The sequence below is a fragment of the Lycorma delicatula genome, chromosome 1 (assembly GCF_047948215.1).
Source record: "Lycorma delicatula isolate Av1 chromosome 1, ASM4794821v1, whole genome shotgun sequence".
NCBI lineage: Eukaryota > Metazoa > Arthropoda > Insecta > Hemiptera > Fulgoridae > Lycorma > Lycorma delicatula.
Genome location: NC_134455.1, coordinates 25346260 through 25490438, shown reverse-complemented (window position 1 = coordinate 25490438; position 144179 = coordinate 25346260). Strand labels below are relative to the sequence as shown.

The window sequence follows — 144179 nt, the reverse complement described above, 5'->3', positions numbered from 1 at the left end:
TACACTAACTTCATATAATACTCTTACAATAATGAATAAAATATTTCATTCATTTTCTAAATATAAAAATTTATAATTAAGTAACTCATATTTCCTTTCTCTTGAATAAATAAAAGAACACAACAATAAAACTACGAGGGTAAGATAGCTTCTAATGATCGTCATATCTTTCTTGTATTCTTATTTTGTTCGCGTCCTAATGACCGAACATAAGAATCTTTAAACGTTTATTTTACGGTTAAACACTACAATAAAGAACAAAATTAAACTAAAGAAAAAATTTGTTTGATTATAGATGTGTCACTAAATATTTTTCACTGACCTTTAACATATTCTTAACACATAAAAAAGGAATTTTTATTACTCAATTAAAAAGGGCTTAAAATATTAGAAAAAACGAATAATTGTTCAGTTCTCGGATTTTTTTTAAATCGGCTTCAAACAAAAAGGCACTTAATTTACTACCCCTTAACCTAGGACCAATTCAAATCACATTAGTATACGTATCATTATGCCATAAAAATCCTAACGATCTAATATTAAGAACCTGTGATTATAAAAAAATAATAAATATATTTAATCATTATAGTAGGCAATTCATTTTTTATTAAAACATCTTGAAAATTGAAATTAAACATTTTTATAGTTCCCTTATAGAGTATTATTTGCTAATGATGAGGTATTTAATGTCGCATACAGCAAACAAAGGACCAGTAAATAAGTATATTGAGGGCGTCCATAATTGGCCAGGGCAGATAAGATTTAGTGTTTTCTTTGATGAATAACTGTGTGCTAATTTGCAAAACTAATTAAATATTTTAGGGTAGACTACGCATAATGTCGATATTTTAAGTATTTCTGGGACACAAAACGACAAAGATTTCTACCTAATTAGCGAATTGAAAATTACTATATATATATATATGATTAAATGTTACACATTACAGAATATATAGTAAAGTAAATAGAGGAGGTTTTAATGGGCTAAAGAATTTATATCATAATTGAAAAAAATATGCTTCACCAAAATCTTGAATGTATTTTATAATACAATAACAGTAACAATGAAAATATTCGTCAAAAAAGCATCTCTTTAAACATCTGATAACTAAGTTACACCAAGTTGCTAAAACAGTTACACCAAGAGAGAGTCCGCTATGTTTAATTTCATTGAAATTGGTAACAGGACTACTGATTCTAAGAAATTATTGCAACATCTGCGCGCAAAAAAGGTAAACGAAAATGGAAAAAATTCTGATGTGGACACCACATGAGCTCCTTGTAAGCCTATTAAATAAAATAAATATAAACATTTTTTTCTACACCTCATTTAAAAGCGAGATACAATCCTCCAATTATTTAATAAAGTGAACAGTTACACAATTGCATTGTGGTAGAGACCACATTGCATCACATTCTTTTGTGGTGTCCGTATCAGTATTTTATATAGTTTATATATTAATTTTGTCTCACGTCGCTCAAGAAGTTTTGTGGTGTAAGTGTCAACGTGTCGGATCCGTAACCATGCACACATCGGTTCGAATATGACTTCATGTACATATATTTTTTTTTAAAGAAAATTTAAAGGAAGTATTTTGATCGCGAAAAATTTCGTTTTTCAGATTTCAACGAAAATATCCATTTTGTGTAGGTTCGGAGTGACGTCTGTACGTACATATGTATCTCGCATAACCCAAAAACAGCCGTAGGATGTTGAAATTTTGGATTTAGGACTGTTGTAACATTTAGTTGTGCACCTCCCCTTTCGATTGCAATCGACTGAACCAAAAGTGTCCAAAAAAAAGCCCAAAATTCAAACAAAATTTAGATGTTGGACTTTTTCATAACTGCAGTAATAAAGTCCTAATTCAGAGCTTCTCTACGATATATTATAAGTAGTACTTATTTTCACTAGTTCTTGAGTTATAGCCAAATAAATTTTAATTAATGAAATATTTGCATCTTAAAAGGCGAAGGCACATCGGTTCGAATCCGACTTCATATCCATATAGTTATCTTTTAATTTAAATATATTGATTTATTAATAACTATAAACCTCTGCAAACATGTTTGAATTAAAATTAAAAGTACATAAAATTTTATTTCACTAATAACTTCTGATTTTTTCATACTTTTTTTTTTTATTGTTATTATTGAATTATTATTTATTGCACAATTTTTTTTTTACAGTCAGAGGTTAATAATTATTAATAAATATATTTAAATAAAAAATAAAAAAAAAAAATATATGTATATGAAATCGGATTCAAGCAGAAGTGTGTTCCCCTTAAAAGATCCAAATATTTTATTAATTAAAATTTTATTTGGCTATAATTATGGAGCCAATACAAATAAGTACCACCTATGATATATCTTGAAACGCTCTCAATAAGGGCTTATTACTGCAGTTATGAAAAAGTCCAAAATCCAATTTGTTTTGGACTTTTTTTCAGTCGACTGTAATCAAAAGGGGAGGTGCACAATTAGATGTTACAACAGCCATAAATAAAAAATTTCAACATTTTACGACTAATCGTTTTTGAGTTATGCGATATAAATACGTACGTACAGACGCCACGCAGAAACTAATCAAAATGGATTCAGGTGTGGTCAAAATGGGTATTTCCGTTGAAATCTGAAAACCGAAATTTTTCGCGATCGCAATACTTTACTTCGTAATACCTTTAATTCGTACAAGGAAGTAAAAAGAGTTAAGTTGGCGGTCGCGACTAATTGTTTTAATAATGGAAAGGCGATAACGCTTCGCACTTATCTTTGAACCAACCAATACACAGAGAAATCCTACTTCACTTAACCAATCGTTTACTGCTCAATTCTGTGGTCGACCGCATACAGCGGAATCATAAGTTCTATTCACAACCTCTAACTCGTAGATCCTTAACCAACAATAAACTGTTTGTCGAACCATATTTATGTTTATTTATTGCAATATTTTCATAAATTTTTCATTATTTTGAAATATTTAAACGAACAAGAATAATTACAATAAAAATTAATTTACGAATAACACAAATCATGAAATACCCTGACAACATATGATCGACCTTCATACCAACACAGTCGTTAATTCTTTCTGGACTGAAATAATAATTTATTTATAGTTTTTAAAAACCATTAAAAAAATTTAATTGCAATTTCTTGCCAAATGGACAGCAGTTTCTTTCTGTTATTCTTCCATATCTTTAGTATACAGACTCAACTGTTGAAATGATAAATCACATGCGATTTATTGGTTTGATTTCTTAAAACGTTATTATAGACTTATTATTTTTATTAATAAAAGCTTAAAATCATTATTACTATTATTATTAATAATATTATTATTATTATTTGAATAACCGTAAAAGTAGATTTGCATACACTATCTACTGATTAGTGAGAAGTATCTTTAGTTAAAGAGTTCTTAATTACACAAGATTTCAATCCATTTTAAAATATTTATTCCAGTATATGTTATAAACAGAAGTATTCCTTCCCAGTAAAGAAAAACTCTCTTGATGTAATAGACAACATAACTATCGAAGCTAGTAACTTCTTGTTAATGACAAGATAACAAAAAATGGTAACACAAGATATATATATATATATATATATATATATATATATAGTCCCTGTTATATGAAGAAGAAGAAATTTCATTACAAAAATTATTATTGCAAATAATAAGATACAGAATTCAATGACCGATTCTTACTCACGTTTTTGCTCATACATTCTCTCTTAGCACCTATGACCCAGGCCCCACGACCCTCAACATCAAACTTCGCATCACAAGACTACTCCTCCTCCTCATCACCTTCTCCATTACTTTCCAGGAAATATATTTTTGTTTGGATTCTTGAACTCTTTGACCTTACTGTAATTAAGTGTTTTTCTTAAATATCAACTACATTATACATTATTTTTATAAATTTGTCAGTTCTTAAAAAAAATAAATAAATAAATAAATAAATTTTAAATTGAAGAATACCTTATATTACATCTAAAACAAAAGGAGTTTCTTAAACCAAAGGTAAAATGCAATTTATTGTTAAAATTAATTTTAACTGTAAACTTTGCAAATATTTATTTAACAAATTTTAAAGTGATTAAAGAAAAGCAACTCTGTACAAATTTAGATTATGTGAGGTTGAAACTGCAAGGCAGATTTTAATAAAGTAAGGGATAAACTCTAATACTGATTTGATCAAAGTAAAAAAGTAATTTCCTGTTAAGAATATTAATTCTGATCGTTTGGAATTCATCAGCTGAAAAAAAACATCAACTACCAACTTAACGTTCATCAATACGTATCTCTTTTTATTAAGAAAGAATTCACCATAACACAAAAACCACAGTCATTCAACAGAATGAAGCATAGTATCATAAAACTACTGCAAATTATGTTGAAGAAAATTTTAATTTGAGATTAAAGCTAGTAATAGAATCAGTAGAAAATTAAAATAAAAAATGTAATTAGATTAGTTACTTAATATTACTTCAGCTGTAAAATGAACAGGCTATCATCCACTTCTCAAAAGTTTGTAGTTTTGTAAATAAAAATTACAGGTAAATTATACAGAATGTATTACAAAGTTCTTCTGGTTCATAACTTATTCTACTTTGAAAATAATGTAAAAGGTTCATATAAACAAATGTCCTACAATGTTTCTTTTACAATTTACAGCTAGTGAAATGTAAAGCTCGGATTTCAGCTACCCCGTTGAAATGAGGTAGTACTGAAATTTTTAGGACGTTAATTAAGAAGCAGAATTAATGAATTAATGAATGAAGAATTAAGAATGAATGTAATTGAATGTAAGAATTAATTAATGAATTCTTACGGTTTTTAACCTGAAAAATCTAATTAATAAATCCCAGAACCATATCTGCAGTCGTTTTTTTAGAAATCTGGGGTGAAAACCAATAAATTGGGGGTAAAACCTCTGTTTTTTATGTTTGACGTACAATAACTTTATAAATAGGTAATAAACAAAACTTGCAGATAATTTAATTTTGAAGAAAATGATGTAAAATAAGTTGAATAAAACAAAATAAAGAATTTAGAAAAATTTGAATTTTACTTAGAAACAGTGCACTAGACCAAAGCGCATACGTACCAGTTTATAATAAATGTTCAAAAATGTGTCTATCATATTCAACACATTTCTTGGGACGCTTCTCTACTGTTTTTTTGTCCTTCAGGGCTGTCCTTAAGTTGCTCAGCCGCATCCATAATGCGGAAAATTAATTCCTCACGAGAAAGTAGTTTTGTATAAAATAAGTTTCATCCATCCCCAGAAGCAAAAATCTAAAGGTGTTAGATAAGGTGATCTTGGGGGCCAGGAATGTGGACCTCCACCACCGATTCATTTCTCAGGTGAATAATTTAACTGAGTGGAAACGACACAACAGAAGTGGGGAGGCGCGCCAGGAAGTGCTGGAAGTAACTTTGCGTCACAGCGCTAGAGGGACATCTTCAAGCAGCTGCGGAGATTCTTCTTAAGAAAGTGCAAGTAGATCTCTGTATTTAAACGGTCAGGTAATATGAACAGTCCAAACAGCTGATTGTGAAGAAAGCCGCACCATACATTGACATTAATTCGGTGTTGCAAATTGCCTTCCACCGTTTCATTAGGATTTACTTATGCCATTTATGCTCATTGCGTAGGTTGGCATCTGTTGACGCCTTTTCGAGCGAAATTTGTCTCGTCCGTAAACAAAAATATACTTACAGAGTTGGCGATTTGTATTTCACCAGTTGCAGAACTTCAAGCGAAGCGGAATGTTTCCCGGGTGTAGATTTGAACTGGCTGTTTATGATAAGGATAAAACTTGTTTTGTTTTAAGTGTCCTTACAAACTAATGCAAAATCCGATCCGCTTAGAAAGATGTCATGTACTGACGCCTGGACTGCGCTGAATAGCATCCATAATAATTTCACGAATAACAGCGTCGTATTGGACAGATCGTGCGTAGCTGGTACAAAACTAGGCAGTGAATCTGTTTCCCGAGAATTGCGAAAAGTCACGTTAATTGTTTTGGCATCTGGAATCCTGAGATTCGAAAGACGTATTTCATATTTTGCTGGAGCATTTGTGCATTACCATTGCATACACACAAAATAAATGCCATATCAGCGTATTCCTCTGTTGCATATAAGTACGTCATTACTTTATTATTTTATGACATTAAGTATGTTCATTACTTAATGGCAAACCGATCAGGTTCAAACTAAAATTCACAAAAACCTTTCGCTAACGACAGCTCAGTTCACAGTAACCGAAGTACTTAATGTACCTTACAGAATGATTTAAATATTAATACAGTATTGCCCATTGTTGATAAAGCTGTTATTTTTTTGCCAACTTTGAAATAATTTTTCAAATAATTTATTTAATCTGTCATTAATAAAAAAATATTATTTAAGTAATTTTTATTTTATAATTGTTGCGTAATTTCATCTCTTTTTAAAAATTTTTTAACAGTAAATTTTGTTTTTAAAAATTTTCATCAAAAAATAATTTGAATTTTGTTTATATTATATAAGTACTTTTCTGACAAATGTAGTAATGTACTCTTTCTAAAAAAAAATTCGAATTTTTCTAACTTTTCTTTGTTTTATACAACGTACCTTACATCTTTTCTTCAGAATTAAATTCTCTACAAGTTTTGATTAAACGTTTTATGTGTTTTTTACTAATTTAGCTAGTTATTATTGTATGTCAAACATAAAAAAACATAATTTTTTTACTCTAATTTATTCGTTTCACTCCAATTTTTTCAAAAAATAATGCAGATACAGCGCTGGGACCTATTTTATTCAATTTTTCCAGTCAAAAACCATAAGAAATCACTACCTCTGCCCCTTAATTAACTTTCTAAAAATGTCAGTACGACTTCTTTCATCGGGGTAGCTGAAATCCGAGCGAATATTTCACTAACCGTAACTCGAAACGAAGCATTTCAGTATATATGTATATATAAAGGTTTTCCATCATTTTCACAGCAGAAAAAGGTACGAAAGTCCCAGGAGAACTTCGTAATACAATTTGTATATTAATAATTACAATAAAATGGACCAATCAGTAGTATATAACTACAAAATTAAATGGGTCATGTATCAATCAATGATATAAAACCTATACTAGGTATAAGTTTTATACCTATTAATAGTTATTACCAATTATAAATACGGATGTTGATTGTTAACAAAATTTGCATAAAATTTTTGACACATAGTAAAGCCATATTTTCATTAGTATCTCTACATCTCATTTTAACATAGTACATTTTAACATGGCATTACCATCATTTTTTTATTCTTATAATACAATGATGGTGCCACCATGATATCTTTCTTTTTCTTGTTTGGCCTCTGGTAATTACCTTTCATTTAATACTTAAGAGGATGAATGAGGATTATATGTATGAGTGTAAATGAAGTGTAGTCTTGTACAGTCTTAGTTCAACCATTCCTGAGATGTGTGGTTAATTGAAACCCAGTCACCAAAGAACACCAGTATCCACAATCTAGTATTCAAATCCGTGTAAAAATAACTGACTTTACTAGGACTTGAAGGCTGGAACTCTTGACTTCCAAATCAGCTTATTTGGGAAGACGCGTTCACCATTAACCAACCCGGTGGGTCGCCGCCATGATATCTAAATTAATAATTCTTCACTGACTTAACACTTTATTAGAAAAACCCTGAAACAAATCGGTGTATAAATAATATTACTAATAGACAAACGTATTAATCAATGAACAATACAAATACAATCTCAGTGTCTTGGGTTCTCAATTTCATAAACCACAAGGTTGTACAAAAAAAAAACCAGAAAAAATGATTTATGCTTTAGAGCATAAGATAGAAGGAATTTTATTGCTATATTTCAAAATCTATCTCTTTCCAGTATTAAGTTGTGATCTTTGAATTAATCTCTCTAACAAAATCAAATTACATACAATCTTAAGAAATATGTATAACAGTGAAGGTTTCTTTCTTCTCATCTGGAAAGAGGAAAAATCTGGCTAACTTCAAGTTTCCTAAATATCTAATATTGATGCAGATATTTTTTACTCCAAAACTGTACTGTATCACCAAAGAACAATGGTATCCATGCCTTTACTAGGATTTGAACCTTAGAACTCTCAACTTCAAAATCAATGATTTATGATTACAAGTTCACCACTAGACCAACCCAGAGGGGGGTTACTTTTAACACCCAAATTAAGTTGTTTGAAACTACTTAAAGTTTTCTACTTAAAGTTCTGTATGAGCTGGAGCACTGTTTCTTCTTCTTGGTAAGTCAATTTCATAATCAACATCAGTGATATTTAAACTGCAAGAGTACATACAACACACACTAACTACTCAACTTATACTAATATACAAATTTTTTTTTTTAACCTCCTGATTCACCGTTAGGCATTCTTCAGAGGATGAGATGAATAATTTGTAACATGTGTGAAAATGCCATGCCTGACTGGGACTCAAACCTGGGACCTCCAGATGAAAGGCCAAGATGCTACCACTCGCGCCACGGAGGCCGACAAATATACTCTATAAATCAAATATATGAACTAAAATATATAAATGGCAAATATATAAAATAAAATAACTAACTTAGTGTTGGAAATTAATCTTTTCAGTCTGATGTAAATATTTTGAAAATAGCTGAAGAATTCTTCTTAGCAAGCTTGAGTGTAGTAAATTTTGTGCCTACTAGCAAACTTCTAGGCCAAGTTAGTACAGTAAAAACAAACCTTCATTTAAAGATACACTTGAACCACTATTTTCAATGATAATAGGTACACATACACACCCATAAATGATTACACATAGATGATAAATCTAACACAAAAATACTTTACAATAAGATCTAATTTTATCGATTCTCATACAACCACTAACAATCTTATTCAAGCTAAATTGTACAAATGCAAAACTTCATATGCAGCAATTTCCTGTTCAATAAGAAAAGTTAGTTATCATTCTGCTCAGCCATTTGGAATGCAAGCAGAACATTATATAATTTAAGAACTTGTACAGAAAACTGTACCAAAATCAGTCAAACTGTTTTCACAATGTCAAAACTTATAAAATATTTATCAGTACATACAATTCATTTGTTCCTTCAATTGAATATTATTATTCAATTACTCCTATATTTGTAATTAAATTAGTTGGTAGCATTAATCAAAGCAACATGTCAGATTTATAGTTTTAAGAAGAAATAAATTTATATTTAATTAAGAAATAACAATACCATGTAACTGACTCTAAACTGCATTACAAGTTTATTGAATAGTAGATCATCCAATCTCAGGATGACCATCAAGGCAATTCCATAACTGACTGGCAAATGATAAAGAAAATTACTTACACTATAAACAACTTAAAATTACACGTTTTTTGAATGATAGAGCATTATAGAACAGCTATAATGATGAACAGATTAAAAATGACAATGATGGAAACAATTTACCAATTTATAAATGATTTTGTGTTAACTTCAGTATTAGAAAAGAAAAGTATAAAGTTTCATAATCGAAGTGTCTGAAACTCAGATTACAAGTATGTGGTAACAATAATGCCGCATACTGTTCATGAAATGTTTTTTACTGTGAATATATATAAGTGTTTAAATTAATCATTCATAGTCGGATTTTAATTCAGGAATAAATTTTACTTTACAATAATTTTTAAATAAATAAAATAAACATTAAACATAACTTAAATATTCATACTGACAAAACAACATTTCATTAAGCAGTATATCAGCAAGATACCACTAATATCTATCATGGAATAAATATGTTAAATGCAAAGTAACATCATGTGTAAATGCCTAATTATTAAAATGACTGAAAATAAATTAAATACAACAATTAACTAATTAAAAAGGCATTTTTATATGATCATAACCATTTTTTTCAACATAAATCAATACTCAACAAATAATTTGAGAGAAAAAATTTAATTGTTGAGGTATTTCTCAAAAATTAAATTTTGTTTGAAATACCACTTATTCTTTTCTTTTACATTTTAATACTAGTGCAATGTATGGTTGAAGAGTGCTGTAAAATCAGTAATGTTGTAAACTCTAATCAAGTATAACCTTAAGATTTAATGACTTTGATGTACCTTTGATTTTTGGTTTTATATTTCAATATGATCACTTTGTATGATGGCAAGTTACACAAAACTTTCTAAAAATGGTAAAAGCTTGAAAAAAATTAAAAGGAGTTTAAAAAGATTATTATAAACATTTTTGCCGATGATACTTTTTTTTTCAGGATGTGAATTATGTATTACTACTTGTAATACATACCTATATTAATATTTTAATTAACAGGTATAATATGTACATCACTGAACTTACTGACTTACAGAAACTTCAGAAACTGAACTTATCACTGACTTACAGAAGTCCAGTTTTGACAATGAGCAACAATATCATTGGATATAAAGAAACAGTTTATTCCTTAGATGTCACTTTGGACCTCTCATGGGAGTGCATATAACAAAATTAGTAGCAAAGTGTCAGAAAGCCCTTTGTTATAAAGTGTCTGACAAACTTGAACTGGGGCTCTGATAAAGAAGTATTAATGAGACTTTACAAAGGACTGGTCCAATTTAGAATAGATTTCAGATCAATAGCGTATGGTTCTGCCAGAAAGTCTCATCTAAAGAAACTCGAAGTGATCCATAACACAGGAATCAGGCTTGCTACAGGAACCTTCCGCACAAGCCTGATTGACAATATTTTCTCCAAAGTTGGAGTTATATCACTGAATTATGAAATGAAAACTATTCTATTAAGACATGCAGCTCATGTTTTAACTTTCCTAAGACATATAAATTTCGTTTCCTTTTATAAACATAGTTTGGCTTAACAGTATCGGAAAAGAAACACTTTTTCCAGACCTGTTAGAATAAGAATTATGGAAATCTGTGCAAACTATGGTATTGATTTTCCTGCATTTCTGCCAGTTTCTAAAAGAGAAGTTCCACTGTGATTAATGTCAACAGTGGAGGGCTGAATCGACTTGAAGAAGAAAATAAACAGGGATTAACTGACATTTATATTCAAAATGCTTTTTAACGACTGATTTCTGAATGTAAAAATTACACCCATTTATTCACCGATGTGTTGAAAATCAAGAATGCATTGGAAGCTCTAGTTGTTTATGGCGAATCCCAATTTTGAGACCTATCCACACATTAGCCAGTGTCTATATTGCGGAGTTATACGCAAGTCAGCAAGCTCTTCGTTTTGTATTACATTACAAGGAGAAGAGTGCTTCTCTGCTCTGATTCCTTAAGTGCAATCACTGCTTTAAGGAATGGATTCACTCATGATGCACTTATTTAAGACATAATAATAGGAATTAAAAACCTCATAAGATAATGGTAAACAATGTGTGGACACCTGACCATGCCACTATTGTTGGTAATGAAGCAGCTGATAATGCTGCCAAACAAGTGGCAAACAGCAAAGAAGTCGACATTAGGTTAGTTTCACTAGATGACTTTAAAAATTACATCACACAGGTCATAAGAAAGGAATGCATAAGGTGGTAGGGTGTACTTACAACGAAGCTAATTTCATTAAGATACCCAACTTTCCATAAAAATAAGAGATGTTCTCACCCATCGATAACACGTAGCCGTTACAAGACTTACAGTAGGTCATACTAGACTTACTTCATCTTACACGCTATCAGGAGAACAGAGACCAATATGTAAAAGCTGTGATACTTATCTTTCAGTCAAACATATAATAGAAAAATGCACGTTATATAGAGATCTCAGAATGAGGCTAAAACAATCGGAAATTTGGCATTCGATTTATCATATTGTTAAAAAAGAGAAAATAAAATAATGACGTTTCTTAGGATAAGCAATTTGTTGAAGCGACTGTGATTTTTTAACATGATTACCTATTGACGTTAAATTTTTCTATGTTTTGTATTTTAATGTTGATTGTCGATGATGAATTTCTATAAGGATGCATTTTTTTATTACTTCAGGCCCTTTACACCCGCTTTGATAGTTTTGACGACATTTCTGTAAGAATGGATTGTATCGTTTAAGTGACAAAGGCTCTGTACATCCTTGTCATGTGGTGTTTTTTTCTAGGGTTTTATTGTTTTATGTCAAGTCTGTTATTCCAGATGATCTGCTTGACAAGACTGGTCTTTTGACCTAGTCTCTTATTTTAATGAAAGTGAGAAAGTTTTAATTTGTGGCAAGAACTAATAATCATAGTTGTTATATTCCAAAAAAATAATAAATAAAGCCCTGGATTAATTCCAACCCCATGTCTGTGCAATAACATCTACACACACATCTGAAACGGGCAACGCCACAGTACTTCGGTATCTCCACTTATGTTGGCCAAAGGAACAATGTTCATGCTCAGGAGCACCCCTGTGGAGTACGGGATGGTGGTCCTGAGCTGTGGTTGTTCTTCGTGGTTTTGCTGTTTGCAGCGTAGGGAGGAGGAGGCATGACTATGATCTGTTTCGCTGATGCTGGGCGGTGGGCGGACGGGAGTGCCCATCCCTTTTCCCAGTTATGGAGCCAGGTCAAGGGTGAGCTGCTTAGCTCTGTCAAAGTCCTGTGCCACTCAGCGTGAGTTCGTCACTTCGGCCAATGGCAGGGATTGTCCTATGAGTAAGGGTATCGGAGACCTTACTGCTACATGTGAGCCCTGGGATGTCGGTATTGTGGGTCAGGCAGTACCTGATTCCCTGGTCCGGGCTAAATTTGTTGGAGGTGGCTGGCTGACTGAAGAAACCTAGGCAAGATCTGTCATCCAGGACACACGCAACCGTCCCTCTGCCCTTACCTTACAACATATTGATGGGCGATATTTTAGTCAATGGATATTTCTACATCCACACCTCTGTGGCAGATGGTTTATGTAAAAACCCTTGCCTTGGAGGACTTCTTTCTTCAGAAGTGAAGAGAAGAAAGAGTTTAGCGTTTAGAGATATGGAAGACTGCAGAGTTAAGGAAAGTAAGAATCAAACCAATTTCAACTGAAAGTGGCAGACCGATTCCTAAATATCTTGTAATCAAAAGGAAGGATGACAATTTTTCAAAGATTACCCCGTACTTGATAGTTCGTGGCATCACGGGAGCAGCTGGAGGACCTGTTAGAGAAACAAGAAAGACTGTGACAGGATTTCTTGTTGGGACTATCAATGACCTCAATCATAACAACTACTCACTCAAGCAAAGAAGATGGGATTCATCGACATAGAAGTTTTCTCACATAGTACTTTAAACAAATCCAAGGGTTTTGTTTTCTGCAAAACCCTTGGATTTGTAGAAAATCCAAGGGTTTTTGCCCTTGGATTGTTAAACAGTTCTGTTAAACAGTTCTAATTGTTAAACAGTTCCAGTTTAACAGTTCTGCAGGGAACTGTTAAACTGGACAGAAGAATAAATTGTTGAAGAGCTTCATCCAGAAGGAGTCATGGAGTCATTGCTTGTTGTAGATTGAACACACGACACAATGGAGAAGTTGTACCCTCCAAATCACACGTCCTGACATTCGTCCGACCCAAGTGTCCGGAGAAAACAAATGCTGGTTTACACCAGTTAGATGTTTGTCCATTCATCTCAACTCTGTTGCAATGTTTTCGGTACCAGAAATTTGGACATACAGCAGCGTGATGTAAAAGGAAATTTCTCTGTCTGTCTGTCTGTCAAATCTAAGTTAAAAAAAATTTAAGTTTCAGTACATGAGAAAATATATATATTTATTTGTGAATCATACATACATACATATATAAATATTTATTTTTTTTTTTTTAGGAGCATTGACTGCTGTGGTCATTAGCCTCTTTCTCCATCAAAAGAAGAAAATTTTTTTTCTCCCTATTAATAAAAACCAGCTACATAGTCTGTAGACTAGTCTTGTCATAATAGATCATCCAAAAATAAACTTAATGACAATTGACAATTGTCATGTACACCACACAGAAAGATCACATAACTGTCCAGTTAATAAACAAGAAGTAGCAATCTTTGAAGTAAAGGCCAAACAGAAGGTCAGTTATTATAATGCTAAGAAAATTATGACTATTAGATCACCAAAGACTGCATCCTTTGCTCAGGTTTCTCCAGCACCAAAAACTCCTGCAGACTCTTATAAAACAGGAGATATGATATCTGAATTGGCACCAGCATTGGTGAAAATAGTTGAATATATCATTAACAAGAAACTGAAAACTAGACCAGTTAAAGAAACAAGTCATAAACCATTACAGAAGGTAGTGGATATTGCTAAACAATGACTTCTTCTTCACCAAGGATTGGGCCTTTGACCAGTACTAATGTGAACCCAAATGAAGAAAATGCTCAGCAAAAGCCTCAGTAAATTAAATCACAAGCTAAAGTACACATCGAGAAAAAAAATGGGAATGGTTTTGTGTTTTTTAAATATTTTTAACAAGTTTTTTTAAAAGTGTTTTCGTGTTAGTTTTAAGTGATTTTAAATGGCAAGGTCCCTTTACACCTGTGTCATATTGTGTTTCTTTTTGGGTTTTAATATCCCTTGATAAGTTTATTTTTGGATGATCTATTATGACAAGACTAGTCTACAGACTATGTAGCTGGTGTTTATTAATAGGGAGAAAAACAATTTTCTTTTTTCTTCTTTTGATGGAGAAAGAGGCTAATGACCACAGCAGTCAATGCCCCTAAAAAAAATATATATATTTATGTATGTATGTATGTATGTATGATTCACCAATAAATATATATATATTTTTTCATGTACTGAAACTTAAATTTTTTTAAACTTATATTTGCCTTAAATTTTTTTGTCTCTTACAAATTCAATCAAAGTTTGATGTAGTGTAAAACATATTAAATAATAAGCTGAACTTTGTGATAAACTATTTCATAGAGAAGCTAAAATAAAAAAATGTGACATAATCCTTCCAGTTATAACAACACTGGAAAAACGTGTATCACTCATGAATGAATGTGGATACTGTTGTAATGTATAAGAGAAGCTACTGTTAATGATGATGTCAGAAGCAGTGAAAGGAGTTCCATCAGCTAAAATACACTTCAATTAGTAACACCGACTCAGGTTTCCCAGTATTTATTACTATATTATAAATTAAATAAAAACTTTAACTGCAAGGCTTTAAGTGAGACTAAATGTCATAAAAGGTTAACATGTATATGATTTATAGTTCATTATTTATGGAAATTCTGCATTGCAGGGATGCGGTTGGAGAATCAGAAACATTAATGTTTCAAAATGCTTTTAGAAGGTTATATATTGATTACACTATAATGTCAAAGATAGCTTGGAATAGTGGTAGCATAGTGAAAGGATAAACATGATAATCATATAGGCAAATGCGTTTTGCCTCCTAAACATGAAAATATTTTCATATTTCCTTATTGTTTATAAATATATATTCATAAACAGTATAAGTCTATAATAATAATAATAATAAACTTAATGTATATTTAGTAATTTTAAGGAGAAATATAGTTATTTTAATTGCAATTTATTATACAATCATGAAAAAACACATCTTTAATTTATTTATAAATATAAAAAAGACCTTCAAATAAATAATTAAAAATATTTAATAGAAAAGTAATATTTTAATAATAAAATGGTTATAAAAAAATTAAAACCAAATTATCAAATAAACAAACAAGTTCAATTATTTCATATACTAACACTTCCAGTAGCACATCACTCATAAATTTATGAAAACATTAACAACTAGTAAAATTAGATTTATGTTCAGACACATTTTTATAATATTGGGGCTTCTGTTAACATTCTAAACAAAGCTCGTAGCAGATTATTGAATATGAGTGCACATACTAATGAAAAATCTTTCAGACCAATTGTAATAATGTTTTTAATAGATTATTTTAGTAAGAACTAAAATTACATCATTACAAAGCAACCAGTACTTCTAAAATGATAATAATCAGCAGCAGTTAAAGTGAAAAAGTGTTTCTCCCATAATTTTAAGAAAATTTCTTCCAGATCTATATATTATATTAAACATAAAAATAAATATCATTACCTGAATCTTACAACCAGTTTTGGGAAATTCAATTTAAACTGTAAAATTTGAAGAAATAAAAAGAGATAATTTATAATTAATCATATAATTAAAATTATTTATAATTAATTAACAAAGATGCAATATTATATAACAATACAAGTATAAAATATGACAAAACTTTTGCAAACCTTTATCAAGTACAATTAGAATGCAGCTTCTTCATTACCTTGGGTTAACTTATTATTAAATCTATAATTATAGTTAAATTTTAAGGAGCATTTTTTGAAAAATATAATTACACACAAATAAAAATACCATGGATGTATTTTATTAATTCTTGTATTCTAAAAAGAAAATTTAATAACATCAACATGTCATTTTACTGGTGTTTCACTGTCATCTACTCTACTGATTTTGATGAAACAAAACACTAAGGGCTGAATTTTATATGAATTTCCCTTAAAATACAGCAAAATGAAAATAATTTTTTCCTGATTTGCATCTTAAAATATTTTATTTAACACAAATTATATAAACTGACAAATCAATATCACATTTTGTATTTTCTTCTTCCTAACATGCTTTATCCTAATTTTAGGATAAATTAGGTTGTCCTAAATTAACTTTCTCAAATAAAATCTACCTATCTCCTTCTTAGGTGACTAACATCTCTTACCCTTCATGGTTTGCATGACTTTCTTTAGAATTATTTTTGATGTCATTCTTTTTACATGCTTCTTTCACCATTTCCTATATTATCTTATCTGATGTTTCAATAGCTAAACATCAAATTCCATCCAAGTAACTTCATTTGGTATCCTATCTAATCTGTATCCTTTTACAAAACTTAAAACCCACAATTTTTTAGCTTGATCTTGCTTATTCTCTTCTTGATTTCCCAAGAAACAAGCTTCACTTTCATATATCAGTACTGGGACTGCCATTGTTTTTACAAATTTTAATTTTATCTTTTCAAACTTAATTTTAAGTTACCATTACTGTCCCACAGTATGTAAAAATGTTGATCTTCCTGTGTATACCAATGCTCCTGTCATATGTAATAGCTTAATACAAATAATCAAAAGCAGTACCTGGTCCAGTGTTATATTCCGAAATAAAGTTTTTCATCTTGCTGACAATTTCCTTCACAATGCCATGATTTTGTCTTCACTGTGTATACTCAGAGTTCATATTCTGAACATAGTTCATGTAATTGAAAGGTAAAATATTAAAATTGTCTTCAATTTCATGAACTTTATCATCTGTAAATAACATCATATTAATTGAAGAATTGCATCCAAGTATTATTCCTAAACTCACTACATCTTTCCAATGTGTCAATATCTAGCCTACATAGATTTTAAATAATGTAAGAAGGACTGGATCTGCATTAATACTTTTTCAAAAACTATTCATCTGACATTAAATGTGGGGTGATTATTACAACTTTAGAATCTTGATAAAAACTCTAAATTATATTAATTATGCAATTAATTAATTTTATTACACTTTTGTGTAAACAAATTTTTAATTTCATGGATACTATGCTATAAATATTCAAAACCTGTAAAAGTTACTTCTAAAGCAAGAAGATATGTGTGCCGATGAAATCAACCAGGATTTTGAGAAGTATTCAATGAATAAAAAACACAACAGTGATTTTTATTAGGTAATAATATCATAAGATGGCATCAGAGATGGTTATTTTGTAAAACAGCTATGTAAAATTTATTTAATTGTTCATTAGCATTAAATTACTGTTTTCAATGCAATTAACAGAAAATGAAGTAAGTTCCTATTGGAGACCTGCCCTTTGCCTGGCCCAAGAATGAGCCAGATATATTTATCCTGATGTATTGATTTTCAATCATGTTCAGTTTATTGATATTATTCATTAAAAATAGAAAGAAACTACTGATGTTACAAATGAGATACAATTAATATGCTACATAAGGTAAGTGTATAGTAACACTGTTCCTGATAATATTCTGTTTGGCAGAATTTTATCTTTCCAAAACAACTAGAAGAAATATTTCACATAGTCAATAATTATATAAGAACCAAAGGGATCAAGCAGGAAAAATGTTTGGGATTCTATTTGGATGGAACTTGTGTCCTAACAGGCGAGCATAATGGAGTAGTATTTAAAGACAAGTAAATGAGCTCAGGAAATAAACTGAATACTTTGTTTCATACATCTGGAAACTCTGGCCTCCAAAGGAATGCCACCAAAATTTACAATTTTCCTAGACAACACTGTAAGGTTAATTTTATCAAGGTTCTACCATTAAATTAAATGGACAGTAATGAATGTTTGTAAATGAATATTTACTAATAATTGTAAATGAATGTTTCTTTGTTGATGAAGCATGTTTATCATCATTATCCTACCTTTCAGATATTTTTTCTAAATTAAATGAACTAATTCTCTGTCTTCAAAGAAATTTTTTAACTATTCTTAATTCTTATGACAAAAGGAAGGCATTAGAGAAAAAATGATTTTATGGATGACAGACAGTTAGCATACCAGAATTAGTATTCTCTTTAACAGAAAGTAATATTTCTGTTTATTCTAACTTTCCAAAAAGGATCTGTGACAACCTCTGAAACACAAAAAGGAATTTTTGTAAGAATTTTCTGTGGATTTGTGAACTATTTCAGTCTTACAATCATAAAAATGATCTTACTGAAAAAATAATAATGAATTGAGATACTGACTCGGTTATCTTAAATGCAATTCTGTGATTTGGTTTAGCTCAATTCTCGATCTAATTTCAATGTGAATTTCCTGAATTATCAGAAAAAGCACTGAAAATCAACATGCAGTTTTGTACAACCTATCGTGATTTTTATCATTCTTCAAATAAAGAAAAATTGCAAAGAATTCATCTTAGTATGTGTGCAACTTAAACAAAAGTTGATTAGTATTGACCCATACACCAGCATTTCTGTGAGGGCCAAGAACCTCAGTCATCCAATTAAAAGTAAATAGGAAATAATTATATAATATAATTTAATTGTTTAATAATAATTAAAACTTTGATCAATAATGACACACTTTTAATTTAATTAATTATATCTGCATATGTATCCAAATCATGTTTTAGGTTTATTATATAACAAATGGCACAGTAGTCCCCAAATTTTAGTAACAAATACAGATTTTTTAAAAAATTACATAATTTATTGGTCCATTGAATTATTTTAGACATTTTACTAGTCCAAAATAGTTAAGTCGGTGTAATATTTAAAAATAATAAAACACATAAGGGAAGGTCTTTTAAATGTGTTGGTAATTTATTACTAACTACAATGAAATTATATTAAGCTCTTTATCAACTAAGAAAGTGAGTTATACAAAAATAGCTCTATTGTCTAATTTCGTTTGGGGTGAATATTTTTTTGACAAGATTACATTTTTTTAATAAAGATAATATATTCATACAATAAATGCACTGGAAAGTTTATTCTATCAATACTGACCCAAATAATTCAACTAATAATAAAACAGTTGAAGCCAATCTCTTCTGAGTAAGAATAGATATCAAATAATTTCTGATTCATGACAGTGTAGAAAATGATCTTTCAGTTGCACATTTTGTTGCTGGTGTACATAAATACACTTTAGGACAAATACTTATGTTAGGATTTAAGACAAGAAGATTTTTCAGTATTACAAATTTATTAAAATGCAAATAGTGATATTTCTTCAGCATTGGCATTGTCTAATTTACCATTAGTTAAAAGTCCTTTTTAATGAAGTTATTCAACAATAAATAAAGATTCTTCAATGTCAATTGCATACATTCTCTGCAAAGAAGATGCTGCTGTGGTGATTTCCTCAGCATTCAAGTTGCATAGATTTGTTAAAAAGGAGAATCTGCTGAGAATTCCAATACAGACAGTGATTTTCTTGTTCAAGTGAGAAAGATGCATATTAATGATCATATCCAAGTTTCTTGAAAACTATGATCTATGATTTATTCTTCCTCCTTCTCTAGTAATTCAGATGAGTCAGATTCATCAAAGAATATCTTCCTTTTTTGATTTTTTAGACCTATCTTCTCACACATTCATCATCAAATTCAGTAGTTACAAGAACAGTTTGAACAGTCTTTAGGTTTTTCACCAAGAATCTTGTAGAAGTTATGTACCTTTCAGTTCATTCACAAATGCAATCATAATCATTTATACAGCACCACAACTGTAGTTACATTCATACGGCATGATTGTATCTGTTCACCAACAGAGTTAAATTTATTGAGATAAGGCTGCCATAAAGGAAGTTTCAGTGCTAATAATTTTCTTAAAAGCCTTTTAACTTTGTTCTTTGTTTTTTCGTTTTCATCTTAGCTGTTAGTCATACTTTTGAGAGCCTTTGCAATTACCTCAAAATCTCAATTGAGGCTTTAGCATGCCTCTTCCCTAACCAACCATCTTGTTATTTGTGATTTTATGAAGCTGTTCTTATCACCAAACTTGAAAAATGATTCTAGAATATACCATTGATGGGTCGATGGAGAAAAAAAATATAGAGTTCTTGTAATAAGTCAAAAATGATCTAAAAGATTACAGTATTCTGGTGCACTAGATCCCACCAAATTAAGTGAATGGGTAGAGCACAGCACATAAAATATCAATAGATTTGCTTCTTTTAAATTAGTTTGTAACTCAGAGTAGACCGCAAATACAACTAAAACAATATCAAAAAATTGATGTGGTAATTCTGAATCTATAAGCCTGGGCCTAAAGAAATTCAAAAACTGACCCAATAAGTTTTTTCCTGTATGGTCTTGGTTTTTAAAAAAAATTTAAAAAGTGTTCTTCAAGATATCTGGCCTCATTCACATACCTTAGGATGAAAGATAGCTGGTCATTATGTGTAACATCAGGAGTTGAATCAACGATTACTGATAAGTATTTTGAAGTTTTCACTTCTTTTAAGATACTTTCTATAACACTTCTACCCATTTTCTCAATCAACTCATCACAAATTGTAGATGAAAGGTAAGATGATTTACCTTGACTAGGATTTCCATGTTTATCAATATGGGCCTTTAAAAAAATGGTCAAATTTCTACAATCAGTTCTAGGCACATCATGTGGTTTCCATTATAGGTGAAACCAAACAGTTCATCTTCTCCTAGGCAAGGCCACGTGATGCTAGCTTCTTGATTGTGCCAACCAGTCTTGAAGCACAGCTATCCAATATTTTACTTTTTTTTCACTTTGAGTTTGTAACTAATTATCATCTTCCCAATTTTAGCAGCTATCTGTATGAAGACTAACACACTATTGAGGTCAGCATGTCAGTTCTCATGTTCTTTAACTTGCTGGTAACCATGTTTCCAATCACCAAATACACTGTCACTGAACTGACTTAAAGTTAGTCAAAACAGTTTTCAGAGGCCACAAAACAAAGATCCCTGGTTGGGAGAATAAAGTAAGTAATCCCTATTCACTAGATCTCCATTAACAAGTTTTTTGTCAAATAACACTTTGTTCAAAAATCTTCTTTTTTTCAGAGTACAATCTTTTGGTTTGTTCAAAGTCACTATCTTTATTTTTAATGAAACTAGATTTAAGAAAATAGTCACTTGTAGTGTCTTTGATTTTCTTCAGCTTCATATACAATTTTATTTGGATCTCCACTTTGCTAGGTTGACAATGATGTGAGACTAGGTTGGTCATTAACATGGGCCTCTTCTTTGGTAGTAAGCATAACAGGTTCAACAAAAGTTGTTTTAACTCCATATGTTTATTCATCGACCCTTGAACTTTATGAAGGTGTTCAATCAGATTGGGAAGAAGTTTCCGCTGTACCAGGATTACATTTAAAATAATACTATAATTTTAAAGTTTTAATTATTATTTATTCACTTTAGTTTTCCTCTCGCCACTACTTTTTGGTATTTTGCACCACAAAGCTTCTTTGCACATAATCATTTTTTCTTTAAAGTATTAACATAACCAAACTCATCTTTAAGCATAAAGTATTCTAAATAAAATGAACTGAGTTATTTACAAAATAAATGCACTAAATATACTTGGAATATGATTTGAACTGAAGTAAGTCATTTTTAAAAAATATATTGTTAACGTTTTTCATAGAAAAGAAACCTTCATTGAAACAACCAAGTAGTCGAAAAATCGTATTGGCACAACAACGACAATACACCAGACATCTAACAGTCATTTTCAACACATAATAAACTGCGTGCTCGCAAAGCCGATATTAAGCATTCTGGTTGGTCGAGACGAACGGCTTGTCAAATGTAAGCGATGAGGCTCGAAGTGGTGGTCCGCGCAGGCGCAAATATACACGCACGAGAAACAGAATCACCTCTATGTATGGTGCAAGTTCTGTAGAGGCGCTGCAGACTCACTACTGCAATACACGAGCAATATCGCTTTTTTCGGCCTCGCGAATCCCTCAAATCCTTCCCAGATATTCGTGTCTAGAAGAAATAGACTTTTGTTGTTTTCACTTCTCATCATAAACGACGTAAGTCGATCGCTATCCCTTCGTGTACTCGAATGTTCTGCTACCCATGTTAGCCATCCAACATCCTTAGCCTATTTCAAGATGATGAAGGCCGCCGAAAGATATCGAGGACAATGGAATAAGAAGCCCAGCGGTCACGCGATCAAAGAGCCCTGCACTTTCCCCTGTGTAGTATTTTCAGGGCCACAATTAATTTGAGGTTACGGTCTATGAATTATTTACAACCGGAAGTATCGAATGGTAGGCAAAAAAAAAGGTAGAAAGAAAAAGTAAAATGGGAGAAAGAAGAAGTACCTACGTACTTCTCAAAAAACAAACCCGGCTTTTCCGGGTTCTCAAAATTCGAACCCGGCTGAAGCAAGACAAAGAAGTTGGTAAGAGTGAAGAGGCTTCCAAACTTTAATTCACCACCATTCATTCTTCTTTTTTTCTTTCTTATACCTTACAATTTAGGCCCATTGTCAGTGCATGCGACTTCCTCCGGCGAGGAAAGTGCGTTGCATCCTTCAACAATTAGGGTTCTATCAGGCGCATTCCTGCTAGGTCGAAAGGCACTATTACGGACAGGCTTTCAATGTTCGGACTGAAGGGGAATCGTGCCGGGAGAAAGACGCAACTACATTGCTAGTCTCTCAATATCAGAAATTAACATGTAAGGTTCGGAACATAATCCACAGTTCCGTCCATATTAAAACTAAAATATAATCGACAAAAATTAACAAACACCCACGTCAATGATAAGACGGACCCAACAGCAAGGGACTCTTGGCTAGATTCTGTGATTAGATATATAAATCTCCCCTATCCTTACATTCCGTTCCGTCCCATGTATGGTGCTGCGCTGCCATACATCGCTTGCTGTCGCTCTCTCCAATAGAGGTATTATACACTTTTTTACTTCACATGCTCGCTGGCAAATGACAATCTTGTACTGTAACTGATCTGCCACAACAATATCGTGCTTTAAACTCTTTTAAAAAGGGCATGTTTTCCATATTTTATTTTGTCAGTAGTAAATATGTGCAAAATTTATTTTTTTGAAAAATGTTCGTATCTTTATCCAAATTTCCTCGCTGGGGACCTAGGCTCGTATGGCCCATACCGAAATCCAGCCATGCATAGGATGTACTCATACTTTTTTGCATATAAATTATTCCATTAAGAATTCACAATCAATCATATACAGACAGTTTTTATTAGTTTGTTGGGATTACATAAAATATAATATTATAGAATTTCCACAATTATAAATTAAAAAACTGGTATAATCAGAGCAACTTTCATATTGCTTTCAACTCTATGTTTTCAAGTTTTGGGAGAAATGATGAAATCATGCATCAAAGAGTAAATAAATCTATTGAATATGCATATTCCATTACAGAAAGTGTAACTCAAATTTAAACACATGTTCATGGACCTCACTTGGATTTTTGATGAACTTTTCAAAACTACAAGTACATCCAGATCATAAATCATATTAATAAGAAAAATAAACAATTTTGCAAAAATTCTGGAATTGAAGTAATGTTGATTCATTAATAAGAAAGAAGCTAATATAAACACAATGGCAGCATTTCAATTCAACAACAGCTACACAATTGATAATAAACTTATAATCAAGCACTCCTGCCAACTTATACTATGGTTGTAGGTGGTTAGTACAATTGCTTCTTTAAAGTAATAGTAAAAGAACCCGTGTTTGAAACTTAGTAGGGTGATTATTTTACGTTGTAAATCTTATAATATCATTATTACATATTATATTATTTTTTACTTTTTATTATTATCAATTTTTTTTACTTCCTTGTACAAAGTAAAGGAAGTATTGTGATTGCAAAAAATTTCAGTTTTCAATGGAAATATCCTTTTTGACCATCCCTGAATCCATTTTGACCAGTTTCAGCATGACACCTGTATGCATGTACATATGTATCTCACATAACTCAAAAACGATTACCTGTAGGATGTTGAAATTTTGGATTTAGGACTGTTTGTAACATCTAGTTGTGCACCTCCCTTTTTGATTGCAATCGACTGAACCAAAAGTGTCCAAAAAAGCCCAAAATCCGCCAAAAAATTGAATTTTAAACTTTTTCTTCACTACAGTAATAAGCTCTCATTGAGAGATTTTCAAAATATATCATAAGTGGTATTTATTTTCATTGGTTCCAGAGTTATAGCCAAATGAAAACTTAATTAATAAAAGTTTTGGATCTTAGAAGAAAGGGAGGGCACATCGGTTCAAATCAGACTTCATCTCCTTTTCTTTTGTTAACTTTTTTTGATTAATTTAAATATTTTGATTTATTAATAATTATTAACCTCTGATTGTTAAAAACGTTTTACAATAGATAATAATTCAATAATAATAACAAAAATATATGAAAAAAATCAGAAGTTATTAATGAAATAAAATTTTATGTACTTTTTTAAAAAAATGTGTGTATGTAATTTAATAGCCGCACAAGGAAGTTAAGTGGTGCCCACATCAGATTTTTATAAAATGCACTACTGATATGAAAATTGTATACACCATTAATCACTATATAAGTTAGTGTTTTTAGTCAGTACATTCAATTCAAAACCTAATTTTTACCCAAATTTGCTGCCCTGGGTCCAGGCCCATGTGCCCATGCCTAAATCAGCCATGGAAATGCTTATAACAAATTTTAATCATAGTAAAACAGGATTATCAAAAATGGGATTATCTTATTAAAAAAAAAAAAAAACTGGGATTGATGTGAAACAGATTAATATACTCTTTTTTGGTTATGATACAATGTATTGTTTTCACTGTCCAAACATAGTAAACATGTTGTTATACTAACAAACATATATTTTGATACACTTACTATTTCATTCATTACTGTTGTACCACCATGACTTAATACAATTGCAGAACTGGGTTTGGTAGAACTTTAAAACAAGATTTTATTTTATTTATTAATTCTGTAGGTGAATGGAGTGTGTGTATTTTACGATCATATAATTTTATTTCAATAGTGACTTTATTTATACTCAGTACCATAATTTTTCGGCATACGTTTCACAATTTATCTTTTTTTTCTTTGAATAAATTAATGTTTAATATATTGTATATCATTTTAAGAAGAAATTCTGTATATCTGCTTGTTTATATAGTGATTACTTACTGAAATTGGAAGTCTTGGAATGGCACATTAGACTATAAGTGAGAGTATTTGTACATTTCAAACTGTTCTAACGAACTGAATTTTTATCTAGTATATAATCTATGCAACTTCTTAAAATTTATGATTGTATATGTGTCTTTTTGCATAGTTTTATTATATATTACAGTTTTTTTATGTTTACTTTTATATCTATACAGTATGATTTAACTGTTTTTCAAATATAAAAAATGGGATTGTTATTACTAGTGATTCTGAAGGTATACAATCCTCCAGATCTTAAGGTATACAATTTCTTTAAATTGTATTATTTTGTGTCTTTACACAAAAAGTTATAAGTAATTAGAACATTAAATATTTAATTTCTAAATTTTTGTTGATGGTAGTATAAACCTTACAAAAAGTTAAAAGAAAATCAGGTCTATAAAATTACGAATAGAATAAAATATTACCTCTGATGAAAAATGGGATAAATGTTTTGTACCTGATTCAAAAACACTAAAACTAAGATCTAAGCAGCACTTATTCTGGCCTTTTTTAAAAGTAAACCTAACTGGCCTTGTTCAGCTAACTAATGAATAATAAACTTCCATTAAATTGAGACAATAAGCATTTCCCTTCTATATATCAAAAAAGATATCAGTGTATTACTTTCTTACATAAATTCTTATATGATATAACCTAACTGAAAGTTGTATCTCTAACTTCTTTCATGATTTTGATAAATAAGACGAATCAAGAAAATTTTTAATCAGTTGAAATCCATTTTACTTGCAGATGTGAGTGTTGTCTTCCATAAAACATTTATTGTAAAATGTTTTTATGATATTACATTACTATAAGTTTCAATATTGTCTATTTGTATTAGAAGAAAGGAGATCTCATCTTATCCAGGATAAGCAACTTCGTCACTGATTGGGCTTTTTGTACAGCCACTGAGTAGAAAAAAAGATCACCTAGCAGACAGACATATTTTTTGTTACTTTTATTTTTTTGATCAAGGTTTTATTTACAATCAGTTTACAAATGCAAAAGAAACTATCAGTTAATGGGATAATAATAAAATTAATGTTAAAAGAGACAGTTTCCAGCAAAACTACTCAAGAACACAATTCAACATGCAAGAGGAACAAATGAAATACAAATTTCAAATAGTTTGTTTTGGAACCGCTTAATAATTTTGATATTGCCTCTTGCTTGTTTTTTCCCAGTGTTGAATACCATACATAGGTCCAGATTAGTTTTAAGATTACATTGTAGGATTTTAGAATTTTATTGAAAGACCGTCTAGTCTTTACTGAGACTGTCTTCCAAGTAACCAGTACATGTATCTTAGATTGATATTCAGCTGGTTCTGTTTCTCAGGATGTGATGGTTCCACATCAATCGACGATGAAGATGTAGACCCAGTTATCTTACATTGAGATTATGGTGAACAACATCGTTATCCAGATGTACCAGAGGGCATTTATTTCTTCTCATTGTAAATGAGAAGACTTCGCTGGATTAACTTGAATTTTCCACATAGTCACCATTACACAAATACTGTTCAACTTCAACTGCAATTAATTTGAAGCTACAGTTGGATCATTGTCAACTGCTAGGATTGACATGTCATCAGCAAATATAGCAATGTAACATCACTAGGGGATGGTAAACCTGCTGTGTAGATTGAGTATAGAACTCTCAGTACAAAGTCTTTTGGAACACCAAACTTGATATTAAAAAATTTGGATTATTCATCACTATGCTTTTGATCTAGAAAATCCGATCTAAAAAATAATTTAGTAGGATTAGATAAAAAGGTTGTGGTAATCTTAATTTCAGTTTATAAAGTTGTCCAGGAAGTCAAACTTTGTCAAAAACTTGCTGCACATTCAAAAATGCTGTTGAACAATATTTTTTTTCTTCTAAATAGCTAGTGAAATGGACAATCCATGAATCTGCTCAATTGTGGAATGTCCAGTTCGAAAGCTGGTCAAGAATTACTTGGTTATTCATTAAAACAGTCTTCAATCATTGAAGGAAGAGTTTTTCAAAGACTTTTGACAGAACAGGTAATAGCTTTATAGGCCTGTATGAAAGCTCATTCGGAGGTTTACCTAGTTTTGGTAGCATTATTATCTCTGACACCTTCCACTCACATAGATAGAATGATTCGAAGGATGCCATTAAATAGATGCTTAATGAATAAAATGGCTTTATATGGTAGCATCTTTAAGATTTCTGCTGTAATTAGATGAAACCCTGGTGATCTCTTGAGCCTTTTAGTATTTGTATATACAATTTCTGCTGATGAAAATGGTTTTATTGGAAGTGAACTTTCTAAAAATTTGAAAATTTCAGTTTCAACATTCCTCCTTATATTATGAGGATGGAATACTGTACTTAGATGGTCAACAAGTGCATCAGTCTTTTCATTATCATTTCCAGCCCAAACAATATTTGTGACCTTCATAGATGGTCAGAGATACACAGTCACTTGAATCTTTTGGTTGCTTTCCACAATGAATAACCATCTTTCACATAAGGAGAATGATTTTCAAGATGAGATCTAAATTTATCATTTTTATTTCTCTGCAGAAGTTGTTTCAACCTGCAAATAGCTCTATTTAGCACTGTTTTATCTGCAGGATTTCCAAAATTTTGCTACACTCTCATTACTTTTTCTAAAGTAAGATTCATAACCTTCATACAAACAATATTTGTGACCTTCATAGATGGTCAGAGATACACAGTCACTTGAATCTTTTGGTTGCTTTCCACAATGAATAACCATCTTTCACATAAGGAGAATGATTTTCAAGATGAGATCTAAATTTATCATTTTTATTTCTCTGCAGAAGTTGTTTCAACCTGCAAATAGCTCTATTTAGCACTGTTTTATCTGCAGGATTTCCAAAATTTTGCTACACTCTCATTACTTTTTCTAAAGTAAGATTCATAACCTATCTAGGGTTATTAGTATCTTCCTGGCTGTTGTACTTTTCCTCTGGTGTTGAACTCCAAGCCACTTGTTGAATAATGGACCTCAAATGATAGACTGCATTATCAATATTGTCAGGACTTTTAAGAGGTGTTTCTAGATTCAGCTTATCCACTATCAAACTTCGATATGAATCCCAATCAATTCTGTTATTATAAAGCCCCACAGATTTCTTTTTCTGAATGACCATTGTGCTAATTGTAAGCAAAACAGGAGAATGATCAAAGTAGAATCATAATTGCATTCAAAATTGGTGTAGAAAGAAGAGATCCTTGAAGAGACAAAGAAATCTAGCAAATCTGGGATTTTTGTCTGTAGGCCAGAAAGTTGGTTACATTGTAGACATGACAAAAAGATGTGGTTTATCTATGCAGGTCTTAAGTTCTCCCTTCAAGTGGTTATCTATTGAGGACCCGGGTGTAAATGCTTTGCATTTCAGTCACTGCAATAAATAGGGAGTCAAGTGTTTCAAAAAAAAAAAAAAATTCATCACAAGAATTATTGTGGCGTGGAGGACAGTAAACAGCAGATAATCTGAGAGGTCTATGCCAGTCATGAATTCCAATCATTGTCACTTGTAAGTGATTTGTTGTGCTGTATGAGGGTAATAGTTCGACACACAATGTCACATTGGTAGGTCATGTTTTTAGTCGGCTGAATGAATATATTTATTTGTGCAGTTTCAGTATTACTTTTGTTTATTTTGTTCTTTGCTTGTTATTAAGGGTGTAACTGTTTGTTTGGTCATTATTTTGGGAATTTATTTTCTGTGTAACAGGTTATTTTGAATCTTTTTTTCTTGGATAGTCTTTAGGCTATCTAAGCTACAAGATAGTTAGGTTAGGTATTTATTTAAGTCACCCTTTTGGGCGGCTTTTCTTTTTGTTTTGGTGTATTTTGTGATAAAATATAGTTGTTTTAGTTGCTTGTATGAATTTATATAGTTTAAATAAACATTTTAATTGATCAGTTGTAATTTTTTTTTACATTGGCACTGGCCGTATTGGTTCTTTGTGATTGGTCGTTGTTTTGGGCAGCGGCCTTCTTGCATTGATCTGACTCGTTTTTCCTTTGTTTACACAGCCATCTGATTTATTAGACTTATTGACAGTGAACATTCTAAAATTAATTTAGTAGTCTTTGTTTTATTCAATTAATATTGATGACTGATAAAGGGGTGAGAAGGGTAAGTCCAAGTGGGCAAAATACGCTCCTGGTGAAGTAACAGCTGAAGTGTGGCCTGATGATGCCTCCTCATCAGGAGATGATGAGCCAAGGACTGGGGTATTGAGTATCTCTACCCGTGTTAAGGATTTAGTTCAAGCGACAGGGCATGTAGAGAGTTCTGCTCTGCTTGTGAGGGAATTTAATGAGCAATATGGAACGCTTATGCAGTTCTTAGAGAGTCCCAGAAATAGTTTAGGTAAGGTATGCGAAAAGGATATCCCCAGAAAGAGAGAATTCAAATCAATTATTTCTGCCATCGTGGAAGGGTATGATAAGTTGGTTGAGCAGTCATCAGAGGTGCGTGAGGTGATTGTAAAGGTAAAGGTTTCTGTTCCAGTTGTGGTTCCTCAATGTAAGCCTTATTCTCAGGTGTTGAAGGAGAAACGAGAAGCCTGTCTGTCTTGAAAGCAGCCAGAGGTTGTTTTTGTTAATTTAAAAGAAGAGATATCAACCAAGTCTAGCAAGGAAATGAAGGATGAATTTTAAGTAGTCCTTCAACATTAAAGGTCGAGCCTGAAAATTTGAAATATACGTGAGATGAAGAAGGGGCTAGTTGACAATTAAAGTTATTTCTGACTGCCTCCTTTCACATCTGTAAAACTGATATAAAAAGTCACCCCTAAAAGGAGAGGCATCCTAAGGCTATTGTTTATGATATTGAACGACATTTATCTGAGGAGAATTTAATGATTCTCAAACAGAACCAGAATACTCAGATAGCGGAGGCGGCCTTCAAGGCTGACTGTCGACTTATTCAAAACAGATAGACATGAGGCAGAGCATTACCATGGTGTATTCAAGGTGACTCCTGAATTATTTTAAGGTTTCATATCTGAGGGCAGATTGTTTATTGACTTCTCTTCATGTAAGGTTAAAAAATATGTAGATGTTCAACGTTGTTTCAAGTGCTGCCAGTTTGAATACAGATAAACTGTGTAAACATCTGGTGGTAGTGTGCTCTCACTGTGGGGATGAGGGACACAAACAAGAGAAGTGTCATAAGAAGTTGAGGGCCCAACTTGTATAAACTGCAGACATCTTCGGAAGGACCGTAAGCACTCAGTGAATAGTAAGGATTATCAGAGGGCTGTCATAATGTATTACAATTCAATATTGTTAGATGGCATCCAAACGAGGACTGACTAATTACTGTGAGATGTAATCAGTAAGAGAGTTAGATGATTTCTGTTAAAGGCCATTAGGGATAGTAACGGGGGAGGGTGATGTGGCGACCAGAATCGTCACAAGGCCAATGTTTTCCCCTTCGGGGATTGAGATGTTATGAAACTAGAACCTCTGGTCCTTCTGATACGTCCAGAGGTGCTGTAGCTTTTGTATTTGTAATCGGGTGGACTAGTCGGTCGAGTGTGGGCCTTCTGCTAGTTTCAAGTGTTTCTTGATTTCAGACTGCGACTACAGTGAGTGTAGCATCATATATATAGACTCTACTTGCTCCTAGGATATGAAGGTTTAGGAGACAGATTACTGCAAAGTGTACCCACCTCACCGCGATGAAGAGGTGGCAAGGACTTCTGGTCGTAAGTCCCTTTGCAAACCAAGGAATACTCCCTAGTCCTGCTTGCGTTCTTTTCAGAACGAGGGCCGTGATCTGCGGTTCGCAGGAACTGATCCAGAAGCGGCTAAGAGGTATTAAGAGTAACAGGAGAATATAGAAGGTTTCTAGATGCCCATAGCTCGCTGCGGGTAGTTGTTGAATTTGTGAGCTTACCCAAATTCTATAGCAGGAGGAAGAAGCGAGCAATGTCAAAAATTCAGGGTAGTGAGACTAGGGAACACTGACCAAGATAGAGGAAGAGATAGTAGTTAAGTTCGGGCGGAAGAGGATGACGGAAGTTTTTCCGTCCACCTCAGGTTCATAGTGAGGGCTTCAAGATGGATGTAGGGATATCCACCCGGGAAGTAAGAGGCGACCAATTAGTCGAAGAGTTTCGAGAAGTGTAGGACAGACCTGGTAGTTCTATTGCGCCTCTTGCTGGAGCCGAACAGAGGATCGACAATTTGTTGAATTTTGTGTATGGCCCTCGCAACGTTAATGCAGGAGCGAGGAGTAGAATATTTCCCACGCTTAAGCATGTTAGGAGTGTTCTTTTCTCTCTGCCAGAAGGTTTACTTCTGTAGAAAAGCAGACCTTCTTGAAGGTCTAGCAAAAATTAGCCTCCCGGCCAAGGAGGTCAAAGTAGTACAGGTTCCGACTCCAACTCCTGTACAAACGAAGTTGTGCGGGGCAAGCAAGAAGCTAGCCAAGCCTCGAAGTTATTTACTTGTTGTTTTAAATTATATATATATTTCTTAAAGTTTTTATGTTTTAAATTATTTTAAGGTTTTTATTTTAATCTTAGTTAATAAGGCTGAGGAGTCTATTATAACTAGTAGACAACTCAAAGAGGACTTCCAGGTTGCTCTTTGTGGCAACAGGAAGAATTTGAAGATTAGGAAAATCAAAGAGACCGGCAAGGGTCTAGTATTGGTTGCCAACGACAAGGAGACTCTCTGAGTCACTGCGGAGTCTCCTGCAGTGAAAAAGCTTGAGATCAAGGTTGACCCAAACCGTAAGCGTAGCCCCTGGGTCATTATTTACGACATTGACCAGCGGCTATCTGATGAGGATGTTATGTCTCTTGTTTGGGAGCAGACCAACGAAATAGATGACGCCGATTTTAAGAAAGAGCTAATCTTCAAGACTGGAAAGCGTGATGCCCAGTGGTATCACAGCGTTTATGAACTTGGCACTGGTCTCTTTAAGAAGTTTGTGTCTGAGGGTGTGTACAACGATCTAACATCCTGCCGCATCAAGAAGTATGTTGACGTGCACAGATGCTTCAAGTGCTGTCGTTTTGACCACAGGGCCAAGTTCTGTAAGTATGCGTCGATCTGTGCGCATTTTAGCGAGGAGGGTTACAAGCGTCATGACTCTCCGCAGAAGCCTAGGCTCCATCCTGCGTTAACTGTAAAAGGTTGCGGAAAGAGTGCAGACACTCGATCAACACTAAGGACTGTGACTGTTATTTACGTTCGGTAGAATTGTACTTCAATTCCCTCGATAATTAGTACTCATTCTTTGAATGCTTGATGCCAATATGTAGTGTTAGATGAATAGGCCCCTGTTAGATAATCAAGAGTGTGTTTTCACTCTCCCAGCTACGGTTACTAATTTAGCATGGCAGTTCATGGTTGAATTGGAATGCACTATTAATGGGCAATTAACGAACCGTAGTTGCGATCAACTTTTTAGTTCATCCAAGTCGACCTCAAAATCGGAGCTAAAGTGGGAGTCTAGAGGTTATACTCAGCTCCCGGACGGAGCTGTGGTCCTCTGGGATTATGTTTTTGGTTTGTTTTGCACTCCAATCACTAAATTTATTTTTGCTATCGTAGCATTTGGCGTTGTACCGAATAACTGGTTCTGTAGTGGCATATGAATTTATGTGGCAGCAATGTTAGGCGCGGGGTCTTGGTGCTTCCGCGAGTTGGTAGAGTAGAGTAGTTCCAGAGGGCTACGTGGTAGTGCTAATAGGTGTCCGATGCCTTCGAAGAAAGGCTATGACAGGGGGGGGATTAACTGATGGGAATGCCTTCCGAGTTATTCACATCAGTGGCATCTCATCGAGGCCGGCTGATGACTGTGGAATGTAATCAGTTTGAGGGCTAGAAGATGTCCTCAGATTAGCCGGTTATGGCTGGGTACGGACAGGTGGTGTAGCAACCGGACATGTCACAAGGGGAGTTCTCTCTCGGAGGGAAATTGTAACGTTACGAGAAAGGCTGTCTGTCGCTAGCGGAGAACATCTCTGCGTGAAAGTGATCCGGTACTCCAGACGGTCCTTGTTGGCGAAAATAGAGATCATAGATCTCGATATATGCACAAATTTTGGACATCCCAACCCCGTAGGGGAAGACAACCACCTTGTGAGGTTACCGGTCGCCATCCCCTCTGAGGGGCTTTACCGGAGGTCGTCTTTAGACCCTCTAACTGATTACATCTCACAGTCATCAGCCAGGCCTCGGTCGGGAAGCCACCGATGTAAAAGCCTCGGCAGACATCATATTTGCATCAGTAAAATACAAACCAAATTTTTCCTTCTCGTAGGCCTCAAACGGACATCTTTACACCCAACCTAACATAATTCCCTCAAACTAACCGAGACCGCGGAATCGCGGATCCCGCGCCTAGTCTAAACTTAACAACACCGTTCGTGACTGCGAATGCCTCAGAAAATGAAAGAATTGTAAGTCAAATCAGTGCTACTAATACTAATCAAAATTATGTTTTTGCAACAGAGAAATTCAGACCAACATCCAAATAAGTCGACCAAATTAGGTCACACGGACTACCATACGCTGGCAGCGCCGCCAACCCCGCCAAATCGAATCACAAACGATACCAATATAACTCTGGCACGATGGCAATGCGCCCAACTCCAAGCAATCTAATGCCTAGGCCGGAAACCTAGCCACCCGGGATCCTACCATGATCAAATACTAACCTCCCTCAGTTAATTAAACTCCCTCTGCAGACTATACACCGCTAGGGCGCGAAGAAATCCAGCCACTATATACCATTCCTTGCCGATTATCCAATTAATACAGAGATCCAGAAAGGAATGTATTCTCTCAAGTTCCCTAACAGCTCGTGAACGTTCGACCTCATATCGAGGCAGACATGGAGGACATAGTCCACTGTATCATGAGTCCCACAATCCGGGCATTGACTCGAATCCACCAAATGCAACCCAGCCAAACTCGCCCGAAAGGAACTATGCCCGGAGAGAAACTATGTAATAAAGTGATTGGAGGAAACCCATCTAATCGCATCTAAATCAGACACTAAAGAAAATATAACTTGCGTATAGCGACCTGTGGGGGAAGCGTCCCGCCTGACCTGCCAAAACGCAAGGCCTCGGTCTTCAATCTCCTGCTTTCGTTTGACATCAACAAGTTATTTACCTTGGAAATGTAGAGTTCTTTACGCTCATTAGCCAAGATATCTATTGGTTTGACTCCGGCTATAACACAGACTGCCTACTGCAAGACTGTTCTATAACCGCCTATAACAACCAGCATGAGGAATCGCTGCGCAAAATGTCCGCGTAACACCTAAAAACCAAGCGGTGAGCCAAGACAGGTGCAGCATATAGCATAATAGCCTCACTGACACCTTTGCAAAGGATACGCATGGTAAGATAATTCACTCCACAGTCGGGATGAATGACTTTACGGATTCCATATAAAGCCTCAGCGGCCTTTTTTACTACATACTGTAGATGTTCCTTGAACCGAAAATTCTCCCACCCAGGTATTTTTGAGCTGTAACGAACCTAATGGGGAGACCAGCCATTCGAACCCGGATTCGTCGGAAAGCAGCCAATCGGCCCTTAAGCAATATCATTGTGGATTTCTCTGGGCTGAAAATTATTTTATGTTGGAGACTTCACAGTCGGAGTGTCTCATAAGCATGAGCAACTCGGAACTCTACTTCATTACGCGAATCCCCTTCAATCAGCAGCAGCGCGTCGTCAGCATAAGCAATGACACAACAACCACATGGCAACCTCAAAAGCAACATGTAATCGAATTCTATAATCCAAAGAAAGGGATTCAGAACACTGCCTGACAGCATCCTTTAGTTAGGATCATACGAATCTCCGAGCCGCCATCACGCAGGGAAACAGGCTGATGGCTGCAATAAATTGAGAAAACATTTCTAATTCATTCCGTGTACATTTACACTTCTGCATCTGAAACAGGGCAGAGGGCCACCATAAGTTATTAAATGCCCCGAATATGTCCATAAAAATCCCAATACATATTTGTATGAACTAGAGGAAGCTATATCCATCACCTTTAGTATGGCATCCTCAGTGCTCTTGTCCTGTCGGAAACCATACTGATTGTCCATTAGTAAATGATCAGCGACCAATTTAACATTAATATGTAAATATAGGACGTTCTCAAAAACCTTACCAATCACACTCAAGAGCGTTAGTGACGATAAGAAGAACTAACAGTAGGATCGTTTTCGCCATCTTTGAACAGCAGTACCAAGTCTTCACGCTTCCATCACGCCAGAAAGTGGCCGGCGAAGAACAAGCTATTATAAATTCAAGTTAGAAGACCAAGAACTACTGGAAGCGCTCGAACGAGGAGCTCCACTGTGATACAATCATATCCGGGGCCTACTGCCGTGCCACACTGCAGACCACCTGACGCACTTTTGCCTCAATGATTTCAGAGGATTGTAAGTCGGTCTCGAAAGCCGTGAATTCCCGTCTGACGCGCCGGTGGTATGAAATCTCACCCATCATAGTATCATCCGGGAGCAAATCATTCAGAATAATAATATGGACACGGTCCTTATCAATAATCACACCCCCGCGGGTCGACAAAGCTGACAAGAGGACATCTTTCCTGCGTTAAGTCGATTAATTTATAGATTTTGCATGAATCCCTTGAGTATTGATATGAACCTGTTTTTTTTTTTGTTTTTTCCAGTACTTCTTTGCAAACCCTGCATTCTTTATAATTGGCAGGATGATCCGCTTGACAAACAGCACAAATCCGTGGTGTGCTTCTATAATTTCTTGAACAGTCTGACGTTCTGTGGGTACCTGCACACTTCACCCCCGACGGGGAGTCTTATTCTTTAAGACTTTGGGGGTTAAGGTCCCCACGAGCCTAGTATCTGCTGCTTTCTTCTCACTACATACTGAGCTGCAGAACCCTTGATACACACACTACACAACTTACAACATATATCCTTACACGATAACACAACAACATTCCATGCTACTTGTTCTTTCACTTACTTTTGGTGGTGTTGCGACACTTTACAAAACGCAACCGTAATCCAAGGTGGAACCTATCGTGCCAATGGATCTATAGGACCCTGCGTCTACGTAGCGAGTCTTGAACAATGTCTTCTGGGCATCTAGGTGAACCCAGTTATATTTAGTTCTAGTCTCTGTACGCGTGAGCTCTGCAGAGGTGGTCTTCTATTTCCATGGTACTCGTAGGGAAAAAAATTAGTAACTCACAAGAAACTCCTATGATGGTTGGTGGTTCATCTGAAAAAATCACCACCCGAATTCAAATGAAAAGACCTTACTCGGCGTTGTCTGATGACGATAATAATGTTGTTTATGAGAACAGGCAAACTATCCATAGTATAAGAACGTAGAATCTGTTGTTCTTAAACACAATCAGAAAGTAAGCTTCCTTCAACAGATCTCACCTTTCCTGATCAATAAATTTATTATAGGCTCAAGTGGTTCAACCCACCGGGTTGGTCTAATGGTTAACACGTCTTCCCAAATCAGCTGATTTGGAAGTCGAGAGTTACAGCGTTCAAGTCCTAGTAGGTATTTTTATACGGATTTGAATACTCGATCGTGGATACCGGTGTTCTTTGGTGGTTGGGTTTCAATTAATCACACATCTCAGGAACGGCTGAACTGAGACTGTACAAGACTACACTTCATTTACACTCATTCATCCTCTGAAGTATTATCTGAACGGTAATTACCGGAGGCTAAACAGGAAAAAGAAAGTTTTATTAAAAAAGGAATAAATAAAACAGAAATAAATTCGATTGGTAAAATCGAATTTGACGATAAAAATCGAGGGTTACACTTACAAAGTAATAAATGCAATATTACATCACGGATTTTCGATTCGTAAAGGTAATTATACTAATTGCATTAAAAAAGGAACAATATGGTATGAAGTTAATGATATGGCTATCATTAAAAAAAAAATTATTAAAAAATTGGCCGTGAAATTCAATTTGTTTATTCTAAGGCAATAAATTTTAATAATAAATCCATAAGATAACAATCAGTAATTCATAAAAAAATAAAAGAATAATCAAACAAAACACAGTTACATCCAAAAAAAATTACATCGTTTTCTTAGAAACAGTTTTAGTTATATTACTGAAATTTTTATTTTTTAGCGGAAGAAATGATATCTACGAGACTCTTACCGTCGGCTAACAATTTCATTGTAATTTTTTTGGATAAGCAATACAGACTTCCGAATTAGATAATCGTAAAATGTAAACACTGAACCCAACCGGCGCACAAAGGGTTATTTCACTTAAAAACCTGGCCAATATTATTTTTTGGTACAAAACATCATAGGACAAACTAATTAACTATTTCTTAGTTAAAAAGTGTTACGAAACACACTAGGTTTGAAAATAATATCAAACAGGAACTTTAATTATAAGTGAAATATATTACATATTAAATATAAAAAACAAAAAATCACATTAATCCTATGATGACATCCATGGTTCATCTGAAGTTTCTTGTGCCCTTTCTGCAAAGTCTTCATCATCAAAAGAACCTGACTGACTCCTGTTTCAGCGGGAAGAAGCATTTCGACAGTTTCTTTGAGAAACGCTTTTCTCATTTTTTTCGGAGTAGGTCGCGTGCCTGTTATTACGGAATAATAAAGCCTTTTCAATGACAATAGATCCATGGATTAATATTTTATGAAGAGTAGGTGTCATTGGATGTCATGAATATAATTCCACATACAATTTCACCGTGTCTAAACAAAAGATTTTGAATTTATCAGTGTATATTTTATGGCCACTAGATATAACCCCTAAAATTACTTTTTAACGACATATTAGTCTATAGTCTATGCCAGTGATTGCCGCTGATAGCTTACAATCCATAAATAATCTTCTACTCGTGTTTCCGTCATTGCTCTTTTCAAATCCTGCTTTAGGAACATCTACTACTAAACCCAATTGTGTTTTAAATTCCTCTTGAATCTCCACTTTTCTTTGTTGAACGATTTGTTTATCACTTTGTCATTTTTTATTTATTTTTTTTTATTTACTGGCAATTTATGTGCAAGATGAAGCAATCCTTCAAACAATCTTATTCTGGCATGCAGTATCGATAAGACGAATTTCAAATAATATCCATTTATCTGCTTTGTCATTGTTAAATCATTAAAATCCTTGGATAAGCTCCACGGATGTAGCATTTCATCGTTGATTTAGTATTCGTCTTGACATTGTATACTTTAGAGTCAACCATTGTCAGCATTGTGACATCTTTTACCAAAAGCGTTTAGTTTGTTAGTGCGATTCGAGTTGCTTCCAATGAACTTATTTTATTTTCTGCTCAACTAATTTCTTTCGTGATATCTGCGTTTCTTTTACAAATCTTATTCGAATTGGTCTGCAAAATCGTGGAGATGAAGGCAATGGATTGCGCCATATTGTCTTATTTTCTTACAAAGACAACTACAAGACAATTGCAATGGGACAAATGAACTTTGAAAAATGCTGGCATATGAATCTGAATTGTTTTCAAATTTTTGCTTAAATGTTGCTCGCCGGGACCCGTCACATCCCCACTTGTGCATTAAAGTTAATGTGGTCCATTCTTCAACATTCAAATGCAGTAAAGCTAATGTGGTCCTTTCTTAAATATTCAAATTCTGAATAAATTCAGGCAAATAGAACAAAAGACGCGAAGGAGTGTTTTTTAAAACATCTTGGAGATTGTCTTCAGCACAAATATCTGTAATTTTTAATGATTCTTGCATAGGATAACAGTCTTTTTTGGCCTTTCTTAGAGCTGTATAGCATGGATAGAATTTTTTATTGGAATTCCTTATATTTTCAAACTGTTTCCTTGATAGCCCAGCTTCTAATGATGTTAATCGCTGCTTTTGTTCCTTCTTTTCTGAAGTTTCAACGAACAATTTTTGTATACTATTTGCACGCGTTGGAGATTGCGTTAAATCTTTTATCACATTTGAAGTATCCGTCTTGCCCTCATAGCGTAACTTCATATAAGTGGTCACAGTTAACTCTGCAGAGCTCACTTCATTATAAGAGCTTCTGTTTTTCTTCTTTTGCTTCGTTCACTGGCTACACTAAAAGACTTCAGTGGACGCCCCGATCGAGTTCTCGTTTGTGGTATTTCAAATGTCCCTTGAAGCCAACTATCATTTCTTTTAAGAAAAAGGTCTCTGTAACGTGAAGCAATCCATCTACGTTTTATTTCTGATTTTCTGTATGATAATTTGTGCTTCATTTCTTTTAGTTGGTCCTTTGTCTAATACTGAGAATCAAACAAAGAATATTCAGCATGCTCCAATTTTTTGTTTACATCTTCACTAGGGTGCTCTCTCATTTTCTCATAGAAACGTTTTCGAGTCATAATTTTGACTCCGGAGGGACCTACAAAGAGAAAGGTTATGTGCTATAATTTGTTTTTTAAATTTTGCTGTGTATGTACTAGTTGGAGCGATTAGTTTAGAATTTGCATAAAGTTGGAAACATTTTTAAGTAGGATGATTACAGGATATCTATTTCTACATTGTGAGATATAAATCATGACCAGGACACATCCAGAAGTATAATAAAACCATTAAAGTTTAAAAAGTAAAGTTCAGACAAAAATACGAAAAACTATTTTTTTTTAAATTATATCTTTCATAATACATTATGAAGTATTTCTCCCAAAATTAGTAAAATGTGTTGTACTTACCTACCTCTGATATATTTGTAGTTAATAACTGGTTAACACTTCGTTAAAACTTAAAAAAAAAAAAATCATTTTGATGTATTTGCTATTGCAACAAACGCCGAGAACAGATACGTATACATTGAGTAACAATCGAATTCCGACTGAGAGCGCTACAAATAGGATTGTGGGGTGACAAAAAAGGGTCGGTACTTAGTTTATCATCTATTCAAGTATATCGGGTATAAGGTTATTTTATGATACGGGTAATTCTGTGGGTTTCTGAATCAAATACCTCTATGTGCGGCGCGGCACCATAAAGTGGTCATTAACATAATAAAATGCTGACTAATTACTATCTATTTTTTTTTACTAATATTATAATGTATGGTAAAGAGTCAATCGGTGGTGGGCCTACACGAATACTGCTGATACGTAATCATGTTATATTCATATTTAATGTTCGCTCAGTTATTGTTTTGACACAGTTAACGATGCGATATGAACTGCTTGTAACGAGTAACGACTCGTTTGAGGGACTAAAAATTCGGTACTATAAACATAAAATAATGCCCGTTACTGAGTAACGAATACATACGGTTTGTTGCAGGTCTAACTATGATCAACTGATAAATTTTTCATAAACTAATTCTATTGAACAGGTTATAGATTAAAATTAACAAAAAAAAAAAAAAAAATAAAACAATTCAGTTTTAAAATATTGTCAGACAAATTATCACAGCTCCGGACATTTCACATGGTGAAGCAACACACACTCAAACAAGCAATTCATTAAAAAAAGTAAACAAACTTAGATACAAAATCACAACAATCCTTATCGTCCAAGACAACAATCGTCGTATAACTAAAATGCTTACACAAAATTGTATAAACGCTCAAGCGTGTAGGACGAACAAAAGAATCTGTAAAAAGGATTGGTTTTGCAAGCTTGCAGTTAGGTTTATAGCGACTTTATAATTTTTATACAATGTAAAGTATTTTAATTGATAAATTTCTTTGAGTACCGTAAATAATTATTCAATTAACAGAGGTTAATGTGAGATCGTGTAACTTACATGAATGATTATGATGTTTCAGTTTTATGTTGGTATTCAAAATATGCAAAGAACAAAGATATAGTGTAGTGTTATCTCTTTGTTTCCCAGATAAGTGTTGATGTATTGTTGAATCCTTTTCAAGTAGATGTTAGCAGAAGTTGTATAACTATTTCAGCAATGGGTGTGTACACTGTCAATGTAAGCAAGTAAGTATTGATAAAAATGATTGTTTTATAATTTAATGTTGAATTACTGTGTGAGGTAATTCTTAATCCTACATTCATTTATTTGTCGGCTGTTCGTGGTCTGTATTGGTATTTTTATCAGTAGTTTCAGATGAATGAAGAAAAATGTTTTTTTTTAACGTTAGTGAGTATTAGAAATCATTTATAAGTGTTATTTTTGTTGTTTTTATAAATGATAGGGTTACGAACAAGTTCGTAGTACCTGCGAACGTTTACAATTTATTAGTTGGCAAAAACCTATTAATAGTGTCGTATGTTTAAGAATTGCCTACTTTATATATTTTAAAATTTTTATTTTATAAGGAATCGCAAAAGCTACAAAAAACTGTTTGAGGATTAGATTTAGCTGTTATGAAAATGAATGGAATGCCCAAATGAAAAACCGGTTTTTGTAACCTGGACTTTTTTATTTCAGGTTAGTTTAATTAGTTATTTTGCATGAACAGAGACTGTAAAGTAGTTAAAACCCTCAATTCAAAAGGATGCCAAGCAACTGAATCCAAATTTTACTGGAAAGAGAGAAAACCTGTTATAAAAACTTAAATGCTTACTTCTAAATAAATGTTTTCAGTGGTGAATAACTTTAAATCTATGTATTGATAATGCTGTCATCAAGCATAGCTAAATGGTGAAAAAGAAAACACAGCAAGGTTTATTTTTTTACATACTCATTTTAGTATTAAAATTATTTATTATGGTTATTTCTATGATTTGGTTTAGTATGGTTATTTATAAAAGCCTATTGTATTGGCTGGTATTCAGATTTGTCGGCATAAGGATTTTTTATGTTTCTTACTCAAAAATCTGTATTAAATGCAGTGAATGATTAAACAATTTTTTTTGTCTCGAACCAGAGTTTAAAATAATACCCCGTTTGAACAGACTATGTTTAAATACTAGTCAATTATAAAAGTAGGTTTAACTGATGTATTATTCATGACAATCTTTTTCTTGAAAATAATTTTCATCAAAAAATTCTTTTTTTTTTTTTGTTCACCTGTATTGTTTAATTTGTTCATAACTGTTTAACAGACTGAAAATTGTCATGTATCAGTTGGAGTATAGTTTTCATCATTTTATTTATGAATCAAGATTTTGTTTAACAGATTCATTGTTTTAATTGAACTGTTCATTTTTGTCAAGAATAGGGCCACTTATTTCTACAATTACTGGTATATTATTTCAAGACTTAAATATTTTTATTAAAACCATTTGTAAATGTTTGTATGATATACAACCAATTACAAATGATCATACAAATAGTGATAAAAAAAAACAGTGCTGAATTGTTTTCTATTCTCAAACTGCATCAGTTGTCTGTGTACAGTAATGCTTTATGTTTTATTCTGTTTAATTCCTCTTTCTTTTTTTTATGAAATACTAGCTGACCCAGCTATGCTTCACTATTGCTAGATTTGATTATATATATATATAATATATATAAATTTAAATGAACACAGTTGAAAGATTGATAAAACATTAAAAAATTGAACATTACAGAACTTCACAAAATGTAACACATATTTTGAATATGAGCCAGATCAGACCATAAATACAATTTTCCAAAATATTTCTACCCTCAGCGGTACCTAGCGTGTCCAAACTAATTCAGAAACCTTCTTGGGCGTGCGCATAACAACTCACTAAAGTATAATCACAATCAGATGAATGGTGTAGGAACGCATATGAGACAACATACAAACACTCATTTTTATATAGATACTTTGCAAGTATTTATATAAAAACCCAGGAATGCTTCATTAAACACTAAAAAACAACATTATGGAATTCACAAAATTTGACCTTTCACTTAATTCCTTTTTATTCTTCATTTCCCTCATTTCCTCTTGTTCACTATTTCCTTTTTCCCTATTTTCCATTCTTCTTTTTCCCTTTTTCCTTGCGTGTAAATCGCTACAGTATTTTTTTAGTCTATAGCGGACACACATATGAACATTGCATTTTATGTATAAATATATATATATAGAAGAAGAAAGTCTGTTTATTTGTTTCATAAATATTTCGACACTAGCACCACCTAGTGGGTATAGTTTTTACAAAACATTTTCTTATCATGTAACTAGTATATATTCAGAATATGAGCCAAATCAGTCTATATATACAATTTTTCTAAATACCTCAACCCCAGTGCCACCTAGCGGCTCCATTTTTCACAAAAATATTTCTTTTCACGTAACTTTTATATATTCTGAACATGAGCCAAATCGGACTATAAATGCAGTTTTTCCAGATATCTTGATCCGAGCACCATCTAGCAGGTCCATCTTTCACAGAGGTATTTCTTTCCATCTAAGTAACACATTCTGAATATGAGCCAAATCAGTACCATAAATACAATTTTTCAAAATATCTCTATCCCAACGCCACCTAGTGGATCCAAACTAATTAAGAAACCTTCTCAGGCGTGCGTACAACTCGCCAAAGTTGAATCACAATCGGATGAATGGTACAGGAACACATACTGGACAAACAAACATTCATTTTTATATATAATTATATAAGATTAATTTTAACTTTCTTTTCAGTTTTACTTACAATTTAAAACCTGAGCAATCATTGAGTGCGGGTGGTTATGATGCTATTGTGTATGCCCCTTGTTCACCACCAAGTAGTAAAGAACATCCAGAACCAATTAGAGCAACATTGCAACAAGCTGCCAAGGTATGTGAAATTCATAGGTAGTTGTTAATTTTATGTGTAATTGTGTTTCAAACAAGTCCTTGAAACTCATTTCTAATTTATAAAATAATGAAAAGAATATATTTTGATATTTTGATCTATCTTATATATTGATGAATTCCATTGTTAAGATACAAATATTAAGATATAAATTAAGACTATAAATGAATTCATCATTTAATAAAAGTGTGATTTTTCTGTAATAATTGTACTTTTATTACTAGCAGAAGCAATACTAATGTTCTTACATAAATTTCAGTGTAATAAACTTTCTTGTAGTTGTTGTTTACCAAAGAAAAAGCTAAAACATGTTAGCAGCTACCCTTTTTATCCGAGACATCTTTAACTTCACCCTGATAAAGCTTCATCATCAGTTTCCATAGGGGTGTATTTTAGAGATCAGTGCCAACCACACCTAAAGACCACTCCTGCTTATTCACTATTATTCTGTGCTGTTATTTGGCTTGGAGTGGGGATTACCTATATCTTCTATCCTGTCCATAGCTAGGCTTCCCATTTCTTTGCATCGGAGTGGTTTTAGTCATCTATAAATGAAAATAATGTCAATATAATAAATTACAGGTCTTCAAATCATTGGCCATCCATAAAACTAAGAATGGATGGTCTTTTCTGTTGCTCTGTTATTTCACCTGCTGTTTGTGTGCTATAACCATGTATCTGCAAGCTTGAAATCATTAAATATTTAATCTTATTTTAATTTCATTTATTATGTGTAGAGTTTGTAATAAACTGCAGTTGTAAATGTCACCAAACTGAATTTATAGTGAATACATACAGTTTAGAACTTCCTAAGATACATATGGGTATCTCAGTTTACTTATCAAAGAGAACCTAATTGTTTAAAGACAAGATTGAATTATGATCACAAAAAAGTGCTGTAAAAAATCATCCTTAATTCAAAGGTAGGTATATATTTAGTTTACACTCTTCTGGTGTAGAACACCAACATAGGCATATAAAAGCAACATAAACATTGGCATATATTGGTTAAAATACTGTTTAATTGCAGTCCTTAAACCAGTATTGGTTAGAATTATTGGACTGAAGGTGAAAAAAGATGGAACACCCCTATAATAATACATCCCAAAATAATATTTCAGATGATCATTATTTTTACTGATAAATAAACAGATGATATTGTGTTAACTTATTGAATTTCATATTAAAAAATATTTCCGACAAGGATAATAATATATTGTATTATTTATTTTACTGTAGAACAATGGTGTGATAACATTTTATGAACGGTTGGGTGGAATATTTTTGTATGTTGGTATTTTAGTGTAATCGTAAACATCATAATCTTTACTTAAACATTACATTAAAAGAAAATTTGGGTTGTTATAAACTTACTGATTAGTTGAAATGAACATATATTTTTTTTAAACTAGTGAATGCATATGTGTGTGTTATCATACTTGTACTTTGAAAAGTACTGCTGCTAAATATAACTTTGTATTATACTGTTAGATTTAATTTCTGAATTCACAGCTGTTACTATAATTAACATTCAGACATTGTGTATATGAGTTAGTGAATAAAGAAATTTTTTTTAAATATTCACTAAGTTATTGAATTAAATTTTGTAGATTGTTGTTCATAATTTTCAGTTATTATTTCTCCTTCCATTAAAATGTTATACTCTTGCTGTTTATATGTATATGATACCTTCTGAACTGAGCACTTGAGTGTTTTTTTATTGTTTTGTTATGGTTGTGTATAGAATTCATCATTTAGGGGGTAAAGTTGTTATCAGTTGATTAACCAAACTGTGTATTCTGTGATACTATGGGTCGTTGTATTTTAGATATAACATGGATTGAACTATGTCTTTCAAGATAAAATAATGTGAATCAGAAGATATAGAACTAATAATAATAATAATACGCATAAATTACTTTATATAAAAAGAGAATATAGAAAAAGTTAGTATATATTTTCTGGAATTCTCAAGACAATTCTTTGATATATATCATTATAAACACTCTTATTTGATAATACATAGTTTGATAAATTATACTTCTCCCCTCCTCATGAAAAATAGTTCTATTTTTTCTCATTTTAAGTACAGAATGAATTTTTACAGTTATAAAAATTAAAATATCTTCCTTTTATTTTTTGGTTTGGAATTTTATTTTGCTATTTTAAATGAAAATCCAAGTGTATTACTTTAGTAACAGTATTTTTCCTTATTATTTCAGTTTGTCTGCAACTTATTGTCTTTAAGTTTGTGCGCTGCTACAAATTGCTACATAAGCAGCAGACCAATTGAAATCAGAATTTCTCTTTTGAAATTTTTTTATGTGCATCTTTTCAGTAAAGTATTTTATTTTATGGCATATTTTGTTATTTCTTGGGTGATTTTGAACACTGGTTGTAGTTTGGCTTTAATATCATCCCCTTCCCAAAATATCTATTGTTAATTTACTTTACATTTTTAAATCCTAGCATTCGCATACTTTAATTATGAAAGTTCCTTCACATCTACTGTGATACTTTCTTTGAGTTTGTAGGAATTCCTTTTCAATTTTTGTAAACCATACTAATAATAAATGTTAATTTTGAGTGTAAGCAATGAGATTTTCTTCATTGAGAAGAAAACAATATTTACTGGAATGTTTCCATTTCTGTACTGTTATCTCGGACCATAGTTTATTATTTCACTTTTTTTATCTTTGTTACTTTGTTCATTTTTGTGTATGTAGAAGTGAAGATTTCAACATTATATCATACATCATCAAAATTTGATGTTTCATCAGGAAGCTTTTCCCTAATATGTTTGGAGACTTACCTTTGTTCAGACCTATGAAATTTTATTCATAATGATTAATATACTTCATAAGTAATATCAAACAGTGTGAGATTGTAAAAAGTAAGCCAAAGAATGCAGTAAGTTTAAGAGTTTAAACTATTTAGTATTTAAATAACCTCATCTTAAGTTGAAATATCTATTTTTAATTAATATTTTAGCAAACTATCATTAATGAACCTGATGGAACTGCATAGTTGTAACAACTTAAGTATATAGTTAAAAGTAACTTAAATGACTTGACAATTATTAGATTCATAAATTTATTGATTATTATCTAATACTCTTTTTAACATTAGTATTACTATGAATAAACTACTAATTGTAATAATAAACTCCAGTATTTTGCATGCTAATGATCCTAATTGTGCAACAAAATTAGTTACATTAAAATCAGTTATATGTTAACCATAGAAAAAACCCCTAGAAAGTGTTTGATTACCGGAGTGCTTAATTTGCTCTTGTATTACAAAACAAATCATTTAATAATTGGAAAATGAACCTTTCTAGCATTAATTATGAAATTCAGAATAAAAAATAAAATCCTGATGTTAAGTAAATTAAAAAGGCTAATAGAAGTATTATATTAATATGATTAAACATTGTTACATTAATAAACTTAGAGATTATCTTAAAAATAATTTACATAGAAAAATAAAAAATGAAAATGCACATTACATCAAAGTAAACTGTGCTAAAATGATGACATGGATTGTTTTACTGATGCCTGTTGTTCTGTATGTGCTAAAATGTCTTTTAATATGAGTAAGCCATCTATAAAATATGATATATATATATCTGTTCCCTAAATAGGTAATTTAGGATTTATATTTGACTGATCCTAACGAAGTAGTAGGTGCTACTTAAGTAATTCTAAAAACAAATAAAAGGTATCTTCTGCTAATTCATTTCAAAATTCTAAAAAAAAAGCAAATATTAGGAAAATGATCTGATCACTTTAAGCTTTTTTACGGTGTAGTATCTTTGGTAGGTAATAACACATGATCAAGAATGGATAGTATTTTCTGTTACTTTGTTATCTCTTGCTGTTTGTGTGCTATAACTGTGTATCTGCAAGCTTGAAATCGATTTCAAATTTAATAAGTTATTTTTCTTTTATTTGCTTGTAATTTTTGAATGCAAAATACCATGGACGTGAAGGATGAGAAAAACTGTCACTAATCTTTCTAGAAGTGGAAGAACATTCCATAGTTAACATGTAACTATGGAATGTTACTGCTGAGGAGGAATGTTGAAACTGTACTGAGTAGATTATTTGTTGAAAGATTTTGTGCTTCGGCTACAAATATTTGAAAACTGAAAGTATCTTAGACTTTTGCATAATGTTACTCTATTAAATGAGGAAAAGCATAGATCTGAAAGATTGTTCTTTACGAAATAAGTTCATTTTTAAACATAAGACCGTAATAAAAGTGACCCTAATTGTGCGTTGTTTGAAATGTTCTGTGTTGAAGATTTAAAGCAACATAGTGAAGCCAGTATAAACTTGTCTACATCCATTAGGTAGAATAAAAATGCTCCATTTATTGCACATATCGTTGAAGATATCACTTTTCTTTTTAAAAGAATTATATTGTGGAACTTAAATGTTCTAAATTTGAACACTTTTCACAAAGACTATATTCACACGATGCCATAAGTTAATGGTTATTAAGAAAACTAAAAAAAAAAAAAAAATCTAAGGTGTTAGAAAAATTCATTTACTTCTTGATTATTTTACATTTTATGCCTTCCATCTGTGTGGATGATACAGATCTAAGAGCTGTAGGCCAAATGTGAATTTGAAAAATTGAAGGGGCTGAATTCAGTGGAATTTCTAAATTTGTTGAAAAATTGACTGGCAGGGACTGTAAAGCTGATGGGATAGGTTTGGATTATTGCTATATATGCCACAGTTCAGAAGTAAAGATGTTTTGTTACAGAATGATAAATTTCTTTCCAGGTACCATACTTAACCCTTTGGGTTGGTGTAGTGGTGAACTCGTCATTGCAAATTAGCTGATTGCAAAGTTGAGAGTTCTAAGGTTCAAATCCTAGTAAAGAAAGTTTTTTACGGATTTGAATTCATCGTTTTTTTTTTCAGGCCGAGAAACACTTTTCTGTTATCACCCAGGTACGATATTTGTTCTACAAAAACTGGACAGTTAAAAATTAATTAAACTAAAAACCCTGACATGCAACAATACACCTTCAAAGTAAAAAGTCTGTTATGCATGCTAAAAGCGAAATAACACAAAGATGACATATATCTCAAGAGAAAAAAAATCTGCATTAGGTTACAGGTGTTCTTTAGTGGTTGGCTTTCAATTAATCCCACATCTCAGGAATTGTTGATCTGAGACTGTACAAGAGTACACTTCATTTACATTCATACATTTCATCTTCATTCATCCTGTGAAGTAATACCTTATGGTGGTTCTGGAGGCTAAACAGAAAAAGAAAGGTACCTTTAGCAGGAGATTCAATTTTATGCAGCAGGCCACCTGCCTTTAAATGATGATGCGCATCTCAAATAATATTTAGGAAATAATAGTGCCCACTTGTGTCACAATATAACAAAAATTATTTAAATTTTTAAGTGTAATTATAACTACATTTTGTATAAAGATTTAATTTTGTAATATATGTAAATATTTAGTGTGATTATATTATGTGACTGAAGGAAGAAACAAATGTTGTAATTACTATTCTTTAATATAAAATCACATCATTGAATACTGATATCATTGTTGCTAGTCTTTACGTACAAACACTGTCCTGTTACTAGAATAACTAAATTGTCGCAATTTAAAGGGTGTAAAATATGGGAATATTTTAATTGTTAATATTGTGTTTTATTGGTGTACTGAAAATCCAATATACTTATAATATAAAATTCCAATATACTTATTATAAATTTAATAACGCAAAAAAAAAGAAAAGAATTCATGATTCACAATTATGTGAATGTTATTTCCTTGATTATTTAATCACTTTTATTACCATAGTTTGTCATATTGAAGAAAACTCTATTATGCTAAAAAATTGCTAGCTATAATTAATGATGTTGCAATAAATACTGTTGTTTCTAACTGTGTGTTATCACTAGAATAAATTGATAAGTAAAAAAAAGGAAGATGATTCTGTTGTATTTGTTATGAGTTGAATTGCTATCATTAAAAACAAAGATAATTTTAATCTAAATTTAAATACATAATAAACTAGCTATTCATTTATTTCATTTCTGTTTAAAAATAAGGCTATGGCCTCACATTCTTTTTGGTGTTAAGAAAATCGATTAATATTATGAAATAGGTAAAATGGTTTTAACAAAACAATTTTGATTTCAACTTTATTTGGTTTACAAAATTTAAGACATTTTTTCTTTATGAATATTTAAACATTTAAAATTTTTTTAAATTACGTGAATATCAAGTCAATGAATTATTTTTATTATTAATTCATGGGTTTATTAACATGACGATAGAAAAATCTTGTCATAGATTTTTCTGTCTGTGACAATACAGATGAACATTTGTTGTTCACAAACAATAAATGTTCATTTTATAAGGAATCTGTAAATTCCTAACTTGTACTTATCGGGAATCTTTAAATAGCGTAAATTGTTATAAACCTTTTTACTTGTATCTTGCTCACTTCATACCACTTGTCAGACATGGCAGTTAAAAAGAGCTACAATTTTTTAAAACAATAAGTTATGTTTGCATCTTACTACATTTAAAATTCAATGTTTATAAAATATGATGAAAATTGTACATAACACAATTTCATTTATTACCCTATTATTATATTTATAGATTACACTATATGAACGAATTTTACCAAGAAAAATATAATGTGCAAACTGCATTCATATAGTTCTGTACTTGTTTTTTTATCGTTTATTTATGACATGAAATAACAAGAATAGAAAAGTCCTAGTAGTTGGGGAGGTGAGCTCAAATGGTGGCCTTTAAAGGTGACTTTTTTAGTTTTTCGCTTATGTATCAGACTATCATTCGTAACAAAAAATTGAAACTGACAAAATTCCTAAAAAAATGGTCCCACGCATTTTTTACATAGGACCAATAGTTATGTTGTTATAGGGCTAAGAAAGTAACAGTATTTCTAAAAATCGTGATTTATTCACATTTCATTGTTAACATGCTTAATGAATATTTAACATTAGTAATGAAAATTATAAAAGAAACAATCGTGTTTCCAGCGTCGTATTAATCAATCATTTTGTTAGTGTTGTCGGATCTCTTCTGTGTCTACTGGAGGGCTATTGGTGCAGGCTTCCTCACAGCCCACACACTGTTGTCCAGTGGATTCCTACCTTGTGACACCCACAATGCATCCCACAGCCTGTTTTACAATTACATAAAATTGTGGTCAGGACAGAGTGAGGGTCAGCAGACCTTCACAATTGTGGTCATAAGGAGTCAAAGATTTCCATCGACACCCTTCACCTAACCCAAATCTGTAATTGGTAGCTTGTTGCCCAACCAGGTTTGAACTTTCAGATACACTCTGTGAGAGTTCTGTTGGGCAGAGACTTTTGTGGACGGCAAGGACGGTAGGTCTGGGCTTGATCTTAGTGGTTGACTTGAGGAAAGACAAGTATCAGTGGGTGTTGTGAGCATGGTGCAATGTGAGAAACATGCGCTCACTGGCTTCAGTGACCTGTTGCGGTGTTAAAGAGGACTCTTATAACACATTCGATATTGCTTTGAGGCTGCTGTCCCTGCCGAACAATTTGATGATAATTTGACTTGCCTTTTCTGAAAACTGATGAGGTAGAGTTGACACCCAATAAACCCATGAATGGATAGGATGCTTGCAGCAAAATCAAGTTTTTGCAACTTCAAGGAGGAATATGTTCTGCTTTCCACTTTCACTTCCCTGGCTTGATAAACAGAATGTTGGTTTCGGGTGGAGCTAATGCTGTCAACAAGACCAGCAAATCTACATATTTGCCTACAATAGCTACATTTTTGTTGGATGCTACTTTTTCTGTCCCTACCGCATAATCATTGTGACAGTATCAGTATCAATTTGTCTTACTTCTGGTGATCTGATCAGTTTCTGATACAGCATACTGATAAGGAAGTGTTCTTGGTGAACCATCACTGCCATTCTTTTGGTGAAATCAATGTCAACTGAAATCTTTGTGGTGCAGTGAAGTGCTCACTGTATTGTCCCTTAATATAAGTACATACTAGTTGAAGTCAACGGAGAAAGTTGAGCCTGTACTCTACCTAATGCGATGTAACAAAAAACCTCTACCGATCACAATTATGCCAAGCTTGAGATGAAGTGGGGGGAGCTAACCCCCTTCCCCATGACCACATTCATCTCTTTCACTGTAAAACTGCTAGTTTGAGTACTATTACTATAATTTCATTTTATACGCATATTATCTATGAATTCATGTAATTCAGTGCAATAAACCGTAGTCCTGAGTAAATATGAAACTTCTGAAGCTCTTAGGTCTGAAACTATTGGTTCTACGTAAAAAATGTGTAGAACCATTTTTGTAGGAAATTTTGTCAGCATCAGTTTTTATGTATACAGTTTACAGAGTGGAAAACTAAAATAAAGTCACCTTTAAAGGTGCCTCTCGAGCTCATCACCCCCCTCCACAACCAGGACTTTTTCGAACTTGGGTAACAAGGAATAACTGCGAATTTTGAAAACTCTGGGATCTATTTTTCTCAGTTGGCCTTTTTGTGTCTAATTTGACTGTGCTAATGTATTTAAGGCTGTATTTATACTCCATCAACTGATTGGAAAGTCAGCAGACATGTTTCACAAATACAGGAGTATAATGCACATCTGTTTTTTCAAGATCTGTTTGACTTTTTTTTTCTTGAGAATTGTTATAAAAAAAATCTCATTCACCATAAAGTTCTGATGAATATGTAAAAAATATAAGGTGTCTGTCATTTGTTGTATTGCTATTACTTTCACTTCTAAAGAAAGGACATTTTTTATAATATTGTGAGAATTTTTTTTGTTAAATTGTAGCAATCAAAGTAGGGGAAAATGACAGAATTCAAGGAAAATGTCGTGAATGAAGTTTTAAGTAAATTTCAAAACCTATTTAATCTATCCAATTCTGAATTAGAATGGTAAGTGAGTCACGCGCACGTCCTCCATCACAAATGATTAGTATTTAGAAGCCTGTTTGCTTAATTGATAATCTATATTTCTAAATTGTATTGTTATATAATTACTTCACATAAAGATGTGTTTATAACATAATTTGAAAAACACCAAATCTATCTTTGAGATCAATCCTATCATGAGTTATTAAAAAAAAATCAGTAATCTTCATTTTTGTAATTAAATTTTTGTTTTCTGCAGAAGTTACTACAACCAACATCATGATCAGAATATGATCTAATTTAATCTCTGTAATGAGTTGTGTATGTCGAAGTAACATTGTACTTTGTGTAATCAATTATTAATGAAGTTTACAATAAAGTAATAAAGTTCGTAAAAGAATCATGATAGCATTTTAATTTTTATTTTCTGGTTAACAGCTTGATGCTAATGTTGAAACTGAAGGAGGAGTGTTTGAGATAAACTTGCCTAGTGGCCGTCTCATCTATTCCCCCACTGGACCCCTCAATTTGGATTATCAAGATGTTCGTAGTTTAGGTGAAGCTGCTAATAAAGGAATTTCAAGGTATTATTTATAAAGTTAATACTAAATGATTGTTTTTACATAACTGCAAATCTGTGTCACACAGATTATATTATATTTTGTCACACAAATATACAACATATTTTATATAATTGTATATAATATATTTAAACATTTTTAAAAACTAAGTTAAATATATTAATTTGCTAAATAGATCTTAGTAATTATACTTTCCTTTAAGCATAAACTGTCGGTTCAATAATATTTTCAATAAATACCTTGTTCCTGTGATTTATATTTTTATTATGTATAACTTATAATATATTTGGATACATCCTATTTGTTAAGATATTTATAATATTAATAACTTTTTTATTTTGTTTAGGTTACTTATTATTACGTACATAGTGTTATATTTAGATTCACAGTTTTAAGTTAACATTTTATAACAGAATTGAAATCACTTTAAATACATTTACTTTAACATCTTTTAAGAACTTATTTACTTTACAACTTTAAACACAATGTAATACTTGTTTACAAAGAAAAAATTACATGTTTACAAAGAAAAAAATATATATTATAACAGCTGTTGGAACTCAACTTAGATTAACATGTTTGTATGACTTGCATAAGTAAGAAGAAAAAATTACATAGTTTATCATAAATAAGGACATGAGACTGAACATAACTACCCGTCAAAAATCCCAAGGATTTTTCCTTTATAGTACTTAAATGAAATAATATTAATAATCCTTATTTGTAATCTCGACAAGTTTAACAACATAGTTATAAATATGTATTATACAAAGTAAAATAATTTAAGATATTGTATAGTAATATGATTAGTTACAGCTAATAACATGAAATAATAATTTTAAATATAAATTATACAATATTATATCAACAAAAAATTAATTATACATATCATTTACAGTTTTATTGAATTAATAGTTTCAAATTATGTTCACATCAATTGTACATAATGCAGTAATAAATAGTAATGTCACATACAGCCTGCTGTTCCCAAGATTGCGCAACCTTTAAAGAAGAAAAGGCAATTCTCAAAATCTGTACTGAGCAGAAGCTATCTTTCCTGGCTGCACACAGAGAATATAAAAAGATAAATAATTTATGGAACCTGGTTAAATCAGATGTATCTTTTGCCACCGCTACATCAAAACAAATTCCTACAAATGTTAGTAATCAGCAGTGCGGATCCTGCAGTGAACCTAAAAAACTTTCAGATGCTATCTGATCAAGTTGCTTTACTTACAGCCAGTATTTCAGAACTGACAAAGATGAATAAAAAGTCTTTCGTCGCAGTTAGTGAATCCAACAGTGTGATCCATCGAAAGTTCCTGTTCCCAAAGTCTTACTGGTAAGGGCAGGGACTATCACAGCTGGCAGCAAGCCACCTAATAAGCTCCCTGTAAGGGAACCTACATAACCACTCCCTCTGGGATGTCAATTGTGGCATCCCATTCTAATAATTTCCTCCACCTTCATCACCTCATATACTGGAGGATATGGTTGAAGAACCACCCAACCCCAGGGCATCTGAGTTCTTTAAAATAAAAAATACAAAAAAGAAAAACCGAATCACGTACAACTAATTTTTATATAGTGTCCTAAATTTATTTATTTTTTTACCCTGAACATTATTCAATGGAATGTTAGAGGTCTTCAGTCCCGCATTGAAGATATTAGAGTACTGGCGCACGCACATAATCCACTAATCATGAGTTTCCAAGAAACTCATCTATTACAACATGATCCAATGACACTAAAAGGATACTTCTGTGAGATATAACTGTCTAGTAGACAGTAGAGAGAGTGGTGGAGTGGCTATTTTCATGAAGAATGGGGTGTCGGCTACAAGGATTCAACTAACCACTCTTATTCCTGCTGTTGCAGTAAAGGTCTTCTCTATTCCCTTCAAATTGCATATCTGCAATTTGTATCTCTCACTGAACACTGAGTTCATTGCTCTAGATGTCTCAACTCTCCTCACGCAAATACCATCTCCATCGTTTATAGTAGGAGACTTCAATGCCCACCATATTTCCTGGGGCTCAACCTTCTGCTCCTCTCAAGGAAATATGATAAACAGAGTGAGACAAGACTTGGACCTTTGTCTACTGAATAATGGATCACACACATTCATGTCTTTATCATCTGGTACTGTATGTAACATCGATCTCTCCATATGCTCACCGAATTTACTCCCTCATCTTAATTAGTCTGTTTGTGATGACTTTGACGGCAGTGATCACAGACCAATTATTATTGGTTTCGGTGTAGACTATGAGGTTTAAAGAAGGCTATGGAGATAGATTTTTGAAAAGGCAGATTGGAATGGATACCATAAAGCCTTCCAATCACAGTATGACGATGGTGCGAACATCCTTGACCAATGTTCCTCTTTTACGTCCATGATACTTGAGAATGCCAACAGATATATCCCACAAACATTGGGTAATCCTAGACGTCCTTCCATTCCATGGTGGAATGATGATTGCAAATATGCTATTAGGAATCGACGGCAGGCACTACGCAAATTTAATCGTAGGCCTACTGCTGAACATCTAAATTTGTACAGTCTGGTATTCTTGAACGCTAAGAGGAGTTCAAGGATGAAATATGTGAACACTCTCTCATGCACTACTCCCACATCTACTGTGTGGAAAAAAATTCGTGCAATTTTCGGATCACCAAAACAATCTATCCTCGGTCTTATTGATGAAGGAGAACTCCTTTCATCATCTTCGGCTGTGGCAAATACTTTAGCAAAATCTTTCCTCTCTATATCCCTCACTTCATTGTATAATAACGATTTTCAAAGGTACAAGATACAGATAGAAGTATTATCATTAAACATTGGTGATTCGGTTGGTGAATTAGATGCCCCATTCGTATTTAAGGAATTGTTACACGCACTTAAAAACTCGCGTAACACTTCCCCTGGACCAGTCAATATTCGCCTTTGTATGCTTTCACACTTCCTAATTCGGCACTACATCTTTTGAATATTTACAATGGTTTATTCTCCGAACAAGTCTTCCCACTCGGCTGGTCAGAAGCATTTATTATACCAGTACTAAAACCTGGTAAAGACAAAACCAACCCCTCAAGCTACCGCCCTATTTCTTTAACAAGCATTTTCAGGCTTACGTGGTACTTGGAGAGACATGGCTTTCTATCTTCAGAACAGTGTGGTTTTCGGCAAGGACGTTCTTCCATTGACCGTTTAGTGTCAATGTAAACAGCCATACAAAACGCTTTCCTAAACCGCCAGCACCTCGTTGCTATCTTCTTTGATATAAAAAATGTGTACGACATGGCCTGGCGACGTGGTATTCTTAACACCCTCAAGGAATGGGGAATCAAGGGCAATATGCTTGCTTTTATCTGGGGATTCTTAAATCACCCAACGTTTCGTGTTCGTGTGGACGATTCGCTCTCAGGTAGTGTCATCTTTGAGAATGGAATGCCCCACTTAAGGTGTATTAAGTGCCACCTTATTTTCTGTAGCCATAAGCAGTATTAAAAATTGTGTGCAGGATCCTGTCTCATGTTCTCTATTTGTTGACGATTTTGCTATTTACATTGTGAGCCGTTCAACACCCACAGCAGAGAGACTACTACGGAACACAATCAAGCTTTCCTTCGATTTGCCACAGGCACATTTGTCAAGCCCTGTCGCAAGCTTACTTGTATACTGGTGAACCATCACTTTGGGATAGACGAGACCAGCTTTTATTATCTCATTTTGCTCATCTGAAAGGACAGCCAAATCATGGCTTTTGACTCAGTCCTTAGAAATCCTAATTTAGGAAATTATGTGGACTGTCCACGTTGTACTGCACCTGTAGGTATCCGTACCTGATGTCTGCTGCAGCATATAAATGTTGACACACAGTCATTCTTATCATCATCGTATCAGTGCTCATATCCTCTGTGGGGAATAAACCCTATAAATTTTACTTTTGACCTTACAACATACAATAAACACTACCTACTGTCTTCCAGCAAATGTTTCAGTGTGTTCTCTCCAATATGAACCCAGATGCGGTGGTATACACTGATGGATCAAAACAAAATGATACTGTTGGTTGTGCGTTTATTGTCAATGAGAGAACTTATATGTTTAGTCTCCCCGGTATTACGAGTGTGTTTACCACTGAACTATACGCTATAAATAAGGCTCTAAATATAGAAACAGTCTTATTTGCAGTGACTTGTGTAGTGCTCTCCAAAACTTAAAAAACTTTTATTCCAAACATCCTATCATCATTGAAATTTACAACGCAATCACAGAGTTGAATAATCACAACACAAAAGTAAGTTTGTGCTGGGTCCCTAGGGATTCCAGGTAATGAACATGCAGATTCCACTGCCAAAGAAGCATACTTGCTTCTTTGGCAAGTTTAAGGCTGATTACTATCAGCCTCCTTTCATTATGAGAGTTGCTACTTCTGATTTTATTAATTATGTAATACAATCGCTAAGAGCAGAGTGGCAAGGTGACTGGATGGCTACCATTGATAAAATAAACTCTAGCAGATTAAAAATTCTGTGTTGCCATGGGACTCCTCATGCAGAAAAACTCGGCATGAGGAAGTAGTCCTCTGTCGATTGCGGATAGGACATACGAGGGTGACACACAAGTACCTGATGTCAGGAGGACATGCACCCTTATGCGCACAATGCAACTGCCGCATGACTATGCACCACATACTCGTAGATTGCATATGTTATGCGGCGTTGCGTCGTAAATTTAATCTACCCAGAAACATTCGTGGCATCTTGTACAATGATAATGAAATTTTAAACTGGATGTTTCTATTTTTGCGTAGTACTGGGTTAATACAAAAAATTTATTATTGTGTATATTTTTTATGCTGGAAGAGTTTATAAACAAGTTTTTTTTTTAATTTTTATTTTTTTGGTTCTGTGTTTTTGATTTTGTTATCCAAGTAAGGGAGCCTTTTACTCTCCCTATTGGAATTTGTATAGTTTCTTCTTTTTTTGTTATATTTGTTTTAGCTTTTATATTTTAAAGACTGTCTGTGATTGAGTCATAAGATTTTAGTGATATTAGTTTTTTAAGTTTTATTTCACTTTTTTAATTTTTGTTTTTAACCTAGTTTTAAGTTTTATGGTAGATCTTTTATGGTTCTTAGTTTTCTTTTTACTCTTTTTGTTATCCAAGAATGGGCCCTTTACACCAATCTCAGACTTTGTTAAATTCTATTTACTTTTGGTTTTATTTTAATTTTATCTGTGATATTAGTTGTAAGTTATATTCACCTTTTAGATTCTCTTTTGTCTTCAGTCATTTGACTGGTTTGATGCAGCTCTCCAAGATTCCCTATCTAGTGCTAGTCGTTTCATTTCAGTATACCCTCTACATCCTACATCCCCAACAATTTGTTTTACATACTCCAAACGTGGCCTGCCTACACAATTTTTCCCTTCTACCTGTCCTTCCAATATTAAAGCGACTATTCCAGGATGCCTTAGTATGTGGCCTATAAGTCTGTCTCTTCTTTTAACTATATTCTTCCAAATGCTTCTTTCTTCATCTATTTGCCGCAATACCTCTTCATTTGTCACTTTATCCACCCATCTGATTTTTAACATTCTCCTATAGCACCACATTTCAAAAGCTTCTAATCTTTTCTTCTCAGATACTCCGATTGTCCAAGTTTCACTTCCATATAAAGCGACACTCCAAACATACCCTTTCAAAAATCTTTTCCTGACATTTAAATTCATTTTTGATGTAAACAAATTATATTTCTTACTGAAGGCTCGTTTAGCTTGTGCTATTCGGCATTTTATATCGCTCCTGCTTCGTCCATCTTTAGTAATTTTACTTCCCAAATAACAAAATTCTTCTACCTCCATAATCTTTTCTCCTCCTATTTTCACATTCAGGGGTCCATCTTTGTTATTTCTACTACATTTCATTACTTTTGTTTTGTTCTTGTTTATTTTCATGCGATAGTTCTTGCGTAGGACTTCATCTATGCCATTCATTGTTTCTTCTAAATCCTTTTTACTCTCGGCTAGAATTACTATATCATCAGCAAATCGTAGCATCTTTATCTTTTCACCTTGTACTGTTACTCCGAATCTAAATTGTTCTTTAATATCATTAACTGCTAGTTCCATGTAAAGATTAAAAAGTAACGGAGATAGGGAACATCCTTGTCGGACTCCCTTTCTTATTAGGGCTTCTTTCTTATGTTCTTCAATTGTTATTGTTGCTGTTTGGTTCCTGTACATGTTAGCAATTGTTCTTCTATCTCTGTATTTGAACCCTAATTTTTTTAAAATGCTGAACATTTTATTCCAATCTACGTTATCGAAAGCCTTTTCTAGGTCTATAAACGCCAAGTATGTTGGTTTGTTTTTCTTTAATCTTCCTTCTACTATTAATCTGAGGCCTAAAATTGCTTCCCTTGTCCCTATACTTTTCCTGAAACCAAATTGGTCTTCTCCTAACACTTCTTCCACTCTCCTCTCAATTCTTCTGTATAAAATTCTAGTTAAGATTTTTGATGCATGACTAGTTAAACTAATTGTTCTGTATTCTTCACATTTATCTGCCCCTGCTTTCTTTGGTATCATAACTATAACACTTTTTTTGAAGTCTGACGGAAATTCCCCTTTTTCATAAATATTACACACCAGTTTGTATAATCTATCAATCGCTTCCTCACCTGCACTGCGCAGTAATTCTACAGGTATTCCGTCTATTCCAGGAGCCTTTCTGCCATTTAAATCTTTTAATGCTCTCTTAAATTCAGATCTCAGTATTGTTTCTCCCATTTCATCCTCCTCAACTTCCTCTTCTTCCTCTATAACACCATTTTCTAATTCATTTCCTCCGTATAACTCTTCAATATATTCCACCCATCTATCGACTTTACCTTTCGTATTATATATTGGTGTACCATCTTTGTTTAACACATTATTAGATTTTAATTTATGTACCCCAAAATTTTCCTTAACTTTCCTGTATGCTCCGTCAATTTTACCAATGTTCATTTCTCTTTCCACTTCTGAACACTTTTCTTTAATCCACTCTTCTTTCGCCAGTTTGCATTTCCTATTTATAGCATTTCTTAATTGCCGATAGTTCCTTTTACTTTCTTCATCATTAGCATTCTTATATTTTCTACGTTCATCCATCAGCTGCAATATATCGTCTGAAACCCAAGGTTTTCTACCAGTTCTCTTTATTCCGCCTAAGTTTGCTTCAGCTGATTTAAGAATTTCCTTTTTAACATTCTCCCATTCTTCTTCTACATTTTCTACCATATCTTTTTTACTCAGACCTCTTGCGATGTCCTCCTCAAAAATCTTCTTTACCTCCTCTTCCTCAAGCTTCTCTAAATTCCACCGATTCATCTGACAACTTTTCTTCAGGTTTTTAAACCCCAATCTACATTTCATTATCACCAAATTATGGTCGCTATCAATGTCTGCTCCAGGGTAAGTTTTGCAGTCAACGAGTTGATTTCTAAATCTTTGCTTAACCATGATATAATCTATCTGATACCTTCCAGTATCGCCTGGCTTTTTCCAAGTGTATATTCTTCTATTATGATTTTTAAATTGGGTGTTGGCAATTACTAAATTATACTTCGTGCAAAATTCTATAAGTCGGTCCCCTCTTTCATTCCTTTTGCCCAGCCCATATTCACCCACTATATTTCCTTCCTTGCCTTTTCCAATGCTTGCATTCCAATCTCCAACTATTATTAAATTTTCATCTCCCTTTACGTGTTTAATTGCTTCATCAATCTCTTCGTATACACACTCTACCTCATCATCATCATGGGCGCTTGTAGGCATATAAACGTTAACAATCGTTGTCGGTTTAGGTTTTGATTTTATCCTTATTACAATGATTCTATCGCTATGCGTTTTGAAATACTCCACTCTCCTCCCTATCTTCTTGTTCATCACGAAACCTACTCCTGCCTGCCCATTATTTGACGCTGAGTTAATTACTCTAAAATCACCTGACCAAAAGTCGCCTTCCTCTTCCCACCGAACCTCACTAATTCCTACTATATCCACATTCACCCTATCCATTTCCCTTTTTAAATTTTCTAGCCTACCAACCTTTTTTAAGCTTCTAACATTCCACGCTCCGACTCGTAGAATGTTATTTTTTAATTTTCTGGTGACCCCTTCCTTAGTAGTCCCCACCCGGAGATCCGAACGGGGGACTATTTTACCTCCGGAATATTTTACCAAGGAAGGCGCCTCCATTGTTGCTATGTGAAAATGCAGAGAGCCACATTTTCTTGGAAAAAAAGCAACTGTAGTTTTCCATTGCTTTCAGCTGCGCAGTACTCAGAGGACTGAGTGATGTTGATACGGCCGTTTAAGTCATTGTGACTCACGCCCCTAACAACTACTGAAAGAGCTGCTGCCCTCTTTCAGGAATCATTCCTTAGTCTGGCTCTCAACAGATACCTCTCCGATATGGTTGCACCTTCGGTCCAGCTACTCTGTATCCCTGAGCACTCAAGCCCCCTCACCAACGGCAAGGTCTCATGATTCATAGAGGAGGCTTTTAGATTAGCTTTATTTTTCTTTATTAAAAAAAAAAATTTCGGGCGATAACGCGCAGGCGTTTTTTGCTTCCCCCCCAAAAAATTATCTGCTACTCTGTTGTCAGAACCCAGATAAACCTGAATTATAACTTCATGCTTCCAGTGGGTGATGTATTTTCATTGGTGATCAGAACTAGATCTCCAACCAAAAGGTTATGAGTGGAAAAATTCCATTTGTTTTGTTGTTGAAGATAATGCGGGTAGTCCTTTGATAAAATTTTTGGAACAGTTGCCAGTGACCTAATCGTGCAATTTCAACACTTTGATAATTGGGTTCAGGTAAATATATGAAGGACATCCAATAAGGAAATGTCCTGGTGAAAGTGGGTACTGGGTTTCTATAGTCTCTGAAAATAGCAAAAATAGGGCAAGAATTGAAGAGTCTGAAGTGTCATCACTGTATAACATTCCTCGTTGAAAATTGTTTTTCCTATTTCATGAAATGAATTTTCCTGTATGTGAAATGAATCTTTTGAGGGCAGAAATAAATGATTGTGAAGTCAAATCAGAAACTAACTCAAATGAGTAGATGTAAAATGATAGGATGTTTAACATGATATTGTAGGAGAGAACGTTGAAGTCAGTCTTCCTCCTACGTAAATTAGACCTAAATTATCCAAAACTGTATCTAGTGAACTAAGCTTACTTTGTTTATCTATGACCTGATTGTTTTGAAGATTCTTTGTGTCATTATTGAAATACATGAATTGTGATTGACGTATAAAAAAATAGAGTATGATCTAATTCCTTAGTAGTTAAAGTACTAAAAATTACATTCAGACAGTTTTGTTTTAATATTGGGAATGAATCTGAAACAGAAACTAGATGTTTATAATAAAGCATGTAAAGATAAAAACCTTTGTGTGTAATCACATAAAACATTAGATATACATGAAGTTAACATAGTTTTATGCTTTTCTAATAAGCATTCAGGATTTAAATTATCGTCATTGAACGTAATATTATGATCCGTTGGCCAATGAGAAGAAAAATGTCCATGAATCCAACAAAAGTTGTAAGCTTCTATACTACACCAAATTTCAATTTTTATAAAAATAAAAATTTAATTTTTAAAGAATAAAAAAAAATAAAATGAACTTACTAATGTTGGGATTTGTGAAACAATGTACCAAGACTTAAGCTACTTGATAAGTTTGCATCCTAAGATTGTTCTCTCAAGTTTTACAAAAAACCAGTTACAGTAACTCAACACATCAAAAAATGTTACTAGCAGCAATGAATAATTATACATTATTTATTCGTTATGAAACAATCTATTTATATATATAAAATTAAAAAAATAACCAATTATTACTTCAAATTTGTAGAACCCTTATTATTTATTTACTTGAATATATCAGAATTTCACAAATCATCTTATTAATACGGATTGGCCAATCCAAAATTAATTCTGGTTATAATTTTGAATTTATCATTATAACAAGTAATATTTTTAATAGTTGTTTATAAAATAGTCGACGGATTAGTAATTTTGTAATGGATCCATGAAGTATTTTTATGTATAATAGTTTTTCATACTTGTATACAGAATAAAACATAAATTGCAAACCTCCTGAACAGTTTTTTTAACAAATTCACTACACCCAAAACTAACACCAACGAAACTGCATCTTTTCGATGGTCTCCTAGTCTAACCCCCACCACAATTTCTGAGAATTACTCAGTCTGTGTGAGTGTGTGTACGCACAGTAATGTAATGCTTTCTGTGGGAAAAGTTTGTTCCCATTTCAAGCATGATGTCATTATGATAAAATATTTTTAGAAAGAATTTGCGATAAGAAATGAATCATGCCGTGATTATTCACAATCAGTCTTCTCTGAATAAATCCATTTAACCTTGTGTTTTAAATAAGTCTATCAACGTAATAAAAAATTTATAAAATAAAAAGTATATTGATATGATAAATTTTTAAGTTATAATGTTAATGGCAGGACAAATTTTGTATTTCAGAAAAAAATTATGTCTTAATTGTTTAAGTAAACAGCATATTGTAAAAAGGTGTCAAAGCAATCGTAAATATAAAAAATTCTCACAGAAGCATCATATACTAATTCATTTAGATAAAACGCTGCAAGAGCCAGCAATTAAATCTTCTAAGCCGAATCAAGCTCCTTCGGCTAATAGTTCATATTGTACTTTAAAAATGTTGTACTAACAAGTTTGTTTTACTTGCAACAGCTGTAGTTAATGTTAAAGATAAAAAAGGTAATTTCATCCAAGCCAGGGTCTTACTTGATTCTGCTTCGATGATTTCATTTTGTACTGAAAGGTTTGCTGCTAAACTTGGGCTTCAAACTAAACCTGTTTTGATACCAATCTCAGGTATTAGTAATGTTGTTACTAAATTTAAGCCAAGTGTTGATTTAAATATCAATACTAGGTATGAAAACTTTAATTTTCATTTGAAATGTCATGTACTGCCATCTATTACAGATCTGTTACCTAATGATTTTGTAAATGTAACTGGGAAATTCTTTCTCAACTTTTTCTTGCCAATCCTAATTTTAATATTCCTGGGCAAATCGACATTCTTCTAGGTGCTCAATATTATCTTTCATTGCATAAGACTGTTCTCAATTAACTCACAATTCTTATTATACCATACTCATCTTGGTTTCATAGTCTCTGGTCAAATCTCTACTAAATCTAGTAAACAGAAAAATAATTCCGATTCAATATCACTTTTTGTTAGTAATGAACAACTTTCCTCTCAATTAGAGTCCTTTTGGAGATCTGAAGCGATCAAAAATCATTTACCGACCAAGGAGGAATCTTTCTGCGAAAAACATTTTGTTGAAAATACCTTTCATGATGACCAAGCCAGATTTGTTATATCTCTTCCTCGTAAGGAAAACTGCGCTTTAGGAGGTCCTTAATTTGTTACATCGTAGATTTCAGAAAACGCTAAACTTAAAGAAGATTACTTCCATTTCATGAAAGAATATCAAGAATTAGATCATATGCAACCTGTAGATTCATCTCAGTGTAAGGCCCCATCTGAAACCTTTTATTTGCTCCACCACACAGTATTTTGTGAATCTTCCACCACTACCAAAACAAGAGTAGTATTTGACGGTAGTGCAAAAACATCAAACGGCCGATCACTCAATTCAATTCTTGCTACAGGTCCAGTAGTACAAGATTTATTTTTGATTATAATTCGTTTTAGAACTCACAGCTACGTGCTATCAGGTGATATTCCAAAGATGTATTGACAAATACATCAATCCTTGACATTTTCCATTGCAAAGAATTCTCTGGTACGATAATAAAAATTCATCAGTCATTCCATACAACTTACAAATAGCTACTTATTGTTTAGTACCTTCAAGTTTCTAGCTACAAGATGTTTGATCGAAATTTCTAATCAAAATGAAGCCTTCTTTCTTCAAACTTGCCAATCAATCAAGCAAGATTTTTATGTCGATGATGTGATGTGCTCACTGGTTGTGACAACATCGATCAGTTGAAACAATTATACAATGATGTTTCATTATTGCTTAACAAATATGGACTTTTGCTGCATAAATGTCATTCAAATGTGCCTGGTATGTTTAACAATTCTGATTCTTTCATCAAATTAGATAAGGATGAAAATATCAAGACACTGGGGTTTATTTTGGAATCCTCAAGGTGATTTCATTTATCAATTCAAACCAAAAGATAATATTTCTTACTTTAAACATTCTGTTTATCAATTATTTCTTCATTGTGTGATCCTTTGAGTCTACTTGTTCCTACAATTGTTCTATTTAAAGTGTTCATCCAAGAGTTATGGTGCGCTAGCCTTCAATGGGATGAAGTTCTTCCCGGTCTGTTAGCAAAAAAATGGAATTTTCTGTACTCTCAACTCAAATCTTCCAAGTAATTATAAGATTCCTAGATTAGTTAAAATTATTTTTAGTAAGAGTTATCAATTACATGGTTTTTGTGGTGCAAGTAGCAGCGCATATGGTGCTTGTCTTTTTGTCAGATCTGTTGATAGTAATGAACATGTTGAAATCCACTTGTGTTCAAAATCTAGAGTTGCTCCAGTCAAGCAGATCTCTATTCCAAGTTGAACGCCGCTCTTCTTTGGTCTTGTTTATTCATAAGGTTAAGTTTATTTTAGGTATAAGGTTTCATTCAGTCCACTTTTGGTCAGATTCTCAATGCTTCCTAATCGATGGAAGGTATTCGTCGCAAATAGAGTTTGTGAAATTCAAGAGCTAATTAAGGAATGATAATGGAAGCATGTTCCTTCAAGGGATAACCCTGCTGACATCCTGTCGCATAGTTGCATGCCGGATGCATGAACCTCATCACAACTCTGGCGGAATGGTTTGTCTTTTCTGAAGGAAGAGAATGCCTGGCCATCCATCCAATTCGCCTATCATTTCTATGATTCTGCCAGACTCTCTCAAGGAAGAGAAATTTAGCAAAACTAATGTGTTTTTAGCTGCTCTTCAAATTACAGAAGCTGTAGAACTTTCATAACCATTTTCTTTGTTCACACGAACATTAAACATATTTTCATATTTTCGTCGCTTCATTTATAATTTAAAAAATAAAAGTAATCGTATATTGTCAGATCTTTCTCTGGAAGAAATCTATTCCACATTGTGCATCATGGTGGGCAGCATACTACACTTACTCCCCATCTATTAATCCTGGGAATTTTTTAGTTTTTGCTCCATTAACTTGCTTACCTGATCGTAATTTACAGGCATTGATGTAAATAAGCTTACTAGGTGGCAGTTTAAACAAAGAATATTGAAAGACTTTTGTAATGCATGGTCTAATGATTATTTACACTCCTTACAGCAGAGGAACAGGTGTAAAATTTCAAATAATAACATTTGTGTTGGTGTTGTAGTTATAATAAAAGAAATTAATCTCCCTCCGCTGATGTGGATATTGGGAATAATTGTGAAAGTATATCCAGGTATTTATGGATTAATTAATTAGTTGATGTAAAAATTAACAATACAACAGTAAAAAGAACTATTAATAAATTAATTCTTCCAAATTCAGACATTTGTAATGACCTCAGTGATGCCAAATGTAATTAACAAAATTTCTTGTTTTAACGTCATTTTCATGTATTTGCTTAATTTTAAGTTAATTGCTTTATAGTTCTTTTTTTGCCTTTGGCAACATTGTATAAAGGTAACTTTAATTTTACATTCTTTCAAGGTTTATGTAACTCTATTTTTATAGGTTTATGTCTATTTTTATATGTATATGGTCATGATAATGTATCATAAAATTATAATTTAATGAAATTATAATTGGTGGGTGGTGTGTTCCGTTCTATGTTGAGCTGGTTGGTGCTGCACAATAGCACATACTAGTGCTGGCTGGCGAGTTAATCTAATATGGTCATTCTATGTAAGAATCCCACACAGTGCGATTGTGTTTTCATTTCAGACCAAGGGGACTCAGTTTCTTGATAATGTTCAAGTTCAGTTATGTGTCATACATTCTTAAGTTTAATGTGTCAGTTATGTGTCATACATTCTTAAGTTTAATGTGTAACTATTGTAATACAATCAAAATGTCAAGGGTGACAAGAATTTAAATATAACGATTTAACATTAGTCAACTGAATGACTAATGAAATAATTGAAAAAACAATTGTGATGTTCTAGAAATTCCATCTGTTCATCAACAGAAAAACTTAAAAATTTCTTACAACAATGTAAATAATGATTAGAATTACAAATTAGACATTGCGTATAATTAAATTTTGAATAACAACTAAGATTATTTGCCTTATACTGCTTATTAGCATTTATATTAAAACGTTTAGTATAGGATTTGGTTACATCGTTTGTATCCTTTTCCCTTCAAGCCATCTACTTTCTAAATTCAAAGAATTCTATGAAATTTTTGAAAGTGGGGAAATCTTGAGTTGAGTTGAAAGTTTCTCCTTCTATTATCTGGAAGTATTGTAATCTAGTTTTGATGTTAACAATTGAATAACAATAAATACATTTGTATTGATGGGATTATTCATTGCTTCAAGAGCTTTGACATATGAAGAAATACTTCGATGATAAATTTGGATAAATTATCCAGATTCTCACTTAATGGATTTTAGTTTTAAAATACAATCTGCATTATGAGATGCAATTAAATATTTGTCAAAACACCTTTTTATTAGATCTAGTGCAGTTGTATAATTTTCATTCTTAATTGGTAAATTTTTAATGATAGCTAATGTTTCAACCTTCAAGGAGGTATGTAAATAATGAAGTTTTTGTAGGTTACTTAAATTCATTTCTATTATGTACTAAATCATTAAATAAACTGTAATATTGTTGTCAGTCAAGAACATTATCTCTGAAAAATGATAAATTAATCAGTTGTAGTTGCGTTTGCGTAGTTGTAACTACATTAATTTCTTGATCAATGGGAGATTGGTTAACATTATCTATTAAACAGTGTAATTTACATTCAAAACTGCATAAACAGTCTTTAACCTGTACACGATCTGCACAAATAAACTCATCATCTTCCATTTCAAGTTGCATTTGAATGGCATCATATTTGCTTTGCAACTCTTGAAGATTTCTTAATTTAATTCGTATAAGATTAATATCAATATAAAGTTGGAAAACATTTTATTTTTCTATAAAAGTACGGATACTTGTAATATTTTTTTTTTGTCCAGTCATTTGACTGGTTTGATGCAGCTCTCCAAGATTCCTTATCTAGTGCTAGTCATTTCATTTTGGTATACATCCTACATCCCTAACAATTTGTTTTACATATTCCAAACGTTGCCTGCCTGCACAATTTTTTCCTTCTACCTGATCCTCTAATATTAAAGCGACTATTCCAGGATGCCTTAATATGTGGCCTATAAGTCTGTCTCTTCTTTTAACTATATTTTTGCAAATGCTTCTTTCTTCATCAATTTGCTGCAACACCTCTTTTGTCACTTTATCCACCCATCTGATTTTTAACGTTCTCCTATAGCACCACATTTCAAAAGCTTTTCATCTCATGTACTCCGATCATCCAAGTTTCACTTCCATATAAAGTGACGCTCCAAACATAATCTCAAAAATCTTTTCCTGACATTTAAATTAATTTTTGATGTAAACAAATTATATTTCTTACTGAAGGCTCGTTTAGCTTGTGCTATTCGGCATTTTATATCGCTCCTGCTTCGTCCATCTTTAGTAATTCTACTTCCCAAATAACAAAATTCTTCTACCTCCATAATCTTTTCTCCTCCTATTTTCACATTCAGTGGTCCATCTTTGTTATTTCTACTACATTTCATTATTAGGAAAAAATGAAACTATGTTAGACAATATTTTAAGATTGTAAATGTTAATAAAATTTACATTTTTTTTTTAAATTTACGATTATCAGTTCTACGATTTTTCATTTTATTTTATCCATGTAATATGAATACACCACTAAAATTGTCACTACTTACTGCACATACACATTACCACTAATCCATTCATTGAATTGGATAGTGATCATCATCAATCTCACGATGATTATGGACATTTTCAATTCTGCGCTTGAATTTTATTAGTTTAATATCATTGTTAAAATAAGTATATAAAGTACATTGATTTTCTAAATTTAACCACATCTTTTTCAGCAGGAATTTGCTAGTAATAATGGGGATTTTATGCTGTGTGAAAATGATGTTAATTTAGTTAAATTTATGCCATTAGTATGTGATTAACTTATTCTATTACTATGTGATGTATTAAATATTCATGTTCCCAGCTCATTGGATGCTTAATACTTTTCAAGTGATGAAGAATGTAATTACAATTACTATAAAATCACAACTTTTCTAATTCCCCGTTGATACTGATGATTCTTTTAGTTTTGTTGAATAGTTAGAGCATCATGTACATAATATAGCATTTTTTTTAATATAGGGTTTTTATAGTTTCAATATAAACTAACAAAGTGGACTATCTTGAAAGCTGTAATGTGGATACTATGGGTAATATTGCAGTTTGTAGTGGTAGTATTTCTGTTAGAATATTTTCAAAGTAGCTTCCTGCAAAATTTCCAATTAGTGTTAATACATTCAATAAATCTCAAACTACATTGATTTTGGGCACTTTAACAGCTGTTATGTACCAATTAAGGTAAAACCAGAAAGTAGTCTGGTTATAGACCAACTATAAGTGTTCTACTTACTCTTTCTAAGTAGTCTGAACATATTGTTCATGACCTAGTATATTTTTTTACATCTAAGTCCGGTTTTTTAAATTCCCAACTGGTTTACATGATAATTGTAGTAATCACCTTTATTGTATATTAGATTTTGTTAGGAGTGCAATAATAGTAAAACAAAAACTATTGTAAACAGAAGATTGCATAAAGTAATCAAACAACTGTGCTGTTGATATAAACTTTCTGTTTTTCTGTTATACAACAACAGCATTTATAACTTTCATCTTCCCTCCAATGTTAATGACAATGAAAAATACTCTAGATCTTAATGTTGGGGATATTCTTATACAACAGTTATGTTGTTAACAAGGGGGAAGGGTCTACTGATAGCAAAAAAGTTAATAAAAAGCATTTATAACATCAGGGTTTTTGTGAAATAAGAATGAAATTTATTAACACAAAGTTTCATTTTACAAAAAAGTTAACTAATTTTCAGCAAAACATGTAAGAATTTGATTGTTTTTTAATAGTTTATTTAACTGAGTAGTATGAAATTTAACCAAAAGTTAAATTACGTAAAGCAATGAATGAGATATTCTATTGAGCGGTTGCATGTGTAAATCTTAATATTGTATTTATAATATTGACAGAGATAAAATATTTTTTTTAATGTCCTGGTAATCCCAAAAAACCAATTCCAAGTTTAAATTAAAATTTTGTGCTTTAATTTAAGATTTGATCATTAATACTTTTTGTCTAAAAACTGTATTTTATTTAACCATATATTAGAATTTAAATTATCATAATAAATAATCAAGTTTGTTACAGGGCCTTAAAAGCAGGAGCTAAGTCACCTCTTTTAGTTCTTCCACAATGTTCTACTTTTCCATTTGGACAGCTTGTGTCTTTGCTTGGAGCTCTTGAAGCACTGTATTTGGTAATATATGTTTAAACTTTCCTACCATTCTACTATTAAAAAAGTGAAAGAATACCCAAATTTATCATGTCTGGGCTGTTCTCTGCACCATTTTACTAATGATTATTTTATTTGCATTTAGTTCTACAGTTTAGATATACTAGCTGGTCATGGCCCTGTTCCCTGGACCCTCTACGCATTTGTATCCTCATGTTTGTGAGAATATTAAGTATTTTACAGATGTATGTTAGGGAAAAAAATTAGTGTGCAGTGAATATTTTTCTGAACATTTTGGTGTTTTTATATTTAAAATAGGCTTAAGGAATGTAGTTATAGAATTTAATAGTTTTTATTAGAAATATAATGTTTAACGCTAGCCATATTGATGCCAGGGAATTGGCTTGGGAACGCCAACGCCATCTTCTTTGTTTAGTCTTAAGTGTGTTCATGTGAGGTTGTGTTAGTTGCCAGTCCAGCTGCTGCTATTGACACAGAGCATACCATTTAATATGCCGGCCAGATGCACGCCTACAACTCTCGCCCGCTAAATAAAGAATCCTTTTTTTAACTGCTAATAACTAATAATCCCTTGTGTTTTATTAAGAAAATAAAATTAATTATACTTAGGAATTAAATTAAAAACTGTGAATTAATTGACAACAAATGCTTCTAGCAGGAGAGAGTCACTGTGCACAGTTGCCCGGTGCACCACCATTGGTCTGCTCTGTGCCAATAGTAGCTAAAATAAAAATGTAAGCTTATATAGCAAACAAACAAACCCATGCACCCCCTTTTTTTTTGTAGGGTGACATTATTTTATTATGGCATCATTTGAAAAGCTTTGCAATGATGAAATGCAGAAACTTATTACAAATAACATTTCTAATTTGATGATTATATTGACTATGGGTATGTGAATTTTGAAGATAAAAACAAGTATGTGTAATAAAGATGTTAATATTCAGGTTATGGAACTGGATTATTTTGGCTGTAATGGCGTTTTACTGAGGAAAAGATATGATGAGTTCCTTCTTCACTGCTTTTCATTTTATAGTTTGAAATATCAAGACTATATATAATATTTAAAAAAACTTCTAGTCAGATGGTTTATACTATTTTTTAAAGAAATTTTCATACTTTAATTTGACCATTCTTTTATTTTAAGCTAGTTCTGGAATTAGGTTTGTTTAATAAAATCATAATATTTTTTTTTTTTTTAATTTGTGGATATGAATGCGAATTAAAAAATACATGAATTAGCATTATCATTTGTTCTGTCCATCTGAATGTATGAGCTTAAATTGTATTGATCTTTGTTGAGATATCAGTTTGTGATCTTAGTTCAGTTTCTTATTTCTCCCATGGTTCTCAGGGATGTTCGGTGGTGTTTAATTATAACTTTTTTTGATTTAAGTGCTTTCTGATTTTTGTCCCGTAGTAAGCATTTTAATGGAAGGTAGCCTTCTCTCTAACTACAACAAGATCAGTTATTATTGGCCTACGTATGTCTTATAAAGCGTAAGTTAAATTACCTCTGAAAGAGTTATATACTGATGTGGGCTCCTTTAGCATTTTAACACATCCTTTATTTCAGCTCACTGTATATTTTCTATTCTTTGTATCAAACTGTCACTCTCTTCTTTGTGTCATATGGCAATTTTCAGTATTGTTTCAGAAAGTCAAACTTTCTCTGAGAGGTGATTCAAGATCTAGTGATGTTTTCATAGGTAGTCAGGAAGTTGATATTTTTGGTTTTCTCAATAAACCAGCACATTTACTACTTAGTTTTCTTATTTATGGATATTGTAACATCATATGGTTAATATGTATCATTAATATTTGTTGTGATTCTGTAAATGCATTTCAGGCACTATTGAACAACTTTTATACAACATTTGTTATCAATAGTGTTTGATAACATTTGTCTGTTTTTGGTAACTACAGTATAAAAGTTGGTTTACTGGTTTTTTAATAATAAGAAATAAGAATTATTTCTGATAAAGTTGACGTACCCATAAGTGACACTCTTAGCGGATCTTTATAGCATTATACCTAATGGAATTATACCTACTTTGTAAAACATCGATTGAAGGAGTTCAACCGATTAATTGGCATTAATAAATATTGACAATAAACTGTTATAAATTTTTAAAGCTACCATATGTTGTGGCAACTGTTTACTAGTAAAAGTTATCCTTTGCTGTTTATGCTTAGGGCACAGAAGATTAACATACAGTTTTCTCATGTCAGATTTAGTAGTAAGTCTGCTAGGTATTACTATGTAACAGTTTTCATATTTACTTTTTATTTATTTCTTTGATTGTATGTGCATTATAGTAATGCAATAGAAATTCTAGAGGTTGTTTGATTTCACTCTAAAATTAGTGTGATGGCTGGTAGAAATCAGCCAAATGGCTCTCTTAAAGTGAGTGGTTATTTGAAATAAACATTTGTAAATCAACATAGGGGGATATAATAAATGCAAATATATTAAATCTAAAATATATTTCTCATACAAATAAAATACTGTGTGAATTTTATTTATAAAAAGAATTTAATTATTATTCTCTCCAGTTGTCAGATTTATCTCAAAGCTTTCATTGATATTCTACATTATTTAAATAATTTTATTAATAAATAATACCATCCCAGTGATACAAGTTTTAATTTTAGTAACTAGATCATAAAAATGTTGTATATTATCAGTTAAGTTGGTTCTGTTTCTATCTGCAGAGTATTCAGTACCGTGAGGATTGCCCTGATAAGAATCCAAAAGTGAAATCATTAGGGGTTTGGGGTTATAAGGATAACAGAGAAATTGGTAAAAGTGAAGATGAGTTCCTGAAATATGTTACTGCAATAGAAATTGGTCGGTAAGTTTATCATATAGTAAGTTAATTTATTTTATTTTTTTATTTACATTAAAACTTTACCGTTTATCGTACTATTACATTATTATTAAATTTATTGAGAAATGGTATAGTTTGCGATTGGAATTAATGAAATTTTATTTTCATGTAATTTGATCTATGTTTTATTGATATTGCTCCTTTGAATTTTTGAAACTGGCTTTTTATTGTAATTATTATTCATCCTTAAAATGCAACATTTTTGGCAGTTGGGGTAAATTATACATTTTGTAACGTTAAATTCATATGTAAGTGCACCTTACTCTGAAAGTAAAGTGAACTTGAGTTTTGGACTATAAAGAAGAATAAATTAATTGATAAATGTAATAGAATGAATTAGGTTGACAGGGCATATCCTGAGGAAGAGGTACTATTTATCAGAGTTTAGAAACCTCAGTTGATATGCAGGGTGAGGCTGGACCAGTGACTGGACTGCCTTCTTGCTAAATACAACAATCTGTCATGGTACAGCATTCTCTGCACTTTACTATTAGCAATGCCAACATTACTAAAGGTAGAACTACTGTGCATCTATATAATTACCCTTTCTAAATGTAGATGAGGATTACAAAAAATACCTCTGGAAGGGAAAATAAGCAGCTGTTAACTGTTGATTCCTGGCTAATGGAGGATCAAACAGGAAAGCACCTACAATTTATTTTATTTAACCTTTATTCAGGAAAGAGTATATGAACACTGTTTATAAGAAGTCTGTTTGCAGGTGGCTGTAGAAGTAAATGTAAGTTATCTTTGCGGACTTAACAATGAATGTTTCAGGGAGTCCTGGGTCTCTCAACAATAGTGACAACCTTAGGGGTTCCTCAACTATCTCCTTGCCCAGGCTATTCGTTCCTCACCCACAAGAATAACAACTATTGCTTTTCTTCTCTTCTGACATTTTCTTCCTCAAAATGTTCTCACACAGCCGATATTGCCTCCCACAAGCCCTTGCCAGACAGCAGTTGCTCCATCAATTTCCTTGTACATAACTGTCCTACAATTGCCAAACATATTTGTCTTTCTGTGGTCTACTTTTCACACTCAAAGAAAGTGTCCTCTAGCATATCTTCATTTCTGCAAAAGGTGCACGTCAGATCTAACCTTTTCTTCTTTCCTGCTAGGTAGGAGTTAAATGCGCCACAGCCTGTCAGTAGCTGGGTTAACCAAAAATTGACCTCCCCACACTACTGACAGACCCACCTTCTTAGATTGGGGATGACATGGTAGATCCACCTTCCCACATCAACTGTCTCCCATCTTTCTTGCCATCTATTCATCAACCTATCAAAGGCTTCTTCCCTTGATTCTCTATTTAATCATTCCTCGTGTTTTTCCACCTTGAATTTGACCAGAGGCACACCTGCTATGATGAACACTGTCTTTGTAGACACTATCCTTATATGTGGAGGCTATTCTCAACGCCATCTTCCTCATTATGCCATTAAATTTGGCCTTGCATTACCAAATTTTAAGGCACATTGCCAGACAGGAACCGCATATAAAATAATAGACAACACCTTCATGGCAAGTAACCTTCTTTTGGAGGACAGAGAACACATAAGGTATTGGATGAGTTAATGTGAGTTTTACATTGCCTTATCTTCAGTGAATTGAAGATATAAGGTCACAGTAATTGACTGTATCAATCATAATTACATTAATTATCTCATTCCATGCTTATCCAAAAATGGGAAATGAATGTTTCATAGACAATTTTTTTTGTGTATGAAAATGAATTTATATGTTATAAGTATAATTCCAATTTATTTTCCAAAAATTACAGCAGTTTTATAAATCTTCACAAAATCTAGGTTAAAAAGAAAATGTCATTTAATTGGGTAATAAAATTTATTTTATTGTAAGTACTATCAGCCCTCCTTAGTTTGGCATGATTGTCACTGTCACTCATTTGTAGTGAAATTGACAATGAATGTGTCAAAATTGAGGTAAGAGGTTCAAATATTTGTATGTTTTATAAATAAATATTAATTGTAAGTCAAAAATTAAACCAATAACTTCCATTTTGTGAAAATGAAAGTTATTGATTGTAAAAAAAAAAGTATTATTTTAAATAAGTGAAGTGCACTGAACATTTCTCATCTCTAATGAGAAATTAATTATTTGGATAAATAGCCTTTTTATAATTTTCTAAGTGAAAATCTGTTGTTCTATGAGCAGAATTTTATTATTACTATTATAAAATGAGTAATAATCACTTTATTACTTGCTGTTGTGTTTAATATGTAGATAATGTCGTAGAATCAGACAGTAATTATTCTGCAAAATTAATGAAATTGTTTCAAATTGATAAATTTTGTTTGATGTTTAGTTTCCATTTTGATAAATATATCAAGAAAGGGTCTTTTTTTAAAAAAAAAGAATTATAAGGTAGGGAATGCATGAAATATATTTTTAGCATAATAAGGTAAATTTTATTAATCTCTTAGAGAATTTGAGAACAAATGTACAAAAAATTACTAAAATCAAAAATGATCATACAACTACTCATTGGGTGACTTGACATGGATTTACCCATTGAAAAAAAATATGCATATACAGGTGATTCAAAGTAACAGGAAATTTTAAAAATTAAATATCGTTAATGAAAATTTTTTTTTAGAAAATGAATTTTATTCCTTGTAATTGTACAAATGTTGCCATTTTAGGATACATACATTTTAATTTATTTTTTAAAGATGATATCTTCCAGGTGACCTCCTCTTCTACGTAAACACTCATGAAGTCTCTTCATTAAAATTTTCATGGTTTGACGTAACATCTCAACTGGAATTTCCGCAATTGCTTCTCGGATCTTTGCCTTCGGTTCTTCCATTGTAGCAGGTCTACTGTGGAACACTTTGCTTTTAAGGTGACCCCACAAAAAGTAATCGCAAGCTGAGAGATCAGGCGATCTGGGAGGCCATCTAATGTCACCATTTCATGAAATGACACGTTGTCCAAACAATCGGCGTACAGCTGCCATCGATATTCGTGCAGTATGTGACGTTGCACCGTCTTGTTGAAACCAGGCTGTATTAAGAATTGGTGGAAATCTCTTTTGTTGTTCCACAACAAAGGTTTCAAGCATGGCCACGTAACGAGCCGACGTCACTGTAATCGCAAGACCGTTGTCATCCTCAAAAAAATAAGTGCCTATAACATGATGATGATATAGCACACCACACGGTCACTTTCTAGCTGTGCAACGGACGCTGGTGTAGCTGCGTAGGATTTTCTTGTGCCCAGTATCTGAAATTTTGCTTGTTAACAAATCCACTGAGGTGGAAATGCGCTTCATCTGACATCCACAATTCATGAATAAACTCTTCGTTATCATTTATCTTCTGAAGCATTACATTACAGAATTGTGCTCGCACAACTGCATCGTTCGGTTTCAGTTCCTGGACGATCTGCAACTGGTATGGATGGTATTGCAAGTTCTTCACTAGCATTCTTCGAACACTTGAACTATGCAATTCTAAAGATGCTGAGAGACGACTGATTAACCGATGTGGACTTTGTGTGATAGCATTTTGTAAAGCTCTCGAACATTCTGTGGTGTACGGACGGTTCGCTCATGGCCTGGAGGTTTCTTTTTCATTGCTGAACCAGTTTCCTCAAAATTAGATATCCATGTTTTAATTGGATGTGCTGATGGAACACGGTTGTTCCGTCCCAGATTAAAATGATGGCGAAATTTTCTACGCGCTCCCTCCACACTGTCATTGTTTTTGTAAAACGCTTTGATAGCAAATGCACGTTGCGCACCACTCCAAGGATCCATGACTAAATGGCAGGTTAGGTTAGAGAGGCTGGCACCACTTATCAAGTGGTACCAATTTCCCATGGCTACCAACAACACAACTTTCAAAATTTCCCGTTTCTTTGAATCACTCTGTACATCGCACTCTTCTTGTTTATTCTTTGAATCAGGAGGCAGCAGAATGTTTATGACGCTTATGATAAATATGATGAGCCATCTATATAATGTAGGGTTTTGGAAGAGTGAATAGCTTCTCAGAAAGATATTGTGTAATATAGAAAACAAGGATGTTCTTTTAGATACAGATTGTGATATTCAATGTATGAACATTATCTGATGAAGAAAAAAAACACAATATTGTCAGTTTGTGCCTTAAAAGTCAGAGTAACATAATGTTTTTGCCAATCCAAAGTAACCAGAATAATAATTTACTTTTATTTAAATGTTAACAGTTGCCAAGTAGATTAACCCATTGTCTTTGATGAATTTGATATCTCTCCCTTTTTACTTTTAAATTCAGACTAATATAACAAACATGGAAGTAGTCTGTGTATTCCTGAGCTGGAATAATTCCAATGCAGACTTTTTATTTAATTTTAATGTTATTTGTTTATTTACTTTATTTTGTAATTGATTTTTTATCTTTTAAACTATTTCCTCTCTTTGTTATTGGTATACAAACCAAGCAGGTTTATAATAATAGATAACTGATTTATTTTAAGATGTTTTATAATTACTTCTTTTGTAAAATATAATATTAATAAAACTTTAAAATTATAAAATGTTAGTGTAAGCTAAAAAATGTAATATATAGATGTAGCTATTAACAATTTTTCACTGAATAAATAATAAATACATTATGAAACAAAAATAAAACCATCATCAATTAATATACAATTGAATAAATAAAACCCATTTAATAGCATGCAGTGAAAACATTAAGATATCCTAGATATCAAGAAAGCATTCTACCAGGTTAGATTCTGCTATTGTTGGTAGATTATAATTTTCCTTCTAAATAGTTACTAAGAGTTAATAATTTCAATAGGAATTTTAAGCGTGCTCTAAAAAATTTAATCTTGCTCTGTAGAAAGAATAACCTGTAATTTACCCAATGAATATAACAATACTGTATAAAGTATAAAACAGAATTTATGTCAGATCTTTTCCAACTTGCAAGTACAAAGGATTAAATGTATGCAAGTTATATCTGAAGACAAAGTTTGTTGATTGTGATGATAAATTATAAAGTTTATGAATGATTTTTGATCAGTAATTATAAGTTATTTTTAATGTTGCAATAAAATTGCAACATTAAAAATAATGCATAAGCTGCAATTTTATTGCAGCTTATATTAAAAATGTAATTTGTATAAATCAAGAAAGTACCAGACTCAAGAATTAAGGAACGTCGTATAAAGTTTAAAAAAGTAGTGATATTTCTCTTTTAGATTAGATGATTTCCCTAGCTTAATATAATATGTAAATAACTCAAGTCATTTTTCTCACTAACAGCTTTTATATATGAATACACAAATTTCAAAAGATCATAATCTGCATAGTATAATCTTTCTTGTTTAGAAATTAAATTTTTTGATTAGGTTCTTATCTGATATAATTGATGTTTTCATATTAATATTCTATGTTTTATACAGAGTATAAAATACTTTTAGGTTACTTTGTACTTTTGGAATATTGTCAGTTGTTAGAAATAGTGTTGCAAATAACCATATAAATATAGGGACCATGTTGTTTTAGTTGTGCAGCTCGAGACATAGGAGGTGGAGACCCTGAACGAATGGCTCCACCAAAAATTGAGGAGTACATCAAAGCTTTATTTCTATCTGACACAAATGTCAAAATAAATGTTATTAGTGACATTGCTACAATAGAAAAGGAGTATCCATTGTTCGCTGCTGTCAATAGAGCAGCAAGCGGTAAGTGCATTATTACTTATGTTTTTACTTTCTAGTACGAAGTAAAGGAAGTATTGTGACATCAAAAAATTTTGGTTTTCAGATTTGAATGGAAATATCCATTTTGACTAGGTGACATCAGTACATATGTGTGTATGTGTCTCGCATACTCAAAAACTGATTAGCTGTAGGATGTTGAAATTTGGATTTAAGACTGTTGTAACATCTAGTTGTGCTCTTTCTCTTTTGATTGCAATTGTCTGGACCAAAAATGGCCAGAATTAAAAAAAAAAATTGGATTTTGGACTTCAACCTGCAATAATAAGCCCTTATTGAGAGCTTTTTAATGATATGGTTCCAGAGTTGTTGCCAAATAAAATTTTAATTGAGATATTTGGATCTTACAAGGGGAAGGTTACATTGGTTTGAATTGGACTTAATCTCCTTTAAAATATTGATTTATTAATAATTATTAACCTGTGATTATTATTAACTTTTCATTTAAAAATAAAAAAAGTGTATATGTAATTTAATAGGCATACAAGGTAGTCATGTGGTAGTCAGATTTTTATTTGTTAGTATAATGATTATAATTGTTAGTTTAATAATATTTAGTATTGTAATTTTCAGAAATTTTTATGTAAAAAAAAAAAAACAAAATTGCTTAGGTTCTGGGTAAAATCTTAATTGGAACATGAAGTAGCATTATAGAAATTAAAGAATGCAAGGTTAGGAAAAATTGTGCGCGCACGCGTGCGTGTGTGTGTTGTGATGAGACTGGTTCAGAAAAATTTTTTTATTTACAATCAAATTACACATGGATTCTACCGCCTTTGAAATAGTTCCCTTGGGAAGCCATGCAATGCTTCAAATAATTTTTTTACTCAACATAGCAGTGTTTGAACTCAGAAACCGTAATATCCTGCAGATGGTCGGTTTTTTTTTAATGTTTTCTACTATTTCAAAATGGTGTTCTTTAAGGTATTCTAAGTCAGGCGCAGGAAAAAGTCACAGGGACTATTCAGGTGAATAAGGTGGTTGAGGAACTACAGGAATGTTCTTTTAAGCTAAAAACTCAATTGAGAGTGCAGTGTGACCAGGTGCATTGCCATGATGTAGCATCAGTTGTCTTAGAGGCTGGTCTCACACAGGCAACTCTTTTCCACAGTCTTTCAAGAATTTCTCATTAAAAATATTGATTTACAGTCTGTCCTGTAGGCAAAAACTCCTTATGGGCAATGCCATTACTATCGAAGAACCAAATTAACATGGTTTTGATTTGCTCATTTTTGCTTTTTTGGGACATAATGAGTTTGAAGTGTGCCTCTCTTTGCTTCGAAGTTTTGTTTTTGGGTCATATTCAAATATCAAAGATTCATCACCAGCAGTAACATTTTTTTAGAAAATCAGGATCAGTTTCAATTCACCCTATAAGATCGCAGCACATTTCCACCCTGTTGTTTTTGTGTTCAACAGTGAAGTTTTGGGACCAATTTTGCACAAACTTTTTTCATGTCCAATTTATTTGTCAAAATATTATGGACTGTAGTATGGTTGAAATTTAATTGTTCTGCAATCATTCTAACAGTTAATAGTGTTAATAATGTGTTAACAGTTATAGCTATTTCTCCCTTTAATATTTAATCTTATTAAGTATAATATTTTCATTCATAAGTGTTATATAAATTAAAAAATTTATTATATAATAGATAACCTCTTATATTTAAATAAAGATTTTAATCTAATATAGATTTTTAATTTAATGTAAAATAGTTTTTGTAAAGATAATCATCTAAAATAAATTATTTAATTAAATGCATCAATAAGATATTTAATTAAAATTATTTGTAATTTTAATTAAATACCTATTTCATAAGAATTTAATTTAAATTAACTTTTAATCAAATTAAATAGGATTTTATTAAAAATAATTTTATTCATTCAAATAAATTCAAATAAAAAACCTAAGGAATATAATTATATTATAATAAGTGTATTTAAAAATATATAATTATTAAAAAAAAAAAAAAAACCTCATGGTTTAATTCTTATCTTAAGGTTTAGTTTAGTAAAATAATTACATATGTTTTATTTAAGTATTTATTTTTATTTTGGTTCTTTAAAAACAAATTTATTATTATACTATTGTTATTTTTGATATTAAGATTATTTGTTGTTTAAGTTTATTTTTATTTATTTTGAACCATTGCTTTTTTTTATATAAAATTATGATAATGTTAGGGGTAGCTTTATCTTATATTTGTGTGGCTTTTAGTTATCAACTTTTAAGTTTATTTTTATATATTTTGAACCATTGCTTTTTTTTATATATATAAAATTATGATAATGTTAGTGGTAGCTTTATCTTATATTTGTGTGGCTTTTAGTTATCAACTTTTAAGTTTACTTTTATTTATTTTAACTACTGTTTTTTATTTAAATTAGATAATGTTAGGGGTAGCTTTATCTTATATTTATGTGGCTTTTAGTTATCAACTTTTAAGTTTACTTTTATTTATTTTAACTACTGTTTTTTATTTAAATTAAATAATGTTAGGGGTAGCTTTATTTAATATTTCTTTATCTTAAATTATTAGCTTTTGATTTTATTGACTGGTTTAAGCTATAATTTTATTTAACTTCGGTTAGGGGTAGCTTGAAGTTATGTTTGTTCGAGGGAGGAGATCCTTTTTTGAATGTAATTTGTTTTATTTGTTGTTTAAAAATTTGGAGTTAAGGTCCCCTTTAAATATGGTTTAAAAAAAAAATTTTTGTTTTAAAATTTGGCTTTAAATTTATAACGCATGTAAATTTTTGTTAGGTTAAATATCCTTAATGGTTAATCTTTATTTTCAGTGTTAAGGTTTTTTAATTTAAGTTATATTTTTTAGAACCAAAAAATGTTGTGCCAGCATTTGCGGTTATTCCTCAGGTTCAAGTTAATTTTTTTAGAATTTAGTCTTATTTGGTTTTAATATTTTGTATTTAGGTGAAATTTATATAATAATTTTTTTTTTTCTATGTAAATTTGAATTTTAACCAGGATTAGATACCCTGTTATTCTTAATTAGTAATTTTTTTCTAATGTAGTATATTTTTTATAATTGAAATTTAATAATCTGGCGGTTTTTAAATCTTTTTAGAGGAACCTGTAATTTAAATGATATTCCACGATTTTTTGTACCTTTTTTTTTCTTGTATATCTCTGTCGTTGAGTGTAATGAAAATTTATTTTCTTTTTCTTTTTAAAGATTTATGCTAGGTCAAGATGCAGTTATAAGAAAGGTTATTATGGGTTACATTAATTTTTGTTTTTTGATTTTTTAATTTGATTAAATTTGAATTTGGATTTAATAGTAATTTTTTTTAATAAATTTTTTGAATTTTGCTCTTAATTATGTACATATCGCCCGTCACTCTCATAAATTGAGATGTCGTAACAAAGTAGATGCACTGGAAAGTGTATCTAGAATCGGACTTCGGTTTATTCTTATTTACAATAAGATTTTTTACTGTTCAATTCAGTTGAGTCTGATAGGTTTTTTTTTTTTTTTTTTTTTAAATTTTTTTTGTGTCTTTTTATTTGATTTTTTTTAATTTAGTTAATTGTACAGTATTGGATAAATAAATTTTATTTTAGAATAATAATTTTTTTTAGTACCTTTTGTATCAGGGTTAATTAATTTTTTAAATTTATTTTTTTTTCCCGAATAGTGAAGATCTATCTTAATCTGTATTTTATTGTGGAATAATTATTTATAATTTTGGGATTGTTTCGATATGAAATTCATTTCTTTTTATATCTGGTTATCTGGTAAATTGATTTAATCGAGAATTTCTTTTTGTTAGTTTTTTTTTTTTTCATTTTGAAATTTTATATTAAGGTGGATAAGCTCTTTTTTTTACATAATTTATTTTTTTTCTTTGTCTTGTTGGATTAGAATCTTTCATCATTTAAAGTTCGTTGTAGATTAAATTAGGTTTTTTTTATATTTATTTTTTTTACTGGATTTTAATTAATTTTTTTATTTTTAATTATGATTAAATTAGTAGATTTAAAAATTTTATTTATGAATTAGGAAAAAAAAAATTTCGCCTGTTTATCAAAAACATGTCCTTTTGTAATTTATTTAAGGTTTGGCCTGCTCAATGGTTTAAATAGCTGCAGTATTTTGACTGTGCTAAGGTAGCATAATAATTAGTCTTTTAATTGAGGTCTGGAATGAAGGGTTTGACGAAAATTGTACTTTATTTTTAAAATTTAATTTGAATTTTATTTTTAAGTTAAAAAGCTTAAATTTAGGAGAGGGACGATAAGACCCTATAGATCTTTATTTTGTTTTAAAAGTTGTTTTGTTTTTTTAGTTTATTTTTTAAATTTTTATTAATTAAATTTTGTTGGGGTGACAAATAAAATTTTAATCTTTATTTTTTTTTTTTTACATTTTTTTATGTATATTTGATCCTTTATTTTGATTAAAAGATTAAGATACCTTAGGGATAACAGCGTTATAAATCTGGAGAGTTCTTATTGATAGATTTGTTTGCGACCTCGATGTTGGATTAAAAGTTTCTGTGGGGTAGGTTTTACAGTTTTAGGTCTGTTCGACCTTTAAAATTTTACATGATCTGAGTTCAAGCCGGCGTGAGCCAGGTTGGTTTCTATCTTCTTTGAATTTATTCTAATTGGTACGAAAGGATTTTTGGTAATATAATAATTTATTTACTAATTTGGCAGATTTAAGTGCTTTAAATTTAGAATTTAATAATGTATTTTTACAGTTAGTAAATGTTTATTCTTAGTTCTTTTTTTTTATTTATTTTTATTCTTTTGGGTGTTGCATTTTTTACTTTGTTTGAACGTAGGATTTTAGGTTACATTCAATTTCGTAAGGGTCCTAATAAGGTTGATTTATTTGGTTTATTACAGCCTATTAGAGATGCTTTAAAGTTATTTAGAAGGGAATTTTATTTTCTTGTTTTTGGAAATTATTTAATTTATTTTTTGTACCTATTCTGGGTCTTTCTGTTTCTTTAATCTTTTGGTTAATATTTCTTTTTAGTTTTAATTTTGTTGGATTTTCTTATTGTCTTTTTTTTTTTTGTTGTTCTGGTTTGGGAGTTTATTTTATTATAATTGCTGGTTGGTCGTCTAATTCTGTTTATTCTTTATAGGGTTGTATACGTAGAATTTCTCAAAGAATTTCTTATGAAGTTGTTTTTTTTTTTTTAGTTATTTTTTGTTTTATTTTATATTGTGAGTCTTTTAATTTGAATTATTTTTGTTATTTTCAGTTGGATGTTTGATTTATTTTTTTTTCTTTTCCTTTATTTATAATTTTTCTTTCTTGTATTTTGGCTGAAACTAATCGTTCTCCATTTGATTTTTCTGAGGGTGAGTCGGAGTTGGTTTCTGGATTTAATGTTGAATATAGATCATTTAGATTCTCTTTATTTTTTTTATCTGAATATAGAAATATAATGTTTATTTTACTTGTTTAGTTTTTTTGGGGGGTGATTGTATGAATTTTTTTTTTTTTATTAGGGTTATTTTCCTTATTTATTTTTTTGTATGGGTTCATGGTTCTTTTCCTCGTTATCGTTATGATAAATTAATATATATGTGTTGAAGGAGTTATTTACCTGTTACTTAAAATTATATTTTGGTTTTTATTTTTTTTAGGATTTTTTTGTTTTTCATTATTTTAAGGTGATAAAAAGTTAATAGTATTTTATACTTTCCTATAATTTCAAGTTATATTGCTTTGAGGTTAGGTAATAAAAAATGAAAAGTAAATTGTGGTTAAGATTTGTCCTGTGATAATATATGGTTCTTCTACTGGTCGTGCTCCGATTCATGTGAGTAAAATAAATGTATTTACTATAGTTCAGAATATTACTTTATTTATTGGGTAGAATGATCTTGTTTGAAATTTTATTTTTATTGAGAATGGTATTGATATAATAATTATAATTGATATTATTAGTGCTACTACTCCTCCTAATTTTCTAGGGATAGATCGTAGAATTGCATATGTGAATAGAAAGTATCATTCGGGTTGAATGTGTGGAGGTGTTCTTAGTGGATTTGCTGGTGTAAAATTTTCTGGATCTATGGTGAGGAATGGATTTAAATTAATTATTATTGTAAAAATTATTATTGTTATTACTATTCCTAAGATATCTTTTGTTGTGAAGTAGGGGTGGAATGGAATTTTGTCAATATTGTTTTTTATACCTAGTGGGTTAGATGATCCGGATTCGTGTAGGAATATTAGGTGTAATATTACTATTGTTGATAAGATGAATGGTAAAATGAAGTGGAATGTGAAGAATCGATTTAGTGTAAGATTGTCTACAGCAAATCCCCCTCACACTCATTGTACTACTATTTCTCCTATGTAAGGAATTGCTGAAATTAAGTTTGTAATTACTGTTGCTCCTCAGAAGGATATTTGACCTCATGGTAATACATATCCTATAAATGCTGTTGCCATTAATGTTAATAGAATTAACAATCCTGATATTCATGTTTTCTTTAATTTAAATGATCCATAATATATTCCTCGTCCTGTGTGTATAAAAATTAAAATGAAGAATAATGATGCACCATTTGCGTGAATATTTTGAATTATTCATCCGTAATTTACCTCTCGGGTAATATGCACAATTCTTTTAAAAGCTTTATCAATTCTTGGTGAGTAATGTATTGCTAGAAATTATCCTGAAATAATTATTAAGCATATTCCTAGAAGTGATCCAAAGTTTCATCATAATGAAATATTTGATGGTCTTGGTAAATCAATTAAGAAGGAATTAATTGGTCTTAATTTACGTATTGATTTAAACATAAGTTTTTTAAGTGGTCCTTCAAATGTTCTTACGATGTTATTTACTGAGATTATTGTAATAATTAGGATTAATATTATTGTAAGTGTAATATTTATTTTATATATTCTAAAAAATTTTCTTGTTGATTTTTCTTCAGTTAGTTCGGTTGTCATTTCCTTTATTTCATTAAATTTAGTAATTATTTCTGTTGTTGGATCTAAATTTCTTATTATAATAGAAATTAATATAACTAATATTCAGATTAAAAAAATTTTTGTTCTTGGTTTGAATTTTTCATTTGTTTCAATTCTTGATATATATATATATATATATATATATATATGAATATAATTATTAGTCCTCCTACTGTTGTTAAGAATATGATGTAAAGATATCATGATGATTTAATTATTATTGAATTATTTCTGCACATTAGGGCTGTTTGAAAAATTAGTATTGATCCTAGTGATATAGGGTGTTTAAGTATTGGAGATATAATAATATTTGATAAAATTAAATATTTTGTGAAAATTCAGTAAGTATTTTAATATAAAATATTAGTTTTGGATACTAAAGATGATTTTTTTTCTTTACTGATTTTGTTTAGATAAATTTTTTTAAAATTATGATTTACAAGATCATTGTTTTTTTTAAACTATCCTAAACTTTACTTATGATTATTTATTTTTTTGGTTATTTCTTTAGATTATTTTTTTTATTTGTTCGTAGGCATTTTCTTTTGGGACTTGAATATTTATTACTTTATTCTTTTTTTTTTATTTTTGGGTTTATAGGTTATTTTGATTTTGATTATTATTTTTTAGTTATTTATTTGGTGGGGGTTTGTGATGGTGTTTTAGGACTTTCTTTATTGGTTTTTTTAATTCGTAATTCTAGAAGAGATTATTAGATAGATTGACCTTATGTTAAAATTTATTTTTTTTGTTTTCTTTAATCCTTTTTTGTGTCTTAAGTAATTGATTTGTGTATTTAGTGGGTTTTTTGATTTTTTTGTTTCTATTTCTTATTTTTTTATAATTGATAGGGTTTCATATATTTTTTGTTGCTTAAGTATTTGAATTTTTATTGTTGTTTTGCTATCTGTTTATTTAGATTATTATTTTGATTTATTGTCTAAGATTTATATTTTTTGTTTTCATTTTTTATTATTTTTTTTATTTTTGGATTTTATTGTTTTTTTTTGTTTTTGGATTTTATTGTTTTTTTTTGTTTTTGGATTTTATTGTTTTTTTTTGTTTTTTTTCTTTGAGTGTAGATTGATTCCTTTATTTTTATTGATTTTTGGATGAGGATATCAGCCTGAGCGTTTAAGTGCAGGATTTTTTTAAATTTTTTACACTCTTTTTGGTTCTTTCCCCTTTTTGTTTAGAATTTTTTTATTTAAATAGTTTTTATGGTTATTTTAATTATTTATTTTTGGATTTTTTTATTGAATAATTATTTGATGTTTATTATTCTATTTTATTTTTTGATTAAGTTTCCTTTATTTGGATTTCATTTATGGTTGCCTAGGGCTCATGTTGAGACACCTACCTCAGGTTCTATAATTTTAGCTGGTGTAATATTAAAGCTGGGGGGCTATGGATTTATTCGTTGTTTAGGTTATATTTATTATTTTTTATTTAATTATGGTTATTTTTTTGTTAGTATTTGTTTATTTGGCTGTTTTTTTGTCAGAATATTTTGTGTAATTCAAAGAGATTTAAAGATGCTTGTTGCCTATTCTTCTGTTTGTCACATAAGTTTGGTTATTTGTGGATTATTCACTATATCTGGTCTTGGGTTTATTGGTTCATTATCTTTTATAGTTGCTCATGCCTTTGTTTCATCTGGTCTTTTTTTTTTAATTGGTATTATTTATGATCGGTTAGGAAGCCGAAGATTTTTTATTGTTAGGGGGTTACTTAACTATTTACCTTCACTTAGTTTCTTTTGATTTTTGTTTTGTGTTATAAATATATCTTGTCCTCCCAGATTAAATTTATTTTCTGAGATTTGTTTAATTATTTCTATTTTAAGATGAAGATTTTTTTCAGTTATTTTTTTGATGTTTATTTTATTTTTTTCTGCTTGTTATAGAGTGATAGCTTTTTCTTTAACTCAGCATGGTTTATATTCTGGTGATTTAATTTTAATTAATTCTTGTTGTGTGCAATTGACATTGATACTACTAAATGACTTGTAGATGTGAATACATAAGGAATTAATCCTATTATATTTCTGATTATGATAAATGTAAAGATTGATATTACTATGATTAAAATTTCTTTTTGGTGAGTTATTAATTTAAATTCATTTATTAGTTTTTTCTATTATTTTTAATATTATATTTATTCAAGATTTTTTGGTTCAGTATCATTTTGGTAAAATTATTGTTGTTATTATTATAATTATTCAGTTTCTTTGTAAAAGTTTAGTTGTTGGGTCAAATGTTGAGAATAGTCTAGTTATCATTTTCAGTTAATATGTATTTTTATTTTTTTTATTTGGATTTAGATTAGTTATAAAGAATAATTTTGTTATGTTTATTATGATTGTGGCTGTTGTTATTATTAATATGATGTTTCATATAATAGGAGATATTTGTGGAATCAAGATGAACATAAAATGTATTTTTTATTTGACAGTTAAATGTTTTTTTTAAACTAGCTTCTTTCATTAAGAGTATTCGATGTTTACTATATTTTGGTTTAAGAGACCATTACTTTCTTTCAGTCACTTAATGTTTATTAGTTTTATGTTTTTATTCATTTAATGAATGATTTTATATTAATTCTTTCTATAGTGATTGGTATGAATCTGTGATTTATTCCACAGATTTCTGAACATTGTCCGAAAAATACACCTGGTTTTTTAGTTATTAGGCTAATTTGATTAAATCGCCCTGGGATTGCGTCTATTTTTACTCCTATTGATGGAATTGTTCAAGAGTGGATTACGTCAGATGATACGATTATTCGGATTTGTGTTGAGAATGGGATAATTATTCGGTTACTTCGGATAATTATTCGGCTACTTCAATTAGTCGAAATGATAAGTCATTCTGTGGTTTTATATATGACTCAAATTCTATTTTCTTGGAGTCTGAATATTCATAAGATCAGTATCATTGATGTCCAATTGTTTTAATAGTAATTGATGGTTTGATTACTTCTTCTATTAGGTATAAGGTTTTAATTGATGGGATAGCGATAAAAATTAAAATGATTGCTGGTATTGTTGTTCAGATTGTTTCTATTATTTGATTTTCTGTTAATATATTATTTGATAATTTATTTTTTGTTATTGTTGCTATTATAATTGTTACTGTTACTGTAATGGATAATAGAATTATTATAGTGTGATCATGGAAATTTAATAGTTGTTCTATAATTGGTCTGGCTCTATTTATTATGTTAAATTTTATTCGTGATGATATTTCTAAGGAAATTACTTTTTAATTTATTAATGAATTTTAAGTTCATGGCAATTTTCTGCCACTCTTAGAATGGCTTAGATACTAGTGGTAATTAATTAAATGAGTGTTCAGGGGGTGGTGTAATTGAAAATCATTCAATTGAGGATGATTTATTGTTTTTAAAGATTGTAATTCGTTTAAATGCTATGGCTTCTCATATAATGAATATGAATATTATAATTCTGATTATTGAAATTAATGATCCTATGGATGAAATTATGTTTCATATCATGTAATTATCTGGGTAATCTGAATATCGTCGTGGGATTCCTGCTAGACCTAAAAAGTGTTGTGGGAAGAATGTTACGTTTACTCCTAAAAATATGGTTGAAAATTGAATTTTTAATCATTTTTTATTTAGTCTTATACCTGTTATTAGTGGGAATCAGTGAATGATTCTTGCTATAATGGCGAATACTGCTCCTATTGATATTACATAATGAAAGTGGGCTACAACATAGTATGTATCGTGTAAAATTACGTCAATTGAAGAGTTGGCTAGAATCACTCCTGTTAATCCTCCAATAGTGAATAGAAATACAAATCCTATAGATCAAATTATTTGGGGTGATTTTTTTTTTTTTGTTATTCCGTGTATTCTGGCCATTCATCGGAAGATTTTAATTCCTGTTGATACTGCAATAATTATAGTTGCAGAGGTGAAGTATGCTCGTGTGTTAATATCTATACCTACAGTAAATATGTGGTGTGCTCATACAATAAATCCTAAAATACCAATTGCTAGTATTGCATAAATTATTCCTAGATGACCGAATATTATTAACACTAACACATAACTTGTCATACTGTATAAAGTCTGATTCGCTCAACATTGTCATCATTTTCTGATATTAACAGTCTTACATGAATGTGGATCTTCTGCAACTGATTTCTGGCCATCCAAAAATGCTTTTAACCACCTAAAAACTTGAGCTTGTGACGAAGTGTCATCACCATTTGCCCTTTTTTCAATTTTGAAAAAGTTTCAGTAGCATTCTCACATTTCTTACACAAAACTTGATTGCATAACGTTATTCATAATTAGTATCACTGAGTTTTATAACTAACAAAAAAAACTCTGTTTCACGAAATGTTTCTCACGTGGTAACAATAGACTAAAAATGTTAATACCTAATATAAATCAGCTGCAGTAACTTGTATATGTTTTGTAGTAACTTTACAGTGTTCCACTTTGGCTGCCAAAAAAAAAAAACTAGTCTACTTTAAAACAGACCTTGTCATATATACAGGATGTGTCCCATATAAAACGCAACCCAACCTTATATTGGTAGATATTGAAATAATAGGCATGTGTAAATGTAATTTTTATTATTACCATCCATTACCTTACATTTAGAGTAAATGTTGGAAGTGGTCGCAATCTTCTTGAATACAAGTTTCAATTCTTTTTACAGCATTTCTTGCAACTTTTTTCAAAGTTTGTAGCTGGATATTTAATACAGCTTGTTCAATATTGACTTTTAAGTGTTTGTGGTTTGTTGCTGTAGGCTTTTTCTTTGAGGTAACCCATAGAAAAAAATCCGCCACAGTCAAATCTGGAGATCTTGGTGGCCACAAGCCTCGACCGATAACACGATTACCAAATAATTCCTCAACGAAATCAGAAGTAAAACCTGCGTAGTGCGATGTTGCACAGTCATGTTGTAGCCAGCAGTATCTGTCTTCCTCTTCCAAGAATGCAGTGAACTGAAATAAAATGAACTGAAATAATCAAAGAACTGATATCGTTCTGCATTAATGGTGTACTCTAAAAAAATAGGACCGATTATTTTCTTCCGCGATATCGCGCACCACACGTCCAACTTCTGTAGGTGTAATTGTTTTCGTGATAAACGTGGGGATTTTCAGCGCTCCAAATTCTATTGGCTGTTTACGTAGCCATCCAAATGAAATCATGCTTCATCTGTGAAAAATAACTAATCCATAACATTAATTCCCTCACGCAGAAATCGACGGAACCATTGACAATATTGTAGCCGTTTTTCTTTGTTGGGCTCAAGAAGTTGATGAACCGTTTGAATGCGATAAGGTCATAATTGTAAATGTTTGGTCGCCCGATGAACAGTTGATTTAGACAAATTAATTTCAGCAGACAAACATCTGATCGATTTATTTGGCGAGGCGAGTAATCGGTCTTTGATTTCAATGACTGTATCTGTATTCAACACTGACGCAGATCTTTTGTGTTCCTTGTTATTAACAGAACCGGTCTCTCTAAATTTTGCAACTAACCTTAATACTGATGTTTTGTTAGGAGCTGGTTTATCTGGGTACTTATGGCGAATCAAATCTTGTACTGCAACCACTAATTTCATACTGAAGTTCGACTCAACAATGAAAACACGTTCATCTAGCAAAAACACCATCTTGTCTCTACCAATACACTGAACGTTATGATTGCATTGTTGTTACTATCAGTAGTGTTCTACTGCATTGCCGCTATGTTCAGATGTTGGATGAGTCATTTTCAGTAACGAGTAGGGGAGTAAGCTTGACTTTTGAAATTTCATGGATGAGTGATTGATGGGTTGCGTATTATATGGGTCACTGTATAATAAATTAAATGAACACAATTGAAAATGATATAAAACATTAAAAAATGTAGATTTCATAACTTTATAAAATTTAACCTTTCCCTTTTACTGTTTCTTCCTTTACCCATTTTCTCTTTCCCCACTTTCCTTTTTCCCCTTTCCTTTACCCCCCTTTCCCCCTTACTGGACAGTCCAGTAGTTTTTTTAGTCTATAACGGACATACATACAAACTTTGCCTTTCATATATATATAGAAGAAGAAAATTTGTTTCGTAAATATCTCTACACTGGCACCACTTAGTAGGTAATTTTTTTCAAAAAAGTTTCTTTTCATGTAACATATATATTCTTAATATGAATCAGATGGGTCAATAAATTCAATTTTTCTAAATATCTCAATCCAAGTGCCACTTAGCGGCTCCATTTTCTGCAAAAATATTTCTTTTCATGTAACTAATATATATTGTAAGTATGATCCAAATCAGACCATAAATGCAATTTTTGTAAATATCTACCCCAGCTCCATCTAGCGGGTCCATTTTTTGCTGAAATATTTCTTTTCATGTAACATATTCTGAATATGTGCCAAATCAGACCATAAATACATAATACAAAATATACCATGACTACATAGCATAAATACATAATTTTTCAAAGTGTCTTGACCAGTGCCACCTAGCTGGTCCGAACTAATGTAGAAACCTTCACGGGCATGCGCACAACTGCCAAAGTTTCATCGCAATCGGATGAATGGTGTAGAAACCCATATGGGGACAAACATTCATTTATGTATATATTCAGTTATTAATAAACCACCAAAATACAATAATAGATAAAACCTAAAAAATCTAATACCAATATCTGACTTTCACAGAACTTCTTCTGTATGGTAATGGCTGCCCCAAAGATTCTGCTCAAAAGACAAGGGAAGTATTCAAAAGTCCAGTTGGAAGAAGTTGCCCTGATCCAACCTGATCTTACAATATCATTTTCCTTTTTGTTTTTACATCTTTTTTACAATTCCTGGAATTATTTTTAACAGTTACATTGTTATTCAATAAATAATATTTTTTCAAAGTCACTTGCCTCTTAATTTTTAAACGACTCGCACATAACATAATGTATCTTGAGTTATTCAGTTTTTAGACTGCCACTTACCATCCCAAACTGAATCTGATTGAAGATCTGATCACTAATGAATTGTCACAATTGAGTGTAACTTCTGTGACAGTAGTTTGAAAGCATGACTTCTTTAAAATTGGAAATTGATATGTGAACTAGTTAAAATTTTGTTTGAAAGACCATAATAAACGATGATGATGATTAATTTGCTCACCATCTTCATTATCAATACTTGCTAGGAATTAACAATAGACTATTAACATTGGCTAACAATTAACAGATAGTAGAAGACAATTATCAATATTGTGTCTGTGTCAAATAAATTCAGTTTGATGGTAACAATATTACGGCAAGTCTTCACTGTTAATTTCTACAATGCTACACGAATAATACAGTACCCTTGAAAAAAATTGAATACATTATTTCTATACAAATCCAAATAAGTTTTAAAAGCACATCTTTACAATTTGCTGCTAGTATTTTGTTGTCCCATATTAGGTTTCTGACATTTTGGTAAAACTAGAATTCTTCTTAAGATTTTTCACCTTTTTGTTTATTTAAATTGTTGTCATCTTCTTCCAGGTGATATTAATTCCCCCAGTTTTACTTATTATTACTGATGTTTGTTTTATAAAGAACAAACAGTATTAAATAAGTTGTCTACAGTCAACTGGTGTTGGGAATTTCTCCCTTAGAAGCATAGAAAAAATGTTAATATTTACAATGATTTAAAAGATGCTTACAGATTCAAATATTTAATTGTAAATATTACATAGATCTTAAACTACTGTAATCAATGTACCTTTTCCCTTTTCTAAAGCTGAAATTTATTATTTTATAGTTACTGTAAAGGAGTGGAAGACATTCTTAATTTAATAAATTAATGCAAATAAATCGTCTTCTTCCAGAAGTATTAAATTTTTGGTGGTTTTATTAATATTGAGATTCAATAAAGCTTAAAAATTTTCTAATATGAATATCCTTTTATTATTTTTTTGTGGTAGGGTACTCCTGCCCTCCCCACCTCATACAAACCTATTCCCATCGTAGACTGAATTTTTAATCAACGATATATGTTACTAAGGTACTGAAAAAAAAAGAAGATTTATGAATTGTTTTTTATTTAATTGAATTTAACTAGGCATTTAACAATTGAAAACATTTTACAGTAAAGTAATATTTAAAAAAAAATATTTCAGGAGATTATTTTAAAAAATTTAGGAACTTTATAGCTCCTGATAATTAGACTAAGAAAATAATTCATCTTTTAAGAATGGGTTTTTTTTTAATCTTTACAATGATTTAACGTAATTTCCATTGTAAGAATGGAATTGGGTCACACCTTAATGAGTATAAATATACAGTATTACAAAACATTCGTGCATGTGTGTGTGTATGTATTATTACCTTTTATGACCTCATAGGATCATTAGTCAGTCCATTATCCAAGTCTCTTCAGTGTGACTGTTTGGGTCTTGTGGTCCTCCAAGTACTTTTTTCATGTTTCGATCTTAGTGGCCTTTCTAGTATTGAAAATGCTTGTGTTGTGTGTGTTTTCTTGTGAGTGTGAAGCAAGTCTTTTTCCTCTTGACTCTCTTGTTTAATTTTATCGTTTCTGTGGTGTCTTCTGGTGTAAGGCCAGTTTCCTTCAGATCCTCTCTTTATTTGTTATTTCTCTGATTCATTTGCATCCTGTCAGTTTTATTGCTGTTTCTGTTGAGTCAAGATTGAATTGTACTAGCTGTTTCGGAGGTCTCTTGAATCTTGCTTCGTCATGATATATCCAAAGAATCTTAATCTCTCCTCTTATGCGTGGTATCGGTGAATGGGTTCTGACTCTTTGTATAAGACTTTGTTGATCCCAATCCACTACTTCCCATCTTTTTTGATTTTCTGGAGTCTGTCTTTGATTGTTCTTTCAGGTAGAATAGTGTCTTTCTGCTGCATAAGTGGCTTCTGGTTTTATAACTGTGTTGTAGTGTCTTCTTTTTGCATCATTCTTTTTATCATGTTTATTTGTTTACCAAATTTGGTGTCTTAGAATTTTTAGTAGGGATTCTCTATGGATGCAGTCATAAGCTTTCTTGAAATCTATGTTAAAACCATATTTCTGTTTGTTTTCCTGTTGTATCTGGTCTGGACAGCTCCTCCAGGGTCTGAAACCTCTCGGGTATTCTCCTAGTTCTTTCTCGACTTGAAAGGATGATTCTTGAAAGAATTTTGTATATTGTGTTCTAGGAGTGAGATTCCACTGTAATTATTAGAAGTTCTTCCATTTGGAGTCAAAGAATCAGCCATGTTTGTCCATGAAGACATTGTCTAATTACCATTCTCTGTAGGTTTTGAGTTTTCATCTTGAAATATGTGGATTTTGAGATTAGGTGTCAGTTTTTGTTTTTCTTTTGGGCGCGCCATTTTCTGACGTCGCAATATTTTCTTTCTCGTCCTGGTTGAGCATTGAAGTCTGCGATTAATTGTTTAACATGGATTTTAAGGATGTTATTTGTAGTCAGGTTGAGTAGATCCCAGAACTTTTTTACAGTCTTTTGGAAAGTTATTATTAGTTGGTGCATGGGCATTTATTATAGTGTAGACTTTATTTGCTTTTAGGATGAGCGTTGAGATTCTTGGGGATTGTGACTAGAGTTCTTGTATGGAGTTTATTATTTTGAAGCTGATTAAAAAGCCTGTTCTAAACTGTGGGACTTTTTCATCATGCTTTTCCCAGATGTAACTTTGCAGAGCTTATATCCTTGAGATTCTATGGCTTCCTGGTCATGTTTCTAAATTCCTGCTGACCCATATGAGAATTTTGCGTTGATCCATTAGGCCAGTTATTATTTTTACTCTACCGGTATGCATGAGGGACTTATATTGTGTATGGAAATGTAGGTGATTAACTTTGTATTTTTCATGTTCGTGAGTGTAGTGTTGGGGCATTCCAATGCTTCCAATTGCATGTGATCTTCTAAGGGGCAGCCCACCATATCCAATTGCTGCCTTCTTTGAACTCTGGTGTTGCTTGGTTCAGCCAGTGGAATATTCCTTAAAAGACCTTTCATGGTCCTGTTGACTGTCAAGGGGTCACCTGTGGTGGGTCTAGGTCCTACAACTCTAGATATGATCTAGTGAGGTGTGATTTGATGATAACTGAAGCTATGAAGTTTGCTTAGATTCAGTTCACCAGACAAATTTCTCTTATTTGTTCTGGATATATCGAGGCGCACCTTGTGGACTTTTGTTAAAGTTTTTATTTTGGAGAAAAGTTAAAAAGTCTCATCCTAAACATTTCACCCATATGTATATTTTTTTAAATTAAACATTAAATATTTAGGAACTGAAGTAATTTTCAACTAAAAAACTGTTTCACTTTTTCACCCTTGCTGTTGACAAATTAATAATAAAAATTTAATAACTAATGCCTTGACTTTAGTCTCAATATGCACCTACAAATCTAGGTTTTATCACCAGTTATGATTCACTTAATGAATATTTTAATCCCCATTGCTTTATTGTTATTGATTTATTCCATTACTGCTTATTTATTAATTTGTGTTTTACAGTTATATCTAATTGTGTAACAGTAGTATTGTAGCTCATTACAATACATAACATATAACATTACACAATTACTACCATTATTCTAAACAGTTAAAATTGTTATCTCCAATCAAAAATTAAAAGCTTTTTTTTAATTAAGAAAAACAAACATAAAACAAACTTTCTACATAATTTATAACTTTAAGTTGATAGCAAGAATGAAGATACAAAATTAGAAATTTACAATAAATAACAATAACAATTCTATCTAATATGTATTTTCACTAGCAGTAAACCAAAATTCATTATTTGTTATAATTAAATATTTTGTTTTCTCAGTGTTATTTCTTATTATTTTTTATCCAATTTATAGTTAATTTGATTAAACTAATTACATTAACTATAAACTAAAAATATGTTCTTGATAATAACTCAGCATGTGGAAAAAAATGTTATTGTATACTTTTGTATTATTATTTCTGTTAACACAAGAATTGTACATTTTATTAGTTTTGATGACATTAAAAATGCTATTGTTTTCCTCCTCCTGTATTAACTGAAACTAAGTAATTGCAACAAATAATATCAAAAGTTTTTTTATCTGAATTTTAGTCCATTTAAACCACTTACAGTATTGGCTTACAAATATTATTCACTGTAAGCTTGATAAAAGTTGTATCTTTTTAGACATAAAATTAAATCTGGGAGTGTGCTCTAATGATCATCCTTATGTATAGTTCTAGTGCATAGTTAACTTCACGTCATGCCCAGTATACTCATGTCTATTTTCCCCCTTCTTATCTTGTATTGTTTTTGTTACATTCACACTGCAACAATATTTTTTTTGCTCTTTTTCTTGTACTTCATACAAGGAAGTATTATAATCATGAAAAATTTCAGTTTTTAGATTTCAACGGAAATATCCATTTTGACTAGTTCCAGTGTGTCATCTGTATGCATGTATGTATCTCGCATAACTCAAAGACGATTAGCCGTAGAAGTTGAAATTTTGGGTTTAGGACTGTTGTAACATCTAGTTGTGCACCCCTCCCCTTTTGATTGGACCAAAAAGCCCAAAATCCAAAAAATTTGGATTTGGTATTTTTCTTAACTGCAGTAATAAGCCCTCATTAAGAGCTTTTCAATGATTTATCATAAGTAGTACTTATTTTCATTGGTTCCAGAGTTAAAGCCCAATAAAAGTTTAATTAAATTTTTGGATCTTATAAGGCGAAGGTACATTGGTGAAAAACTTCATTTACTTTTTTTTTAATTTACATATATTGATTTATTAATAATTATTAACCTGTTATTGTAAAAAAATACAATAAATAATAATTTAATAACAAAAAAAATCTAATTTAATAGGCGTACAAGGAAGTCTTGTAGTGTCCACATCAGATTTTTATAATAGGAAATCAGTTGCTAAATATGTCATGTTCAATTTAGAGATAGGTTTGTATCCTTTTAATAGAATGTAATTGATATGTGGGTAAATCTTTTTCCAGTCTGGGTTCAAGGCATAGTGTGTGTCTGTATGTGTTTATTCAGTTTAGAGTGTTTTGTTTTGGTAATATAATTTGTAATTTATAGAGTAATGTTTTATGTTGTAAATTATTTTGTATCAGTTAACACACATTAGTTTATAAATCATAACTGAAGCACACTAAAGAACATACTTTGTAAATAATGTTTTATATTTATAAGTTAGTTTCAGATGAGTCAGAAGTGATAACATTTTCAGTAACATTTTTTTATTGGTGTAAACAAAAGTTTTTTAATATTTTCTAAAATATGTTGCCATGTAGGTTGTGTATAAATAAAAGCATCAACAACATAGATTACAATATATTTCAAGTTGATTGCTTGATGCAGTCTTCCTGTTTTCAAACCAGTTACTGTACTCCATTAAGGAGTATTTGTTAGAGCTAAGGTTAAAAAATAGTCAGATTGATTAAAATAGACTTGCCTTTCAGTGGTATTTGGTCAAAAGTGCTTGGGAAAAATTTTAATGGTTGTTCATTTGTTTTTAAGTAGATTGATTTCAAACTGTTTTCAATATCTATTTAAAAAAAATTTATATTTATAAAAAAATTAAGGTGTTAATTTACTAAATATTCCTTTTTTTTCATATCATTCATTTTTTTTCATATCATTACTAGAATTAGATCTTGCTTTAGGTTAATTAGATCTTTGCTATTATTGTTAATTTTTTTTAGTGGTTGAACGACACAGAGGAAGAATTATTTATTTAACATATGAACCAGAAAATGCTACAGAAACTTTATTGTTAGTTGGAAAGGGAGTTACTTATGACACTGGAGGGCTTGATATCAAAGTAGGCGGAGCTATGCTTGGCATGTCAAGAGACAAGTGTGGTGCTGCAGCTGTTGCAGGTTTTATCAAGGTTTGACTTTTCTTGATATTTATTAAATTTAGTAAGAATGTTGAATTCTGTGCTGTGTGGTATTTGTATGTTTGTGAGACTATTATTTTTCTATTGCGTTTTCCCAACTTCTATCAGAAGTGTTCTAGTCGCTGCAAATACTCCTTAGTTTTATCCACGTATTTATTGTTTTAATATTACGACCTTGGGTGCTAAGCACATATTTCACTTAAGAAGGTAAAATTGGTGAAGTTGTAATGATCAAAGAATGTCAGACTTGTGAGACTCAAACCCAGAACCAATCGATGTAGAATTTACTAACTGACTGGCTATAAGAGATATGCATTATTTTTATTATGTATACAAATTGTTATTACAAGACAGATGAATTTTGGCATTTCCTGATCTCTCATCAATGGCTGAAGTATGTGAGGTGTGTTAAAAAAAGACCAAACGATTGTGTTAGCAAGCCAACCAGTGCAACTTTTGAAAACACATCTCCATCTGAAATGTTACCATTGTTAGTTTTTTAGTTACAACTGTCTTACCACTTGTTAGATTTTTAACAAGTGAAATTGGTGAGGAAGTGGTCAGAATAGGATCATCCATGTAATTTTAATCCCAAAACTTAGCATCATATTTTTAAAAAAAAATATTCGTGCCACGTTTGTTGACTTAGAATAAAAAATAAATTTGTTTCAACATCTGTCAAGATCTTCTTACCATGTTGATTCCACTGACTACTTCTTGAAAAATATTATAGCAGCAGGTGAAGCTTGGGTTTTTGGCTATAATATGTAATCCAAGGTACAATTCGAACCACGATTGACCTGAAAGGTTTTTTTTGTTCATTATGAATTTGTTCCATGTGGTCAGACAGTAAAGAAAAGTTAATATGGAAGTTTTATGGAATTTGAGAAATGCTGTGCACTGAAATAAACCTGTTCTGTGGTAAAACCAGAGTTGGATATTGCACCACTTCACACATACTTCTTACCCACTATTATCTGGGAAAACACTAGATAACTTGTGTCCATCCATCCTATTCTCCAGATTTTGCCCCATCAGATGTTTCTTGTTTTCAAATCATATACAAGATTGAGGAAATTATGATACAACACCTATATGCCATCCTTAAAAGCAGGTTCCAGAAAGTGTTTCAAAAATGAAAGAAACAGAAGTAGTATATAGCCAGTAGTCTATTTAGTAAAAACATTAATGAACTTTTTATTTCACAAGTTTTGTTATTTTTTGAACATTTTTATTTGTATCGTGCATGCCCTTTCTACATTTGACTAGTCTTTTTGCAAGGCATAGTTACAAACACAATTAGGTATATGGTGTGCACCTTCATCAGTTATAATTTACTGTAACATTTGTTAAAATTTTTTATTTTATTTTTCAGCATGTTTGGTTTTTATTTAACATTCTCTGTTAATATTACCTAACATTTATTTTCTTGTAATTTCCTTATAAAATTTCTGATGTACAGAACAACTTAAAAAAATTACATCAATTTTAAAAATGTATATAGGAGACACCAAATTTTTGCTACTTAAAGGAAGTACAGAATATAAAAATACTTTTATAGCCTAGTATAAGTGATTCTTGCATGGCTACAAATTGTATTACTAGAAAACATCATTTTTCTTAAGAAGCACATAAATTAATTCAGAGATAAATTAATGCAAGAAAGAAAGATTAATGCTAATTATAGTAGTATGTTTAAACTAAAAACATATTATTGTTCCCTTATAAAGTTATAATAAGCTAACACTTAATTTAATTTTAAGTTGTTTTTATATTTATTTTTAGTAGTCTATAAATATTCTAATCAAAGATGTTCTGCAGTTGATGCTAGCCATCAGAAGTGCCAACTGGGTTAGATAAAATTAAGGTCAGCCATGTCAACCTACAAAATTAAAAACTTGATTTAATTAATTGTTTTATACTTAGTAAATTTACGGGTCTTCTATCCGTTTTTATGTTTGTGCAAATATTTTTTTTGTATTTTTTATCCATCAAAGTTAAAAAGTCTTTGTTTCAATGAAAGCTACTATTTGCTTATTTTTTGGAGATGTTTTTGTCATTACTGTCATCATTTTCTTGTTTTTAGGTTGTTTCACTACTGAAACCGCAAAATCTAAAGATTGTTGGAGCTTTGTGCATAGTACGGAATAGTTGTGGTTCTAATGGCTACGTATCTGATGAGTGCATTAAATCTAGATCAAATGCTAGAGTTCGTATTGTGAATACTGATGCTGAAGGGCGAACAATAATGGCTGATGTTCTATGTTATGTAAGCAATTTTAATTATCAGTAGACAAAAATTTGTTATATATATGCCTTGAGGTATACAAGATAGTAGAATTTCTTTCTCTGAGATAGTGTTACCTTTCTTTGTACACCAATATCTATCTCAAATCCCAATGTATCCCAATCCCAAAAAAAATAAGAATTTTTTTGAAGCCTCAAAAATAACGATATGAAAGTTCATTTTTTCTACCCAGCTGGACCACATACATTTCAAAAGTCTCGACAAGACAAAGAGTGGGTACCAATCTGCAAAGTCCTGAGAAAGTTGACATCACTTGAACTAGCTACAGTGATGGATCATTCTGATATAATTTCAAGAGAATTATCAGAAGAGATATCACAGCTGATTGTTAACCACACTGAATAATAAACTTTCATTGCAACAAAAACACAAGCTATTTTATTGAAGAATAATTAAAATATTGCTACAATTTATTTTTTTCTTTGAAAAAGATGTAGACTACTAATTGAAATCTTTATTTGGGTAAGTTTTGCAAGCATTTTTTATTTGGTTTGTGGTTTTGATTAAGTTATCATTAAATTATGACCTATCATTAATAATTTTTAAAAAATTATTTTTAAAATATTGAAAATGTCAACTTCAAGGTACTAAATTTACCATAAACATCTATAAAAACACTGCAAGTTGTGCAAATTTGAGATTTTTATCACCAGCCCCATCAGAGAGTTATTGAACCCAAAATTTGAATTTAAAAAAAATTTAGTTTTCAAGAATGCATAAAAACTTTTTAAGGGTAAGTACATCACCATTAATATTATTTATGATAAAACTACTAACATATACCTACATATAAAAAAATAATTCAAACTATGTATCCCTCCCTCTTGAAAAAAATTACCAAAAGTGAAATTTCACAGTTTTTCATGTCCAACTTTATTGGTAATTTTCTCACAGAAAGAAGATAGATAGGTATACAAACCACTGCACCAATATTTTACCTAGAGAAAATATGATTAAATTGCTTTTTATTTCATCCTTCCAGGACCAGTAGTTTTTTAGTTATGATTTTTTCCGTAAACCCTTAACAATCACAAAAATAGGTTTGCACCATAACAAAAATGGCCTCCACAGGTAAACTGCTTAAATAAAAAATATAGTTTCAAGGGCCTGAAACAAGTGGGTAAGTTTCAATTTTTTTTTTTTTTTTTTTTTTAATTTGTCAAGCAACCATTTTATTTTTTTGGGAACACTTCAAATGGATTGAACCAGTTTTTAGTTTGTCAGTCGTGCACGGTCTGTTACAATGCATCACTAGTTTCACTGTCCCCTATAGAAAGTAATCTGGGAGAGTCAAATTGGGTGATCTTGAAGGCCACAAACCAATGATTAGTTCACCAAAGACATTTCATAAAAGGTCATTGACCTGTTAGGTGTGTTGTGGCGCCATCTTGTTTGAACCAATCGTGATTGATTTCCACTTCTGTTATTCGACTAATGGAAGTTTGTTAAAACAGCACAGTAATGATCACTATTAACTCTTTCAAAAAATATTGGGCCCACAGTGTGCGTTCTACTCACACCGACCCAGACTCCAATTTTCACTTATATTTTGTGGGAGTTAGTTGTTAACCACAGTCTTGTATTTTATGAATTAATACACCCTCCTACCACGCTTCATCTTTAAAGGATACCTAAGGAATTTTGGTAATAGAATGTCTAAACCATGATTTTGGACATGATTTGTTGGTTTCAGTTTTTGAATATGCATTACTTTAAAGGGGAAAAGTTTCAGTTAGCAAGTCCGATATCTTGCTGCTATGCTGACTTATGCAGTTGACTTGATGCTTCTGACCATAGCATCCAAAATATGAAGCATCGTTTAATTTAGGTAGTCTTCTTCCACTTTGATCAGTCTTCAACATAGCCTGTTGCCTAAAATTTTTCAATAAAAGAGTTCAGACTGCATTGCGGTGAGAAACAGGAGTATATGAAATTTTTTCAGAAAACTTGTGCTTCACTAAATTGGTGTACTTTTGTCACCTTCACAAAAGACAAGTCTATGAAAAAAATGCATTCCTCTACTGAAAAAACATTGTTTCTCACAACTATTGATTCTGATGAATGAAACGACACAAAATGAAACAAAGCATGCCCAGTCACAATTCAACAACTGACATCTCATTTATTATTGAGCAATGCCCAACAAACGAAAATATATGTGCACTTACTTATTACAAAGGAAATATTGCTGATAAGCAATATTTCAGAGCTCTATTATATATCAGAGCTCTATGATTATTATTATTCATTACTATTTATTATTGTGTTGTGTACAACAGATGTGAATGCAATTTGAAATAATTCAATAATTTAACTATAATCGTTATGAACAATTAATTTTTTTCTCTGATATTTATGTCATATTGTATAATATACATTTAAAATCATTTATTTCATGTTATTAGCTGTAATGTTTCTTTAATAATTTTGTTATTATATAGCATCTTAAATTATCTTACTTTGTATTAATTATACTTATTTATAATTATGTTGTTAAACTTGTGGAGATTACAAACAAAGATTATTAATATTATTTCATGTTACACTTGTAATATTTCACTACAATTATTATTATTATTATGCTTTTACGGCCAACATAGGACCACTTAAGTCAATTTTAGTTGGATCTTTTCTGAGAAAAGCGTGTTATTTTACTCTTTCGAGCTGCCCAGTATTTCTTCATCCGTTCAGATCTTGCTTTCTTTTCTTCATCCGTAAACACCCTCTTCGTTGTATTTTGTCGTTTGTCTGTCTTTTGTTTAAATCTAATGCTTTTATCTTTTAGCTTTGTAATTTTTCCATTTTTATTCTGTAGGTCAGTCAGGGAAATTCCCAATTCTTTCATATCTTCTCTAATTTCTTTGATCCATCCTACTTCTAGCTTTTGGAACCAGAGCTTTTCAATGATATTTCTTGACAGTCTTGTTTGCGGTGTCCTTATGAGATGACCGAAGAAAGAGATTCTTTTTTTACGCATAGTATCAGTAACAGGCTCTATTTCTCGATACACCACCTCATTTGGCACAATCCACCATTGGCCTTCTTTTTGGTGTTTTTTATTGATACACGTTCTGACAATTCTCCTCTCTATTTTCAGAATTTTTTCAATTCGGTTTTTCTGAGTGATTTTGAAAAGGGTCTCGCTTCCGTAGGTGACTTCTGGCTGTACTACAGTTTTATAATGTTTAAGTTTTGTTTTAGCAGAAAGGCATTTTTTGTTATATGTTGACCAAGTTAATTTTTGGGATTTAATCATTTTATTTGTCCTGTTTTGCCATGTCACTTTTTCATTTAAATTATAAGTTATTATTTCCCCTAGATATTTAAATTGTTTTACTATTTTAATTTTCTGATTGTTTACCGTAATGTGCTCTATTACCAGAGGATCTATGGCCATTAGTTCAGTTTTTTCGAAAGAGATATGAAGCCCTATCTTTTGTGCTAGGTTTTGAAGGCTCATGATTTGTGTTTTGGCTTCTTGAATATTATTTGCTAAAAGAGCGAGGTCATCTGCAAATCCTAGGCAATTTTGTGTGATGGAGTTTTTCTTAGTACCCATTTTTATATTTATTTCATACCATTTTCTCATGACAAATTCAAGGGCGCAGTTAAAAAGGAGTGGTGAGAGGCCGTCTCCTTGCCTCAATCCAGTTTTTATGTAGAAGGGTTGAGAGAGTTCACCTCTGAATTTCACTCTGGACTGGGTATTGGTTAAAGTTAATTTTATCATGTTTACGAGTTTAGGGTGAAGGCCCAGGTTTCTCAGAATATTCAGCATGGATGGTTGGTGTATACAATCATAGGCCCTTTTAAAGTCGACGAAGGTGATTATTAGTTGTTTTTTCCGTCTTTTATATAAGTCCATCATAAGTTTTAAGGATATTATTTGCTCCGGGCAACCTCTCCATGGCCTAAATCCCCCTTGGTATTTCACTACAATATTATAAAGGAAAAAATCCTTGCGATTTTTGATGGGCAGTTATGTTTAGTTTCAACAATATAATAATAAAAAAAACTTTTAACTCGAAAAGAGTTAAAGAGTTTTTCTTGCTCAGCATTACTCTAAATTTTATTTTGATCTGCTTTATTTCTTTATCTCTGTGGGAAGATCTTTGCAACCAAAGGTTCAGAATGTAAGGAAGTTTTCCACAAGTATGTTGTAGTTTCTTACATGAATTCATTTCAGAAAGAGACTTAGGAGAAGTATGTATAATAGCAAAATGAAACCAAGTATTTTCAATCTTTATTTCATTGTATTAAGAAAATTTAAATAATTTATTTTTTCAAAAGTTGTATCAGTAATGCTTAATTAAATTTCCAGTAACTAATTTTATTAGTCAAGTTTATTTATTTTTCAAAGTACATTTGTTTGCTTGCAGATGAAGGAACTTGCTCATAACATGCCAAACCCTCACCTAATGACTATTGCAACTCTTACTGGACATGCTTGTTTATCTGCCGGCTCTGGTTATAGTGTAAGTATCTCAGTCCTGTTTATGTATATTACATAAAATGTCTATTTTGCTATATTTTTGTTAGTGTGAGCAGACATCTGTTTGTCTAAATTAGGAAGATTAACTGTATTGTAGCATAGTGTAATTGTTGAATATAGCATTTATCTAGGTTTGTGAATGCTATTGGTTCTGTATAACAGCTGAAGTAAAATATTTTTGTTTTACTACTTTCCCTTTTTCTTTATTTTTTATGCATCTAGTTTTTTGCTTATTTTTCCTTACTACTGACTGAACAATTCTAGTCTTTGTAATTGTTTCCAACATTTATTAACTAAATGAGCTTCATATTTCTTTATAACTTACTAAAACATTTGTTGTTAGTTGAAGAATAGACTTTGTTTAATTTGGATTCATTGTCGAAACCAGTATCATCCATATAGACTTTGTGTTGCATTCACCAATGTAAGTATCCATCAGTGCATCAGCAGGTAGATTATTTCTCTTGTACATTTTCTTACTTACTTATATTTATACATGGTCATTATAGTCAATCAACTGTTTCTCACATTCTACACTTCATAATCCACAATCGCTCCCATTTTGTTTCATTAATCCCTCATCTTCTTATGACCTCATTTATTCTTTTCCATCTACATTAGTCTTCCATGTTTTCTCCTTTCTTGGGGAATACATTCATTTGTTATTTTTGTAAGCCTTGCAGAACCCATTATTTTTAGGTGAACATACCACTGCAATTGTTTTCATTCAGTGACATCTATCATCCATGAGTAGAGTTCTTATGATCTCTTTCTTACTTTAATTTCTTTTCTTATGACCTCATTTCATACTTTAAGAGTCACTTTACAGCAGCGTCTCTAAAAAATCATCTCTATTGCCTGAAGGATTTGTTCCATCCTTTGATTTGTCACCCATATGTGGCACAACTTTCTTATACTTCCAAAAAGCTGTTTTTGTTCTATTTGAGATGTCGGAATTCCATAACAAGGAGTGTAATATTTTTTTTCATAACTTTCCCCTTGTTTACTCTGCTCCTAATTCCTTTTTCATTTCAATCATCATTTACAATTCTAAATAGCATCATTCTTTAACTGTGCTTATTTTTGGGCCATCTAAATACAAATTGTCTCAAATCAGCTCCAACAACAAAGAACTGTGATTTTTGGTTACTAACCTCTAAAGCCTACTTAATGTATTCAAGTAACTTGCTGGTCATGTATGACATGTCTTCATCTTCTGCTAGAAGTATCTGATCATTGGCAAAGAGCAGGGTATAAACATTTTTGTGCTATACTTTTACTACCATGCACCTACACTTCCTTGACCGCTCTTTCAATACTTCACTGATATATACCTTAAACAATTTTGGAGATAAGCAACATCCTTGTCACAATCTTTGTTTACTAAAAACATTGACAACAAACTATTTACTTGTTTTATTTTGCTGCAGCTCTTATTATATAATGCTTTTATTACATGTATAACCGTTGTTGAGCTTACTCCTACTTTTCTTAAGTACTTCCCATACCTTGTTTACTGGCACACTATCATAGGCTAAATCCAAGAAAAGCAAATGTAGTAGCTCTCTTCCTTTTGTATTTTTTTTTTCCATCAAGTGCTGTAAACAAAAGAGGTTGTCCACACAGGACCATCCTACTCGAAAGTCACTTGTTCTTCTATTTCCATTATCTCTTTCTCCAATCTGTCTTTCAATATTCATCCATAGTCTTCCTGTTGTCAGCTTCTTTTATTTGAATAATCCAATTTGTTTCCCTTCTTGTGGATTGATGTGATCCAGGTCTCTTTGCAATCGTTTGGAACTTCATTTGTTCTAGTATACTGATGAATTTGTGTTAGAGTAAATTTCAGGAATGGGTATACCTCTGGGACCAGTAGCTTTGTTGGTCTTTCTCAGAGCTCGTCTTATACTAATTTCTTCTACTATATCCTCTTGCCATTCTGTGTCATATATAACTTCTTTAAAATTTGATCTTTTTTCGGTTAGTAAATGTTAATAGTGTAATCTTTCCATTTTGTCAAACCAATATCACTGAATGAACTCTTAACCTTTTTATTTCCCTTTAGAATTATTTTACCACTTTCCACACTTCCTGAGATTTTGAGCTGCTCATCAATGCATCTGTTTCCCTACATTTCTTTTCCTTATACATATTTTTCATCTTTTTCACCTATTTAAATAGTTAAATTTGTTTATGAATTGCTCTCATATACTTGGTTCTTTTAAGCATTTTTACTGATTAGTAAACTTTGAAGCGGAATAATATAAAAATTTTAAAAGCTCTGTTAAAAGATTTTCTGCGCATAAATGACTGTTTGTCCATTTTGTGCTCTTAATTGGACAAGTGCGAGCTTTGAAAATGTGCACAACTCAAAATAAAGCTCGCACATTTTCACTAATTTTTTCTGCCTACTTTTTATATTGATTCAACAATATTTTCATTAACTTTTTTTTTTTTTTGTCTGCCTATTGATTTAATATATCTTTAAATATTTGAATTGATCTAATGACATAATCATATAAAAAATGGAAGAGACACTGATGTTGTCTTCAGTTGAAAGATCTCTTTTGATAACAACATACTAGAGTACTCTTCAAAGTTCAAAGAGCCTAGAATGGTATTTATTTCACTTTGTATAGATATATAAGGTTTTAATATGTTCAACATGCCCTTCAATGACCCCGTTGCAGTCTTTGTAGATAGTATTGAGTATTGAGAGTTCTTCTCTTAGCTATTTTAAGGTCATAAGGAAAAAGAAAAAAGATTTATCAATTGAATACTGTATAATGACCGCTAGAGCACTCTCAAACAAAGTATATATGATTTTAATTCTTGATTATTAAACTTTAAATTGCATACAAAGAAACATTTTGACGACAGTGTTTTAATTTTAAAGAAACCCTATTTAAAGGTGATGTGAATTGTAAATTGTCAACAACTTGTTTAAAAGTTTCTGTTATTAATGTCAATTTATTTACAGCATGAAGTATTTCTATATACAAATGATTTTTTTGTCTTTTGTAATAAAATTACAGAAAAAATAAATCAAAATAAAATAATAAACTAGCTACAGGAAAGATGGATTGAGAACATATCTGACAAATTTCAATGATCATTTTAGAATTTCTGATAAAGATTAAATTGAGATGAAGATGAAAAGATCTGTTGAGGAAAACTTATTTGGTATCTTGCAGAATGTGATAGAATCAAATATTACTGATTTATGTTAGTTATTCAATATTTTGATTTATGTTATTCATTCATAATTTGTAGCAGGTACACCATACTTGTCATTTTAATATTAGATTATGTACTTTTATGTATTTATTAACAGGAAATTCTTATGCCATTTTTATTAGGTTTTTAATTTTTAATGTAATATTTAAATAGATAAGTCCTAAGGATTAAGTGTTAAGAATTTGTTATTCTGTAGATGGATCGTAGAATAAAATCATTTAATTCACTTATTTTCAGCAATCAAGAGTGAGTAAAAGTGAGCCAAGTATTTTAGAGTTGCTTATAGTAGGAAACAAGCTTTCAATTAAGATTACGTATTCTCTCCTCTACTGACTTAAAAATTGTATTAGCAATTTATGGAAGAAATTAAGAATTTTTGTTATTCAGCATCGGGTCACCAGCAGATAAATTAAATATTCATACTGATTAGTCTACATTTTTATTTTGTTTTCACAGTAATTGTGTATTCTGGAAATTTAAAAAAGTCTACTCTGCTCATGTTGCAGCTGACTAACCATTTAATTACAGAACCATGTTCTCATTATGGGTGTTTTATTTTATAGTTTTCATAGTATGGACTTTTCTGTTTTTATGCATTTGTCCTAAGTTTCATTGTTCTTCAAGTGGCAAAATTTGGTCATCAGTTGATGCCACACTGTTCTACGATGCCAGAAGCATATATGATTTAAATGACTATCACTATCAATTTATTGATTATAGTTTATATTATTAAACTCTTGATCAAACCAAGAAACTGAATTTCTAATTTCAGTATGGCATGTGTGAGAAAGTTAGTGTAATTATAGAAAAATTGGTTATTGTAATGTATTTTTTTGGTATTTTTGAAACAGTAGAACTCAATTTCTTTCATATGATGAAATAATTTTAAAATATTTAAATTATCTGTTGTAGATTGTTATGGATAATGCTGTTGCAAAAAAAGAAGAAAATTCTGTGAAATTACAGAAATTTGGTGAACTGATTGGAGATCCATTTGAAATCAGTTATATTCGTAGAGAAGATTTTAAAGCCACTAAAGGTATATTAGTATATGTACCTTTAATATCGATGTTGTTTTGTTATGATCCTTCCTTAAGTTTTAAATCCCTGCTAATTTTTTACTTCCTGTCTGTTAATTTCTTTACTGTAAACAATTAACATGATTGTAACCAGATCAAGATTATCATTGTAACAAGATCAGTGTATAATGGATCTGAGTAACGGATTCCTGCCAGTTAAGAATAAAGGAGTAGAAAATATTATAATGGAAGGAAGGGTTAAAAAGGAACTTTTTAGTAAAGCCAACAGGTCCGATTTGTAATACTGCCCACTTACACACCTAAATAGATGTTGTTGAAAGGTGTTACCAGACCATGGTCAGAATCTCATGATAAAATGTAAGGATGGATGATGATTCTTATGCTTTGAGTTGGGTCGAGTCCTGCAGGTAAAGAGGATAGGAGTATAAATACTTCGAGGAAGACCAGTTGACGGTCAGTCTGTGAAGAGAGTTCTAAGTGAGAAGTTATTATGAGACTTTGAAGCGAGAGTGTTCTGTGAGGAGGTAAATGAAGGAGCAAATTTTAGTGTGTACAAGTTTGACACAATTAAGATGATGTTACAAGTAATTCCAGTACATGAAAACAAGAAGTGGTTTGACAAGGTACTTTTAAGACTGTAAGTGAAAGAGACAGTGTACTAAATTTCATTCGTAAATTGTTAGGATACTTTTATTTGTGAACAGGAAAAGTATTTCAGTGAAAGAACTCTATATTTGGCTTATCAATTTTATTATTGTTGTTAATAAGAGACTAGTGGTTAAAAGTGTAAAAGATATTAGCAGTCATGCTAATATCTTTTGTCAATGGGACTAAATTCTGGTTTTTAATATTTAACTACCTGTAAATAAATTCTGACGATTACTTTAAATTTTGTTTTGTTGTGTAATGTTTATTATTATTATTAATGTTATAGTTATTACCATGATTATTATTTGTTTATTATTGACGTACATTATTATTACCATTGCTCTTGCCATTATTTTTATTATTCTGATTATTATTGTTAGTTTATTGTTTTTATTACTATTGTCATTATTATTATTTATTTGTCTTGTTTTATATTCTTAAAGCAATAAATTGTAATTTTAAATTTCAAGCCCAATATCGTGATAGAGTTGCGAGCATGTGACAATATTTATAGCTCTACCTAAACCCTCATTATGTCTTAAAATACACTGTTAATCTCTTTTTTTTATAAGAGATATCCAGTCAGCCTCTATTCTTTCATAAAAAATCTCCTTTTTCTGTTAACTGTTTTTTTTCTTTCTTTTTTTTCAGTCAAAAAGCTACAAAGTTAATTTGGGGTTAAGGTAGAGTTGTACAAACAGACCATGCAAAACTTGTTTAATAATATAATTAAAAGTATGAATGAAGGAAAAATGTATACCTCATTCTTTCTTTGTAATAATTAGTTACTGATGGGCGCTACGGGACACAAAAAGTTTATTAAGAAATTGGGCTTCATTTTTTCCTTGTTGAGGTTGATAATAAACTGAATCATTTGCTCTCTTAAGCTTCTAATAAACACATATCATTAAACTTCAGTCAGGGCATAATTTTGATTCATGACTTAAATTTTGATTTAGGTTCCAAGTATAGTATAATACTATACTATATGTATAGTACAATATAATATAATACTATACTTCTATACTATACGTATGTGAAAAGCCATGTAGTTGTACAAAATGTAGAATCCAAATCAGGAAATGGTTGATGAACAGGAGGTCATCATTGAGCTATTAGTCAAGGTAAACTCTGTTAGTTGTAAATGGTACTTTATGTAAAACATACAATTATTCTTTGTTTTATAAAACAGGGTACAAAACGGTTCCCCACAGAGCAAAAGTTTCCTACTTGCCTGATCATTTGGAATATAAATTTGCAGAGATTCTGGAATTTTGTACAGCCTAATGAGACACCTCTTTTGCTAAACCATTCAGAAACAAACTTCCTTAAAAGTGATGGTTTTTTTGTGATGAATTGATAATCTGATTGTTCTCACCAAAGCTTGAGCACTTTGATTACGAAGCTTCAATTCTATAATTGAGATAACCATAATAAAAATGTATGATTTTATTTTCACAAAAATAAAATACCTATAGTTATCAATAATGAAAAAGTAAAAATTAATATATGAATACATATGACTATACGACTACCCATTGCTAGAGACTTTGACCCTTGATGCGGACAAAGTTATGTTGTGTCTGAGTCTCTCTATCTGTGTTTTGAGCTGTGGTTGTGTATGTACCTTCTGCAGTTCTGAGTGATTTGAGTTAAGTGCTTTAGCAACAGTAGCATCACTTAAACTTAGACCCTCAATCTAATCTTACCTTGTTCATGTACTTCAAGGCAAAAATTTGTTAGGGCACCTGCCTCAGCACGTTGATAAGGTGGCAGCAACTCCTGGTCATAAGTCCTCATTAAAGGGTACGCCCTTAGTCCTTCTCATATTCTTTTAAGAACAAGTGCAGTAATCTGTGGTTTCTTGCATTACATTTACGTATTGCATTTAATCGATCCAGTAGCGGCAAAGAAGTGCATAGTGTGACAGGAGAATATTTAAGGGTCTCTGGCTGCCCGTGCTTGCTACGAGCAGTTGCATGTTTGTGGGCTTGCCCAATCTAGTTGGTAGAAGGAAGACAGCGAGAATCTCGTTAGTTAGGCAGGATTAGGGAATCTTAATGGTTATCATATCTTGATAGTTTGTCAACTTAATGCCCAGGGAGCCTATGCAGTCCAAGTTGAGTTAGGTGAGGTTGTTGAGAAATGGAGCCTCGATGTTCTTCTGCAACACCCGTACCTGGTTAAGGGTGATCTGCCACGTTTTTGAGGTTGGAATAAATTTTTCATTGGTGAAAGCAAATTTACCATACTATGCAGGAAGTTTATAGATAGTGTCTTCATACGACAGGCCTCTGACATGCATCACATCGTTGTTAAGCTTTATACTTTTAGTACAGGGATCCGACTGCGCAGCATTTGGAAAGATGGGATAGAATTATTAGGTTGGTAGCAGGTCATCCTATTCTCATAGGAGTTGATGTGAATGCCAAATCGCTTCTTTGGCACGGTGGGATCACAGATGATGGCGGCAATTGATCGAAGGTTTCATCACACAGCATCATTTTAATGTTTTCAATGTAGCTGGTGAATTGACTACATCACCAGTACAGTCTGTTTGCCTTCCACAGTACCAACATTGATGTTACCATTGGTAAGGATATTATCCCCGGTAGGATTCTTAATGGTCGGTAGTCTATGATTGCAAGAGCCGTCACCAGCTAATAGTTTTTAATTGGGTAGGTGGACTGTGCAATGTCTTTAGGGATGACGTCCTTGTTCAGCAGGGGCACTTCCTGCACAGGCATGTGGATTGGCCAAGGTTTCAAATATTGTTGCGGCCAGGCTTATTGAGTTTTTGCTCAAAGTCTAGACAAGGTTCTGTTAGACAACCTGGCAGAAAATTTCTCTTCTGTGGTAGTTGAAGCCGCTGAACAGGCCATTCCCAGAAGCATGGGTCGGGCGAGAGTAGCTGGATGGTGGACTCGGGAATTAATCACGATGAAGTGGACTGTGGGCCAGCTCAGGAGAGCTGCACAACATGAAGGTGATCCTGATCAGCATACAGTCTTGATTGTGGATTATCATCTGAAGACAGAGTATTTTCATAAGGTTAGGTTTTCTAAATGTGATTCCTGGTGCTCTTTTGTATTAGAGCAGGGAAATAAAGACCCATAGGGTGTTGCCTATAGAGTACTTTCATTCTTCTGTCAGCTCTCTCAACCCAGGATGGAGTTAACGATCTGCTTCCAGATGATACCAAGGTTGGTGAAACATCCTATTATCGACGTGTTCACAGGAAAGTTGTTGGTTTTCATTCTGAGATTTTGTCTTCAGAAATTACTGAGGCGGAAGTCCATCAAGTAATTTGTAGTTGGCTAGGAATAAAGCTCCTGGATATGATGGTATCACAGTGGAGCTCCTTGTTTGCATGTTGCTGGTGATTCTTGGTCCTTTGACTAGGGTTTTTAATAGGTTGCTTTTCAAAGGTGGTGACAAGGATCCCAGTGAAAGTTCTTACGTTTATCTGACTCTCTTGCCTGTAGTAGGTAAGGTATTCGAGAAGGTCTTGTACTTCTGCATCAATAGTAGGTTAACTTCTAACCATATGCTGATGGACAAAAAGTATGGTTTTCGTCCCGGCAAGGGCACAGAGGACACGCTTCTTTGGTTCATGGATCTGGCTTCGTCCAGTGAGTGCAAATATGTACTCTGTGTCTTTTTGGACATATCCGAGGTTTTCAATAACTTGTGGTGTCCCTCTACCTTGTTTCAACTGCATGCATGCTAAATGAGATTAGGACTCTCTTGAGCTATTTCAGCGACAGAACTGTTGTCCTTTGTGACTGCAACTTGGAGGTAGGAAAGACCCTGTCTAAAGGTTGTTCATAGGGCAGTGTTGTAGGTTCATTCATCTGGGTCATTGAGTTCCATTCTCTCATGGGATTGCAGATGCCCAATGGCTGTCGCATCGCAGCTTATGCCGACGATGGATTGCTGCTAGTTGAGGGCAGTTTGCGTGCTGAGATAGAGCTTAGAGTGACACGCATGTAAGGTGTTAAGGTTGTGGAGTGTTCAACATAAGATGGTTTTCAGTGCGGAGAAAACCACTGTGATGTTTTTGAAGGGTCATCTAGCTACAACTCGTCATCCATGAGTTGTGATGGGCAGTCTTCCAATTAGGAAGACCGTATCGTATCAGGTATGTTACCGTTCAAATGTATCTGGGTGTTATCCTTGATGAGAAACTTCAATTCAAGGAGCACCTCCAGTTTGAAGTGAAGAAGGCCATCGATGCCTTCTTTGGTGTCTGTAGAGTCACCATCCTGATTGGGGATTGAGTTATTGTACCATGTGTATTCTTTACAAAGGTGTCTGTGAGGCCGTAATGTTGTGCGCTGTGCTCGTCTGGACTCATCGTTTACAATTAAATTCCCAATGTTATAAGGATATTCTTTTGTGAGCCCAGCATCTTTTGTTAGCTGTTGTTGGTTGCTATAGAACTGTCTCACAAGAGGTAGTCACTGTGATCGCCGGCATGAAACCTATTGACATTCTAGCTATGGAACATAGCAAGTATTACATTTCCAAGAAGAGGGGAGGCCTTCTTACTTCAGGGCATAGGGGAGAAATTGAAGACCAAGGTTTTGACTCTTGGCAAGTTAGGTGGAATGATTCTTTTACTGGTCGATACATGCATGGTAATTTTTCAAATGTTAGGGAGTTGCGTACAATTAGTTGGGTTTCCTCCATCAGCATATAACTCAATTTCTTTTGGGACATGGTGCCTTTAGGAATAGTTTGGCTAGGATTGGTTTGGTTGACTCTGGACTGTAGGGTCAATGATACTGTGGACCATGTCCTGTAAGTCTGTCCCCAGTATGAAGCTGAACGTAACTCCTTTGATCTGAGAGTCAACTGCAAGACTCACACAGATTGGGCAATTGTGGCTGGCTTCCTCAGTTTCCTCGCCCTGTGCAGTACGGCTTAGGGGATTTAGTAGAGCAGCACCCTGAATGGCTAGGATTGCCTGGACATTTGACTGGCCGAAGGTAGGCATATTGGCGGCGAGCCAGAGTTAGAATTATGGTGATTATTAAATTTTATAAGCTGTCGGCAGAACAGCGATGCACTGCCGAGGGCATGGATCCCATGCAGCCGTGTGGTGTAGCAGCATCTCGATAATGGTTAAGCAATTTAATGTTACATGGGGATCTGCGATGGAGCTGAGTGGGAGTAGGAAGTCTGTTCTCCTCTCCCTAGTAGAACCAGACCAGAGTCAAAAATCTAACCTAAGTCTGGGATATATACTAAAATATGAGTTCAGTAAGAGAATTAGGACTAAATTTTGTTGTTGGAAGCAACATTTTTGGTGGTACGATGTGTTAATTTGCCTCAAATTTAGAGAGAGACACTCACAGGAATTAGTTCAATAAAAGTAGAACTAGGCATGGGGTTTGTGCTTCCAGGAACTCGGTTAGCTAGTTCAGAGGGAAACGAAGTAGGACATTCAAGATATCCGGATTTGAGGCCTGCAGCAAAGGCAAAAAGCTGAGTTAATCATCACTGATGTAAGATGATGTTAACATCGATGTTAACCAAGATGTTAACATCGGTGGCATCCCAACAAGGCCAGGCTTATTACTATAAGATGTAAAAAGTCAGAGGGCGATAGATGACTTTCGTTAAATGCCATCCAGGCTATTAATGGGGAGGGGGTGGTGTGGCAACCAGAACATCACTAGGTTGGGTGTCTTCCCTTACAGGGTTGGAAATCCTTCTAGGGGAAGATGTCCAGGTAAGGCTTACAGAGAAGGCAAAAGTTGAGTTCAAAAATCACCGATGCAAATGTCTACAAAGTCGTTTACATCGGTGGCATCTCAATGAGGACTGGATTATTATTGTGAGATGTAAAAAGATGACTCTCGTTAAAGCTAAATCAGAGAAATGCAGGGGGGGCTGGTTTGGCAACCGGAAGCTTTTCAAGACAGGTGTCTTCCCCTACTGGGTTGGGATGTCCTGCTAGGAGATTGTTAGGTGATCTAAATTGGTTGACTTAATTGGGTGTATATCTGAATCTCTGTGTTGCGTAAGACAATTTTGATTGGTATGAGTGTAGCGCAGATTTAACTTTAACTCATTAATTTTCTAAGGCATTCACCGTTACAAATGGGTCTGTCAAATCAGATGTCTGTGATGATTGTGAAATGTAATCAGTTAGAGAGTCTAAAGACAACCTCCGGTAAAATCCCGCAGGGCTTGGAAAGGAGGGGATGGTGTGGCTACAGGTAACATCACAAGGTGTGTGTCTTCCTCCTATGGGGTTGGGATGTCCTGCTAGATCATTTAGTGCCAGGGCAGGTACCTGCCCTATCACATCCATCAAGACATGTTGGCAAAAAAGCAGACCCATGTCCAACTGTACTCCCAAATACCATATACATGGCTTCTTGTGTAGTGACTCACCTCCCACTCGCAAGTCAAAATCTCTGATTACCCGTCATCTGGTAAATAAGATATATTTGCATTTACTTATAGATAATTCCATGCCATGATTCCCTAACCATTCATAGATCGTCTGCAATGCCAGGTTTCTCTTTTCTTCCAGCTCCCCCTCGGTTCTGCCTCTAACTAGGATGGAGAGGTCGTCAGCATAGGCTATAATCTCAGTATTGGCAGACAGTGGAAGAGCTGACTAAGGCCGTGTTCCATCAGACCATCCATCATCCCGTCAAGAATTCACCAATCTGACGTCTTAAATAATTGCTGACGCCCTTGACAGAAAGAGCAGCCATTTTGGAGTCCCAGAGCAACTGACCCAAAAGCATTACACACAAGCAAGTGAAATTATTAGCAGCAACCATCTGATCCACCATGTACCCTGTCTGTTTCTCCGAGCCCATCTACATGCTGCAGGGCATGTAGGGCTGAACGACCCCATCAGAAGCTGTACTGATTAGTATATAAGCTGTCATCCACCTCTTCTAGCAATTTGCCCATCACCATCCTCTCGACTGCCTTGCCCATATTATTAATTAGACAAAGTGGCTGATAATCTGCCCCAGCCGTGTTGCCAGATTTCTTTGGGAGGAAGACCATGTGGAATTCCTTCCAACACCTCTGGAAGGACCTGTTTTGTAAACCATGACTCACTATGTCTGTAATTTCCCAAGGGATCACCTGCATTAGTCCTTTGAGAATGGCAGCTGGGATGCTGTCTGGTCCTGGACTTTTCTTATCCTGTAAGCGGGAAATTGCAATAGCAACCTCTTTCTTTGTGAAACTGTTACAGTCGCACTCGGTCTCCTTTTATTTCATGGTCTGCATCTGGAAAGACTAAATTAATGTGTGTGAGGCCGTGAGAACGGGCAGGCGCCTCCCTAAGTTCATTATCACTTAATATGCTCACCCCCATGCATCAGTATGCAGGTCGAGGCATAGCTCCTGTCATTTCCGCTGTTTAGAGTCCTTCATTTTGAAATTCAATGTCCTCTGTGCTGTAATAAAATTTTTAGCAGCTTCTTCATAGGTAGGACCGTCTGTCCTCAGCCGTTGTTTCCTGCAACGATGTGCCTGGAGAACTCACCTCTGGTTGGCGATCTCGTTACTCCACCAATAGACTGGGTGGAAATGTCTACACGTGGTTGAAAGCCAGGCCATTTCTCTTGTTACAAGCTCCTTTAATATCTCTGGTAACAATCCAACCGTCAGAGAGATTACCAGCAACTTGACCAACAACAGTTTCAATCTGGACTCTAGTTAAGTCTAGGTGGTTTATGTCCAAGTACTGCTTCGCGGTATTCCAGGAGCACAGCTCGATGGTCACTAGCAATTTCTTCATCTAGAATTGCCCAGTGAAAGCGTTCACCTTCCCACATACATGGGGGTACCATCGTTCAGGCATGTAAGGCCCAAAGTGTACAGCATATCAGCAAGGACTTTGCCCCTCCTATTATTGTGAGAGCAGCCAGCCACCACAGTATGACAATTAAGCTCACCCAACAATATAACAAGTCTAAACAACCCAGCAACGTCGTCCTGTAAGTGCACCAATATAAGTAGTGTACTTGTTTAAGGAGATGTTCAGACTAACATATGCTCCAATGAGCGTGAACCATGTTAACTGAACAGCCACAGTGCAACAATTTCCATCCATTTCTGTTACTGACATTGAATAATGCAATGTTCCTGGCCGCATCAGAACACCAATCATGTCTGGCAGCTGTGTGTATATTGAGCTTCAAAGTGACTATAATATCCATGTCATAACATCCTTGCTACTCCCCCACCAAATCATGCGAGAGGATGCTACGATTGGTATTTGTAAGCATGATTAAGATCATGCTTATTTCTGGCATAGGTCTTCTCTCCAGTGCGGTGGTCGGTTTGATTACAATAGAGGTACCTCATAGCAAGACCCACTGCTTTGTGTGGGGGGTAAGGAAAATGTATAACCCCAAATCTTTGATAAAAAATTTGGGGGTACAATAATGTATCCCAAAAACATTTGGGGGGTAAGGGGCTAAACAGGAGGAGAAGGTTCCTCCCGGATCTATCAGATCCGGGAGGATTATGAAATTGAAGCTGCAGGAAGGAAGTTCCTTCCCCCCTTTGGTTGGTCTCTAAGACTTAGAAAAATTCAGCTCAGTTACTTACTCCTGTAGCAGAAAAATGTCTAAGTTGTTTACTCCACAGCACTGATGTCAGAATCCTCTAGTGTCTTGTCAAAACACTTAGAAAAAATTCAGCCAACTTATCAATAGGTTACACATGGTAGCATATGGCTAAAAATACTTGTCTAGAAAAATCATAAAAAAAAAGAATATTATCCATCAACCAAAAATATTGAAAATTTACAGCTGTGTCCAGTGTAATTCCACCAACAATTCCACGCTATGTATCGATAAAAAATCACCAAAAAAACCCACTAAAAACAGCTAAAAGAGCTAGTTATACCACCTCCTCTCTGTAAGAGCATCCACACTCGACTTAGCTTACACTTCTGTCATAATATTCTGTAACAACAGTGTTACTCCCATTTAACTGAGAGTAGTTCTGAAGGATTTTCTGTTTTTGTGTTTGTTGTTAATGAAACAGTTATAAGTCCTCCATTGTCTTTAAATTGACTCAAAATAATTATATTTGATATAATTTACTTGATTTTTTTCCTAAATTTGTGTCATATAGATCCAACACAGTTTTCCAGTGTTTCAAATGTTTCTTCAGTTGACTCTCCTAACACAAAAAAAAATTTCTGAAATCATCCACAGTTGCTTATTTAACTTCCCTCAGTCAGGTTTTCTCTTACTTTAAATTTCTTCTTTTTTTCCTGATATATCCTGTTGAAATTTTACAAATAATCTTTGCAACATTCATTATGTAAAACTTTTTTTTTGTTATAATTTGTAATACAAGCACTACACAAAAAAAAGAATTCAAATTTCTTGAAAAAGAAAATTATATTTTAATGGACTTGGAACTAGTATAATGCCAGCACAATACAGAATGCAATTAACTAGAGCAATATAGAACCTTATTAAAATGTTCCTTATTAAATGTAAGGGAGACCAGTTATATATCTCCACCAGTTTGTTGTTTCTGTTGCTAATGACTTCTGCATTCTTAATAGTAGCAGTAGCACTATTATATAAATTTTTAACTTTTATGATTACACTGATTTTAATGTTTTTTGATGGGAGCCTTTAACCTTCCCCTCTGGCTTTTATGTTTAGTCTTAGTCAAAATGCTATTGTGATATTCAAGCTAATGTGTTGCTTAATTTCACTAATTTTTGATGCAAGGTTTATCCTTTTTTTGTGTATTGTATACCTTTCCATAATTTTTTTATGTAAGTTTTGTTAATATGCTTTTATGAATTTTAGTTTTTATTTAAGTGAATGGTTTCTTATTTTAATGTTTCTCGGGTAGTTTGATTATTCTCACATATATTTTATGTTTGGTGTCAAACTACTTTTATTTCTTCTAGCTCATGATCTGTCAATGTAATTTTCTCCCATGGATACTTATATCTTAGTATTTTGATTTTCATCTTAATGAAAACTAATACCAATCACAAAGTCTGTGGAAGACTTTGATTGGTGATTGGTTTTACAAATGGATTTAAGTTAAAGAAATTCCATTGAGTGTGTCTGCATAGGTTTTTCTTGATGACATAAATCCACACACGAATAAATTCTACCACATTTACATATAATTAAATAAGATTACTTAAAGCTTTTATCCATTATATTTACCATGCATCCCATAATTCCACATATACAAGGATCTGATTTTTATTCTGCAACTGAATGCACACTTCAGTTACTTCCAAGTTTCTAGCAATGTATAAATGCAGACAAAAAACGGACATTGTCTGTAAGGAACTTCCTGCCATCAGCCAGATTTTGTGGAGGACACCTGTTTTGTGAAATGTTGGGAAAAGCAAATAAATGGGACAAATGGTTTTGTTATTGTCAATAAGTTGCAGCACATGAAAGATACTGTATTGCCATAGTAATTATCTCTGTGAAAAAACTATCTGTAGTCTTTGCTGTATGTGCACTAGGATATTACATAAATCTTTCATTTGTCATTCTTCTTGTGGCCACTAAACAACTGTTTCCTTATGTAATAAAATACTTGTAGATTGTGTCCTTATAAAAATCAATACATAAAATAAAACTAGCTCACAGAATTACCAATATTTTAGTTAATGACAGAATGGACATACTGTTACATTTTTTTTTTTTTAATCCTTTGAGTACAAACAGATTCTTACTAAAAACTAATTAAATTTTTAAAGGCTTAACACTAATTTCTAAACTTAGGTAATTTCTACAGAATTAACCTACCATTGTTAACTTTAGATAGTTTGTACATAATTAGCCTATATAGTGATGTGATATTTTGTGTAAGCATTTTTTTATAGTAACAAAATCGAAAGTTATGAAAAACTGTTGTTACATCATCAAACCTGAATATATATTTTAAAATAGGGAATTCGCAACGTTAAAATAATAAAAATGTAAGGTAGGTTAATTAATTGTACATAATGCTAGTCTGATGTTAGTAATAACAAAATAATTACATACTTTTTTTTTGTCTTCAGTCATTTGACTGCTTTGATGCAGCTCTCCAAGATTCCCTATCTAGTGCTAGTCGTTTCATTTCAGTATAACCCTCTACATCTTACATCCCTAACAATTTGTTTTACATATTCCAAACGTGGCCTGCCTACACAATTTTTTCCTTCTACCTGTTCTTCCAATATTAAAGCGACTAAGGATGCCTTAGTATGTGGCCTATAAGTCTGTCTCTTCTTTTAACTATATTTTTCCAAATGCTTCTTTCTTCATCTATTTGTCGCAATACCTCTTCATTTGTCACTTTATCCACCAGTCTGATTTTTAACATTCTCCTATAGCACCGCATTTCAAAAGCTTCTAATCTTTTCTTCTCAGATACTCCGATCGTCCAGGTTTCACTTCCATATAAAGCGACACTCCAAACATATACTTTCAAAAATCTTTTCCTGACATTTAAATTAATTTTTGATGTAAACAAATTTTATTTCTTACTGAAGGCTCATTTCACTTGTGCTATTCGGCATTTTATATCGCTCCTGCTTCGTCCATCTTTAGTAATTCTACTTCCCAAATAACAAAATTCTTCTACCTCCATAATCTTTTCTCCTCCTATTTTCACATTCAGTGGTCCATCTTTGTTACTTCTACTACATTTCATTACTTTTGTTTTCTTCTTGTTTATTTTCATGCGATAGTTCTTGCATAGGACTTCATCTATGCCATTCATTGTTTCTTTTAAATCCTTTTTACTCTCGGCTAGAATTACTATATCATCAGCAAATCGTAGCATCTTTATCTTTTCACCTTGTACTGTTACTCCGAATCTAAATTGTTCTTTAACATCATTAACTGCTAGATCCATGTAAAGATTAAAAAGTAACGGAGATAGGGAACATCCTTGTCGGACTCCCTTTCTTATTATGGCTTCTTTCTTATGTTCTTCAATTATTGCTGTTGCTGTTTGGTTCCTGTACATGTTAGCAATTGTTCTTCTATCTCTGTATTTGAACCCTAACTTTTTTAAAATGCTGAACATTTTATTCCAGTCTACGTTATTGAATGCCTTTTCTAGGTCTATAAACACCAAGTATGTTGGTTTGTTTTTCTTTAATCTTCCTTCTACTATTAATCTGAGGCCTAAAATTGCATCCCTTGTCCCTATACTTTTCCTGAAACCAAATTGGTCTTCTAACACTTCTTCCACTCAATTACATACAGTGTAATATATTTTACAAATTAAGTTGCTTTAATGTAAAGTAAAATCATTATGTTGACGTGCAAATTTTTTAATAAGATAGTCCATTCTTTGTTGTTTTTTATGGTAATAAATTTATACAGGTATTATAAGTCAACTTTTGAATTAAAATAACCAGTTTGTTCTGGTACTCATTATCATAGATTTATATATGAATTTTTTTAGTGCACTCAAACAGAATATTACATTAGAATATTTTATTTAATGTTAATATTTTTAGGTACATCTGAAGGAGATGATCTTTTACAGTCAACACCTTTACCCTCAGTTAGAACTGCTCGTGGACATCAAATTCCTGCTGCTTTTCTTATTATGGTCTCAGGGCTTGATAAGGTAATTTTTTTTTTTATACATTTATGAGGTTAATCCAGAAAATAAGTCTTCTGCACCTCTGGTAATGTGAATACTTTGCTCATGCATAGAAACTTCCTTCGATTTATGTCAAATAGTTCTGCCATTTTGTTCATGTTAAGGGTTACTGCGTGTCTGTTATCATATTTAAAATAAATTGATAGTACCACTAGTTGTGAAATAGAAATCAGGTTTATGAGCTGTTTACTCGTGTTCAGCCACACAAAATCTATGAAATTAATGATTTATAAAATTAATGGATTGATTGAATCTATAATTGAGATTATGGTGAGAAAGTAAGTTAAGATGTTCAATGAAGGAAAAGAGAATGTGTATGGCAAAGGAGCATAATGACTGCCCACCTGTAATGAATGAAGATTTGCTTAGTAAGTGTTCCAAAGGATTTATGTAAACATAAATTTACAATTTTTGATTTTTCTTTGCAATTAACTATATATAAAGAGGATCTGTTGTATTAAAATGACCGACTGAACACTTGAACTTCAAAAAATTGTGTTAAAGATGTCCATAAAAATTGTAATTGTACATTCACAAAATGACGTGCACGGAAATCACTTTAAATTTTAGCATCCATATGTGGGGTAAAAAAACAATTTTTTTGAAAAGAACTGTTGTTAATGATGAAAAATGGTTTTTACATGTAACATCGTTAGTGTTGATGAAATTGAGAATGTTGAGAAATTGTTTAAGCCACATTCAGTAGATTTCTATAAATGTATCTTCAAATTGATACCAAAATGAGTTAATGCATCAAATTCATTGTAATTGTTTTAAATTTTATAATAAGGTGTGTAGGATGTAATTATTTTTCCAATCTTCTATATTTTTAATACCTAAATGATAGGTATTTTCTGGGTGCTACTTAAACATAAATAATTCATTCTTCTTTAAAAACTCACTTGACCCTATTATTGAAAACATTTTTACTATTTATTAAATAATTTTATCAAAAGAAGAAAAATAAAACATGCTGTAAGTTTAGTTTTACCGGATATTGCAGCACTCCTTTCATATATGACTTTTATACTGTGAATTCAGTTGTACTTAGATTTGACATGTCACATGCCATTCTTCAGATCCATTAGTAGTTATATTTTTTCTCTTGTTTATATTTATTTTTTTTTTACAAAGTAATGATCAACTTCTAATGCAGTTCTGTTTAAAAAATACGGAATTATAATCAAGTAACCAAATTTTTTTTAATAAAATTGTTTATCCTTTTATTATTCATTATCAATTAATAACACTAAATATACATAAATTCATAGATTCATTAATTGAATAGATTCAAAATAGTTGTTACACACACAATTTTTTTTCAAGTTATGCAATCCTGTTATTCCCCGTTTAATTATATTATAGTTAAGACATCTTCAATCTTTTGTAAGATTAGAGATTTTACATATTGTTTGAATTTTATTTCCAACGCAAGCAGAAATTTTAATACTCCTAGGAATATAATTCTTACACAGTGGCAGAAGTATGATATTATTATAAATAATAAAGCTATTTATCTTGCAATGAGCATTACTATTTATCCTAATTTTATTTAATGCTCATCCTGCACCCAAGCACAGTAATTACAGTATGATATATTCAAATAGTAAATAACTAATGATGGTAATGTTCAGAAAGAAAGTTTTTCAGTAGTAAACTTGTAAGAACTATTTTTAAAATTATTAAATTCCATAGCAAGTGTAGTAACACTGGTTTTGTTTGAAAGCTGAACTCTGTATTTTATTATTGCAATAACTATTTGAATTACCATTTTCTTTGTTGGGTATTAATATTGTAGGATTATGATTGTGAAATCAGTGGATTACTTAGTGAAACTTCAGATTTTAAAAATGTTCATGATTCTATTAATAAAAGGCTATGCAACATGATTTTTTATGTTGGGCAAAGTATTTCTTTGCCCTGATTTCAGATTTGTAATTAGTTTTTTCTATCACACAGTTTTTCTGCAAATAAAGTGAACCTCATTTTTTATTTAAACATAATTCCACTAAGGGAACTTTTATTGAGGGAGGGAAATTTCAATTTGGTTAAGAGGGATTACACTTGTTACACCCAGCTGGTTGTTAGGCAGAAAACATAGTTTATTGTTGACATGCTATAATGCTGTGAGATTATATTTGTGCTGTCATATGTAGTTTTTGCAATTTATTTAGAAATGAGTTCCCACAAGTGTTTGTGTTCTGTTATATTTGTGGTAATTGCTAAGCAAAGACAGAACATAATAGTTTCATAAGAAATGTCTATTACGCATGCTTCAGCATAAGGCTTGGTGATGAACACAAAAGCTTCACACCATACAGGTATGCTATACATGTGTTGAGGGACTGAATGCTGTGAAAAAAATCAATGCATTGGAGGGAGCCACAAAATGATGTTAACGATTGTTATTTTTGTATGGTTGATGTTCAACATCATAACACAAAAAGTAAGGATATACAATATCTGAACATTCCTTCGACCTTACAACTAGTTACGCATAGTGAATCTCTTCCTATCCCAGTTCTACTACAGGAGAGCAGCTCAGAAAATGAATACAATAATGCTGAAAATTACAAGCCGGAAGAAGATTCTGCACCAAAATTATTCAGTCAAAATGAACTTAATGATTTAACTCGTGACATGAATCTGACAAAAGATGCCACCCAGTTGCCAGTTGCTTGGGTCAAGACTGAAACCAAAAGGTCTTCTACTACCCAGAGTTTCGTTCTCTTTGACATAGGACCAGCGAGAAGGAATTAATAAAGTTCTTTAAAGATGATGATGCTGGTTTTTTATTGTGATATTAAAGGTTTATCAGTGGAGGTTATTTATAGGATGTCAAAACATAGCTTCAAATGTGTACTTTTACATAATGATCATGTAAAGTTGTTTGGCTCAATACCATTGCACATTCAGTACATCTGAAGGAGACTTAAAGGAATTTAAAAGTGGTTGGTATGTTACTGGTCAACAATCTGGCTACCCAAAAATGCTGTGTTTCATTTGTGAATGGGACAGCTGAGCCAAAGACAAGCATTGAAAGGTAACAGACTGGCCCAAAAGAAAAATCCTCCAACCCGCTTCACAGAACATAAGCAAATGCAAGTTTGTATATAACAAATGTACCACTTGTTCAACCAAACAAGATACTATTACCTCCTCTGCACAGCAAGCTCGGATTAATAAAACGGTTCACTAAAGAAGCCTTTTCTAAAGATGGTGTCTCCTTCCAGTACTTGGCAACAAATTTGTTGAAAAGTATCTTATGAGAAACTTAAGGGATCTTTGTGGGACCACAGATCAGATATTTAATGAAAGACAATTTGTTTGAAAGTTCAGTGAATCCAATGTAAAAACGGGCATAGGTTTTGTTTAAAGAAGTTGTGACCAATGTTTTGCGCAACAACAAACATACAAAGTACAAAACCATAGTTAAAACAATGTTGCAGAGTTTCATAAAATTAGGATGTACTTTTAGAAGCCATGTAAGGCTTCATTTCCTACATTGCACATATTGACTTGTTCTCTGCGATATCAGTGAAGAACAAGGAGAATGTTTCCCCAGGATATCAAGAACATGGAAAAGAGATACCAGGGATGGTGGAATGCATACATGATTGTTGACTAATGTTTTATGTTGAAGAGAGACAATCAAGGACGAGAAGTTTCAACCACATCAGAAAGAACTTGAAGCAGTGAAATGAGTGAAGAAGAGGAATTAATGGTCATATTAGCTTTTTTTAAGTGAGTATATACCATTGTCTATTCTAATGCAGTGCGTTGTAATTTTATACAGCGTTACAAAACACACAATCTTTAAATCGAACTAAAATAATAATTTTCCCTGTTTAAAAAATGCAAGGCAATTCTTGTTTAAAAACTAGAAAAATGATTTGGATAAAAACCTTATGCAATAGAAAAATTAAAATCAGATTTTAAATCGGTATGAAAAATACTTTTAAGACCACGTTAAGATTGTAAAACATAGTTTCAAAAGTTTTAAAATGTTGCATTCTGTAATTATATTATTCTTATGTTAATTGATTAACAACGGAATAACAATGTTTGCAATTAACAGTTAGTCGTTTGAGATTGAAATTGAAAGTGCCTATCAAAAAAGGACCTAAATCAGCTAAACAGATAAGTTTTGAATATAGTATGCCTGCTAAGTTTATAACCATCATCCAGGAATGCAGGGTTTGATAAAAAAATTCTCTCTATTCTTTTTTTTATCATAATTTTGTTGGCAGTGTTGCGCAATATGTTTTTGTAGCTGAGTTTTTGCCGAATGCTAAATAATAATCTCCCCCTGCAGTCGCCTCACTGACTATAATGTACATCATTATTTTCAACCAGATCAGAAGCATAGTTAAAATTTGGTGCTTAGTAATTACGACATATTTTGTTACAATTGGCAGTTTATTTTGTTAGAAAATGACAACAAAGGATTTTAATTATATTTTTCATTTAAAATTGAATAAGTGCAGTAAAGTGGTGAAAATGTTAGAGAAACTTTTGGTGAGGATGTTACGTTGGCATCAAGGATTTATAAGTGGTATAAGTTGTTTCAAAGAGGCCATGAAGATGACAAAAGGATTGGACATCCTAACACACCAACTGATGATAATATCGATAAAATAAAGGACACTTCGATCATTAATCATCAAATCATTTATTAGAGACGTTGCTGAAGATGTGGGAATCTCTTATAGTTCATATGAAAAACTATATATTATTGACATTTTGGATACAAAATGAGTAACTTAAAAATTTGTTCGAAAACTGTTGTACTGAACTGAATATTCAACAAAAGTAACATCGCAAAAACATAGCAGAACAGTTGTTCGATTCCATTCATTCCAACGGAACTTTGGTCTTTATTCTTCCTGAAGAACAAAGACTGCAAAAACATGTCAAGTTCAGTGCAATGCTATTAACTCTTACCACAAGGTTGTGTGATCAATAAAAAATATGACTTAGAAGTTTTATAGCATTTATATTAGATAATCTGTAGAAAATAATCATAAATTTGGGCGAACAATTTTTTGGTATTTTACCATGACTCCATCTCACACTTACAATCAATTTATTATTTAGCACAAAATAATGCTACTGGTACTGCAAACCCTATATTCTCTTGACATGGCACTCTGCACCTTTTTCTTATTCCTTTTGGTGAAGAGAACATTATAAGATGATTTGCAATGAAAAATGGAATAAAGAAAACATCTCTTAAGTGAACTTGGATTTACAAAAAAATGTTTTGAAGATTGGTAGAAATACTGACCTGGCATAAGTGTGTCGCATCTCCACATCTCTGCAGGCCATTCTGAAGGTATTAATATAGAAGAAAAGTAAATTATTTTTGATAAGATTAAAATTCTCATTATCATTTTAACACTTGCTACATTTATTTTTATAAAAAAAAATGTTTAGAAAAGAATTTCAAAATTAATATATTTTTAATTATTTATGTAAATTAAACCATGCAGTCAATAGTACCATTCTAATAATTATTGCATTCAGATAGATTTTTAGAGAATAATTTTTATTACAAATATTATTTTTAAATTAAGTATTTTTTAACAAGCAAATTAATTGTAATGCACAAAATAAACAAGCATTTGATATTTTTACATAAGTAAACAAGTTAAAAAAATATACTGATTTTACTAAGCTTTAAATAACTTAAATTTTATTTTATCAAGAAAGAGACTAACTACTATTGTTATATCGTAGCTTATTTATGAAAAAAAATACTGCAGAAAAAAATAATAAATTAAAATTTTGTACTTTAGAGATCAATGAGTACAAAGAAAAAATATTTGAGATTAGGGTGTATTTTATTCCTCAACACAATTTAACTGGAACCACTTTTAAACAAAGTTAATTTTCAAATTATACTGATGTATATCTTTGTTTTCTCACACAAATTATTATCAGGGTATTTCTATGTATTAAAATTAAATATGGATAAAGGAGTTAGTCTTATAGTAAATTGTTCGAAGATAAGATTCATATGCTCTTAGTGATTTAGAGCAGGGGTGGCCAACAAGTCGATTTGGAGGCCAATTTTGATTGTTTGTTGATTGCTCGTAATGTCTGGGGTGGAATTCCGTGTACCATGGACTTTGAAGCAATTGTAGAAGACAAAACTTTCTAACAATAGTTTAATGCATTCTGGGAATTTGCCAAGGTCATAAATTCCTAGAATTCTGACAGCCTGACACTGTGATTTCCACCCACCCAGCACAAAACATTTTGACTTAAGTGTTACACTTGTCACCGGACGCAACGTGTGAACGCAACAGTTACGACTCGACTGATCGAAGAACACAGTCAGAGTTAGCTTATATTTGGTAGTGTCATACGGTAGCTTCTTTTCTTTTGTATTAACAGTATTATTATTAATCAATATTATTTATCCTCGGTGACCACGTTGAGTTTCAATTTTTCTTTTGTTTAAAATGTAAGTACCTTATCTTTGTTTTAAATTAAATTGCTTTTCTTACCTATCTATTTACTTGATAAGTGAGCATTCTTGGCAACAGATTTCTAAACTGCAGTCATTACACTGAGAGAAAAATAAGGGATAGTATTGCAAATATATATTGGAATAACAATAATTCTATTAAATTAAGTATTGTAAACCGTAATAAATATATTGCAACTTTAACATACTTCTTTTGAATATATCTATATTAGATTTTAATATACTTGTATTGCTGTCCCCGATCATAATATGCAATATTGTTATTATTTCTTTCAATGTAATGGAGATAATTGCTGCAGTTCATGAGTTTTTGAATTTTCTAGGAAAATATTTAATTCAATATTTATTCTTTAAATTGTCATATTTCTTTGCATTCTAGTATACCCATGGACATGAGTAGTAAACCGAAAAAATCGAAAACTTCTCACTTCACTGAAGAATGGGAGCTCGATTACTTTTTTACAATGTTGAATGATAAATGTTGTTGTTTAATATGCCTTACCTCGGTAGCCATTACTAAAAAGGGTAATTTGGAGACATTTTTTAGCTTTACATAATAAGTATCAAACAGATTATCCACCAAATTCTGAACTGAGAAAACATAAAGTTAGGGATCTTAAAACTCAATTAACAAATCAACAAAGCGTTTTTAAAAAGCCAAGTTTGAACAGTAACTACTGCATCATTCAAAGTAAGCTATCTCTTAGGAAAAAATGTAAGCCATTTTCAGACTGTGAATTTGTAAAGGAAATTTTTTTGGAAATGTCACATTCACTTTTTAACGATTTTAAGAACAAGAGTGAAATTGTTTTTGCAATTCAAGACCTACAATTGTCTCGAAACACAGTGATGCGACGAATTGAAAGGATGAGTGGGAATGTAAAAGAGCAGCTACATAATGATATTAGTAGATGTTCTTGTTTTTCCCTTCAGGGTGATGAATCGACAGACGTAAGTGATACAGCACAACTACTTGTTTTCATTCATATGGTTTTTAAGGATTTTATATCTAAAGAAGAATTGTTGGGTATGATTTCTTTGAAGGAAAGAACTAGAGGTGTTGACATATTCAAAGCCTTTAAAAACTTGCTCAATGATTTGAAAGTACTACTTTTTAAATTGGTCTCAATAACAATGGTTGGCGCAGCTGCAATGATAGGTTACAGAATTGGATTTATATAGCCCTATGTCAAAATGAAGATGAATTCCCAGCCTTTTTGATCACTGCATAATTCACCAGCAAAGTGTTAGCTAGCAAGAGACTAAACACAAAAGAGGTAATGGAAATAGCATTTAAAATTGTTAATTTGAGGAAGGTCCCTCAAACGGTGTCTCTTCCAACTGCAGCTCGATGAAGGCCAACCTGAATTATTACTACATACCGATGTCAGATGGCTAAGCAGAGGTAAATTTCTGCAGCAATTTCGTGATTTATTGTCTGAAATTATAGATTTTCTTCACAAACAAGATTGAAACTGTGAAAATTTAAATGATGAAACTTGGCTTAGTGACTTACCATTTCTTACCGATTTTACTTCAATATTAAGTCATTTAAATTTAGAATTACAAGGTAAAAATAAACCAGTAATTGATATGATCAGCTGCATAGACGCATATAAAACAAAATTTAGTTTGCTAATAGAAGATCTGCAACAAAATAATCAGTCATTTTCCAAATATGGCAGATAACCTACAGAAACATAAAAATATTAATTATAAGATTGACAAATACGTCGTGGAAATCCGAAAAGTAATTGAAGATTTCGAGGTAAGATTTCAGGATTTTGAAAAAATTAAAGAAATTGTGGAATTTATATCTTTTCCTTTTAAAAAAGATGAAAAAGTATGAAACGCATTAGCAAAAAAATTTCAGACATATTTCATATGGATCAAAGGGCATTAGAAAATGAAATTATAATTTTACAAACTGACTTAATCTTACAAGCCAGTAAATTTGAAGAAGATTTTTGGAAATATGTCAACCGAGAAAAATACCCCAGTATCACCAAATGTAGTGAATATATCTATTCTTGTTTCGGATCTACATACCTATGCGAATTGGCATTTCATACTTGAAGCTAACTCATACTAAACGAAGCTAACTTCGACTAAACAACGTTCTGTCCTGACTGATTCCCATACTGAAGACTCATTATTATTATTATTATCTTTGTCAGGATATACACCTAATTATGATTCCTTGGTTAGAGGCATGCAAACTCAGTCTCCCCTTCAATGTAAAGGCAACAAAGTAAATTCTAAATCTGTCTTTATCTGTAGCTACTTTGAATTAATAAATATTGTTAATAATTATCCATGTTCTTTTAATTCCCCTGGACGTGAGTTTTTTGGCCCTTTAAATAATTATTGTTGTTTTTTACGTAGATAGATAAGCTGTATATCTATATTTCAGTACGAGGTGTACTCAGCGAGCTATTGATAGATTAGCAAAAAGTAAGTCATATTATTCTTTCATTATAAATTTTCCTGGCCCAAAAAAAGCGAAGTGAAATATTGAAATCAAATTATTAACCATACTGTGCATTTTTATAACAACTTTTTCATATTTACGAACAAATGGTACAACTGATACATTGCAGTTGATCTTGAAAAAGTGTCGAAAATTTAATTTTTTAGTTACTGCATGTACGGAATGCTGCTATCAAAAGTTTCGTCTGGAAATTTATTTTCTTCACGAGCTTATATCTCGAAAACTTAATAAGTAATCTAAAAAATAATATATTTTACTTATCTACCCATTCCTTGCTGGAATGGACCTTATACTGAAACACAGTGTATAAACATAGTATGCATTTCACACCCTTTCTTCTCCCTTAGACTGCGCCTATGACAAGTCAGTCACGACACACTTTTAAGATAAAAAGTCGATCTTATATATTATTTTACTATTATTAATACCTCATTTATATATAAAATTTTTAATTTTGTGATTGTTGTATTTGTTGTTTAGCATGGTTTGGATTCAAAGATGCCTCTCAAATACTCACATTTGGATATTGCTGCATCTTCTGGAGCGTTACCTGCTGAAGCAACAGGCGCTCCAATTTTAGCTTTAACAGCACGCTATATATCATAATACATCATTTAGTATTCATTAGTTATTTCAAATTGCATTTTTAACCGAAGAAAATTATATTTTTTTACAAATATAATGTTATATTTTCAGAGGATTATCCTTACTTTTTATGATTTTCATGTCACTAATTAAATATATTAGTGACATTAATTAATCACTAATTAAATATATTAGTATGATTATAACTTGTTTAATTATTATAGCCTTCTTTTATCATAAACTTACCTTGTAGTTTTAATTTGATTTTTATGCTGTTTGTGTCCATGACAGTTGATGTTAATTTAAAAATACAAAAATAAACTTTTGTAATGACTAATAGAACCAAGTTTCATAATAGAATATTTTTCGAAACACACTTCAAAACCTCAAACTGGTGTCAACTAATTTCCCTGGTGACAGGTTTTCTTTTTCTGGACAGGTATTTAGAATATGGCTGGATAAAAATTTGAAGTGTGTCTTTTATAATATTCAATTATGATGGATGTGATAAAAAAGTTCAAATGTGATGAGGTTTCAAAAAGACTATGAACAGTTAGCAATTACACACTGCCCTCCGCAGCAGTGTGGAGTTAACCTTCTAATCAACAGAAATTCAACCAATATTGAGAGCAACCTTGGTATTCTACACATGCACAAAAAAGAATTAAATTTTAGCACACTTGAATGTTAGGAGATGCATTTTTTTTTTTTTTTTGTCTTCAGTCATTTGACTGGTTTGATGCAGCTCTCCAAGATTCCCTATCTAGTGCTAGTCGTTTCATTTCAGTATACCCTCTACATCCTACATCCCCAACAATTTGTTTTACATACTCCAAACGTGGCCTGCCTACACAATTTTTCCCTTCTACCTGTCCTTCCAATATTAAAGCGACTATTCCAGGATGCCTTAGTATGTGGCCTATAAGTCTGTCTCTTCTTTTAACTATATTTTTCCAAATGCTTCTTTCTTCATCTATTTGCCGCAATACCTCTTCATTTGTCACTTTATCCACCCATCTGATTTTTAACATTCTCCTATAGCACCACATTTCAAAAGCTTCTATTCTTTTCTTCTCAGATATTCCGATTGTCCAAGTTTCACTTCCATATAAAGCGACACTCCAAACATACACTTTCAAAAATCTTTTCCTGACATTTAAATTAATTTTTGATGTAAACAAATTATATTTCTTACTGAAGGCTCGTTTAGCTTGTGCTATTCGGCATTTTATATCGCTCCTGCTTCGTCCATCTTTAGTAATTTTACTTCCCAAATAACAAAATTCTTCTACCTCCATAATCTTTTCTCCTCCTATTTTCACATTCAGTGGTCCATCTTCGTTATTTCTACTACATCTCATTACTTTTGTTTTGTTCTTGTTTATTTTCATGCGATAGTTCTTGCGTAGGACTTCATCTACGCCGTTCATTGTTTCTTCTAAATCCTTTTTACTCTCGGCTAGAATTACTATATCATCAGCAAATCGTAGCATCTTTATCTTTTCACCTTGTACTGTTACTCCGAATCTAAATTGTTCTTTCACATCATTAACTGCTAGTTCCATGTAAAGATTAAAAAGTAACGGAGATAGGGAACATCCTTGTCGGACTCCCTTTCTTATTAGGGCTTCTTTCTTATGTTCTTCAATTGTTATTGTTGCTGTTTGGTTCCTGTACATGTTAGCAATTGTTCTTCTATCTCTGTATTTGAACCCTAATTTTTTTAAAACGCTGAACATTATATTCCAATCTACGTTATCGAAAGCCTTTTCTAGGTCTATAAACGCCAAGTATGTTGGTTTGTTTTTCTTTAATCTTCCTTCTACTATTAATCTGAGGCCTAAAATTGCTTCCCTTGTCCCTATACTTTTTCTGAAACCAAACTGGTCTTCTCCTAACACTTCTTCCACTCTCCTCTCAATTCTTCTGTATAAAATTCTAGTTAAGATTTTTGATGCATGACTAGTTAAACTAATTGTTCTATATTCTTCACATTTATCTGCCCCTGCTTTCTTTGGTATCATAACTATAACACTTTTTTTGAAGTCTGATGGAAATTCCCCTTTTTCATAAATATTACACACCAGTTTGTATAATCTATCAATCGCTTCCTCACCTGCACTGCGCAGTAATTCTACAGGTATTCCGTCTATTCCAGGAGCCTTTCTGCCATTTAAATCTTTTAATGCTCTCTTAAAAGGAGATGCATAAACCGACAATAATAATGAGCTAAACGCTAAATAAATTCAAACCAACATACTCTTTACAACATTCTAAACACAAGGGATTTAAATACACATATAGCTGTGGAGGCAAAACACTTGGTTAGAGGGTTATGATTCAGGACACTGTGATGACTTGGAACTGTTATGTGAGTAAAATTGTTTTGTTTATAACCTAAAATCTTGTTTTACAATGGCAAGTCCTTATAAAGTTTGTGAATTAGTTAACAGCATGCAGTGATTAGTTTTTGCTTTCTGAAGGTGAAAAACTGGTTGGAATTTAGTCTTGTATTACCAAATAGTACAAAGTTGTATTTAAGTTTCAATTCTTGAAACTTTCATAGATTCTCTCAACAAAGAAGAAAATGTGCTAAATTAGTTCTGATATCAAGACAACGATTACAGCAGGCATAAATAAGCTGATTCAGAGTGCATTAATGTTGCTGGAGAGTATGTTGAAAAGTGAAAAAAAGTCACATTGATTAAATGAACCATTTTAGCTCCAGATTGATTTTGTGTCTAATTAAATACTAAATAACCCTCTTACGTGTCTACTTAAAAATTTTTTTTTAAATACCATCAGTTAACATCAGTAGATATTAAAATTAAATTAGCAGTACCAGTTACTAAAGATTGTTACAAAGACGACTGAAAATATTTGGGTGTTTTTAAAAAGTTATTATACGATTTTGTACGATTGTCATTTCAGAAGAAAATGCTTAGACTGAAAATTTATTAAATGTAAATGGGTTTCCTTTTATTTATCTTATCTAACAAGGATAATGATATGTATTTCATTATATTTACCTTGTTAGGTAACAATATAATGAACAAAAAGGAAGTTAAATTTAACTATAGAACAGATTGTATTAATTCATATTGCAGTTAAATGTAAGTAAATAATTTGTTTTTATTGAAACAAAAGGTAAAATATTACTTTAAAAATAGAGGAAGAAAACTACAATTTTATTATGACATGAATTTAAGACCAGTGGTGACTTAACTAAAACTAATTAGTAGTCTTACTCATAGTACTAGGCTTACTTGTATACTGGTGAACCATCACTTTGGGATAGATGAGACCAGCTTTTATTATCTCATTTTGCTCATCTGAAAGGACAGCCAAATCATGGCTTTTGACTCAGTCCTTAGAAATCCTAATTTAGGAAATTATGTGGACTGTCCACGTTGTACTGCACCTGTAGGTGTCCATACCTGATGTCTGCTGCAGCATATAAATGTTGACACACAGTCATTCTTATCATCATCGTATCAGTGCTCATATCCTCTGTGGGGAATAAACCCTATAAATTTTACTTTTGACCTTACAACATACAATAAACACTACCTACTGTCTTCCAGCAAATGTTTCAGTGTGTTCTCTCCAAGATGAACCCAGATGCGGTGGTATACACTGATGGATCAAAACAAAATGATACTGTTGGTTGTGCGTTTATTGTCAATGAGAGAACTTATATGTTTAGTCTCCCCGGTATTACGAGTGTGTTTACCACTGAACTATACGCTATAAATAAGGCTCTAAATATAGAAACAGTCTTATTTGCAGTGACTCGTGTAGTGCTCTCCAAGACTTAAAAAACTTTTATTCCAAACATCCTATCATCATTGAAATTTACAACGCAATCACAGAGTTGAATAATCACAACACAAAAGTAAGTTTGTGCTGGGTCCCTAGGGATTCCAGGTAATGAACATGCAGATTCCACTGCCAAAGAAGCATACTTACTTCTTTGGCAAGTTTAAGGCTGATTACTATCAGCCTCCTTTCACCATCCGAGTTGCTACTTCTGATTTTATTAATTATGTAAGACAATCGCTAAGAGCAGAGTGGCAAGGTGACTGGATGGCTACCATTGATAAAATAAACTACAGCAGATTAAAAATTCTGTGTTGCCATGGGACTCCTCATGCAGAAAAACTCGGCATGAGGAAGTAGTCCTCTATCGATTGCGGATAGGACATACGAGGGTCACACACAAGTACCTGATGTCAGGAGGACATGCACCCTTATGCGCACAATGCAACTGCCGCATGACTATGCACCACATACTCGTAGATTGCATATGTTATGCGGCGTTGCGTCGTAAATTTAATCTACCCAGAAACATTCGTGGTGTCTTGTACAATGATAATGAAATTTTAAACTGGATGTTTCTATTTTTGCGTAGTACTGGGTTAATACAAAAAATTTATTATTGTGTATATTTTTTATGCTGGAAGAGTTTTTATTAAACAAGTTTTTTTTTTAATTTTTATTTTTTTGGTTCTGTGTTTTTGATTTTGTTATCCAAGTAGGGAGTCTTTTACTCTCCCTATCGGAATTTGTATAGTTTCTTCTTTTTTTGTTATACTTGTTTTAGCTTTTATATTTTAAAGACTGTCTGTGATTGAGTCATAAGATTTTAGTGATATTAGTTTTTTAAGTTTTATTTCACTTTTTTAATTTTTGTTTTTAACCTAGTTTTAAGTTTTATGTTAGATCTTTTATGGTTCTTAGTTTTCTTTTTACTCTTTTTGTTATCCAAGAATGGGCCCTTTACACCGATCTCAGACTTTGTTAAATTCTATTTACTTTTGGTTTTATTTTAATTTTATCTGTGATATTAGTTGTAAGTTATATTCACCTTTTAGATTAGCTTTATTTTTCTTTATTAAAAAAGTGGATCCTAAGGTGCATATGTATGAATTTGGTTACAAAGTTCTATGACAAAAAAAAAATGATAGTAAAAGAAGAAAATCCATTTTTAACAAAGTAAATAGTTTGTAATATAAACCCATTTTCTTTGCCTTCTATAATTAACTATTTAAACTTCAGATGAAGTTTTGTGGGGAAAATTTTAAATTATAATTCACCTTGTGAAATGCTATTTTTGATATCTGAACAGATTGAACATTTAATGTTCTTTTTTTATCAATGAATGGATTGAAATTATTTGCAAAGGTAATAAACTTCAAACTTTGTTTTGTAAACATAAAATTATTACTTTTCCTGTGTGCTTTTTTCTTTTTGTTCAATCATTTCATGTAGATTATTACTAGGAAAAAGACCATCTCTGAAGAAATTAGATTAATAAGTGGTTTTGGCACAATCTTGACACTTGACTTATATTTTGTTAAAAATGCTATATCGTACATTTGGGGACATGTTGGCCGCACACCAAGGGAGGTCATTGATAACTGTTATAGTAATAACATGCTAAATGTGTTGTGGCAGCATGTCAACCAGTCAGGGAATTTCTCAGTCTCATCCAAATTCTAACCTCTGATTTTGATAAGGAGTGGCTTTAAAAGGTCAAAGCCCAATGTATAATGATTATTATTTACAACAAAATAAATATCCAGAAAGTTACTGGATTCAAGAAATTCGGCTTGTGTAGCCGACTTTTATGGCACATCTGCTCTTGTTTTACCAACTGGCTAAGCAGTAAATTTCTTTAACCAGTATAAAACAAATACACAAAAAATAAAACATTAACTTGTACAGAAAAATAATTTTTCATATTTTGAACCAGAAGCTGTCCACTAATCACAACTAGATTGCAGCTGTTAAAGAGTGGCATTCATCAATATACAATTGTCTTAGGAGAATCTTTTGGTTGGAAATCTTTTGCTATAAAATAGATAGAATATTAAGGGACATTGATATATGACATTACAAATGTGGAATTGGATCCAGAAAAACAGGAATGTTGCATACCTCTCTCTGGTTCCAGATCTTTAATTGATCCAGGTACATAAAGTTCAAATATTTGAACTTTGTCATCTTCATACAATACTTTCTTTTCTGGTTGTTTGGAAGTGGAATGGCATTATGTATAAGCTAGGTGATCTTAGGTTGATTTTGTTCCACTAACTTAATCTGTGATAATGATGTGGTCCCATATACATACCTAAGCATAAACCTGTTACGTAATATTTTCAAGCACAGATAGAGCAAATCAAAAGTATAATATTCAATTCCAAGATATACACTGTTAGTCATTTAAGCCACATTATTGTGACCACATATATCGAATCTTTGGACTATAATCTTACTACTAATTGTACATCTTCTTTGGATTCATTTGTCTTGTCACAAAAGAAAGAATAGGTCTGGATTAGTGTAGTAGGTGAAGTAGCGGTAGCAGTAGTAAATGGTTCATGGCAAGGTGACTGGACTGCTACAGCGGATAATAAATAAACTCTGACACATCAAAGATACAGTATTACCATGGAAGAAAAATTAACGCAGAAAAATTTGACCAGAGGTAGTGGTCCTACAGACATCCCAGAGCTACTCACAGATACCTGATGTTGAGAGAAAACACAGCTTATGCATACAATGCAACTGTGCACCACATCCTTGTGAACTTCATAATTATGTGTTTGTATGTTGCAAATTTAAATTACTGAGGGACAATTCAGGGCAACCTAGGAAATAAGAATATACTAGAACAGGTATTGTTATTTCTAAGAAGAATCATATCCTTCATAGATTTAATGATAGTCAGCCATAAGTTTTGTTTTGTTATTTGTGTTACATATTTTATCTTAATGGTTTCTTTTATTATTTTAGTTGCAATCTTATTACTATGTATGCACTTTTAGACCCAGGCGATAATAACACAAATAAAATGGTTCATTGATATTCTGATCTGCAGGTCTGTCAAACCTAGTTGTAATAAATTTATTCAAAATAGAGAACTATGTTTGTGTTGTTTCACATCACTTTGAAAGAGATCAGGAGACACAGTAGTCATGGGTTTCAATGTCAGAGGTTGCATAAAGATTTTTGAATGGTTGTATAAAGACAGAGGTGCTTCGTCTTGCGTCAACTGTAAATGGTTGCGCAAAAGTCATAGGCACTTTGTAAATAGTAAGGAGTGCGGTTGTTACTTAAGAGCGGTTGAGATTTATTTCAGATCTCTTAATGCCCAGGGTGCCTATGCAGTCCAAGTAGAGTTAGGTGAGATTGTCGAAAAACCGAGCCCCGATATTCTCCTTCTTCAACACCCGTATGTGGTCAAGGGTGATCTGCCAGGTTTTTCAGGATGGAATAAGTTGTGCGTTGGTGATAGTAAATCCGCCGTTCTGTGCAGGAAGTCTATAGATAGTGTCTTCATACGGCAGGCCTATGACACGCATCACGTCATTGTTAAGCTTGCCGTGGATGATCTGGACCTGGTTGTTGTTAGTTCGTACTTTCAGTACAGGGATCCCACTGAACTTCATTTGGAAAGATGGGATAGAATTATTAGACTGGTAGCGGGTCGTCCTATTCTCATAGGAGTTGATGCGAACGCCAAATCGCTTCTTTGGCACAATGGGATCTCGGACGACAACGGTGAATTAATCGAAGGTTTCATTGCGCACCATCATTTCGATGTTTTTAATGTAGCCTGCGAGTTGCCAACCTTCGCCGGTGCAGTCGGTTTTCGGAGGGCCTTTGGTGGCACCAGCATTGATGTTATCATGGGTAAGGACATCATTGGTAGGATTCTTAATTGGTCAGTAGTCGATGACTGCGAAAGCGATCATCGGCTAATTGTTTTTGATTGGATAGGTGGGCTGCGTGATGCCTTTAGGGCGGACGTTCCTGTTCAGCAGGGACGCTTCTTGCACAGGCGGGCGGATTGGCCCAAGTGTTCTAACATTCTTTTGGCCAGCTTGCGGGTTTTCGCTCGCACCCTGGACGAAGTTCCATTAGACGACCTGGCAGAAATTTTTTCTTCTGGGGTGGTTGAAGCCGCTGATCGCTCTATCCCCCGGAGTACGGGTCGAGAGATAGTAACTGGATGGTGAACTCGGGAATTGACTGCGATAAAACTGACTGTGGGCCGTCTCAGGAGAGTCGCACAGCATGCGAACGATCCTGATCGGCGTGTAGTCTTGTTTGCGGAATATCGTCAGAAGAGGACTGAGTATTTTCATAGAATTAGGTCTTATAAGCGTGATTTCTGGCGCTCTTTTGTTCAAGAGCAGGGAAATAAGAATCCATGGGGTGTTGTCTATAGAGTTGTTGACCATAAGCGGAGAAAGGACATTCTTCTGTCGGCTGTCTCGACCCGAGATGGTATTGTTGTTGATAAATATCGTGTCCTCTCTCATCTGATGGACGATCTTCTTCCAGATGATACCGAGGTTGGTGAGATCTCGTATCATCGACGAGTCCTAAAGGGAGTTGCTGGTTTTCGTTCTGACATTGTGTCGGCTGAAATAACTGAAGCGGAAGTCCGCCAAGTAATTTGCAGCCTAGCTAGGAATGAAGCCCCCGGATATGATTGTATCACGGTGGAACTCCTTGTTCGCACCCTGCCTGTGATTCTTGGTGTATTGACTAGGGTTTTTAATAGGTTGCTATTTGCTGGGCACTTTCCAGCGTGTTGGAAACGAGGTGTTTTGAAGCTCCTTTTCAAGGGTGGCGACAAGGATCCCACAGTCAGTTCTTACCGTCCTCTGACGCTCTTGCCTATAGTAAGTAAGGTTTTCGAGAAGGTCCTGTACCTCCGAATCAATTGTAGCTTAACTTCTAACCATATGCTGATGGACGATCAGTACTGCTTCCGCCCCGGTAAGGGCACAGAGGACGCGCTTCTTAGAGTTATGGACCTGGCTTCAAACATCGAGTGCAAATATGTACTCGGTGTCTTCTTGGACATATCCGGGGCGTTCAGCAACTTGTGGTGGCCCTCAGCCTTGTTTCAGCTGCAGAAGTGTGGTTGCACGCTAGATAAGATTAAAACTCTTTCAAGCTACTTCAGCGATAGAACTGTCGTAGTTCGGAGGTAGGAAAGACCCTGTCTAAAAGTTGTCCACAGGGCAGTGTTCTAGGTCCACTCGTTTTGGTCGTTGAATTTGACGCGAATGCGGATGCAATCGCATGACAGAGATGGTTTTCAGTGCGGAGAATATAGATAACCACTATGATATTTTTGAAGGGACGGCTAGCCGCAACCTGCCATCCGCCGTTTGTGATGAACGGCCTTCCAATTAGGTATGTCACTGTTCAGAAGTATCTGGGTGTTATCCTTGATGACAGGCTTCTCTTCAAGGAGCGCCTCCAGTTAGTGGCGAAGAAGGCTTTCTTCGGCGTTCGTAGAGTTATCCATCCCGATTGGGGATTGAATTACCGCACCATGCGTATTCTTTATAAAGGTGTCTGTGAGACCATAATGTTGTACGCTGCGCCCGTCTGGGCTCATCGTTTGCAATTTTAGAGTTACAGGGACATTCTTTTACGAGCCCAGCGTCTTCTTTTGTTATCGTCGTCTTTTGACGATACTGTCGGCGGGACGTGGCTGCACGCCATCCAGCTGTGGTGTGTAGCGGCGGTTTGTGGTAGTGAATGTCACGTAGGACTCCGCGATGGAGCTGAGTGGGAGCAGGGGTTCATTCTCCTCTCCCCGGTAGACTAGACCGGAGTCCGTAATTAGTTTTGCACTCAAGTTGAGTAATTAGCGGTAGCTGGGTTCATTTAAGGGAACTAGGTCTAAATTACGTTGTTGCGATCAACACTTTTTGTGGGAAGCTGTTTTAGTTATTGCCTCGATTTACGAGACATTCACGAAATTAGCTCATTAATTAGTTTTACTAGGCGCGGGGTTCGCGCTTCTGCGTGTAGGCTCTTAGCTTAGTTCTTGAGGGCTACGTTGTAGCATTAGGTGTCCGAGTCTTCTTCGGAAGGCGATTTTACTGGGGCGGAATTACTGATGTAGATGTCCCTCGGGGCATCTGCATCAGTGACATCTCACGAGGCCGGACTGAACATTGTGGAGTGTGATCAGTACGAGGGCAAGTAGATGACCTCCTTTAAAGCCACGACTGGCAAGGAACGGAG

General features: G+C 32.3%; 2 protein-coding genes and 1 pseudogene across 2 annotated transcripts; 1 reads left to right on the top strand and 2 right to left on the bottom strand.

Annotated features, from left to right (window-relative positions):
• The first annotated feature begins 41554 nt into the window (after positions 1-41554).
• On the top strand, positions 41555-134326 carry Dip-B (Dipeptidase B). Its single transcript, XM_075380255.1, has 12 exons — positions 41555-41711; positions 44297-44432; positions 53829-53974; positions 71561-71669; positions 74382-74521; positions 80079-80257; positions 99982-100169; positions 102265-102447; positions 106866-106961; positions 111128-111254; positions 124403-124515; positions 134016-134326. The coding sequence occupies exons 1-12, from the start codon at positions 41683-41685 to the stop codon at positions 134139-134141; spliced, it is 1572 nt and encodes a 523-aa protein (XP_075236370.1). The 5' UTR covers positions 41555-41682; the 3' UTR covers positions 134142-134326.
• On the bottom strand, positions 86008-86853 carry LOC142318499 (cytochrome b-like; the record flags this gene model as incomplete). Its single annotated transcript, XM_075355074.1, is given in 1 exon segment — positions 86008-86853. A coding segment is annotated over 1 exon segment (846 nt), but the record flags the coding sequence as incomplete, so codon positions are not given.
• LOC142318498 (cytochrome c oxidase subunit 1-like) lies at positions 90598-91152 on the bottom strand (annotated as a pseudogene).
• Positions 134327-144179: the final 9853 nt, after the last annotated feature.

What these genes read in the sequence shown, in the direction of transcription:
- Dip-B (XM_075380255.1), top strand. Translation starts at nt 41,683, where the DNA reads ATGGGTGTGTACACTGTCAATGTAAGCAA. An exon ending in TACACTGTCAATGTAAGCAA is followed by an intron (nt 41,712 to 44,296) that starts GTAAGTATTGAT and finishes CTTTCTTTTCAG; the next exon opens with TTTTACTTACAATTTAAAAC. An exon ending in CTGTTGCAGGTTTTATCAAG is followed by an intron (nt 100,170 to 102,264) that starts GTTTGACTTTTC and finishes TCTTGTTTTTAG; the next exon opens with GTTGTTTCACTACTGAAACC.